This window comes from Brienomyrus brachyistius, chromosome 7, assembly GCF_023856365.1.
Source record: "Brienomyrus brachyistius isolate T26 chromosome 7, BBRACH_0.4, whole genome shotgun sequence".
Classification (NCBI taxonomy): domain Eukaryota; kingdom Metazoa; phylum Chordata; class Actinopteri; order Osteoglossiformes; family Mormyridae; genus Brienomyrus; species Brienomyrus brachyistius.
Genome location: NC_064539.1, coordinates 22,391,821 through 22,534,181, shown reverse-complemented (window position 1 = coordinate 22,534,181; position 142,361 = coordinate 22,391,821). Strand labels below are relative to the sequence as shown.

Sequence of the window (142,361 nt, the reverse complement as noted above, 5' to 3'; positions counted from 1 at the left end):
AATTAAACATCTAAAGGGTTGTCCTAAGACAAGCCGAAATGAAATTAGACTCGCCTCTTAGCTGCGAGCGCTAGGAAGCAGGAGCCAAGAAAAAAGAAAAACAGAAAGAATTTTGCAATTAGGTGAGGGACAATGTCACGAAATTAGGCCTCAAAGGTTTTTTTTTATTTTTTTTTGCATTTGTCATTAAAGTTTGGTGGAGCTGTGAAGCTGAGAGCGGCTAAATTCTCAGATGTCATGGCGTTTACTGGCCACCAGCAAAGCAAGAAGCACGGAGGTGAACAGCTCAGACAGCGAGACGTTTCAGTGCAACAGACACACAGCCAATGGGCTCCAACAACGCACTCTAACGGTAACTGCCTGCTAGAAGCAATAATGTCGCCCCCTGCAGGCAGGGAAGTTGAAGTGGTGCTCGGAGCTTTATCTCGGCAGTCTGCCTGCTTTCATAACCAAGAATGCTACACCTGGTAGTTTGAGGCTATGCTACGAGGGGTAACAAATACACAATTGACACCCAGCACTGGGACGTGGTTGGGCTTAAGTAGGACATCTCCTTCGACACAGGTGGAGGTGGAGATCTGCTGGAGCTCCGAGGTGGGACTCCTGGGAATGAGAAATGACACTCCTTCATGAAACGGAGCAATAACAGGGATTCGCTGTAAGTAAATAATTAGACAGTAATCAAAGTTAATAGAACCCAAAGGGAGATCTTCTCACTGTATTGCAATAATCTCATTTAGGAGCCCGCAGATTTAGTGGATAATTGGGTATAAGTAAAATCTAATTCCCCTGCCCTCCTAGGTGGTGTATATTCTCTCTACTAGTAAACAGAAGCTAAATATCTCTGATGTCATGGAGACTGGCACCCAGAACCCTCTCCCAGAACCCTCTCCCAGAACCCGCCTGCTATCCGTGCCTGTTTACGCCTCCATGTCAGTTTTCGGGATGCAAGCTGAGATTATCTGGAGCAATCGGACTAGACATCCACTGTCTGAGACATTCTGCAGTACAGGCATGATGTCCTTTGAGAAGCGGCGTCACGGGAACCCCCCCCCCGCCCCCATCCAGAAGATCTGGCCCCTCTCCTTCTAGCTCCTAGCAGGGATACAGGGGGCAGGCGGGCAGCCAGTGACGACCCAGTTCTGTGAGGCCGTTCGCCTGTTTATCTCCCTGTGCCACCGTGTCAGTGGCCTCATATCGTCGTGTGACAATCATTCTGTGTAAACACACACTTATCGGCCATCACTTCACTGGAAAAAATGTCTCTTTAACCCAGAATTTTAATAAGGAAGATAAATGATTTTCACAGTGTGACACTGGCAAGGAGCCAAACCCAACTTCCTATTACCGCTCCCTCTCTCTCTCTCTCTCTCTCTCTCTCTCTCCCTCTCTCTCTCTCTCCTTTCCAGACTCTCCATTTTATTCCACCCCGAATTAAACCCTAAGTGATGGCATCATTTATACTTGTACCACACACACACACGCACATGTGAACTGTATCGTCTGCTGAATATTTCATTGTAAAATGTCTTCCGACAGAAAACACTCATTTATCCTTCGGAATAATTTCCTCGCGTGACCTGATAAGCTTGACGGCTTGTGCCGCGGCCCCCAGAAACCCGCCCCCCCCCCCCCCCCCCCACCACCCACCACCCTCCCTGACCCAGGAGCGGCACTGCCGGCTGGCTTAGTGAGGCATGCGATCCGAAAATGTGTTTAATCTTAAGATATTACACAAGGTTTACATCTACTTACCATCACAGAATGTTAAAATAGATAATAATGATGATTTGAAAATCTTTGGAAAATGTGGTCAGACAGATGGAAGGAGACCCTCTCGGGGGGTGAATTTATCGAGAGGAGTTTAGCAAAGTATAGGAAACATGGACACCCTAAGCTTGGGCTACGCCAGGCCATTACACAAATGAGAAGCTATAAGATGCTTACATTTTATTTACAGAAAGCCCAGTGTAAGATTAAATCTTATCACGGGAAACCCCCCCCACCCCACCAAGCTTCTGGATCCCTCTATTATTTAAACGCAGGGACGGTGGGGTTGGGGGGGGGGGCGGTGGGGGCCACACACTCGCGGAGGCACCTCGCCGTTCGGTAGGCGATGGATGGGACGCCAACAATCTGTCATCGCTGGCTCCCTCTAACGAAGCGACTCATTTAAATAACTTACAGGTCTAATTAGACGGAAAATTAAATTGTCATCATTTAAGTGGGTGACAGGAAAGGAAGTGACAGGAGCAGGAGTAAAGTCCATCCCCCAGGGGGTCGCAGGCTGCGCGGCGTGGGGAGGGGGGGTGGCCGCCAACGCGGGCACGGCGATGCACCTGCTCGTAAAGCGATGAAATACGCGGAGCTGCCCCCTCGCAAAGCGCTTTACTGCCGGGGCCCCCCCAGGAGCTATAAACCGCTAGAAAAGGTATCGACAAAGTGACCCAAAGCACAAAAATTTACATCTGCTTCAAAGAGCCCCCCCAGTGCCGCCCTGTCCGTGCCGTGACACGTCGCTGGCCGTAAACTTGATAGATTCACTGAACGAAGGAAGCCACAGGTGAACTCTGACCTCCAGGGCAGCAAATGGCTCAGACGTCTGTGCAGGAAGCCCCCCGCCCCCCCAGGGTCCACGCAGAGTGGATGGAGTGGGAGCACTCATGAGTCTGGGGGGTGGAACAGTGAGAGTGCCACAGGGCATTATGGGTCACGGACCTCAATACTGTTACATCTCACATCCTTTAAATCAAATCATTTATGCTGAAATATTTCCCTGTGTTGTCTTTCTCCTCAGCTTGCCCATCCCCTGTCTGTCTGTGATGTTCTGAATACTGTTCCAGCTCATTTGTAAGGCAATATCGCTATTTTAATGTGTTGTGCTGCATGATCTACGCTGGCGAAGTCTCAGAATAAATTTCCTCTTGTGTGAAAATGCTCTAATTTACCTCGCCCTAACGGCTCTCGTGTGGAACACACACGTGATCGTTATTTCGTTCACCATCATATTCCTTCCACTCATTCCTGCTTCATTTGTCTCTAGTTTAACACACTCAGAAGCGATACGGAACATAACGGACATTCTTACCATAGCAGTCAGATACACGATCTGCAGAGATTTCTTTTCTTCACAAAAATGGCACCGTTCAGCTCGGCTCTCGCTGGTCAGCCTCAACACTGCAGTTCCCAACTGGTCATTGTAAATTCCCACCTCAACCAAGCTGGACAGTCTTGCTTGGGGCCCAAACCCAGACTGCCCCCCCCCCCCCCAAAAAAAAAAAAAAAAAAAACAGACAGATGGACTGAGGCGCAAATGAATAGCATTCTTACGCAAGGGAGAAGAGAGCACCATGCGGAAAAAGAGGGGAAGGAGTGGAGAGCGGAAGAGATGAAGAGAGGGGGGAAAGAAATCAATGGCGGCCCTGTAGGTTCTGCTCTGCTCTTGGCCAGACACTTTGTTTAGACAAAGTGTCCGCAACGAGCAAATTGAAAATCCATTTGTTGCGCAAACACCTTTCACTTAGAAAAGATGGCATCAAGTCCAGGGAACGGCATGACAGAGACGCTAATGACGTTCTCCCCTCGATCCGTCTTGGGGAAAAGGTCAACAGAAGACGGCAACACCGTCTCAGGTGATCGAGAGCGAGCGAGGGGCCCAGCAGAGGGAGGGTGGGGGCGGGGGGGGGGGGCGGGTGGGGGCAGCGGTGATCTACTGTGACAGGCGCAGACGATGTGACATCATATGAATGCCATAATTGAGCCGTAGTGAATTGAGCGGCTGGCTTGGATGTGTCAATAAACAAGTTCAAGGTGACACAGCGGATCAATACGGCCCGACAAGAGCCATCCGACAAATTTACCGCTGTGTAATTGGGTGCAAAATGACTCAACTCAACCTTCACGCCGCAGAAAATCAAAGTGGCTGTGTTGCCGCCGGCAACAGTTTGTACATGTCACACATGCCTTAAGGTGGCATGGGCAGACATAATGGATTTCGCTTCTCTCTCTCCAGGCGCGTGTGTCTCTGTGTGTGCGTGTGTGTGGTGTGCGCGCGTTCACCCTGGCTTGCAGCACCTGCAGATGGAAAAGAGTTCCGTCTTTTTTTCCGGAAGATGGAGGATAAGGATGGAATCCGATGGCCTCCTCCCCGTGTGAGGGAATGTCCAGTTACATCGGCTTTCTTTTCTGACTTCTCGCCATATGCATATTTAAAAACCTTAAACACGGTCGCCTCCATATTGCCCAGCAAAGAAAATACTACCTCTTCCAGTGTCAACTGGAGAAAAAAAACACCAGTTAGTTTGGATACATAGAATAACGGTTAGACATCATGCTTACATCAACATCTCATTAGCCAGGGTGGGCACAGGAGTTCCGAGTGAGAGTGCCTCCGATTAAGCTGGGGAGATGTGTGTAATTGATTTCAAGACGAGCAATCATTAACCTCAAATGTCATCACCCTCGTTGTACAGTGGCAGCCTATTGATCAGCTAATGGGAGGTTGATGTTCAAACTGAGGCATGGTTGCGACTCAGGCCACCGCCATTTATACTGCATGCTCTAGTCTCCTGGATGCCTTGCAAACACGGGGGTTGGGAGGGATCGAGGTGGGGGAGGGCCACACCAAAGATAAGTTTGTGTAGCATGGTTCTTCAGAATAATGGGGGGGGGGCACTAGGAGCTATTGATTCGCATCACATTACCTGCTTTAATTAACTAATCACTTCATTATCGCAGACAGCAATTTGAGCGAATCCCATTAATTCCTTGCGAAAAAGAGACGGAATTAGTCAAGTCGCACCTGGTTTTATCCGCTTAAGCGTTCTGGGATTCACACTGTGGTGTTTTGTTGTTTTATTTAGCCAAACAAAACTGCACCTTGGCTGTTGGGAGAGCCGCAGGTTCGGGTGAATACCCTTCGTGTTAACTGCCTTCCCCGAGGCCACATCTCACAGCGAAACACAGAACTCTTTGGTCACTAGTCTGGTCCATTAACCACTACGCCACCTGCTGCCTTCTGTGAACACGCTCAATCATCCGACCCTCGCAGGTGTGTGGAGGACAGCCAGTGGTCCAGGGGCTCTGTTCACTCGGCCCTCATCCTCAAGTGTAATGTGAAGAGACGCTGCCCCGTTCGTCGGTGGGAAGCTCGCAGTTGGTCCACTGGTGACGGTTCAGCGGCGTTTCCGCAGAGCACATCTGGACGGCAGAAAACATCTCCTCAGCATGGTGCCTGTGTAGGTTTGAGCCAAGCCGCGGGACACCAGCTAACTGATGTCCCTGCCCAGCCGCCCGTATCCACGGCAGGGCTCTTGACAACGACAGAGTGATGTGCACCGATGTCTCACGAACGTGCTGTTGTCCCAACCACTCCAGTACCGTGTCTCTCTAAGGCCCCAGACTGCCCTGAGCTAAGCTGTACAATCAAAACTCCCAGGACGTGATGGGAAGTCATCACAGCTCGGAGATTACCTGGCTGCCTCCAGGTCTCAGTCTGACTGTCATGCCCAAAGTGAAACGTCTTTCGGAGTGCTTAAAGCAGCCTGCTCCTTCCCAGCTAAGGTAATCTCATCAGCCCTGGAATGAGTGCCGTAGCTGAGCCCACAAAATCTCACGAGTGCTCGTGCGATGGCTTTCACAGCAGGCTAGATCTGGGTCACCAGCGTTTCCTTCAAGCTGAGATGGACAGAGAGTGGCCTCTATCCACACCATCCTCCATACTTCCGACATGAGGAAATGTGACTCGATTCTTCTTTTTTTGTGATAGACGCCCCCCCCCCCTCTCATGTGAGTCTCGTGTCACTCCTGGTGAGAGCTGAGCTTCCCACCCCACCCAGTGTCGACGGGTGGCACGGACCCGATGCTCTCAGCATCCAAAGCCTGCCCATCCCAGCGACTACTGCAAGCTGCACAGCGTCCTAAGGATTAAGGAAGTTCACTTCGGTCCCACCGTGCCCAGAGAGACCCGAAAATAGCAGAGACACTACGCACAAGTCAGGGCTGACACTTATAAACAGCACACAGGGGCTTTGAAACAGGGACAGCCTGTCAACAGTAACTGTGCATCTTGCTATTAAAAAAAACTGGTGCACTGTGTCATACACTTAAAATAACCCCAATTTGCTGAAGAGGACCTGGGGGGGGGCAGCTTTTACACCTGCATATGTGAGCAGCATCAGTGGCATTTTAAATGGCTCCAGACCAGACAGTCTCTACACACCTATGGTCCAGCGTAGCAGGGAAACGCAGTGCGATGTTCTGGTTGTTGTTCGTCGGGCCTGTGGTGACAGACTGGGTGGGTGGGGGGAGGGGGGGGGGGGTCATCTGGGGCAGGGGAGCACTGGGGGCAAACACTGGAGATGTATAACAGCCAGGAAGCACATTGGCCATCTCCTGCCCCGCAGCCATGTGCAGCCCCGGCTCCAAGAGAAGCGCTGGGGTGTGAAATATGAAAGAGACGAGTTGTCATTCAATTTGTCCATTCTACCTCACAGGTGTACTTCAGGTAGGCGGCCCCTCGGCGGGTGAAAAATGAGCGCCGCCGATCGGGGTGACGTTGATGAACCTCACCGCCGCCGCCCTATCATTCTTTTCCGTCTGGCTTCCCCGGCTGAGCGCGGACGGCCCCTTCCCAGCCCCCTATTACACACACTCCATGAAATTTGTTGAAGGAATGAAAGAAACCATGGTCCAGCCTGGACCGTTTAGGGTCCGCCAGCTCTCTGGGCCGCCACGGCGGGAACCCAAACATCTCGCGCCCGATGCTGTGCCAAAAATTCAATCTCTCTTCAACAGCCTGTCTGTCGACTGCCAAGATGTCTTCCTAGGCCATAAAGCTATAGCAACATAAGTTACTTACACATCTCGGTCCAGCCCAAAAGACCATTATGATCCCGTCCAGGCTGGATTTACTGGGACCTTTTAAGACCCAGCCATCTAATCTCTCTCTACCGCACCAAGGCCTTGAAAGAGGCGATTAAGACACCATGATCTCCAGAAGGATGCTTGGGTGGCATTTAACCCTGGAAGATAGCAGGACCGCAGCAGACAAGTCAGTGAAAGTCTCTATATCGACTCATGGAAGACCACGGAGCTTCCCTGGAGAAACGGAGTCAGGGGGTCAGGCAGGAGAGACACGATCTCGGAGTGCAGCTACTGTAGGTGACCTTGTGAGAGTTTCAGCCTGGCCTGCTTCCTTAAGAGGAGGAAAGGGTTTCGATCCCAGCTCTGCACGCGGACCGGCCAGCCAGCTCCCCGGCTCAGAGGGCCTTAGATGGACCTCTGTCTTAGTCAGCTTCTCACCCGGGCTCACATGACTCTGCTCCGTCTCTGACACACATCACAGTCCTGCAGGTAAATAAAATGAACCTTGCAGACAAACAGAGATATTAAAGCTTTTATGAAACTGCAGAATGGCAGACGTAGCAGAGGAAAACATGCGCGGCCCCCCTGCCCCCCCGACCAACCTCCACCCAGCCTACCCCGTTTGCAATACAGCAGGAAACATCCGCCATAATTACTGCTCACTCCTGGGCTAAGAGATCGCGTCTCCCATTAATCCAGAGCGTTTCTCAAACAGCCAAGTGCATTACGCAAATGAAAAATACAAAAGGGTGGGGGGGGGGGGGGTGTGCAGGAGGCCTAGATATTATTTAAGTGTTCTTGTAAGCCATCTAAGATATTAATGTAGCAAAGCTACTTATGAATATTTAAGAACATAAAAGGGAGACAGACACAAGGCCACACTGACCGCAATCCTGTTGGGGGGGCATCCTTAACGGATTTTATGCCCGGTAAAACAATCGGCATGTTTATAGCATGGGGGAGAAGGGAGGAAAATGGTCTCCCCGCTGCCCTTTTAAAAGCGTCTCTGTGTAAATAAGGCCAACCACGGCATCCGGCGCAGTATTGACAGCCCGTAGAACATCAGCCATGCGCAGCAAAACCACAAGGAAAAACAAGCCAACAAAAAAATGTATCAACCCCCCCCCCCCCCCAAAAAAAAAAATAAATGTATTTGTGTCGATTGTGTTGACAGCAGCCTTTCTGAGTTTTATTTTTACTGTTGGGTGGAACGTGAGAAATTACCATATCTGCTATCAGGATTCATTAGAAGTCGGCAGTGTTGGTGCAGGTAAGGCGAAAATGGACTGAATGGCACGGGTTTGAAGTTTGGATTAGATTTATCATGATCAAATTTCCATCAGAGCAAAAATATTTGGTCATAAAATCCCACAAACAAACGGGTATCAGGGCCGCATCAGTGAAAATGATGCTCACTGTTTCTTCTGTGTTGCCTCTCTGCCGTCAGGCCCCAAAATTATATAATTTATTATGCTTTTATGAGGACAGAATGTGTTATATATCAAAATGCTGCTAAAACCCTAAAGACATTACAGAAACTCAGATGTTACTGTCCATTGTTCTCCAGTGTGACTGCATGGGGCTTGGACAAAGTTCATAGCTGCTATTAAGGTTCAGGATAAGTTTAGGCTTGGGGTTAGGTTAGCAGTTGCTGTGGGTTTAAGGGTAGTGTTAAGGTGAATGCTGGTATAAGTGGGTTTTAGGGTTTAGGGCAACAGGGTTAGGGAGAGTTAGGGATGAAATTAGAGTAAGAGATTATGGTTTGGGCTGTTAATTGGGCCTGAGTTAACGTTATGCCTGTTACTAGCGTGAGAGCTAAGTTTAAAATTATGGTTAGGCTGGAGTTAAGCTTAAGAGTGTTAATAATATTGCAGCTAGGATTAGGGATGTCATTAGGTTAGAAATAAGTTTAAGGCTTTGGTTACTATTACAGCCCCAGCTAGTTAGATCAAATTAGAGTAATTGTACATTTGTATTTATTTATTTATTAGATGCTTTTATCCAAAGCTTATAATTGAAAAAGCACGGTTAGCCAGAGTAATTGGGGTTAAGGGCTTCATTCAGGAGCCCGGCAGGGACATTACTGTGCCGACCACAGGATGTGAACTGGGACATTCCAATCACATACTGAAAAGAGCCATTTAGGGTCAGGCCTGTCATTAGCATTAAATCTAGGGCTATGGTTAGGGTTCGGATTGCTACGGGGTTCATGACAGAGTTATCATTAGTGTAGTTATTAAGGTGGCCATATACTTCAGACGAAATCAATGTTGTTTTAGCAATATGATGTTGTATGAGTGCAGGTCTCTGAGACAAACGTTTTCATTTGTTTTGATCCCGCCCACTCCCCACGATTGGCCGACATAAATGTGACGCTGTGGGGTTGGTCCGCAGAACTATTTAAGCAGCTATCAGCATGCTTTGTTTCGCATCGCACTATGGGTTTTTTACGCATTTAGGTTGTAAACAGTAAATCTTATTACCCGTGTGATGTTTGCTGTGGAACGTGTACGTTAGCATGTGAGTGAGTGTTCAGCGGTGAGTGTTGTGTAGATAGTTGGCCGTCGTCTCCTTTTTTAAATGACTCACGCACTGAACAAACGTTTATTTACACTCAGTATGTGGGTTTGCTGCATCAAAAACATTCTGCGCCCTCTTGGGATGTGGTGTGATGTAGAACAAACATGGGGGCAGAATCGGTTTAAGTACGCGGACAGATTGCTCCATTTCATTTTGTCTGGATTTCGTTCAAAGTACATGGCCACCTTTAGGGTTGGGGTTAGGGTTAAGATTGTTTTAAGGGTTTGGACTTAGATTAAGCCAGCAGTAGATTTAGGGTCACTGTTGTAGCTCAGACTAGGGCTGGGGTAAAGGTTGTTATTAGGTTCAGAGTTAGAGTTAGGCTTTGAGTAACTTTCTGGGACTAGGGTAGGCTTAGGGTTATGGTCACTAGAAGTGAAATACTGATACACTGGTCATCCATGCCTTTCTTCCCCTGCAGCTGCCTGTCCATCTAGGATTCATCCGTACTCCACCTAGGTCACATCCATACTCCATCTAAGTCTCATCCATACACCATCTGGGTGACATCTATACTCCACCTAGGTCACATTCATACTCCACCAAAGTCACATCCACATTCCATCTAAGGCACATACATACTCCACGTAGGTCACATCCACACTCCATCTAGGGTACATTTATGCTCTACCTAAGTCACATCCACACTCCATCTAGGTCACATCCATTTTCCATGTGTGGTACATCCATACTCCACCTAGGTCACATCCATACTCGTCTAAGGCACATCCATACTCCACGTAGGTCACATCCATACTCCATCTAAGGCACATCCACCAAAGGTTACTCCACTCCTGGGTGTCAGGAAGCCAATGTAGTGCAGATGAGCACTTTTGCAATAACCAACATATCATCATGTTAATATCATTGACATATGAAAGTTTTACCCGCTGCTGGTCATGTGTTAAATGTCAGGTTTGAAACAGTAATTAAAAATAAACAGTTAAACATTTTAATCATAGGGCCTTAGCCAAAATCATTCTGCAGCTCCAAAACAGCGAATAGCTCCTAATGACAAGGCAGCCTTAATTATATAATCGGAGATAGAAGCAGAAACTACCAGAAATGTAAAGTTAAAAAATTCACCCTTTGGTGCAGTTTTGAGAGGGCTGGGTGGTGCTGAAGTGAACAAAAATGTCATTTTTAAGATCCTTGTGTAGAATTTCCACGCATTTGTTTTATTATTCCCAGCATATTCAAACTTATAAACTTAAATCATAAAGACTTAAGACCCCTCCCCCAACAACCCCCCCATGGTAATTAACCCTTTAGCAAAATTGCAACTCCCAACCCTGGGGCACCCCACCTCCGCCCCTAATGGCTTGATGAATTTTTAAGCACAGACGAGAAAGATAATGCAGCAGTAATCCATTAGTAGGGTCACCCCCTTTCTGTGGATCCGCACAGGCAGGGCAGAAGACGCTGAGAGAGGCAGAGACACAGCGGAACCGACAGGAAGGCTGACACAGCCCACAGCCAATGGGCTGCCCTCTGGAGGGATGTGGGCGGGTCCTGGGTGTCGGTTTACTTCGGAACGCCATAAAAGGATATGGGCGGTGACAATGTCAGAGGCAGGGCAGTAGGTGGCAGAAGTCAGAGCATTACAGCTATTTAATGTTACTTAAGGGACCAATTTTGATGGTAGATTCACATGTGCCTCTAAGAATTTATGCTTTGTGTTACACCAAAACCAGCATTTAATTTCAATAGCAAGAACAGCTAATGCAATCTTCACCTGAAGACGTACACATGCATTTCTAAATCCAGGAGTGGCATTTTAAATCAATTTAAGCTTAAATGAGGTATCTGAAGTACATCAAAAGTGACGTGCTTTGTTCATGTGGTATCTGCCGTTGTTGAAGCATTCAGAAATTTGGAACCAAATTTAATTAAACTGAAATTATAAGAATGGTTCACCCGGTGCGATTTAACCTGTCAGGATTTAAGAAGATGGTGTCCTAATTGAGGACAGCTCCAGACAGCGTGTAATCCAGTTAGCTGCTCAATATTATTTTGTTTAATTCTTTTTACCATCTTAGAGGAATAATTTGCTACTTAACTAGGCCAGCACTAATGTGAATGCCTAACCCAGTAATCTCCACATGGGGACATCAATTAAAACAGCCGTGGTCTGCTTGGTAGCACTGGGGGGGAGGAGCTGAATAGCGATGGGCGGGTCTTCATTGGGAGACCACTCCCACTTCTCCCCTTGTCAGTGGGCTGCTTCTACACACAGACATCAAAGAGGGAAAATCAACTGTGGAACTTTGGAAGAGAGTAAGAATCGGGCTCAATCCAAAAAAAAAAGTTTAAGGATGCCTCCCTACAGACATGAATACTTTAATAGAAGTAATATCTTCCATTAATTTTCTGTAATTGTTTGTCCTTTTCAGGATTGGTGGTAGTGGGGGGGGGGGGGCTAGGCCTATCCTACAGGCTATGGGCCCCAGGATGGGGCACCAACCCATTTGCAAGGTACACTCACACCAGCACACCTACAGACAATTTGTAACTCCAAGCCTCAGCATGTTTGTGGACTGTAGGGGGAAACCGGAGGCCTGAAGGAAACCCCAAGATGACACGGGGAGAACATGCAAACTCCACACACATGAAGTCATGGCAGAGACTCGAACCCCTGTCCCAGAGGTGTGAGGCAACAGTGCTAACCACTGCACCACCATGCCTCCCCCTAGTGGAAACAGGAATAAAAAAATATATATTATTAAAACTATAAGGAGCATAAACAGCATATTTGAGAAGTTTTTTCTTCATAGATTGGTCATGATAGCAGGGGGTAATAAAAGAGAGGGGACCGGGGAGCCTTTGCGAGTCGCGACGCTGGGCCAGCCGGGGCCACATCCACGCCCGCAGCCCAGACCGGGGGCCAGCTCTTCGTCTTCCCGCCATTCATTGGACACGCTCCCCAAGCAGAGCACTCAAAATGACGGCCAGCAGCTACGGCAGCATCTGTAAACTCTGTCTCCGCATATAACCCAAAGCAGGGGCTGATGTATGTCTGTTTTGCCCCGCCTCTAGGGTGAGAGGTAGTAGGGCTGGTGGGGGGGGGGGGGGGGGGGGGGGGTCCGCATGCTTATTCACACAGCGCACCCTAAGGGTGGGTGAGATTCAGTACTGAGACAGAGCACTCGCAAACTCCATCTCACGCCTCTTAAGGAACACGTCCTCACCTGCACACCTCGGGGTCAGTTCAAATTTCAACAGCTTCTCGTACATCAACAAGGGGGATTCAGCATGTAAGACCAGTCAACACATGGCACGGGCCAGGGTGCTTCTTCCGGTAAAAACATGGTACTTACTGTCTTACCCTCATAAATCCGCAGTGCACTAAAGGCTGCCCCAGAGGCCGTGGGGATCTCGCAGTTTCTCAGCACTTCCGGAAAAACACAAACCGCGTTAGACTCAACAGGCCGGGCGATCAGACCAAAAGCTAGACCTTTACACAACAAAGTGTTTTCCTTTTTAAATTAGCCGTATGATTAAAAATGATCTAAATTTGTCTATTACCTTACTGCAGATTCGATCTTCATAGGTTACTGCAAGCCAGAGTAGAACAGCTACTCAAATTCATATTAAACAAAGAATAGGTTTGATTTGTCGGGTGACTTTGCTAAATGATGAAAACATGACGCTTTGCCCAGTTCTTGTCTTTATACATCCTTTCTGGAGTGACTTGTTATGCGATGTGAATTTGCCAAATGCCTCTTAAATATTCAGACAGATGCTCAGTACAGGTTAAACAGCTACATCAATGCTGCTAATTGACGCTGCCTAATAAAGGAAGACGCTGCACAGAGCACACGACAGGATATACACGATAGTTTAGGCCCAGTCAAAATGAACTTGTCAGCATCAACAGAACACCTTTATCTGTTTGATTTTATTCGAAACGTAAATAAATTTTGCATGTAGATTGGCAAAAAACAAAAAATCCATGACTATATTTACGATCGTCATCTTACATATTAAAAGCTGATTAAACCTTGTTCATACTGAATAATCCATGCTGAATAATCCATGCTGAATAATCCATACTGAAGAATCCATACTGAATAATCCATACTCCCCAAGACCGTACCTGTAACTGTATTGACATCCCAGGGCTTCTGTATGAAATGTTCTGAATGGGAACAAGCAGGCTGTTCTTATTCGTATTAATAATGCCCTCTAAGGCAATGAACCGCTAATTAAAATGGATATGGTTTATCAGCGTACAGACTGTGAACCGGCTGGTAGGTAAAGCAGGGCTGAGCTATTCTACAGCCCAGAACTTATTTCAGTTACTGGGATTTATAAATGACAATGGAAGAAAAAATAAGCACATGTAGTAGTAGTAATTTATAAGAATTTACCGTTATTATGTTTTTATACTTTATATCTAAATGTGATAAAACAGTTGACTTTACATGGCTGTTACATCCATCCATCCATTTTCCAAACGCTTATCTTACTGGGTCGCGGGGGGTCCGAAGCCGATCCTGGAAGCAATGGGCGCGAGGCTGGGAACAACCCAGGATGGGGGGCCAGCCCATCGCAGGGCACACTGCACCCCACCATCCCACTCACACACCATCCACTCACACACCATTCACTCACAACACCCATCCACTCACACACCATTCACTCACACACCATACACTCACACACCATACACTCACAAACCATACACTCACACACCCATCCACTCACACACCATTCACTCACACACCATACACTCACACATGCACACCTACGGACAATTTAGCAAGTCCAATCAGCCTCAGCGTGTCTTTGGACTTGCTGAGCTTTACTGTTAACTGACAGTTATCACTTTCAAAAGATGAAGGATGTTTATAGTCTGTCTGAGATCCTCAGCCTCATGGTCACGTCACGGGTGTCAATCTCACTTTCTGGTGCTTCACCCTGCCAGGCGAACCCCTGCTTCACCCGGCCGGCTCTCACCCTTGTCCCCAAGACACCTTTTCAACAAACTCCTCTCCACTTTAAAATATACCAGTATGTTTTTTATCACTCCCACCTTCTCACACCCGAACCCACCGTCTTAGTTACTCGGGCAATCAGGACATAATTGGGTGGGATGCTCTGAACACGCTCCCGCCCATCAGCGGCCAGGACGTCCTGCTCCCAGCCGAGGGGACCCAAGGGATCATCTATCTCCACACCCCAATCGATCGCCCGCAATTACAAACAAATCGAAATGTGATTTATCTCCCTGGGAATCATTTCAATATCAAGAGATGTGGGCTTACTGGAGGCCCTATCAATAACCCCGCCCCCCCCCCCTGCGTACATACACACACTCCCCCCTCGTACGAGTCCATTCCCTACAGAGGCAATCACTCTAAGAAATGTCAATACAACCAGCGATGCACAAAAAAGACCAAGTGATTGAGATATTTTGATTTTTTCATTCCTCTTTTTCTTTTTTTCGCAGTTAATTAAGTCAGCAAGAAGCTGTCAAGGATCATTTTCAAAGCGCAAAACCGCGTGCTTGACATTTGATGATGTCGTGCTCCGTGCTGATTGAAATTGATTTTGGAGGCTGGTAACAGGGCTGGCTGACAGCTTGCTACCCATAAAACCAAGGACAAGGGCCCTGTCGGTACGGCAACTCATATCCCTTCGAGTGATGGCCAGCGTCATGCGGGGGGGCGGCTGGGGGGTGTCTGCGGGGTCACAAAACTGGTACCCACTCACGATAAATCACCCGAAACGCGAGGCGCCGGTTCCTCCGGATGGCGTGGGCGCGAGCGAGGCCGCCGGTTTGCTGTGCATTTAGTGCAATTACAATTTCAAGGTGGGGGGGAGGTGGTATTAATTTGGAAGGGAGACAATAATGAAATGCCACTCAGATGAAGGCACGGGATGCCTAAGGCCATATCAATCGCGGAACAATAACTGGCAAGCGGGTAGAGTCTGCCAGCATGGCCCATGGTGGCCTGTCTGCCGCAGCCTCTCCCCTTCATACCCCTGTTAGCTCTCCATCAGATACACCCCTCCTTTCCGACCCTAAGTGGGTGGCGTGTAACCCACTGATGCCCCTAGTGGAGGGGGCTGGGAAAACATCAGGCTGAGAGTAAGGCTGGGGGTGGGACAGGGCCGTCTTTGTTTGCCTTTTAATGGCCAATGTATCTAACATACATTTGATGGCATTATATCTGGGACACGCGTGTTTGCTAATTTCGATCTGTGGCATCGTTCTTTTTTGTAACATTCAAACCTTCTCTAGCTAATGTGATTCCGCTGCTTGGGGCTAAAGAAAACGATAATTTAAATAGTAAATTGGAGAACGGCTTCATTATTTTTATTTTTATTTTTAATCACTAATCATGTATGCTGTACACTATGATGCTGACTGTGACCTTGTTCCAGATAAAAATGAACATTAATCCTCACTAAACTATAATCAAAATTACTGGTCAAAATCGCTGTATCTTGGCCGAAAACACACACCCCGATTACGGATTTATGAAGGCACTGAACTCAGGAGCTGAGATTTCGGTAGAGCCGACTGGGACATGTCCTTAGCGATATTGTGGGATACCGTGTGTGTTTTGAGGAGCGGGGGGGCTTTGGCGCTGATGTCCTTACCAATGCTGAAACCAAACCGACGCTCTTACCAGAAATATTTATTGCAAAAGCTGCCATTCGACAGGAAAAAATTTTAATTTATTTCACTAATAAATTAATTTCACAATATTTATTCACTAATAAACTGGCTATCTTAATACATCATTTATTTAACGTTAATTGTACTGTTATTCTGCCTTACAAACCAGACTGCCATTTAAATGCTTTAAGGACTCTTTAATTGTATGGAGATCTTTACAGAAACTATTAAGTCAAGAAGGTTATTTCTATTAAGTCTATTGGCGTAACAAACTGATGACTGTGTGCTTGTTATCAGTGGAATATCCGTCGGTCACCTGAGTAGGAAAACACACCAGATTAATAAGTGCTATTAAAATGTTGATAAACAAAAACAGCAATAAGTTCACGTTTATAATATATGTCTTTTCGGGAGGGGTTTGAGTGTAATGGACGGTACGTTTTGCCATCAGTGGCATAGAGCACTATCTAAGTAAGTAGCGGCACCGGACATCGATCAAACTGCTCCTCACTCGGACGGGGAGGTGGGGGGGGGGGGGGGGGGATAACACTCTCACAACATCAGGCCTATTAACCCCCAGCCCCACGTCCTTCTCGACATCACCGCTGCAGTAATTAGGGAGTCGATCCAAAGAGCGTGCATCGCTTACCCAGCGCTGTCAGTCAGCCGCACCTCTGACAGATTCCTTAGTCCTGTGCCCCGGAGCATGGCGTGCAACTGCCTCATCAACCATTTCTAAAAGGGCCTCACAAATTGGGAGGGGGGGGGGCTTGAGAAGCTACTCCCGGTGACAATTAGCTTTAGATCAGTGACTGGAGAAGCCGAGCGCCGACCGGGATAGGTCAGCCATGCTGGATTGTCAAGCTGACCAGCCATAACTTACTTAAGTTGACCTCTAGTGACTAAATAACTCCCCTGGCCAGAATTGGACCTGTGTACCAATTCCCACCCCCCCCCCCCCCAAAGATAAGTGCTCTCTTTCTTCCAAACTCGAACTCAAGACAAAACAGACAAACCATCAAAGCTAAACCAATCTCTACCTCACAAACATCACAACTAAACACATCCCTGTTACCACATCGGCCTGTGCCTGCATCCCGGGGATGAGATCACCGTGGAAACATTGCTGTGGACCATCTATCTGATCACGTCCTCAAGAGGGCCCAGAGAAAACAGTAACACAAATTAATCAAATTACGCAGAGCTATACAAAATAAAAATGAGGGAGGGGCGAGGAAGGAATTTGGGTGGGGGTGGGTCAACAGGCTGGAAATTAAACCTGGAATCGAACGTCTTGATGCTTCCGAGCCTTTGGGCCGGTGCAGAAACACCCAGTCAGAAAGGTGCTGGGTATCCAGAAAGCCCCTCTTGATGCTGTTATAATTATTCTCCGCCTTTTAGTTGATTAACTTGTAATTGTCCCTGTGAATGTTAACAGTCCCATTCTGATCATTACAGTTATTGCCTGCCATAATTACCGGTAATGTTCTCTTCAAGACATGGCCGTGATAATTGCCTGTAGGAAAGCCTCTGTTTCGAAGGTGCGATGGCGCGGCGGAACACAAAGGGATGATGGCAAGTCATCGGGCAGGAGGAGGGCAGACGGTAAGCAATGCTCATGTGGAGAATCTGTGGTTTCTCACAGCAAGCCCTTAACAAGCCCTTAAGAGGCTAGTGTCTATGACAGACTGACGTTAAGGGCATGATATGGTCACACACCTTCGGCCTGGATGTAAACGCTTACGCTCTTATAAGAGGAGAGTTAAAACGGGATGCCAGAACGCTTTAGAATCGCTGACACTCACATTTTTTGCATCAGACAGCTACTGACACTCAGATACAACACGGATGGGAAAAGAGTGCAACCGGAAATGACTAACTTTCACCGTAATGAGCTCATTTTACTGATAAATAATCCAGGAAATCACACTTACATGGCAACATATGTTAGGTAATTTTTAAAATGCAGTATAATCTGACATGTCTGCTGACTAATTTCTGCACTTTCACACTTGCCAAAGAAATGGATTATTATTTTTTCTCATCTTTTGTTATTGGATGTGTGTAAACGTTTCTTTCTTTAAATTATGTGTTAATTAATTAATGAGGGGAATTACAGGGATACACTCTTAGTACTGAACATGTGTGCAGTTTTATTAGTACTGGTATTAATATTTCATATTATCAAATCACAGAGGGATTTTTAGGGAGAACCCACAGAGGGGCAGGCAATGTACAGTATTAAGGCACATTTAGCTAGAAAAGCCATTTTGCAGATGATTTCCCTGACAAATCCTTGCAATAGGTTTTCCTTTTTCGGGTGACAATTAAGGAATATTCAAGTATTAAGGGATGGTAAAGCTCCTGGAGCGGCTTTAGGGCGAGCGGGTCCGCGTTCCCGCCCGCCAGCCGCGTCGGAGCTCTTCCCTGATTACACGCACAGAGACGGCGGCGTGATTCCAAAGCCGGCTTAGCGCTCGCCCTCCGGCTCAAGTTACTTTGGAGGAAACTGAAAGGGGCCGTTTTAAAGTTCACCGCGATTTTCTCCTTCATCCTGGGATAATGCCACTTGGAAAAGGCCGACCAAGGATTTTATTTTCGGCCCCCTGTCCCCTTTTCCAGCCCATTAGAGATATTGCAAGGTCTAGGGCCCCAGATGCGAAATCACTTAATCAAAGGCAATGGCTTGAAAATCTTGTTTCAGTTCCTTATATTTGATTCATTCCTCCAGATAAGAAAAAATAAAAAAAAAGCACATTACAGCCCCCCAACACGCCATGCATTATCAGTTAAGCAGCTGAAAAAGGCTATCACCAGGTTTATCCGGCGGGGGTGTGCGATTGCTACATCCACCGATCATCTTAGCCCCCACCAACTGCCCCCTCCCCAATCCCCCCCAGCACTGTCACAGCATAAATAAATAGCCCCCCCCCCCCCATTTTAACTTGAAACCTGCCCTGCGTTGCAATTTTAAACTGTCAAATGGGAAAAACCATAATCCCAACTTAAAAGAGGAGCTTGTGTTTGTCTGGTGCAGGACACCGCACACTCCCCTGATGTACCTCTGCAGACTGTCTACAGAACCAATGGCACGGCCACTGCGCCGCTCTGCTGGCTGTGAGATGCAACTGCAGGTATGACTATGAAGACGATGCGTTGGCACGGTGACCCCAGCAGAAGTCGCTGGGCTGTAATGGAAACAGTACTGACCCAGGCCTGGCATTTTTTGCCACATTGTGTAGATTCTTCAAGCTCCGAAATGCTCAATGACAGAAAGAGTGTATTATTTTATTTATGTTAATTATAGTTTCGTTAAAGCCTTTTTGGTAACCTTCACACTCAGCTCTCACAGCCCTGACAAGCTGTTTGCCAGTCGGCCAAAAGACTAATGTGTTTCTTTAGGGAAATTCAGCCATGCCTTAATAGGCTCCTACAACATTAACCCTTTCTGGGTTCTGAACAATTACATATTGATTGACGCTGGTGAAAAGACCATTATCAATATCATTAGACATAGAAGTAATTTGGCGAAGAAAAGGCTGGTATTGATTGAGGCCGACAGCCCATTAATGTCGGGAGTTTAATACACAACACGTAGAGACCCTCGCGCTGCTAAAATTTAACATATCTGTTCCACACATACACACACACACACACAACTCTGTCTTTGTGCCACTTTCCCTGAGAATCAATCCACACCACATCCTCAGAGTAAGAAGTTCATAGGCATACCAAGAAAACTCACACAGCAGGAAGCCGGGGAGTTTTTTGGGAGGGGGGCGTAACCAATCGCAGGCGGGATGTGGGACACACCCAGGCATATGTCTCTCAGCAGCTGTCGCCAAGGCGATGAGGGCGTCCATCCACCACAAGTGTGAGGGAAGCCTACATCCTTGGAACCTAATTAGCGTGACACGCCGTTGCATTCTGTGCGGCGATGATTTGTAGTTTAGGGCTACGCGCTCCGGGGGGGGTCTCCATGCCATCTGGGTGGCCAGATCTTCCTCTGCACCCCACTGCCATACACAGCCCCCTCCCCTTTCTCTCACATAGGAGGGAGCTTGCTAAAATGAAAGTGGTACGGATCCGGAATCCATCCTTCACGTCTGATCACCCAACAGGGGTTCCGGGCCCTCAGTCAGAGGAGGGACCCCCACCCCCATCCCCACCCCCGAGCCTGTTTGCTCCATGGCACGGGGCATGATCTTACTCACACGCTGCGGTGTCACACCCGAGATGGACGGATCAGAGAGAGGCACCCTGTTCAGAACTGAGAACAATTAGAATTAATTTTTCTGATGAAGGTGCAGAGTCAGAACATCCATAATGAGATTTCAGGGGGAAACATATTCCTCATAGATCCTGTTTCACCATTACTTTTTAAATATTTTTTCTTTTGAGGTCGTGCCGGGGGTGGAGGTGAGGTTCACCATCGGCCTGAAAAACCCAGAAATCCCTCGAGGACCTCCGATCTGAAGAAGCACTGCCATATGCAAAGGTATTGATAAGACGGCCAAAGGGGGAACAGCTGTGCAGGACTGCACGTGTTTGACCTGTAAATTTGGGGACATTACAGATAATCACAGTCTAATAGTAAATAGTCATAAACAGTCTAAATCCTCCATCCTGCTCTGTGACTGCAAAAATGGCTACTAAGGAAAGCATCTGAGGATCAGAATAATAATATTCATTATCTTAATAATGTAAAGCATTTCAGATTGATGTGGATCCAAATTTCTATAAAGTATATAATCTTTAATTTCCCGACCAGCTTAAGGATGCAGAATTTCAATGAAACATTTCGCATTTAACTGAAGCCTGGCCTTCAACTTTCTCTTCAAGAACGTTGCTCCTCTACCCACCAGCAAGGTCTGACGGAGCTTCATGCTGTTTGCATTTATTCTCCTGTAGTAGCTCTCAGTAACCAGACTTTTCTTGTGTATCGAGAACCCGCAGCTCTAAATCTCCTCATGTTCTCAATGTCCGTTTAAAGGTCCCCCCCCCCCACATTGAGAAGGAGCTGATATCAGGCCAGTGGTCAAACAGGCGAGGAGAAATACAGCGAGCAGGTTTTTATTCAGGACTTCCTGCCAATTCGCCTGACATGTACAAAGGAGGCTGGTATCAAAAGGATTCAAGAGCAGAGGAGAGCCAAGACTGGTATTTACACAGGCAGCGTCTCAGGAGAGAAGCTCGTGGTGGAGGTCAGGGGGGGGGGGCCTTCGCTGCTAGGGACCCTGAGCGCCTCTGAGACACCCTTCGGGTTTTGTGAGAGTGTGGGCCGGGCCGGTACGCCACATCCAGACACTAACCATCCGGAATAACCATCCCCAGCAGGGCAGCCATCGCTACGGAAAGTTGCTGAGTAAAATGCCGCCACCCCCCCCCCCCCCCACTCACCTCCCCCCACCCTTACAGGAGACCCCACCCAGGATTACAGGATTAGGCCTGTGTGAATGGACCGTACCCCACAATGCCCGGGCAGGACCCATCTGTCCCGACCCGCAGCTCCACTCGACAGCACCGACTCCCTTTGTCTGCGGCTTCATCTCCAAGTGGGTCTTTATTTCACCCCCCTGTGCTCTTAATGCAGAGTAGGGTGCTGGGGGTGGGGGGGGCACCATTACACTCACAGGAGAGTATGCTGGCAGGAGGGGGCACCATACATTACAGCCGCCGGAAAGTACGGCGAGCCTGCCCCATTTTGGACCAGGGCTTTGATTTTTTTTGGAAGGACGCGGGGGAGCTGGGGGGGGGGGGGGTTGGGGGGGGTGTGGGTCAGCCCCTCCAGATGAAGGGCCGTGCGGGTTAGCATTAGCATATGAATGCTTTTTATCTGGAGGCCCCTGCCAATCTCTGCCTGGGCGCTAAAGCCTGTGGGGCGTCGACCTCTGACCGTAATCGGTGGGGGAGGGGGGGTGCACTCCCACCCCCCCACCCCCATCTGATACTTCCACACTTTCACAGATGTTTGACAATATTTCTATGATGACATTAGCATGATGAAATTCAACACCACCCACGGCCACGTCAAAACTGAGTTACTGTACATTTGATCGCCAAAAACTGACTGATAACTGAACTCATAGGTGAGCGGCCCCCACGGCCCCCGCGGCCCCCGCGCCCCTCCTGCCGAATGCCGCCCTCAGCACCCCTGATTAATTGTATTACGGGCTTTAACATCAGAGGGTCACCCGGCTGTGGAAGGGATGGCTGGATGGAGATGCAGAGTTGGGGAATCGGGGCCGTACGGTGGCACCGAAGACGCGCACGGGGAAATCACGAGGGGGGTGGGTTCAGACCCCCTCCTCACCCAACATGTCCTCCCCTCAGATCACAGCACGATATCAAAGCCTAACGAGGAATGACAATCAGCGCACTCACGGCGCAGGGAAATAAATCAGGCCCAGAGTCTCCCCCCGAATGGCTCCATTCAGCCAGCGGCGGGCGACACACCTTGCCGGCGTGCAGATGAAGGCTGGCGTCTCCAGGCAAATGGCATTTTTGATTGCAGCGACGGCATTGTGTTTGGCCACGCTGGGGCCACGAGCCACGCGCTTCGCATATGTAAAGCCGGTGCGTCTCGGCCCCGGCACACGATCGCAGGAAAGCCGGGGGGGGCACAATGGGCCACAGCAGCCTGGGGTGGGGGGGGGGGGGGCAGCGTGCATGCGAATTGGATTCATCGGGACGGCTCCCGCAAATTAATTCCCCTGCTTGGGGCAGATTGCTTTACAGCGGTGTCACGTCACCCTGAATGGCGCGTCGCGGTGATGGAAATGAGGGCTGACAGGCACCCAGAATCCCCGGTGTCGGCTCTGCGCAGCGCCCACCGCAGAATGATGGGGGTCACCGTAAATGTTATTATGCTCAGCCTTGGCCACCGCATACAGGAAATCCTCCGCGTTCCCCAGTGAGTCGGCATTCGGCCCTTTCTCCAACGGCACCACTACGGAGAGCACAGATGATAGTCCTAACAGCCCAGCCCAGTGACACAGAAATACAACAAACTGGTCCTAACTGGTCTTACTGGGGGAAGTAAAGAAAAAGCTACCAGTATTCTTATGGGGGATGCCATTGGCAGGAATTGCTGCAGTGCATTGTGGGGCAGTTCACACCGCCAAGGATCTCTGGCACGCCTCCTCAACTTCCACTCCCTGGGTGTTTAAGTCAACATAAGAAAGTAAAGTGAAGTTTACGAGGTCTTTCTGTTCCCAGATCAGTGGTAACGCTGACAAGACTGGCTGTGCCAGGCTGCACCATAGATCACGGTGAAAAATGAAGTTGACGCCTTTTAATCCTCTCAGCGAAAGAATGATATTATTTACAACTCTCAGCATATGGGAGTTTGTCAGGGGATCATGCATTTCTCTCCCTGCTTACAACAGCACAGCAGCAGAAACTTTCTTTAGTTAAAAGAAATAAGTCACCTGCTCCTTCATCTGGGAAGGTGATCATTCGCCATTTTCAGGGCTGTCATCACAAGGACGTTAAAATCCAACGGAGTGAAAAATACCGTAACATCCTGCAGGGATGTGTGGCGAGTCCTGATCTCAGAACATCGCTTCGGTTCACAGTGACTCAGGCCACGTGGGTTGCCTCAGCTTCCTTAAAATGGGGAAGCAGGATCCGTTATCTGGCGGCTGGATATCCCCCATCCCACAAACCCCCCCTTCCTAACATGCCACGCCATCACAGCCGGGGACCACATTGCGTCCAGCTGAGAGCTTCTGAGATGGGGCTGCCGCAGCAGTCTGTAAATCGGTGTGACACATCGCGGTCAGCGGGGTTAAAGGTTACCGCAGACGCACGGAACTGCGTTAATGGATGCACTGTCTTCTTAAGGGAGCCTTTGAAATAAGTATCCATTCATCTTACCGCAAATAGTGAATTACTGCAAGCGGGCGGTTTGCCTGTAAAGCGAGCCGGCGGCGAGTACCAGCGGCCAGAGTGTGCGGGCCATTAAAGGAGAAGTAGGGAGGCCCGAGGCGGGACGACCACTGATAAGCAGGGCCGCAAACGTAGATGACAGAGGCAAAGCCACCAGCGTGTTTGTGTGCAAAGCAGCGAAACGAGGGCGACAAAGGACCCCTGCGGGAAAAACACACACAGATTCAGTAACATGCTTTTCGTATGTGCTCTGCAGAGCCTTATGTATTCCCTTCCCATAATGCACTGCACATATAACGTGGTTTCCCATTGGATGGCACAGAGGTCGTAACCTCTCAGTAACGTGCGGTGCTGCAGTTACTTATTTTTCCACGCACTTGTGTTTCCCTGGCGTTGTACTCAAAAGCATATTTCAGGGACTCGAGTTGCAAAGTACAAAGTGAGTATTTCCCTCATGGTGATGGAGCTGCTAGAATGAATGAGGTAGAAATGTAATGGAAATCTCCATCTGACAAGCGTGCGATCTTCCCCGCGCTAAAATAAATTCCAATTTGTTCACCGCAAATGTTAACACCGAAATGAAGTCTTCCCTGGCATTACCCTGGAGAGATAGACACCTCAGTATGCAAATTCTGCAGGGCTGCACAGGAAATCTGCGCTCAGACGAGCGCTTGATTTGGAGAGCTTAAATCAAGAATCACTTTGGAGGCCAAGAATCGAGGCCAGTTTGTGGCCCTGCCAAGCTAAGAGCGGCACCAGCTCACCACAAGCTCCTCCTCAGCCAGACGCCGCAGCGTCCCCATTGAGCACGTCGATTGATCTGCTAGCTGAGAGGGACCGAAACAAACAACACAAAAAGACACTGGCGAGAGGAAAACAAACAGCCCAGTACTGCGCTACCCTGCTGACCCTAACAGAGACCTTGGAAGCTGGTATTCAGTAACGCAGCATCGACATGAAGAAGCAGCTGGCTTTGATGTGCGTGGTGCGTGGTCTTTGGAATGCTGCTTGAAATTTTACAAAAAAAGTAAGAAATATGACATAGTTATAAAATCCACTTAACCTGAAGCCATAGAAGTGCACCTTTTAAAGCTCTAAAATGGACACCCATTGGACTTGGGCCGTTTACCTTGCTACTTCCTACGTGATAGCCCACTTCCTGTGTGTGCGTGCCACTTCCTGTTTGCAAGCAATGGAAACATTGTCTGATGGTCTCAGTCTGCTGTTAGAGTGGAGGGTGGGTATGAACAGTATCCCACAAGGTCCCCAGCATACTGACTATTATATAATGCTGTTGGTGATCCATATTTTAGATATTGTCACGGACCTCCCCAACGGTCCTTTTTGCTTACAGCCAGTGAAAGCAGCTTTTTGTGAATACAAGCCGCATCATTCAGACGTTTGTCTTGTTCACACAGCCGAGGTCACCATGCTGGCCGCCCTCACACTTGGTGTCTGGGCGATTTCTGGATACTATCTGTATCATAACGATGGACACAAAGCATGCCGATCGATGGAGTGTTTTCCAAAGCGGTGCAACATATAACTTGCAGTCCATGAACTGCTGGCCCCACAAAACCAATGCTGATCCACAACCACTCAATAAAAAGATGCATCCCACAATGCCCTGCTTTCCCGAGCAGTTTCGCATATCGTAAAGGTTACAGTATCAGGCTATTAAGAGACCCTGGGTATCTATGTTAACTAATAAACCCACAATTCTAAAATAAGGATAAAGAAGAATAAAACTGTGATTCATGACTTCTTCCGTCTCCCTTGACGTGACCCTCATTCCCGCAAGGCCGTAGCCTGGTGCTCTCCGCAGAGGGTGTTATGGGTCACCCCCCCCCCGCACCCCCTCTTCCTATCCTGTCACGTCTTTCATGCCTCCCCACTGGGTGACAGGCAGCAATATGACACTTTCCCCACATATCGAGTGACCACGAGCTTGTCGGGCTGCAGAACTAGAGACGTGTGCCATGTGACCTCGCCGGACCATGTGACCTCGGCCGGCCCGCCGACCTCAGGCCGCTCAGCGACCCGGCTCCCGGGATCACTTAAGGTACAGCCATGCTCACGTGTCACCAAAGCCGCAGCACTGCGCTGCACTGGGTTAAGTGTTTGTCTGGCGAGCGGTACTCCGCTCCATTATCCTGGCGGTGGGGGGTGTGGGGGGATGTGGCCCACCCCTCCCGCAGTTCGTTTCTCAGCACATTGAATCAGCCTGGCTCACCATGGGGGGCTCATAGACCCCATGGTGGGGTGGGCAGGAAGTGCACAGGGTACAAAAGGGGACCCCGACGTCCAAGCAAGGGTTTGGCGGACCCCTTAACCAGAACTATCATTTGGGTTCCAAACACCGTGCCCCCTCCTCCTGTGCCCACCCTCACTGGCGAGTAGCCCATCGGTACAGCTGACAGACACACTGAGGCCACCTGTAACACCCTCTCCCAACAAACCACCGCTCCTTGATTGGAGCGCACTGCCGCCAGTATCACTCTGACCCACTCTCGGGGGGGGGGCTGGAATAATGCCTGTCAATTCACTCACCCAGTTAAAGCAGCTCCCCCACCCCTCCCTTGCTGGACTAAATCAGGAAAAGAAAAAGACAGGTACTGGGCACAAGGGGGAGGGAGGGGGGGCGGATTCCCATTCAGATGATGATTAAAATTCATAGGCTCCCAGCGACCCCCCCGAAGCGGAGGCAATTTTGGGCCAGTCATAGGCGGCTTTCTACAAAATTAATTTGACAGGTTTGCATTAAGTCAGCTGATCAATATCCACTCAGGGCTGAGCGGAGAGAAATAACTGACCGGCGTCGCACGAGATGAGGAAAAATGAATCTTGGACACTTTGTTTTGTAGCGTACCGCTGCCCCCCCCCCCCCCCCAAGCTCGCACCTACATCACAAGCCCTGACCTCACGCCATTGATCGGCCACAGTTAACATGACAAAAGGCTGGAAGTTATACCAGGCTGTAGCTACTGGGGGGCCATCAACCCCCCACCCCACACTAAATGTTTGATGGAGTGACTTGGATTTCTTGGCCTATGTGCAAGGAAGGTGGGTGGGCTTATTTGCTGTCCCCTCTTAGAAATGACAAATGACACCAGTAGTTTTGACAGGAGTCCTGGCTCTACAGCAGGACAGGCAGGGGAATTGCTCAGTGCTAAAGTAGGTGTTTGCAGGGGCTGAAGTGCACAAGGACCCAGAGTGGCAGAGTCTGCCTGGGGGTTACATGAGCGTCACATGGGCGTCACATGGGCATTATGTGGTTGTCACATTGGTGCCACATGGTGCTCTCCCCAGTGCTCCCCTTAAAGTCCTGCAAAGTTCTCAGGGTCTCCCTGAAGGATATGGCTGGAGCTTCATCCTGGATGTCAGCTCTGGGCCATACATAAAGCTGGCGCCATGATAACCAAAGGTCGGCAGAGGAATTCTGGGAGATTTCTGTATCAGGCATGTGACGTCCTCTAGGCAGACAGGGTTTGCACCTTACCTTCTTGGAAGATACGCCTCCCCTTCGCCACGTGCGACCCCATGTCTGCCGGCTCCCGTCACGAGTCTCGGACTCTACGGCTTGCAGACGTCTCGCAACTTCACAAGGTCCCATTTTTCACTGAGCGAGACGCCGGAATGAGGACAGAGAAAAAATACGGCACCTACGTGGCCCAACAGAGGTAAAAAAGTAGGGCGACGACGATGTGGAACCCAGCGTAAGGACTTTCGCGCCTCGACGAGATTTTCTGAGAGCTTCCCTTTGATTTTCCCCCTGATCCTCCAAGTCTTCTGGACATGGGGGCCTTTTTAGCTCCACACCCATCGCTGGCCACCCCCTGGTTTCATTCCTATTAAACGGGGGTGTGGGGGGCTTCTTAAAGAAGTGTGCATGAAAAACAAGGTCCCTGAGGCATAGCCGAGCCTGTTCTCCAAGCAGATGTAGATTGAAACAGACATCAATAAATAATTATGGGACTAGAGACTTTTAAGTAGGAATCTACGCTGTGTGAAACACTGTTTAATCAAGTAACTTCTGGCACTGCATCCATCAGGGCCAAACTGCTAACACCTGCAGAAACTCACCTGCGGCCTTCGGTTCGTTTCGGGGGTGGGAGGGGCTCGCAACTGCCTCATCCAGACACAGGGTTGCGCCACACCCGGGGCAAAAGTCAAAGAGGACAAATAGCCTGTATTACTCCCACTTTTGATCCTCAAGAGCAGCCAAACGTGCGAGTCATTGCTTAAGCTAAGCCCCTAATTACCTTCTTCAAAGTTATCTGTATGTACAACACCCTGCTTGCAATTTCAGGTGTTAATTAGGCACTAATTAGGATGCATTACAAACATACAGGAGTGAAGCCCTCAAGGGGCAGGGCATGGCGTCTCTGCACGAGTCTGTTTGGGGGGGGCAGATGCACAAGCTGAGCGATGGCCAACCTATTTACGGTGTCGGTCACGAGGACGTCCGCGTCTGCATCCCAGCTCGCTAGTACGGACGGAGAGGAAGGGCCAGTGTGGCGTTCACGCCCCCTACTTTCTCACCCCCAAAGCTTGCATGCCCCCCCACCCCCCACACCTCCCCCCACCGCCACTCTCAGGACAGGTGTAATACTAAATTAGAATGGGTTTGTATTTCCTTATGAAGTGAATTTTCATTCCCGTCAGAAATTCAGCAAAGGATGGATGCTGTAATGTGGCGAGGACTAAATACAATCAGTTACAGTCTGTGACAAGCCCACTTACAGCAGCGAGGGACATCTCTGGGGGACCGGCGGCCGGCCCTGCCTTCACAGGCGCGTAAAACATTCTAGATCCGCAGCTTATTTTGGACCGAATCGCGGAATGTGCTCTGTGCCCAGCGGCATTGATTTTCACATTTATCTCGTGCGTGTTTCCACGCAAGCGGCCCGATTACATCGAGCGGGAACAAACTGGAGCGAACGGGGGGACCGTCCCCAGATCAGGGCCACTCCACTCCTCTGTGTAAACCGATAAACTCTCCAAATAACATGTCATTTTGCCAACAATAGAGAGTAAATAAAAGCCATCTTCAGTCTCTGTTAAATCAAAGCTTGTTCAGGATTTCAGGAGATTTGCAAATTACCTCGGGGATCCTTCCCTGTAACAAATGTTTTCACCCAGAGCTGGGGGGCCGCCATATGCTCCACAGGCTTCCGCCAATTCACTGACGATCCATCTCGACTTGGTAATCCTCCATCTATCGAGGAGGGCCGAGATGATAAATCAGGGGGAAGAGGGAAACACGGCGGTTAAGACTGTCTCACCTCTGTGAGGAAGTAATTTTTAATCAGCATGAACTTGTAATAAAGGTGTTATACAAATAGACGCGGTCGGGACAAATTGCACCGTGCATTCAGGGCCTAATATATTTGCAATTGTTCATGGGGAATTACGGCGTGAGGAGTACAGTACAGCCCCCCGATTTGCACTGGGATGATTCATCTCAGCCACCGGCTCGACTACAGCATCAGTTAATTCACTGTCTGTCTCCTATAACACATTCTAACCCATATAAATGGAAATGTGGATATAAACGGAAGAAAGGCCAGTTTCGGGGGAAGGTCTGACACGTTCCAAAAGGAGGCGCTGGGGGGTAATTAGGAGAAAGTAACTCGTGCTCTCATCCTCCTCATATAAATCCGTTTAACCCACATGAAAGAAAGAACTTGCTCATTGCAAAAGAAAATGGGGGAGCTGACAATGGTTATGACTGGGAAAATGAGGCCACTGAGAAGTCTGCTGGCCAGGGGACAGGTTAGGCGTGAGACCTGCGATACACTGGGACATCACAAAATGTAAACTAGAGATATTTCACATGACAGAAACGCTAAATTATCAGCACATCGCAATATACAATATTCAGCCTCACACGCTGGCTGAATGCGACACTGTTGGACGTATCTGTTTCCTTTTCCATGCGCATGCAGATTTTGGCTTTTAAAGGTACACCATGCCGATTAGATAATTACCCTGAGCATTAGCTGTAAGCAGTGGCTGGGCTGCGACTCTTCTCGTTAACTACACTAATGAGATAGCTCTCTCACTCAGCCTCACTTAGGGCTGGATCAGCGTATCGACAGCTTTCGCATTAAACGCAGTTTAAATGCGCCGTTGTCGCGGGCCCCAGCTATCCAGAGGTCTCGCCTGCCGAATAGTGACTGGGGTCACCATACCCACCCGCCTCCGGTGAACCCTGCCCTAAACTGTCACAGCGTATGGTGACAGCCCCGGTGGAAGAAATCGATGGTCAGTGCGAGGTCACTTCCTTTGTCAAGAGGAAAAGGACACAGGATTGTAATTCGTATTAAAGCGTGAGTAATTAGCCTGTCAATCCGGACAAACTGGGGAGGATGGATGGCACTCGTCCCGCAGAATGAAAGGGGTGACGAGAACAGAGGAGTCACACTTAAAATGCAGAATCGAGCATTGATGGTTTGACAGACCGGTTTGACGGGAAATATCTTCTTTTGCAGACCTGAAACAGCGTCAGTCATGTGACACTAGAGGCTCGAAAATCACGTCGGGCAAATCTGTGAGGCAGCCTTAAGGTGAAGCGGCAGCCAGACTGAGCATGCTCCGTCGGGGCCGTGCAGCAGGCCGGCTCCTGCAGGTGTGCCTCTGTCCTTATAACTGAATGAACCTCCAGGGGTGACTCCCCCCACCGCCGACAGACTCTCAGATCCCCCTCCCCGTGAAGACCCAGAGTAAGTTGTTTGTGCTGTTTTGGTAAATGGGGAGTTAAGCAGATAGATCCAAGCGTAAAATCTGAAAGGGCCCCCGGGGGAGCCGGGGGGGGGGGTGCCGTTTGAAATCAACTACATATCAATTGAGCAGCATAGAGCGGATCCTATGATAAATTCTATTTCTGAGATGCCTATAAATTACATTTTTTCTATTCTCCACTCCACCCCCTCCCCGGCTGCCCCCCCCCCTGTTCCCTAGAGGCCTTTTATCCACGGCGAACCATGATTACGTTGCGCGAACGTCTGCCTGAATATTTTCTCAGCCTGGGTGACAACATTAGTATTGCACGTCTGTCCCACTGCCCGAACGCAACCGCCACCACCCAAACCCCCCCCCCCAACACACACACACACACACTATTTGCCCCCCCAGATGCAACGTGTGCCTTGTAATTCTACAGTTCATTATCTCGTTGTTTTCTGTAAGTACAAGCTTAGATTGAATTACTGGGGGCTCTGTGATCTATTCGGAATTCTCCTACCCTGCCGTCTCCGTAATGAATGGGCAATTTACTCTATCTTCACCAAGGCTTCTTCAGCACATCAGGCATTTAATTACTCTGAGACTGTTTGCCGCGATTTTATTACACTGCTGACATGAGCTGGTTCAGGCCCGCTGAGCAGGATGGGTTCTGAGGTGCTGGGGTTCCGTTACCGGGCCCGGCCGCACCGCAGTTAATCACGCCGCCCTCATTCGCGAGTTCCAGTCTGATCGGAGCAAACATGGCCGCGTTTCTCTCCTTATGTGGCTGTGACGCCTCGTTTTTAATAGTCTCTGCTCTTTTCTGGATGCCTTACATTGCAGCAGGATGATCCTGATTCAATTAAATCGGCCTGGATTGATGAATCTCCAACAGTCACCCGTGATGCGCTATTAAAGGTCCACGACTATTATTTTTACAGCCTCGACGCCTATAGCTTTATTGCCAAGCGAAAACAATATTCTTATTTAACGGCATATTAACTTGAATGTTTTCTAACATTACAGTCTATTAGCAGGGATGCCCCCCCCCCCCACCCCCCCAATGCTAATCCCGCTGGCGGAGTCGGCCCGCGAGGCCTCTTATTGTAATTTGCTGCCACGTTGTCAGAAAATTGAGTGTAATGACTCCCTGTTTATCGTGTGGGAGGTGGTGGGTGTCCCGGGGTGGGGGGGGGGGGGGGGGGTGATCCGTCTCGCAGCTGTCAGAGACAGCCATGTCCACAGAATGTCTCGTGTCCCGGGGGGGGGGGGGGGGTATAGGGGGTGTGGCCTGAGCGGCCCTGAGCGGAAATGGACCGGTCTGCTGCTTACAGCGTCTGCGTGACATGAAGACATTAACCTGATGGGATATTTATGTGAGCTGCTTCTGCTCTCCACACATTCTTTTCTTATTATAAAATGTCCCAGCTCTCAGGCTACTGTAAAGCCAGGGCAAAGGCAGGTTACCAAGCTACCAGGATAGGTTTGCATGGTGCTTCACCAGACTAGTACACCGAAGAGGCCAAAGAGGGCACAGGGCTTCCCTTCATAGCGCCCTGGGTGAGACCGGCTGTCGCTCTGCCCCCAAATCTCCACTCGCCCACCCCCCCCCCCACTCTCCCGTTGAATGAAGGGTGCCCCTGCCACGTTTGCAGGGGCAGACAAAGCAAACGGTCTGGCAGCCAGGAGTGTCTCATTCTCACAAACAATCAACCCCCAGAGGCTGTCCCTACCTGAGGTGTCCTCATCACGTGGGAGGGGGGGGTCCCCAGGTGCTACCAGAGTACCAACCATAAACGTAGACACCTGGATCAGATGTGGGTGTGAGTGAGGCCAGTCGTCCTGGGATGTTCTGCCCGTTGCCTGCAGAGAGGCAGACCTGGCACAGGCATCGCACAGAGTGAGGGGACTGCTCACCCGGCCTTGCGAAGATAAACCCCCCCACCCTGACATCCACCTCCGAAGCCCTGCAGCTCCTCAGCAAAAAAGATGGAAAGACAATCAAATTTCATGTGATTTTTCATCCGTTTGGCCCTGCAGTCTAATGGGAAACAGCGGGTCGGCCTGCCGACGGGGGGGTGGAGGATGGCTCCGGGCCGAGCAGCACGACTCACCCCCAGACTCGGCCCTCGGTGCTTCCCATACGTGTAAGACAACATCTGTACGTAATAATGAGAAAATCTGTCAGTGAACAATAATCCCGTGCCGTCAAACCGCCCTCAGCTAGCTGCCCTCACGTGCTTAAACACGGCGAGCTCCACGACTGAACATCACCACTGCCGACACAGGGGTGTACCTCAACAAACGGGCAGATGGGACGCCTGCCCAGTGCCATTTTTACACAGGCGCAGGGATGGATGCCCCAGAAAACTACACTGCAATCTCACTGTTTCAGTATCACTGCCAGGACTCTGTTCAGGCCACTAACAGAACAGCATGGCACCACTTGCTTTTAAATGGACCTTTCTGTTCCCCCGTGACGTCAACACCGAGAAGGGAGACTGCATTCTAAAAGCATCCTGGGAAAAACGACGGACAGCGCGGCACCCAAACGGCCAGAGTTCCTCCCTGAAGGACGGTGTTTAATAGCAGCTGCCACCCCCACCAATCAGAGCAGTGAAGGCCATGCTGCCAATTAACCTGGACCCCCCCCCCCCCCCCCCCCCCATGAGCTCGAGCAAGACGCCATCACTGTTAGGTTAATTGCTTCATGTCAGGGTGACACAGTGTCAGCAGTGACGTGTCTTACCGTGAAAGTGATCAGCATCCCCACTCAGAAGCCTACAGGTGCTCCCCTTTACCACATGACCAACCACATCCAATCAGAGTGCTTGCTGCGTGGTCTGTGTATGCATAGTGCATATATTGCATATATATGATATACGCACACACACACAAACACAGTATGGACAAAAGTATTGGGACACATCTCTTAATCGTTGAATTCAGGCTTTTCATTCAGACCCATCGCCACAGTTGTATACAATTAAGAACCGAGCCCTGTGGTCAAGCTCAAAAGCTACTGCGAAACAATGGGTTGATCCGAAGAGTTCAGTGAAGGTAAGTGTGGTGCTGTCACAGGCTGACACCTTCGTAATGAGTCAGTTTGTGAAATTTCTTCCCTGCTAGATATTCCACAGTGAACTGTATGTGGTATTATTGCAAAGTGGAAGCGTTTAGGAACAGCAGACGCTCAGCCACTCAGCTAGACTGATCACACACTTGGGATTAAATAGCATTTCGATCCGCCTGTTTAGTATGTGCAATTATATGTGGAATATGCCATTAATCACCATTAATAATCGCCATTAATAAGGTGTGTGATACAAAACAAATAAAGATCCCTACTTGTAACACTATGCCCTCTTTTTATATTGTTCACCAAGTCTGTTTGAAAGCACTGACACTCAGCTCGTATTTGCTTTAATTTTAAGTGAACAATCTGTACATCCCAAGTTTAAGTCCATTCGAGTTTAAAGTTTAAACCATTCAACAAACATTAAAATATCGGTCATTTTCTGGAGAATTAACAAAAAAAACAAAAAAAAAACAAAAATGGTGCCTGTTTTTGCATAGCAATTAACATTACCTTAACTTTTTAAGTGTATTAAATTATTATTTGTTGCTCTTGTGTGATTATTTAACCATTATCCCCAAATACATTGCCATAAATCAATAACATAAAAAGACAAACTTTTAATTAAATATTTTGGTATCACTTTACAATAAGGCTGCCCTTTGCCACTTGTAAATGGTAGAAACTCGTTAATAAAAAAGTGTTATGACTTGTTTAAGATAGTCTATTAATAATTTAAGTGTTACAACCTAATTAATAACCAGATTATAAACCATTCATAAACGCTTTATATGGGTAGCCTTACTATTAAGTGGCACCAATATTTTAACTTTATTGTGTATAACAGCCAATAAACAATCACTTAGTAAAATACGATATATTTTTGTTCTTTTTTGTTAGTTTTGTCATTTTTCTCAGTGACTCTTGCCCTGTATTTGATTAAACATTTTTGTTTATTACAGAAATAAATGGCAACATCACAAAACAGATTAACTATAAAATTGACAGTTTAGACAATGGAATTGTGTAAATTGAGTCTGTCTTAAAACTAATTAAAAAAATCTGAGAAAATTATTATGTTATGGTAATGGGTTTGTGACAATGACCCATGTACTTTGCTTTGTGTTAATTCTACATTAATTTGGGAATTCAACGTATAAATATTTATGATTATAAGTTTTAGTATTAGGTAAGTTTAATTGTGATTAATCACAGAAAACTGTGATTAGTTAATTTTTGTTTCCCAGCCCTAATATATAGAGACATAAACCCCAATCAGTCAAATAACCACATGATCCTTCTTCCAGCAGAAAAGCAAATCATCATACTGTGGTCAAGCTTGGGGGGGGGGGGGGGGGGGGGGGGGGCGCCACCCCGTGTCCTGCACCACATGGCCCCTCCCCGGCTCTGCCCCACCCGACATGACGCCTCCCCTGCTCCTCCACCCCATCCCACACAGCCCCTCCCCAGTTCTGCACCACCCCACTTGACTCCTCCCCAGCTCCGCCTCACCCTACATGACTCCTCCTCAGCTCCACCCCACCCCACAGGACTCCTCCCCAGCTCCACCCCACACCACACTACAGGCCCAAAGGTATGGCCAGTTCCCTTTCAGCCCTGCTCTGTCCTGACCCACTTAACAGACCTCTGCTTGCTCACTGAAACCCTTTGTCATTTGGCACAGCAGCTAATGGTAAATTTATGGAGGCATGAGGCGGTACTCGGATAACAGAGGCACTGTAATTACACTCCAGACATGCGGCCCTCTTTGTGTCTCTCCTTCTCGTCCTCTGTCCAGCTCCACGTTGCCTCGGCTTGAGGGATAAACGCTGACCTGGGGACCCTGGGAAAGGAGAGAGGGAGGCCCCCGTCGTCCAGAGAGCAGAAAGAGAGAGGGGCAGTACTGCGTGTAACTCGAACGCGGAGCTGGCCTCACTTTGAGATGAATAAATAAATAAAGAGATTGGGGGGGCAGAGTGTCTATCAGGTTACAGGACAGCTCAAAGGAGGTGCGTCAGCAGGTTGGCTCAGTCCTCACTGAGCCTGACGGGTCAGGGTCCTGCCTCCTAGTCATGCCTATGCAGGCACACGCAGATGTTACTACAGGCCCAGAGGCCTGCGCAGGTGTATGTAGATGTGACTACAGGCCTGGAGGTCTGCACAGGTGTATGCAGACCTGACTATAGGCCCAGAGGCCTGCGTAGATGCACACACAGTTGTGACTGAAGAGTCTGTGCAAGCACACACTCAGGCACAACTACAGGCCCAAAGGTATGGGCAGGCATACACAGACATGACTACAGGCACAGAGGCCTGCACAGGAACACACAAACAGGACTACAGGCAGCTTGACTGCTGAAGGATGGTGCACATTAACATATGACAAACAGGAAACCAGCGTGTGAGACAGGAAAGGCAGCATTTTTCCATAGGACAGGTCGCTGTGAGGACCAGCTATCCAACAGGGCCAAAAGCCAGGTCCTACCTCCATTCTCACAGAAAATGGAATGACGGTGACGGCTAAATCAATATCATTCATCTCCCCCCCCCCATCTGTAGACTCACTCCTCCTCATTGGGCCAAGAGTCACGGCCGTCCACATTTTCGCAGATTCAAGGGGCCGAAATGGCTTTCTTCCGGCTCTGTTGTGCCTGTGAGGATATTCATGAAGAATGGCACGTCCTTGACTCGGCAGACGGGCCTTCCCTCTAAAACCGCCGGCACGTATAATTACTATCTTCACACAATAAAGTCGAGATCAGGCCCCAGTGCCTACCAGAGGGGCACCATTAAAACACCTCGCCTTGTTTCTATTGTAGGACATTATCATCGCCTTTAAACATTTCCAAAGGGAGATAAAATAACGTATTTCATTTAGAGACAGAATCGCTGCTGATAAACGCTGAGGGAATTTAATTTTATCGCGGGCGCTGACTGGGAATAGGGTCCCATCCTGTCTGGTGTCTCCCTTCCTCCACCATCTTCAGATTCCAGGCCCTCAAACTTGCCAGGCTGTGGTGTAATAAACTCTGGTCTTTCAAGAGACACGTGAACAAGTGAGACTTTGGATTGAAACCAATGAAGACCGTAGAAAAACAGTTTGATAAATGCCTGCAACATCCCCCTCCCCCACCCCCCGGTGCCCCATCACAGAAGGCAGAAAAACCATTACTAAGACACCAGTCCTTCGACACAGCTAATAAAAAAATCAGTAATGGCAAAAACTGAGGAAAAAGTTGAATTAAAATTAAATAAAGACAAAAAAAAAACAGATCCTTAACCTGAATATACAGTTTTCTTAAATGATTTAAATAGATTAAAATCCCCAGTGAAATATGCAAAAATATAACAGAATAGTTAAGGCTAATGGGTGGGTTTAATTCACTTTTTCATTAAAAGACGTGGCCTATTGCTAAGTCCCAGATTACAGGGGCAGACGGCCGCTCAAGGCCAGTTTGACAGAAGTGGGGGCTTTTCTGCTTGGCACCGGCCTGGTTGGCACTGCCGTGGTGTGGCTGCTGAAACAGGGAGCGGCGCAGTGACAATGACGAGGTGGCGACGAGGACTCAGACCCACGACAGAGGCGGCTGGCAGCAAACTCACTCGATCCAATATAGTACTCATGTTTCACGGGGTGGGGAATTATGTCAGGAAGAGAGAGAAGACCCCCCCCCCCCACCCCCCATCCCAAATATAAATTCCTTAACGGATCTTATGGAAGCCTGAAATACACCCGTGTGAATGTGAAACCACCGTCCCTGTCACAGGCAGGAAGTGGCCCTGCCCACAGAGAGCATTGCACACCAGTCACAACGGAAGTTCATTAACGCCACTAAATGGGCTGAGGGGAACAGGGCAGGTGACACTCTGGCTTACAGATCACACAAGCTGACAGAGTGTCTATACACGTGCAGAGCCACCCTGCCCTGTTATTAAACATATGTAAACTGGGCTATTACCAGCTGGGGGGTGGGGGCGGCTGGTCACAGGCAGAGTAATTAATTTCTACACGATTCGCTGCCTGCATGGCTCACCCATCTCACTCAGCCAATCAGAGATCAAGTCCATCACACACCCCTGACAAAGTAACACGAGACAATTGGTGGGGAGGGGGGGTGGGCAAGCTCCCTGCCTGACAGACAAGGGGAATTGGCTCTATAAATTGGGACCAGTAAAGAGCAATGTCTCTTTCATTAAAAAGCGGTGAATCTCTATTGCTTTTCATTAGGCCATGCCTGGCCAGACAAGATGTTTAATCTACGGAGCGCGGCCCACAAGCCAGCCCCGGACAGCCTGGGACAACAGCAGCGTCCCACGCAAAAAGAGAATCTTATTTATTAAGGAGAGCTGACAGGTGCTGAATAACTTGTTTTGGCTTTGTTCCTCTGCCCAGACAATCACCTCGTTTGGTTATGAGGGGGGCCAATTTGGGCAAAAGCCATTTTCATAAAGCAGACCTGACAGGGTGTTTTGGGGCACTGGCGAACTGTCCTTTGAAATTAGCCCTACAAAGCAATGGGGTGGGGGGTTCCCTACACATTAGCCAAGCTAAAATATAATGTCTCTACAGCTAACAAGAAAAAAAAAAACATTCAAAATCCTGCAGTGGGAAAAATACACTCAGCCCCACTTTCTCATCAGGGTTTCAATTAAGATCTGATTCCGCGAGGAACCGAGACTCACGGTTACCAGGAAGTGTTGTCAGTGGCGGCGTCGTAAAAAAATGAGGCGACGCGTCGCGTGCTGCCCAGAAGAGGTATAAATTCATCCAGCGACGAACGCTAGAGCAGGTGTGTCAGTTTGTGTGGTGGAATGGTACGCAAGCCGTACGCAGGCAGCTACAAACATCACATAGGAGCGTGCATATGCGTGTGTGTGTGTGTGAGGAGTTTGCATGTACAGGATAGTGAGAAATAAAACGATGTGGGGGGGGGGCTGGGTGGGACAGAAAAACACGCGAGAAACAATTTTGCAGTGCAAATCCCATCTTGCATGGTCTTCAGCTAGTTAGAGAAATTGACTGTATTCCCCAGACTGGGGCCACTACAAAGTCTCCATCCATTTTCCAGCACGATCAATATTTATGAACCCCGGGGGAGTTTGCGGTATAAAACACATAAACAGAGACGTTCCACGGCGTCCAGCGCTGCTCTGGGCCGCTACGCAGCTGGCCGTCCCTAACTGGCCAGCAGCAAACGCGGGGCGTAACCGGCAAGACCCGTCTCAGCTTACATAACCCAAATGGCTCACTGCGGACTTTAGTAAACAGCAGCAGACTGATAAAAAGGGAAGGCCGGCTGCCTCACCGAGCTTCCCTGTGCCAGCCGGCGCTAATGGCCCATGATGTCAGATTGCCACACCCACTTCCAGGGCCCTTTGGACCCCTGCGAATGCCTATGAAAACTCCCAGCCTCCCTCCCCGCAGCAGTGATTATAACACCATTAGGTAAGAAAGCGAAGCCAGCGACTACATCAAGCCCTCGGTGCCAAATTCACCTTCTCAAGCAATTATTACACGTCGCTCGTTTGTTTGTTTGCCGTTTTATGCAGGCCCAGATGTGCAGTTGGGAGTGTTTAAACATTAAGCGAACAGGAATAACAGAGGACAAACATCTGTTTGACGTGCACGGCCTGCGAAGGACCCAGAAGAAGAAACCCATTTACTGCCTGCGCACATTTCACAAATCAACTTCAGAACGTGAGGCCGTAATTACATATTCATAAATCGCGAAGACATTTCGGCTTCAACGGGTCTCAGGCTTCTTCCTTTCTGCAGCCTCTGGGAAGAAAAAAAAAAAAAAAACAATTTTTACAGAGATTTTAACATAAGCGAATTACCAGTGGAAAAGCTAAGGTGGGGCATGTAGTGGAGTCAGCGGTAGGTCAACCAATTTCAGAGGGAAGACAGACAGGAGGAAATCTGCAGTAAAGTTTGCATATTTTAGCTTCCCAGGCCTGGCAGCGGAGTCCCACGCATGACAGGAACCACAGCCGAGGACGACACAGTCACCGGCGTTAGCCACCAGCGGCTAATTAATCTCCAACTGAAACTTTCCATACTTAATGCTTTAAAAAGTGTTGTGGATCTTTTTCCCCCTCCTCAGTTTTTTGGTTTTAGAGTGCACCTATCAACCATGCAGGTGTGAGCATGGCGTGTAATTAACATGTCATAATCAAAATGACTAAGTCTGACACATTGTAATCACTGCATGGAGATTAGCCGGTAGCCATGGGCTATCCGTGCGGCCTGTCTTAATATCATTTGCATAATGAAAGCCAGCCGATCGTAATAGCTTTTCTTTCCCTTATTATCATAATTTCACCCTGGGCAGCGAGGACTGTGCCGACATTCTCCCCATTACCTTCGAGAAACTCCCAGGCAAAGTCATGCTCGGCCCGGTCCTCCGCTCAGCCGTTACTCTCACGGCTCCCGCCATGGAACAGACAAGTTCGCGGCAAGATGGGGGGGGGGAAGGGATGTCACCTTGTCTCTATTCAAATGTTAATGGCCTCCCTCTCATTTACTATCAATATATGCACAACGTAGTGATAACGATTCTAAATGTTTATTTCTGAAGGCATCATTATGGTGTAGTCCTAAGGCTGTTGGAAACACAAGTAAATCTCTGGTATAGCAGAACCAGTGGACTCTCAGACAAAAAGGTCATTCTGATTTCCGCTCACGAACAAGCTGCTTTACCATGTCAACCCTGTTTGTCCTTATTATGGGGCATTGCGGTAACGGCTATCTCCCAGAATGCACCTCTGCGCCAATGTGGGCTGTTTCCCAGCAGCACAGTCCACTCTCCCCATCCTGTGTCCATCACAACTTGAAGCCTGAAGGTATTACCTTTGTCAAAAGTCTTTCGTTAATTTGTGCCCTCAGACACTGCCTGTCTGTCAACCATTTTACAACTCAGATCATACCACAATCAGACACATACACACAAAAACAACATATAAAGAGAACCACATATACACACATCTCACTTGCTTCTGAAAATAAAAACCTTTCATTCCCTTAAAAAAAACCTTTTAACAGACACAAATATCCAAGGATTATTGACAAGCGTTTAAGATGTTGGTTATAAAGAGTTTTAATGAGTCCCTCCATTTAAGCAGCAAAGTGCTTCTGGATGGAAATTACATGTAAAGATCATAAAAGCTTAATACAACATTGTAATTATCTTCCCATTTAATTTCAGGGAGAGGTTCAAGAGTGTTGATACTTGGTTATATATAGTCAGCACAATGTCCTGTCTTTCAGATAATCAGTCTCCGCAGATCGAAAGGGGGGGGGGGGGGGTCTTTCTGTACAAAGTGTAACAGACATAAAAAGAAAAATTGAAAAAGAACATTTTAAGAATTCATTTCACGCAGCTTTGAGCAAGAGAATATAGATCACATACGCTGGTCAAATGAGAGAAAAATAATCAGTAACAATCTTCACTTAATGCTCCATCTCAGTAGCTGTACTTGTGCTATACAATGAAAATAGAAACTGCTCTCAAACACACAAACGAAGCAGATAGATGCCCACTGACCAGGAGACAGTGGATCCTTAATCAAAGGGAGGTGGTTCTTGCAGTGCGGGGACAGTTCCCGTCTGGGCCCAAGGTCCTCTTCAGTCTCCATCCTTGGGCTCGGATGGCTCTCAGTCCACAATAGCAATTTAATGTCAACCTTGTGGCGAGGTGGGGGCGCATGTACCCTAGATGGGACGGGAAGTCCCGATACTTCCCTTATTCAGCCCGAGAACAATCCCATGCATGTGGTCAAGGTAAAATTCCCGTATGGGTACAACTCGACCCAGACAGGAGTGGACTGGCTGCTGCTTCATCTAGATCAGAGCCCAAGCCAAGAGCCAGCAACCCATCATGAATGGCGACGGGATGGACACCACAGCGAAGACCACGGCAGCGAATAGCCATCGTTCTAAAGTTGACAAAGAGCCTCATCTGTGTAAGTCAACATACAAATAGCTTCCTTTGAAAGTCATCATTTCAATATGAGCTGTAAAAACCTCTAGGTTAAAGGCCTCTGCTGCTTGCCAGCGCATTTATAAATGTGAGATTTGAAGGGGTGACGTTCGCAGAAATGGGCCAGTGCTAAGATCTGGACCACAGGCACAAGTGGTCTGCAAGACCTCTGTCATCCGCGCGTCAGCAGCACTGAACACAAGGCTGCCTGTCATTCGCTCTTCTCTCGACGAGGCCTTTCCCTTAAAAATAAAAATTATTAATAAATGGGAGTCTGCTCGACACGTCCCCTCCTTTCCTGTTCTCAAATTCTGGAGCCTGTTCGAGATTTGAGAGCAAGACCTGCTCCATCACCTTACCCAGGGACAGCAATGCGGGTCCGAACCAGAATCTTAAACATTTGCAGAGCTGAGCATCGGCTGTATACAAAAAGACAGGCTATAGGTTATATTTACTACTTTCAGCCTTTGTTTTATTCTTTACGCAGAAACACGCTTTGTTAAGCTTCCTGAGACACATGGGTTTGGCAGCAGCTTTTCCCTACCCCCCCATTGGTCGCCCTCCGGGGGTTCCGTGTGGGGCCCCAGCATTGTGTGGCCTCCCGATGCTATCCCAAAGAAAGACCTTTAAAAGGCGGAACCCTCAAGTGCAGACCAGACAAATGTTTAGTTAAGGAATAATACAGGAGACCGTAAAGAGGAAGGCTACAGCAGACAGAGGGCGAAAGGAGAGCGAGGGACGAATTCGAAATCTAATTAAAAATTAAATAGGTTGCTTTCACAGAGTCCCACCTCACACCTGGGCCTGTCTTATGAAGGGAACCTGAAGGGGAGCGAGTCAGGGCGGGGTCCGGCCCGGTTAAGCGGCGGGGAGACGGGCCTTCGGCGACAGCTTGGGCCTGGAAGCATGAGCACTTTGGAGGTGCAAAAGATCTCTTTGTTGGTGGGTTGGGTGATGGCAAACGTCGGGTTGCACCGAAGAACATAGAAAGAAACAAAAAACAAGAAATGTCCGCTTCTCTTCAAGTCCCTCAAGTCTCAAGTACATTTAAACAGTAAAGCTAAAAAGCTAGACGCCCCAAACACATGCGTGTGGAAATCAGCATGAGAATTCAAAGGGTTTGGCATCTCGATGGGCCGTTCGGCTGGCCTGCTTTGGAGGCCCGACGGAACCTGGGAAAACAGACCAAAGACACAGATGGCGAGGAGAGAACCCAAAGAAACACACCCTGCCTTCTGCCGAAAGGAGGAGGGAACGGCATCTACAGCCGTTACACCGGGATCAGGATCCGGCGGGGGGGGGGGGGGGGGGGGGGGAGGGGCTGCAGTGAGTCCTGCAGCTAATGTAACTCACCGCAAGCTCCCCGTTTCCCACATCTATAGAACCTTAACGCTGAACACCCCCCCCCCCCCCCCCGCAAACAGGGAGGGTGGGTATCGACAGAGACATGCATTTGCTAAAACGATGATGAATATTTCATAGGGACATGGATTCAGTGCTCCTGACGGATGTAAATAAGTGAAGAGCCATGATATTTACCCCACTATAAAACTTTGATGAGTGCCTAGGCTATTTAAAAAGGCTAAACATGACATGGTGTTTACACTGGGGTCAGACAGTGAGGTCGGCCTGGGGAGATGCTTCAGCCCTAAAAGGGGATAACGTTACACGGCCAAAAAACCCCCGAAGAATGTCCCTGCAGATGCAAACTAACCCTGGGGCTCCCTTTTCAATCCTCATGCCCACGGGGCCAAAACCTCAGCGACGTACAGCCTAAGGGTGGGGTCGCAAACCCGAAGATGGGAGGGGACCGGCAGGCATGCCGGGCTCTCTGCCACGCAGTGGGCGTAACCCGCACTCAGTGCCGCACCTCTGGCCCGGATGGTGATGCTCGCAGCCTTTGTTAACTGTGCTTTAAAAATGCATCGCCGCACACTCGCTAGGCGAGTTATTCGCGCAGAGAGACCTGGGCTGTTTACACACTCCCAGCATCTCCATCTGCGGACGGCGTGGCGTCCTAAAGTGCTCCGTCACACTGAATGATCGGAACCACACCCCCTGGCTCTCTCTGCCCGGCGACGCAGGAGATCCAGCACGAGCTTCGCTCTGGCCGGGCCAAGCGATTCCTCAGCCCCGCACTCCCAGTCTGAAGGTGCACAGTCCACCGCCAGGGCCGGGGCCGCTGCCCAACAGATGGGACAGATGCTCTCATGTGGAGGACCACTAAGGTGGGAGCTGTGGGCGGAGCTGACAGGAGGGTCAGGCTCCTGGAGACACCTTTACGGAAGGGGGGCATAACTGGTGATGCACCAGACACCCCAGGAAAACACAGGAAGGGGTGTGACTGCTCCAGCAGAAGGCAATGGCAGGGATACAGTAGCATTACATCTTGATCAACAGATGACTGATAGTATCACTGCCGCCCATCTTTCACGAGCCCTTGTTTGATGACAGAGCAAGCCTCACCTTGCACATCTATTAGCCGACGTCAGCCCCTCCCCCTGGCCCCCCTGAGGCAGGTGCATCAATAACGCTCGCGCCCGCCTGGGAGGACGACACCGCCGGAGGGCCCAGGCCACGCGCCTCACACCATTACAGGCCACCCATCCTTCATCACCGACCCCCACCCCTGCCAACAGCAGGATGTGATGTCCAGGCCGGTGCCCACAGCCCCAGCACCCCCACCTGAATTAACCGATTAGAACCTGGCTTTTAAGGAATATCACCATGTTTCAGACCTACTCTATACTGGAGAGCTGGCTGCCCCCCCCCCATTCTGACAACAAAGTAACTTGCATACAGCTGACCACAGCCAAATACCCCCCGCATGGGGCGGCACATGTAAACATTAAAGGCTTGTGGTACGTGTGTGTCGGGTCCATAGAGAGTCCTCACTCCCCCCCCCCCTACTGCAGCACCACCCAAGTTAAGGCTACCTTCCTGCTCAAGGCCTGCCATCCTGGGGCTGCCGTCTCCTTTCACCTGGACACTTCGAGCCTTACTGGAACACATGACGGTCCCTCGGGCTCCCAGTCAGGGAGCCCCTAACAGCGACCACACCCTGGCACACACTGCCAATCAGTGCCTTCTGTTTTCACCAATGACATCATACTGCAGTTTTCTCCATCTTATATAATCGCTAGTTTGATACAGCATAGTAAATACTGTTTATAATTACCCAATATTTTGTACTACTGGCATTACTGGCTTTGGATTTGTACTGAATTCCTGTCGTTTGGGGAAACATACAAACATTTACAACTGGAGGGGAAAAAGGCAGGGCGGATGCAAAGGCAACGTTGGCTTTAGCGGCGTGTAGTTCACGTTGTTTAATAAGCAATATACACAAAGGAGACATTTTCATCAAAGCAAAGAAAACAGTGTCCGGGCTGATGGAGGCCGCGTTTCTCGGCGCTCACGGCGTAATGGGAGGACCCTCCAGCACCTGAGACCTCCGGCTCGGCCACCTCTCCATCCACCGTGTCTTTTCTTTCATCTCTCATTTATCCTTCCCTTGCGCGACCTTTCCAATTTATTCGCACAAAAAAAATATATTAAAAAAAATCCTCCGTCCGCCTCTCCTCCCCCTGCGAAAAAATTAAACAAACAAACAGAAAAACATCAGAGAGTGACGCTTAATAGACCGCCGCCCGGCCACCCTTTCTCATCTCCCCCAAGGGGATGGTCGCCGTTCCGCTTCTCCGTTTTTTTTTTTTTTTTTGCAGCGACTGCTGCACCATCAAAATGTTCACTTGAAGATGTAAGACTCCGCTTTCATCCGCGCTTCTTAATTAGATTAACTCACCTGCCCGTATAGTAACGCTGCTTACATCGCGGTAAAGTGCTGAGCTACCGCCGCAATGTTTAACGCCGTACAACAAACAAGGCGTTTTCTTTATATTAATGAAACACACAAAAAACAATACAAATAAATTAGGACGAATAGCAAAGGATCAGCGTTTTGCACGAACAAGCTTGTACGCCGTAGGGGGAGTTAATCAGACGAACCTCGGAGTTTCACTTATCATGGGTGCGATACACGGGACAGATCCACCCAGAACCCCAGGGCAAGATCTGCGCACCCGGCAGGTTGTTACTACCTTCAAAACACGCAGAAATCTTGTTTGCAGCGTCCAGTAAATGTTTACCCGGAAAAAGGACAATTTTCAATTTGAAAGCAATTTAAACTACGTAAAATTCGCCGCAGCCACTATACGGCCCAGTAACTGGCGTTTCCAAAGCGCCCCGTTATCTGCACGTCATCGCCGGGTGTAATAAACTGTACATTACAAAAATGCGCCGAAAATCCACAGGTCCACTTAAACTATTCTGTTGCTTTAGACATGCCTATTTTTTGGTACAGGGAGGAGGTGACTCTGTATATTTAAGAATCAGTAACTCCCCCTGCCCTTAATTGAGCTTCTTAGTTATTAATTTTACTGTTAAATACTCGAAGAAACGTTGCTCGCTTTCAAAACGGCGCTCATTAATCTCCTCCTCCTTTATTCCAACTAGGTGAGACTCGTTCCAGTGACTAATTATTACCTTCGTATGCAAAATGTCGTTAGTCCTGCTTAAAGTGTACTTTCTTATTTAATTAATTAAAACAATAATCTATGAACTTTAAATTAGTCTGGTGTAAAATAATCTCTTTTTTGTCGTTTAATAATTAGCAGCCAGTAAAGCTGCTGTATTAATTGCGTTTAGTTTCCAGCCTCGGGAGACGAGGGGGGGGGGGGACTAACCAAAGCCACAGTCGCTTCCTGAAATAGAGAATTCCCTTGAATTGTAGTCAGGGAAAAAAAAGGAGAATACACTTTTTTCAGCGTGCAGTCAGTAAATTACCCCAGGGAATCAGATGGAACCCTTAATTAGCCTCGCGCTGTGGTAAAATTGATTGAAATGCAGCACATCAATTATTAAACGTAACAGTTTTTCTCTCTCTCCCCCCCAATCCTCCTCCTCCTCCTCCTCCCTCCACCTCTTTAGGTAGAAGGGTGTGTGGAACCGCTTGGGTGTTACCTTGATAATGAAAGCTCTGTGTGACAAGGAGGTGCACAGAAGCACGTCTCCCATAAGGAACCCGGGCTTACAGGACCTTAATACTAGGGGTGGTACCAGTAGGTGTCCCGGATCGCTGAAGGGTTTCTTGAAAGATACATGAAAATAATAAAGGGCAACAGACAGCATCCTTATGAATAATGTGTAAACGGTACATTGTGATTGTAAAGAGTTTTCTAAACATTTCTAAATAGTTCGATGTGGTTTAAATTCGTTCACGAAAACGTTCTTAATCGCTTATTACGAAAATGTTCAAAGTTGTGATGACATTAGCTAATTTTGTCAAGGTCACAATAGGAAGGGGCGCGCCAAATCCTCCTCTTCGTTCATTTTAACTCAAGTGCCTTTATTTCCTTTGCGTGGCTGTCTGGTTTGTTTGTTTGCTTGCTTTCTTAAGCCTCAAGTGTAAATTAACTCTGCAGCACTGTTCCAATGAACTAGTACAGGCAAAGTGAATGGGTTTGAATGAGCGAAGAGATGCGAGGTTCATCCGCCAATCCGCGCTGCTGAAAATTGGATCACTCTGTAGGCACCAAGCTGCCTCTAATAAAAGCCTGCCTAATTCACTAAGAAAAGGACTCATTAGGAAAACGGTAATAATCTGTTTAATTGCTTTAATTACCATGCGAATGAAGAGCCCAGTACAATCACAGCTCAGAACACAGATGTTGAGTGTTCTGTAATTTGCCCTTTACTGCTGCCACCTTGTGGTTACCGTTCGCACTGCAAATTGGCATCCGACACAGCAGTCTTGAACTGAGGGTGCATTTTTTTTTGCCTGTTGTGGTCTTGTCGCGCCTGTTAATTTAATCATATTTTTGCAGTCGGGGCTACCCTGTACCTTTCCTCCCAATTCAAACCTAACGTGTCCATTTCCTAGATTATTTTCCATCGAAACCAAAACACCTCGTTCTGCGAGAAACTGGACCTCCTGAAGGTCGAGTTCTGAACACGTGACATTCCGTGGCTGACGCTGCCTGGTCACGGCGGCTGTGTGCAGCGAGCGGAAAACTCATTTGGGACTAATTAATTTTTTTTCTTCTCTGGGCACCCCTGATCCAGTTACCTGGCTTCCCCTGTTCCGAAATGGCAGCAAAAGGCCGCCATAAGACATCCAACACTTCACACTGGACAAGTCGAGGGACTGGACACAAAGGAGTCCGGGGGAGCCTTTGTGATGCCCTACGGGTCAAGTGTAGGTTATGACAATGTATTAATAACGTATTAATAACATATTAATTAGCTGCAATGACTTATACATGATGTTCTCTCCCTATGCCCCAAAACAGAACAAAAGTCTTTTCTTTTCGAGGTTAAAGTGATGGACTCCCAGCTCAAAGGGCACTAAGATCAAGAATGCTCCCCCCATGGCCTCTTGCCAAGACATCCTCTATTCATCAAACCCCTCCCTGAATGTTTACCCATTACTCAATACATTATTGCTTCAAATAAGTAACTCAGTCTAGAAACACCAACAGCCAACGATCACAATCCAGCAGAAATGAACTGGAACTCGGAACATGACTTTAATTACCTGGGGATTCGGTATGTACACCAACCATAACAAACCTCAAACACTCTGACCGATACAGCCAAAGGAGGTGTCCTTATACGTTCAGGGTTCCCTCGTTATCTTTTTAAATATCTCCCGTGTCAGTTTCCCAATGAGTGCCGTTTAACTTTTCGACACCGGTTGACGCTCGGTATAACGTTACATTACCACTACACGTGTATCCGCGTCCACTGTGCGTGACGGGAGGTACTTTGACGGTCTGCTGGAAAGCTGACGGGGCAGTACAAGAACAATATCAGCGGCAAGAGCCGTAACCGTAGTGACAGCGTGTAGCAACGACGACAGCAAGGACAGCTGTCGCGTTTCCCCAGCGGTGGCGACAAGCAAAAAGCCCCAGTGCTAATGTGGACACCCCGAACCCCAGCGCGCAGCTGTTTGTGCACTGGGTTTCTTCAGGGTGTGAATAGGACGACAGTCTACATCCACCCTGTTGCTCTAAAGACGTGCTCCTGTGAGAGCACTACCCCTCTGCAAGAGGAAAGGAACATAGATCTGAAAATAACCGTTTCATGCATATTGAAACCAAAGCCAATTGGATAAACTGAGCTTAGAACATTCAAAAGCAGACACTGTGACCAATGGATTCCCGAACCCAGTCCGCGAGAAGCGGTTAGTTGTATAAACCTCGTACTCATCTTTGCTAGTCAAACATATTACAGCTGTAATCCCTGTTGAAATATCGAATTAAAACAGCCGAAATAATTATCCGGTATGGTGGGGGTTCAGAAACTCTACCAATAGGTTCTCCTGCGTAGACTTCGACGAGGTTTTCTCGGGCTCGAACTGGAGAGGGGCCCGCTCCAATGCACTACGTGGCTGGTCAGGACCAAACAAATTCCGGGGGGGGGGTTTCCAAACCCGTGTTTTTCATTACCTGGCTACGCGCCTGGACGCAGAATCTTTCAGAGACCTACTGTCAGCGTCGGTCACTTGGAAGTTGCACTCGAATCTCCTAACCACCTAACTCCTTATCCTTATATATCGACCGGCCTTCATTTCAGATCATTCAAAGGACAGTTGATGCGGACTTGGATTTATTTAAAGGCACTTGTCACATCTTAGTAACACTCTCGAAAACCTCTGCTTAACTTTCCAGCGCTTTACGGAATATAAGTACGGACGGTAGTTCATTGGCGATGTACAAAACTCACCTGCCGACAGCAGAATAAAAGCCTAAAGGAAGGCAAGTCTTCGATAAATGCACTCCCATTATGGAGGGAAAACGTGACAAGGTGCCCACAGCCACACAGGGGGTGTTAACACCTGGAATGGTAGTGCGCGTAAACTTCTCAACATTAAAGATGTTTCCGCAAAACTCATCTTCAACTCGTACAAACGGAGGACAACCACTGCCGAGACCACCTTCGGGACTTGGTTGTGGGGGCATTTTTCGTTTAATGTATTGTTCAAATAAACAGGATCTTTTGTAACCGAAGGCCCTTGTGTTGTATCAGAAATATGAGTGGTGCATTAGGGTTGCTGCCCGTCCAGGATTTTCCGGGACCATCCCGGATTTTGGTCGCCTGTCCTCGGAAGAAAAAAGAAGTTCAGACACCAAAACAGTGTCCGTATCAATTTCTCCATGAATTGCGTTGCTATGTGCAATATTTTAGGTCAATGACTGGGTGCCCAGGATTTTACGGGACTGAGGTGACAACCCTACGGTGCATAGTTATAAATTGCACTCGGATGAATGTTTCAGGCACAACTGAAAATAAGGACAGTTGCTAATATGTCAACCTCATGACTGACGGTTAAGAAATTTCACTAAATAACATTTCTAGGTCAATGTCCCCCTCTGGCGGCCGACCGGGAGAACTGCTGCTTGCTGTGTATCTAGGAGCCAACACAGCAAATCCCTTACACCTCACATGCAAGCACAAAAATAACAATAATTTTAAAAATCCGCTAGCTACACTAGTTTTTCCATCACATATTGAGTCTGTCCCCGGTGAACTGAGCACAGGTCCAGGGAGGCCATGGAGATACAATAGTGAAAGGAGACAGGGGCCTTGCACCGCACAGGGGGCTGTAAACAGCACAGGAAGGTACTTAACCTGAATATCGCAAGTAAAAATAACACCCGGTTTTAAAAATGGGTGAGCGAATCTAAGCTACAGATGCCACTCAGGAGAAGCATCCGTCAAGGTACTATGCAAACGTAACCAGACTGGGCCAAGCTGTCCCATCTAGAAGCTTCTAGAAGCACAGAGCTGAGTTCACTGCTTCAAGGCTGAGACCAGGGTAAACTCACAGTTCAGCATGTTTCACTCACAGACAAACAGCCAAACAAAGCAAGAGTGATGAGAATTAGATCCTTTATTAGTGAACTTATGAAGTCTGCATATGCAACACACCTGAAAAGCTTATTATCCAAAGGTCACATGTTCTACCAGTCCCTCCCCAGCCGGTAAAACAGGCCTCTAACAGTTAAATGCTTTGCCAAAAAGATAAAAAAATTAAAATTATATACACATATATGCATGTGTCTGGTCCACTTTCAGTTCTATTAGCTACCCTCGTCACACCCTAACCCTCCAAGACGAGCATCCTGCCTTGGTGACCAGATCTCCGTCTGTAATACTGGCCAGGTCAGTTTTCTTCTCTGCTTGGGGAAGCAAACTCACTAGTTGCACTTGGGAAGTACAATCACGTGTGTATTTAAAAGGAAGGAGACGGGAGAAGCTGACAAGTACATGGATGAGAGAAGTCGCAACCGTCACAGCGAGGACAGCACAGGGGCCTGGATGATGGGGCATTCCCATCTCACATGGCGCTCTCAGTGTGGGGTTCTCTTCTCCGCAGTGAGACGCACACACCAAGTGTGCTGCCGAATGTTCTCAAACCAATAACATAAGCGCCCCGGGACAATCAGAGCAACAGAACCTCAGCAAGAACAAAGGAAAACGAACGGCTTGGGTCGGAGGCATTCTGTGCAGACTGGCTCAATCAGCACGGTTACAGCCTCGCAAACAGGAAGACGCCTCCTTGAGGACTACAAACGCCACTGCGAGCAAGTGCACACTGCCAGCCACTTTGGCTGAACCTCTGATAACCCCATTGCTCTTCATCCATTGGGGGAGGGGGTCTTTTCTCAAGCTTCGTTCCTTAATAAATAGGACGCGGCCTAAAAAAATATTAAATTCTAATAAAAAGGAAGTGAGCTATAGAGATTTTAAATATATATATATATAAAAATACATGAGAATACAAAAAGTAGCTGAAAGGAAAAACAGAAAGGAAGGAAAACGGAAGCTAAGGGGTGACCCTTCGGAAGGCTCCCCGACAGCCAGGGGAGGGTCAGGTGATAGCGCCACACACAGGGAGGGGTCTGCGCAGCCTCATATCCCGTCTGATTAAGGGAGTGAACCTGCATGCTAACAACTGCATGCCTCCAGTTTAAGAGCTAACGTTCTGTTACGTGGACAACTGGAAAAACTGTGGAGAATTTGAGGTTCCACTCGGAAAAATGAAGACTACCAAATCAAAAACATGGGCTCTGGTTCTTCCCGTCAGAAAGAGAGGTCAGGAGTTCAGCTACTACAAGGTCACCCACACAAAGCAGGAAGGAACTGGACCCTAAGAAGGCCCGGACGCCTGGCGCCGTCCCAAGCCGGTCCTGCCAACCAGCCACGGTTCTACATCGATACATGTTTCAGTTCTACCACTAAAACACTTAATATACAAGCTTTAGGGGGGAGTAACGAAAACAAGGTGCATAAAAGCTGACAACACAGTGAGTGCTGTTCTTTTTATACCAGAGAGTGTGTGAGAGAGAGAGAGAGGGGGAGGGAGAGAGAGACATGGGGCTGTAGCGAGTCTTTGTTCTTTCAAGTTGCCGTTTTCAGGCTGGCCTCCTCGTGGGGGCTGCCGTCCCTGGTGGAGTGGGCTGGGCTGGAGGGGGGTTATGACATACTGGAACAGCGGACAGAAGGGGAGCCCATCTGAGTGAGGACCTTGTCCAGCCACTGCAAAGGTCCGTTGAGGTGCAGCTCGATCCAGCAGGGGGTGCTGGTCACTGTCTGTCGCCTGGGGACAGGCGGCTGGTTAGATTCTCACAGGCGAGTCGAAGGCCACATAATGGCTGCGGTCGGCCCCCCCAACACACCTGTACTCGGCCCCCCAGCCTTTGACGAAACTCATGCGGATGGTGCACATCCTGGTGAGCTGGTACACTGCTTCAAAGCCCTGGTTCACCGACTGGGCCAGGAGGGCAGCAAACTCCTGGTTGTTGAATATCTTCAAGTTGCATCCTGAATAAAGTGGGGTGGGGGGGGGGGGATTAAATCGCTATTTGTCAGTCAGACAGTATCCGAGAGGGCGGCGTTTCCAGCTCGCAGACCCGCGCTCACCTGGGGGGATCTTGCAAACAGTCGCTGGATGCCAGCCGTACCTCTGGTTGCAATTTGGACTCTGGACGAAAATGGCGCTGTCGCTCAGGCACTCGGCAAACACCTCTCCGCCAATGTAGTAGAGTCTGACTCCCCTGCCTGTCAGGAGCACCGGTGTCACTTTCACCCCAAATAGGAGTTAATTCCAGGGTGATGGTAAAACTCATCCACTGTGGAACCAGCACTGGACTCCTCCCCCTTTCTGCCCTAGCCAATCAATAACATTCATCTCCAGCTGAATTATGCGCTTAATGGTCACGATGGGCATGAGATTCACAACCGGCAACATACTCCCTCCACCAGCAGGTTAGTCTGGGAGCCCTGACACAGCCACATAAGATTCTGTTACAGCAGTGACCGGTTAATAATTCCCACGTTAACCAGCAAACGCAGTCTGGGGAGTTGTCAGGAGCTACCCGGATGGCATCTTAAACCATCAGAGCCACAGGACACCAAGTGTAAGATCTGTAAAGGAGATTTCAGAGCATTTTAGACTGGGCGTTGTGGAGACATGCATCTAGCTGGGCAGAGTCACCAGCAAGCCAGGCCTGCTCTTTGAAAGTGACTCACGTACCACTGTGGGGGCTGAGTACTAATGTGTCAGTGACAGGGTGGGGAGGGGATGTAAAGACTCCTGTTCCTTGGAATAAAGGGCACCGAGCACAACGAGGGACAGAGATTGCAGATCAGTATTTAACAGCGTCCCTTTTGGGAGGAATTTCTGAAGGGGCCGGAGCCCCGATCGCAGGCAGCCGCACCTATGTGTCTGTACCTATGTGTCTGTACCTATGTGTCTGTACCTATGTGTCTGTACCTATGTGTCTGTACCTATGTGTCTGTACCTATGTGTCTGTACCTATGTGTCTGTACCTATGTGTCCTGTACCTATGTGTCTGTACCTATGTGTCTGCGCGTCATCTCCACCGTGGCGTTGCGGTTGACGTTGGACAGCAGGCCCAGGCAGAAGCGCTCCGAGTTGGAGGGGTCCGTGAAGCCGTCCACCGTCAGCGACGGCTGCGAGGCGTGGAAGGTCTCGCCCACGCGCTGGTTCAGCTCGTAGTAGGCGATGGAACACCAGAACGCTGGCTCTGAGTACGTCACCGGCTGGAGGTCTGCGGAGGGGGGCAGGGACAGGCCAAAGAGTCCAAATGTACCTCTTGTCCTGCTCTGGCCTGCTTTTTAAAACTCATTACAGGATAATCACACAAAACACAACCCACAATACTGTCCCACCACGTGCAGGGGCCTACTGGTACCCACTAGTCTGCACCGTCCTCAGCAGCCCGAGCTCTTTCATCCATCCCAGAGGAGCACCCAGTTGTGGGCACACCCCACAAGCCAGGAAGAATCAATCCCCACGGGGAACGGGGGGGCACCCTTACCCATGCCGTGATTGACAGGCGAAAGCGTGCTCGGTGACAGCTCGGCCGGGGAACCTGGGGAGGAAACGGCGGCGTTTACATCTGAATCCAGAAACAAGCTCGACATGAGGAGAAAGGCGAGCAGCTGAACAGCAAGGGACTCAAGCAGCCCCACAGGGTGGGCCGACAGGCCTGAAGATTTACTGCTCGCTCCAGGAAAGACAAACTATGATAAGGGGTCTACAGGCTTACAGAAGATCTGCAGAACATCATTTCCTTCACTCCCCGCGGACGATATGCAGCCCCACGGCCAGAAACTGTATTTGATGCAGCGCCTCAGAAAGACACTATGGGGCATTTATGTCATGGTCCTGATCGGCGTACCCGTCTCCATGCTTTGGTTCATCTGCTGGTCACTGGTCTCCCCATCCTCACTGATGTATCCGGGGGGTGGAGTTTCTGTTGGGAAGAGTATCTCTAAATAATCCCACCCATACTTTACTATTAGAAAAGACATCCGATGACAGCTGCACAACTTGCAAAATCACCCGACCCTAACCCTCCTGCCAAGGTCCCTCCCAGAGCACAGCTCATACAAGCCATTCAGGTGTTACTTTACACCTCTACAAATACTTCTGCAGCAAAGTGAAGGGGGACCTTAATTTGCAGAAAGAATGTCGACAAGTTAACATGGGGGGGGCACCTGGTATGTAGTTGTTGGGAGGCTCTATCCCAGCAGGGAAGTTTGTGTTCTCTGGTATAGAGTGAGTGTAGTCGTCCAGTGGAGGTAGCTCCGTCAGGATCTCTGTGTGCCTCGGCACCAGGACCGGCGGGAGCACTAAAGGAAGAAGAGTGTCAAAACCCCAGTGAAGGAACACACCACGCAATCTGAATTCTCATCTAAGTTGAGGTGCATCATGCCCCCATACCTGGTGTCTCCACCCGCTGGTAGTGGTAGGGATTGACGCAGACCTCGTCCTTCTTGAGGTTGAAGGCGTACTGACAGGCCTCGACGGCACGCAGCTCGTGGTGGCTGTGCAGGTCGGGCCAGCGCCACAGGCGGCAGTAGATGACATGGGGGAGGCCCTTACGGTGGGACACCTGCAGCCGGCCGTCCAGAGACCTGACCCAGGAAGGGGTAAGGACACCCATGGCATGGAGGAGGCAGCGGCCAGGGAAAAGACAGGATGAAGGGAAGAGGGGGGGGGCTGAAGGAGCAGTTTTCAAAGGGACCCATTTACAGCTACCCAGTGCAAACATGTATCCATCTTCCAAAGAGCAATGTGCTTTGTGAACATCAACACTACACACACATTTAAACAATTAGCTGATGGACTAAAATTAACCTAGATCCCACTCTCCAGGATAATCTTCCCAGACCCAAATGTGTCATTATCACAAAATCAACAGCACCACTGCTGTGACAGATGAAATCTAACAAGCAAAAATCGCCAATTCCATTCACCAAACTAGGAGTGCAGGTGAGCAGTCACAGTGGACCCCCCGTCACGGACGTCATGGAACCAGCTTACAGTCTACAGAGCCTCGAGTGTCGGCATCAGAGCGGGACAGAGGATAGTCACCTGGTCTGGTCAGTGTAGCAGAAAAGGCCTGATGCATCCCACTGCTCTATTGTATTTGGTGCACTCAGTCCCCATATTTCAGAGCAATTGCTGTGCACAAGAAACCAGGGAGGACAGAACAGAAAAAATGGTAATAAACATGAGGCATGGTTCATTCAGAAATACCAAGATGAGTTAACATGGGGTGGGGGGAATCTTTTATTGGAGGCGGCAACTGGGATGAGAGCCTGCATTTCATAATGCTGCCGTCCTCAAATAAAATACCAGCTGGATGGACCAACCGAGACAGTGAAATGTGACCAAGGTAGATGACGATGCCAGCCATACAAATCTGAGCTGTAATGGTGCAGATCCAGGAGTGAACTGGACTCCCAAACTGGAGGCTTCTTTGTACAAATAGGACTCATTAAAAGCTATATGGAGAGACACTGAATGGCACTGCAAACAGTTTTCACACATTTCCCTGAGTAACATTGAAACGGGATTCAATTTGCTAGAAAACAAAAGGAATCAGGACAATGTTAAGGACCTTCTCATACCTGGCTTGCTCTGATTCAGAATCAGTTCTGTTCATTTAGTTTTGGCAGCAGAACCAATCAGATCTGTGACAGTAAATGTAAAAGCTTCATTTGGGCCATTCCTTTACATTAAAGGCCATGACCTGTGCCATTTCATTTTGGGGAGGAGGGGGGACCTCAATCCTACATGTCTGACAGCTACATACTTCAGATCTATAGGGCTGATTCCACAGTAACAGGAAAACTATTTAGTACAATCTAAATCACGCAAGACATATCAGAGCCAACACTTTACAATAACCAACAATGCAGGTCAACAAAACCCAAAAGATCTGGGTTCCCCATTTACAACCCAGTACAAAAGCCAAACATTTACTGTAAAGTCACAGACAACGCACAAGTTCTCAATTTCCCTGCTATTTCAATCAGATTAGCATGAATCTTGACCAAACTTGATTGGCCATTGGACTTGATTGGACTGGTTCCAATGGCCAATCAAACAGCAGAGAGCTACTGGCTGCCAAGGCAGCTTCAGCTAACTCATAGTTATAGAAGGATCACATGAACCTGAGGGCCATGGCCTTTTAATTCTCATCATGTATCAAAGGAGATCTTATTTTGTAAAGAGTTCAACTTAAAACAAACCATGTATGAAAAGGCCTTAGGTTAAACATCAAAAAATGTTGGCAGACGCACAACGGGAGACATTCTGGACAAATAAACATGAAATGCGTGAGAATCATGGGAACATTTAAAAAAATGGCATGAAAAGGTCACACTTGGTATCAGGAATGGGGTCCTGCTCCTTCTCTGAAAGGGGACTGAACCATGACACATTCAGGTGGGGCCATGAACCTGACCCCTGAAGGCCCAGGACACCAAACACCACATACTGCTCCACATGTGCTACAATACCTGAACCATAGATAACCCATTTGTCAATTAGCTGCTCAGAGATGGGAAATGTCTAACCACCCCACCAATTTCCAATAACACCTCAAGCTCTTCACTCCCTACCATTCTGAAATCCTTGTTTAAAAAACCCAAACATTTGATTTAATAAAGGTAAGTTTCTCTCAGCAATATTAACTTCTTTATTGCTGCAGCGTGGTTATAACATGGGTAAAATTTTCAATCAAAAAGGATACAAATAGATTCACATATTAAAGCTGAAGCTCAAACAGAAAAACAATTTAACATATTAGCAGGTACCATGCTAAAAATGCACACAACATGGAAGATAACTCAATAAAATCCTCCTAAGGACCAAAGACAATCTTCATGACTAAGTCACCCAATTACAGTAATACTCATTCTGCTTTATTTTAAACAACTAAAACCTGAGCTGGGATAAAATCAAAACACAGTCTGACAGAAGACAGAAGAATGCAAGTAACTTCAAACTAACTGAAAAGAACCCCATAAACTGCAGGGCAGTAACCTGTGTCAGTCAAGCCAGTGATAGGTCGACACCAAAAGGAGCAGATTTTTAACTTACAAGTGTTGTCAAGCTAAAGAGCGACTCCATTATAGCAGGGAGGGAGAGGTCTAATGGATAACTCAATGACTGCAGCATATAGCATCAAGCTCCTTTTATTACATCTGCAGTAAAACCACATGTACACCCACTTTCTGGATTGTACCCATTTACATCTAAAGTGGCGTTACCATGGCCACAGACTGCTTCAGTGAACACCGGTTCACATGTTGGTCTGGAACATGATCCACTCCATGCTCTGAAGGACTCAAATGGCCAATCACAAGGTTACGACACCCAGGTCATCAGCCAGGAACTTGACACCATCCTCTCCAGGTATGGGTGTGATATGTCCATGCAGTCAAAGGCCACAGTCACTCTCCCCTAAAACAGGTCAAAGATCTTGCAATTCTTGCACATATGCAAGACTGACTTTAAACTTTCCCAAAAACACTGCAAAGACTGAAATAGGTAATGCTTAAAACTACATGACCGTCAATTAATGTTGAAACTTTTGGACATTTTTAAAGGACTAAGGCTGCTACCATAGACTTTGGGCAATAGTCACATATTGGAAATGCTTCAAAAATAACCCATCCGAGACAAACCACCCAAAATGCTTTCAATTAAAGCACTGAGCGCTGGTACATGTTGCAACCCAGGAAGAGGCTGCAGAACTGCCACCATCAGCAGAGACAGAGTATGAGTGATCAAGTTGAAAGAGGAAGGACTCGTGGAAACAATGCAGCCTGGGCTGCATTTAGAAGCTTCCTGCACAATCAATCCAATTACAGATTCAGGAAACAAAGTTGACACAGAGGCGTGAGGCGGGGGGCGGCTGGGGGGGATTCCTACTGGACGACCCTGTGGACCAAGGCAAACTCCAGCAGGCATGCAGATAAGGAAAGGAAAAGTAGCAGAAACATACTGATTTGGCAAGAAAAGACAGGAAGAAAATAGCCTAAGAACCCTGAAAGCTTACCATGCATGCATAGAGACACATGCACACAAACATGTGCATCTGTACCTCATAGACCAGCAGTTTAAGACCCATAGAGTAACATATGGATCTTCACACTGAGTGCTACCTAAGAGATAAAGGGAGCAGTAACAGATTCCTAACAGCAAGTGTAAGAAACATACCTGCGACAGCATGCTTTCCCACACTCACTCACTATAAGTGAGATTGTCACTTTTTTTTAATTACATGCCCTTTTTGGCATCTTTAACCAAGAGAGATGCCCTAATGTTGATGTCTTATCTACCAGCTTATCATATGCTTATAAAAACATGTATAGTCCAGCAAAGTTATCATTGATAATTGGCTTAGGAATTATTTCAGAGGAATGCAAACACACTATAGTAGTTGGACACAGAATGAAATTTATAGCATTGACTCATTCTGCTTAATTTGACGATTAGCAAAGCTAATTCACATTAAATCAGCCCTTTACTTGATTACTCCTTCCATTTCCATGAGCTTTTGATTACATTTATATATATATATAAAAAATAAGGCAAAAGCACAGAGAAATAATTAAAAAAAATCCACCACTGATTACTTCTAACAATTTATTTAATCATAATGGAAAGATTAGTAAGACTTCATTTAATCCACTTGTTTTAACCTAACAAATTTAATAACACAGGGTCCACTGCTGTCACAGCAAGATACAATAACTACACAATAGCCATTCAGGGAAGCCAGATGACCACAAACCTACTAAAAACACACAGCAGAAGTGAAAGCGGGAGCTTCAGATGGTGACATGGCCCACAGGAAGGGGAAGTGCGCCACATGCCTACTGGTCACCCACTGACAGAGGGCAGATCCATTGAGCAGCTTCCCGGTGGCTGATTCTGCTTATTCAGCAGGGATGTTTATCATTTGTCTCCAAACTGAGAAATGCTTCAGAGACCAATGTTTCCACATTAAATAAATAATAATAGAAAAACTTGTATTTCCAACCTTCACCTTTCTGGATCTTGAGTTGAAGGGGTTTCTCACCTCTGCAATTAAACGGATATCACCAAGAACTAAGCGGAGGGCTGTTCAAAGGCCCAGCCGAGACCACAGTCCCGAGTCCTAAACCGGCCTCCTAAATCTGCCCCATTCCACCTGGCCCAGCCGAGACCACAGTCCCGTCCCCTGAACCCGCTCTATTCCACCTGGCCCAGCCGAGGCCACACAGGCCCGGCTGCTGTGTAGAACTCTGGTCAGTTCTGCCCACTGCTTGATATCATGGTATCCACTTCCTGGCTTAACTCCCCTCCCCCCATCGAAATGTTCCACAAGGAGAGTTGCATCTGGGCAGAGCTTTCAGCCACCACATAACATGCAGCACGGAAAGCTACTGACCTTTTCCAGGAACTGGTCCCTCTCTGAGACTCGATACCAGAGGAGCAATAGATTATACTGTGCCCTGTGCAGCTTGTATCATGGACCAAATATGTGTTACAAAAGCTGTATCAAGAACAGCAAGACTTGAAAAATCATTAAATTAATCAGGAACACTTCAGTTTGAACTTAATAGAACAATAAAGTCTGTCACTCAAAGCCAAGAAGCTGAGCCAACAAGACATATTCCCTGAGCAATGGAAGTAAAAATTAGCACGGCACTTTATTAAACCTGATATTACAAGGAATAAAATCAAAGTACTGCAGTCAACACACTTAAGTCTACTGCAGAAGCATTAGCTGCCTGGCTATCAAAACGCCACTTTAGCGCTAATCTAATGCATAAAAACCCTTAATAAATCAGAAGACACACATACTGAAAACTGAGCTAAGCTCAGTAATGTGGCCTTTGTTCCTTCAACAAAGCAAACAGCTGTTAACAGTGATGTTAAGTTCAGGTTTAATACAAAATAAGGTGTAACATTCAAGGGCCTACTGATATTATTAAACAATTACGATGCTAAGGTCAGTGTAATGGCCCTAAAGCCAACGCAAGGGAAGAGGAGAGCCTGAACTTAAGCCGTATAAAACCAATCTAAGTAAAAGCTAATTATTGACAAGCACTATTAGCGTGTCGCATTCAGCTTAGTTGCTGCTTCGCTTCAAGCCTGAAATCTCACAATTTCAAACTGGCAAATATCACACTGACAGCAAAACACCAGCAACTATTAATCTTTACTTCATACTCCAATGTACTGAAGGAAAAAAATGATTGGTTTTGACTAAACAGTGAACCAAACTCAAACTACTAAGGGGTCATTCCAAGTCAAATCATCCCACTTTCGGATCCCATCGTCACAGATTTAAATTAAATTTGCTGATTTGGTCACATGAGTAACTCATGAAACTGAAATTGGGCGAGTCTGGGATCAATATTCAGGGAGATTTAAGTGAACAAAGTTTTAGCTTTTTTTTTAGGGGGGGGGGGGGGGTGGCTATGACTTTGACTGGCTATATTTACCTTAATATAAGCTGCACAGAAGTGATCCTTATATTGCTTTTAAGCTATTGTCCAGCTCTATAGATTGAACAAACAATATACATCCACATATGATAAGTACAATGTAAGTTAATAGCCAAAAAACCTATATCAAAACTGATTATTTTACTAAAGTTAGATCATTATGTCATGAACATCTCCAAAAAATTTGGCCTTTAGTTATTTCCTTTTTAATATTTAAATGTATTTATTTAATTTAATATTTAATATTTATTCTTAATTTAATTTAACAGTTATTAAATTTGTAATTATTCATATGGGGATGTCATATTTATTCAATCTACAGAGCTGGACAATACCTTTCAAACAATATAAGGACCACTTCTGTGCAGCTTACATTAAGGTAAATGTAGACAGTCAATGTTATAGCACCCCCCCCCCTTGCCCCCCCCCCCCAAAAATTAACTTGTTTGCATAAATCTCCCTCAATATTGATCCCTGACACGCCCAATTTCAGTTTCCTGAGTTACTCATGTGACTAAATCAACAGGCCAAATTTTGTTAAAATCCATGACAATGAGGCCCAAAACTGTGATCTGATATGTAATAACCCTAAGGTACAGTTAAGGCACCTTCAATATTCAACACAATCCAAAAGACATCTAAACAGATTACCACAAAAAAAAAAAAAAAAAACATTAATGGAATTTAATGGAATGGAAAATTAGACTTTCAACATTCTACCTTCTATAGGACTAAGGCTGGGAGCAACAGAGAGTAGCTTTAACTGGTATCAAATTCAGAAAAAAAGATCAAAGTCCTGTGTTCAGACAACAGTGTACAAGTAGAAGCATGAACTAAAATAGACCCTTCATACAAACATGCCCCCATTAACTGCTTTCTAGCCACTGCATAGGTGGTAACTGAACGGTACAGCCTTTGTTGCCCAGTATCAGCGTCAAGCCTCTGGTGCCAGAAAAATCTGAAGGGGGCAATAAAGTTTTCTGTGACTAACCATTTACCACAGACACTGTTCATGCCCTGCAGTCAGGAATAACTATTTACATGTATTCTAGAGCAGTGCCCAAGTCACAATGTGAAGACAGTGGGGGCTGTGAATCCAGGCCTGCAAAGAGATTTTTTAGGGAGCGAAATATTATACTGTAGTACCACCCAAGCCTAGTAACAACTTCAAAACTGCTCATAAAAGTTTACCCATCTCACTACACTGCTTGCACTCATGTTTCTTGCAAAATATCTGCCCTCTGCTGGTCTGATGGAATATCATTACTGCACGTGCCAAGCACGACCATGGAGAAATGTCCTTACACAAGAGTCTGCATACGAGGCTGAACATGGACTAACAGCATGCAGAAAAATGAAATACGAGTTAGGCTTTAGGGACACTCTAAATATGCAAGACTGAGGAAGAGCTAGACTCCATTGAGTAATGACTGTAATATGGTACATCCTGTCAGGAAGCACAGGTCAGACTCAGATCTAGGGCTGGGAAATTAATAGAAAATTAATCACATTAACCACACCGACATTCAGAACTTCTAACCAACATAACCAAGCCCTTGTTGTGTGTATTTATATACTGTCCCCTTCAAAAAACACTACTGTGTGTGTTGTCACGTGACTCCGCCCCATCCAGACAGTGACATGGTAGCAACATGGAGAACTCAAACACGAAGCCGACCGAGCAACTTCAGCAGCTTGCACCAAAGAAAAATCCTGTGTCCCTCATTCGGACACATTGTGACTTTAGTGAAGACGACACTGAACAAAAAAAAAAAAAAAGAAGTCAAATGTAACACTGTGGAAAAACTGTTTCTGCTACCAAAGGTAATACCACCAATCGGTTTCAACACTAACAATATTTAAAATACAGTGGAAACCATTTATAGCGATCATGGTTATAGTGAATCAAAAAGCTTGGGTTAGAATCATTCCTGCACAAATACTGTTTCAATAATTCACTTATAGTAATCAAGTAGTCCATGTATAGCGTTCGTTTTGGGTCGTTGTATACACAACATATGGAAGAAACTAAAATTACATTAATTTTTTTCCCCCACTTGCCTACTTTGCCTTGTGGTAATCCAACTGCTTCCGGCTAGCTAACTGCTGTGTTCGTAGAAAACATGACAGGAAAAAGAAAGTCATTTTCTCTCAGTTACAAATACAGACTCAAAGATTATGATAAACTACAAATACTGAGCCAGCGAGATGCAGCAGTGAAACTACAATAAGCTATATTTTATGTACAGCACTGTACTGTATTAAAGCGTACTTGAATTCCACACAGTTCAGTAGGTAACTTGTACAGTACTGTAATTTGAAAAATATATGAAACAGCTGTACTGTCTTTTGAAATTAAGTAGTGACACTCCATTTTATTATCGAAACATGCAAAAAATAAATATACAAATATCAATTAGATGGTAATCTGCCTGAGGCATAAAGAAAGAGAAAAAAAATTGTTATAAACGATATTACGGTGATCAATTTCACCCAGACAGGCTTGATGACACTAGACTTTTTCCACTGTAATTAATTTTGTTTGCAAGAAATACGAACTACTTATTTTCTACTTTTTTAGAGAACTTGCTTTTTACATTAAAACAAAAATGTTACATTTTTCATGACGTTTTCAAGTGATTGTTCAGTGAAACATGAGGGGAAAAAAAACCAAAAAAAATAAATGTGCATTAATCATAATCCAGGTAAATTGTTCACTTAAACATGATACTAATTTGAGGTCATATGGCCCTGCTCATTTCAGATAACTGGTTTTTGGAAATGGAATGGATGAATAATTATTTTCAATCATGGCACAACTAAGGAGCTAAGACACCTTCGTCACTTCAGGTGTGATTTGAAGATAGGCATATTCAACATGCCACCTCATGTCTAAACATCTCTTTAAGGGTATACACAACACCTAGGACATCGCTGCAGACGAGACAGGCATTGACCACACCGCATTCCTACTGCAATCATACGTCTATCTCAGGGGCTGAAGAATGGCAGACCCGTGGTGCAAGATTCAAAGATAACTCCAAAAAACTAATCTGTGTTCCTTTCCACTCTCATTTCACAAGTAGCGCTAACACAGAACGGAAGTCGGAAGACTCTGCATTTAGCACTCCTATTGCCGGGTAAACACACCAAAGTCAAAAAGAAAACAGCCCTCAGACAATTTCAAAGACAACACGCACATCAGCCCACACGGTAGCCTGGTGCAGGAGCAGAGCGGTCTGCTCAGCAGAAGTTAACATTTGATGGACTGCAATCATTCTGAGGTGGCACCTTAATTCACAGTGATGTAGAGGGTGACAAGACAGGGAGACAAAAAAACCTCATCAACATACCAAATCAAACTGGTCACCAAACGATATCCAGTGCCAGGTAAATGCTGAAACTGTTGCCAGACAGCTAGGTAAGCCTTCGAAAGCAACCTTCCTCTCAAACCAAACCAGGCTCAGGAAAGGCAAGCTTATTCTCTCTCTCCAATAAGTCTATTAAAAATAATGAATTTCAAATCAACAAAGTAGTACACAACAAACAAGGCAACATGCAAACAGTCACATGACTCAAGTTAGCACTCAAGTGCATCCCAAGCTTCCAGATTTAACATTTATCCATTTTTTCAATTTGATATTGTTACTGAAGCCATTCAGCTGAAACAAGCACCCTGTCTGTCGGGAGTTTAAACCTTCTGGGCACAAATCCTGTCCCTCAAGCAAGACAACAAGGACCAAACACCACAGACATGCTGCCCTCCTGAATGCTTCTTCATCCAGCAATAAAATAAATCTTCAGAGGGGATGCTTCAAAATCATTACCATTTCATTATAGTACCTCTGCATCTGCACCATCCAGAGAACCGAAATAAGACAGGAAAACCTCTGAATGAAAAGGGGTTAAACATGCTATATCAGTACAGTTTTCAACAAAGGGGCACATTAAAGCCTGCCAATGGGGCAGGGGACTGTAAAAGTAAGATCTGGCAGTGGGTCTGTTCAGCAAACTGCAGTTTCACTGCTGTTGCCTTTTCCCATATTTATTTTTAAACTACACTGGACGCCAAGCCACAAGTCGTTGCATTTAAGCCCCCTTCCCAAACAAAAACCATAACCCGGCTTATCCTCTGTGCTATACTCTTGGCAGCATGTTTTAATAATAAAAAAAAAACTGTCGGGAAGAGGTTCCTTATGACGGCCAGGGTTTTCTCCTGCCCTGTGCAGGTCAGGAGAGTAGAAACTGAGCAGTGCTCATAAAGTCACCTTGCAGTGTTGCCCACTGGTGGGAATGTATGGGTGGGGGAGTGGAGGCATCACTCAACAATCAACGGGAAAAATGGGAAAGCCAGTGACACACATTGAAGGACACAGACCTGTCAGAAATAACCATTTCCAAAATCAAAATGCACACCACCACCCTGAAACAGACTAATAAAACAGACAACCAGCCAAAAAGTGAATAACGCAAGAACACACTGCCAATGAACACACTCCAGTATTAACAAAGAGGTCGACGATAATACAAGACAGGCAGACCAAAAGCCCTACACTGAACTGCTCAATATCAAGCCTTTCATATGCACAAGGCATGCAGAGGGAAAACGACACTACCGCCGCACGACGATTCCAGACTCTGGATAACAGTCCTGAAACACGGCCATCTTCTCCCCACACTGATTCCTTCACATAGAGATCGCCTTACTTGCTCTAGCAGCAAGCAGGAAGTGAAACTTAATGCCAGCGTTTATCTAATTAACGAGTGGGCAAAAGACAGACTGAAGGATTCATCGAGACTGAAATGGATTGGTTTCATCAACTCAGCCTCACTGCTGGCCCATCTTAATTTGCCTGAAAGAGATTAGGAGGAGAAAAGAAACCAGTAACCAAACAGGATGAGGCCCGGGTGAGAGCAGGCACGGCCTACCTGGGGATGGTGACACACTTGGTGTTGCTGTTCTGCGTGGTGATGGCTTTCTCCAGCTCGTCCAGCTGGCCCGTCTTCTTCAGCTTCTTCACTAGGCTCTTCACCGCCTTCTCACACCACTTCTCCTCCTGGCCATTCTGTTCGCCCCCCCCGCTGCCGCCACCAGCTCCCCCACCCGAGCCACCCGCTGACTTCTTCCAGCCCAGAAGTCGCTTCACCACAGGTGGGGTGAAAGGCAGGATGGAGGACATGTCCAGGGTTCAGGTGTGCACCTCCTCCTTCCCCGGGTATAGACAAGGCACAGGCACACTCAGAGGGGAGCCAGTCGGACTGGAGTGGACACACTCCTCAATATCCAGTCCAGCAAATTCTTGCCGTTTGCACACTAGTAACTATAGGAACAGAGGCAGGCCAGAAAGAGGATGGGAGGCGTCACTGCGGGTACCTGGGAAAGCAAGGCTGACAGGAAAAGAAGAAAAAAAAACACTTTCAGAGATTACAACTTTGTTCCTGTCCTCCCCCGTAATCATACAAAAGCCCTGCCCTTCCTTAAAACCAACCCTTTAATGATAGCATTGTATTGTTACTTGAGTCTCAACAGGCCCAGCAGTTTATCACATCACAGAACAGAAAAAAATGCAGCCAGATCGCATCTGGAAACAAGAACTGGTCTGCAGATTAAACTGGTGAACATGTTGCCTGTATTGTAAACTAAATTTCAAGGACTAGCATTAATTACCTCATGCCAGGTCAGCAGAATTGCTCTATACTTCAAAAGCATGAACATTATGTGCAGATAGTGCTGGAAACGAGTGTTTCTTTGCACACAAAGAATTAACATTTCAGTCAATAATCAAAACGAGGCTCATAACGAGGCTGTACCTGAGAATGTACTACAATTGCCTTAAAGGATTGTTTAATGGACAATCACATTACATAAGGAGTTACGGGAGTGACAGGGATTAGGTACAGAGACACTTTTACAGGAGATCTAGTATGTCGCCTAGTCCCGTTGGCCTGACGCCTGGTCCTGAAGAGGCGACCTGAGCGAAGTCAAATGACAAAGTCAGGCAGTTAGGCATGTTCAGGCAGTGATCAGAGAGGTTGCTGCTATTAAAAGTTAATCCAAACTGCCGCCAGACAGAGACGGACCCACTGATGCTACCGGCACAGTGAAATGCTGAGAGGTTTCGCGTGTGCAGATCTCTAAAAGCCGGCATTTCCATCAGCGTATTTTAAATCAATCGAAGTAGCAGCGCATCAACGAGCTTTCGCTCAAAGCGGCCTGGCTGCTAAACCGTGCACATTACGGAAAATCCGATTTCCCATAACTTGCGGGCGGCTTACGTTCGCAGCCGATTCTGAGCATCGTCTACTTAGAGTTCTTGCCACAGTAACGCAGGAGCGTTCAAAGTTTACGGCGAAATCATAAAATACGCCAAGGACTAGGGGGCGTCTGCATGTTAATTATCCGTCATTAACGAAAATGAGAGGTTCGACAATACATAGGACGCGTGGTGCTGAAAACAGAGACCCAGCCGAGGGTCAGAAGCAGCTATCGGAGCTGACATCAGTTTAATGGCCACCCATTAATTTTCGATCCGCAGCGAAGGTATTCGAGCAATACCCATGCAGGTTAAACGGACCTTTCATCAACTACCGAGGTAACCGGATTGGATGACTATCCAGCGAGTATCTCCCGATAACGTGCCCCCGCCTCCATCCATCCTGCCCTGATACCGAGCATACGCCTATAGGGAAACTTCAATGTATCTGCCAGTCATGTAATTAAAACGTGAAATCGACTAAAAACAATAACAAAGCGAAAAAAAACGGTTCAATCGCCTGTCCCTGGAGTAGATAAAGGGAACGGAAACGGGTGGACGGGCCCGCCGTCCTGCCACACAAGCCTCTGTCCGTTTAGTCCAGATCAGCCAGATACTACGGACCCAGCTATTCTTACCCAAACCAGGCCAACCCGATCCCAAACAGCACCAAACACACACAAACAGAGGAACTGGGGGCGAGTGCAAGAAAAAAATCAAAACACTCACCTCGCAAGGAAACGGCTCAGTTCGGGTTGTGATTCAGGTCCGGTTTCCGCGGCCACCTCTCAGACTAACACGAAACAAACCAGGGACATAAACACACTACCACCCACAAGGCAGCCTCCGGGAACTGGAGGGGGGCGCGACGCGTTTAACAGAGCCGGCCGTAGTTAGGCCACTCCGCCAGCTGCCCCCCGTTTTGAGAAGCTCACGATAACTGAAAACCAACGAATAACGTCGGCTGGTCAGTTATCAGCGCTGAGGAGCGGCCGGCCAGTCCACTGACCAGCTCTACAGCATGTCTGAAAACCCGTCTTGCTTTTCACCACCCTGCAAATATTCACCCCAAACACACGTTGTGTGAATAATATGGGTTTGTATCCTCAAGAAAAACTAAATTCCCCCCTTTCTCTTTTCAATAGTTTTTTATGGAAAAATACTTTCTTTCCCCAACCTCCCGATACACTCGAAAATATTCGCCCCCCTCATACAGCAGTAAACCTAACTTAGCTGCTATTGACGCGAACCTTTCCTGCGCTCGGTCCTGCCTTCCGCCTTGCTATTGGTTGAACCGAACGGATTTCCTTGCCGTGCATTGGCTTGACGCGTTGTCAATCATTTTTCTTTGCGAGCAGGCCGGACGTAGGTGGCGTCTATCTGCGCGGCTAATTGGCTGTTGTGTCACAGTGACTGGGTGGTGCCAATGGCTGTGTCCGGTTTGTGGACGCCGCTGTCTGTCGGATGATGTCATATCGCTCCTGAGGGAGATGGGGGAGAAATACCGGCGTTCTCAAAACAATGTAATGGGATGAGAGTGTGCTTCCGCCAGGCAGCAAAAGGAAATAGTGCTAAAATTCAGGCTTAAAGGTTTTTCAAAAAGAAAAACTGTAAACTAATGGGATAAATATCAATATAACCCCCATGGCCTGTAAGCTGACACTTCTCTGAGCAGTTTCAGGTGAAATGAAAATTATTTTTTGCTGTTACCAGGCACAAACTCAAAGTGTAGCTCTTCAATATACTTATCCTGCAAAGCTCCAAACCCTGAAATTACATTTTGATTAAGTGTAAATGCTTATACAAAATAAACTACGAATCTAATCCCACAACTCCCAATTACCCTCAAATTATTTGAAACAGTACATTTACAAATGATCAGTTTCAATACATTAACATTAATACGCAGATGTTGTTGACAGCTGGACTGACAACAATTCAGGCCTGGAGGGGCCTCAGATCACTAGTGGCCATGAGTCACATGACTCTCATATACAATGTGATTTAAATACCAGAGACCTCTGCAAGTACAGTAAGAGCTGACCACCAGGGCTCCTGGGCCCTTTGGCACATGCCATGCAAATTAACCATCAGGGCCCCTGGGCCCCTCAGCATAAACAGCACAAAGTAACCATCAGGGGCCTCCGGGTGCATGTACAGTGCAAGTTGAGCACCAGCTGGCCATCCAGCCCCTTGGTATATACAGTGAGTGCTGACCATGAAGACACTCTGCATCTGACCACCAGGAATCCAGGCCCTTTTGCAAGTAATTCAAGTAATTTTTGGGTAACTGTTCATCATAATGGTAACTGAAAATTCCATCCATCCATTTTCCAAACCGCTTATCCTACTGGGTCACGGAGGGGGGGGGGGGGGGGGGGGTCCTAGGCAGGGAATAACCCAGGATGGGGGGCCAGCCCGTAGCAGAGCAGGTAACTGAAAATTTCTCCATGGAATTGCTGGTGTATTGCTCATACACAGACCCATCTGTTCCTTGCTTTGTTGAAAAATGTTGTGTAGGTCTTGCTTCTATACTATTTACATTTGTAACTGGACATCCATCAGAAGGTCAACATAGGCGTACCTATGTCTAGTCGATTACTCGACAGCCGTATGTTTGTAATATATGCTATTTGCCTCACTAGTCGCTTTGGATAAAAAATGTCTAACAGGGCCAAAGCGGGTTTTTTTAAGAGCTAAAAATAAAATTGGGAGCTAAATATTCACCTGAATAAAAAAATAGAATAGCTTATGAAGGGGATGATATCAATAATGTGACTGACGACACGTACCCCCCACTGCGGGGTTCCGTTGTCAGTTTTTCAAATTCTACATTCGACCCTGTCTGCTAAATAAAATAAATGTAAACACATATACACCTTTTGTTCCCATTCAGCTTAAAATTTATGGTAAGTATACTCACCTACTAAAATAACTTGTATACAGTAAGTTCACTAACACGGCGGACGGTAAGCGTCTCCCCTGTGCCTAACCTGCTGTTACCGGAGTGCAGATACGCCTCCGTTTCCAACCACACTCTCCGGAGCTTTGTGTAGACGGTTGTCAAGCGCACTCTGAAAGCGCACATTAAGTCACCAGAGAAAACATCCATTGATTCTTGCTCGTAAAAAAAAACGTCAGGCATGCAAGCAGAAGGGGTTCCCTTCTTAAATCATCGTCGTGGTGATTAAAGCAATACCAGAAATTTATCAAGAATGCTCTGAACGGAAGATTTATTACGCCAAAACGCTTAATTTGACGTTATGGATTTAACCAGATGCGTCAAATGCAATATGAAATTCTCCTCTTTGCCTTTACTGGAAAAACACATCGAGAAGTTCTGCATTGGAGAAAGCACCAGGAAAGTCGATCAGACCGAAAACTCTGCAGGCATGGTATAGTAAACCGCAGTCCAGCAAATTATTGAATATAAATGTGCTATGTCAATCAAACATTACTTAGGACAAGTTGGAATTATAGTGCATTATGATGAATTATTTTTTCCCCTGTGGAGCCAAGTACAGATGGTTTTAATCTATGAAATGTAACGCTGGCAGATAAGAGCTATTTTAATAATTTCATTAATTTGTCTCAACGAAGGCGATTATTTTTACTTTTTACTCGACTAGGCCTATATTAATTTGCAGTGAAAGAAACGTTACTACACGTGGAAAATTGTTAGTCTGTACAATTTGTTTTCAAAGCACGATGTGAAACTTAAAAAGAAACGGTTGCAAAACAGCAGTTTAAGTGCGCTTACCATATTTTACAAACACAAACACTCTACAGACACAAATCATTATTTCTTGTCATTTTATTAGCACATTCAGATTGGAAATATATATTTTATCTGTTAATTGCGTTAATTATAACAGTAAATCTAGAGAGAATAAATACAAAAGAGAAACAAGAACAGGTCAAAGGGTGTGTTTCAAGGCTAATATATAGAAATAGAATAGTTGGAGTTGTAGAGCTGAGAATAAATATCTTTTAGAAGGAGCTGGCTTAGTTGATCGATATACAGCATATGTAATTCTTGTGTCTTAAGAAAAGATTAATATTGGCTTGTAAGAGACATGTGTGGTATCCGAGACTGCCAGCAAGAAAACTGCACGAATGTAACCTAAATTGGGAGACAGTTGAGCTGTGATGGGTTTTGTAGTGCTGTCTCAGGATAATAAGTAACTGTATCTGTCAAAAAAAACTAATGACATGATTATAAGTGGTCACCACTCTGACAGTCCATCATCACTACAAGCACACTGAATATAGAACACTTTGTTTTTGATACAAAAGTGCTTACTATTTCTGAGGCTATTTATGTGAGTCGATCTGAGCATCCCTGCATCCCAGCGGAATTCACACTCGCAACGGCAAGCTGTGTTTCCTCCAGGTGCAGAGACTGAGGGACTACAGGAGGAGGCACCAGGAGAGGAAGGAGAAGCTATTCGACCTTGGAGAACCTCATGTAAAGGCCAAGGCCACGGACCTAACTGATACCATGAAACCCAGCAGTGAACCCACAGACACAGGCATGCTGGTGTGTCAATATTACGCTGCATCTTTCAACGGACTAGAATGATTAAATAAGTAAATCCCATCAAGGGATCATCAGGAAGGACTTCAATTTGCAGTCTTTGGGTCATAAGCCTGGTTCTTGTATTGCAGTGCAATTTTTAGAATAGTTTCATATCTCAGGAATGTCAAAAAAATATCTGTTGTATCGTGGGTGTTAATGCAATGGCCACAGAGTTGGGTGATCTTACATCTTCTTCTCAGCAGCAGTGAGTTTTAAGGTGTTGGATCTTCCCCATTTTGCATTTTCTGTAGATGGACTCCAGATCCAAAGCTCTGCAGACACAGGAGAGGGAAGCACGAGCGAGGGAACTTGCTGAGCTTCACGGGAAACGAGCAGTGGACTTGGAAAATGAGAACAGGCAGCTGGAAGCACGGAGGAGAGGTAAGCATGACAGTCACATTCACAACAGTTCCGCTCTTTCTCGAATCACACTGCTGGTGTTTGGTCGCTGCTGCAGACATTGACCTGAGGATGCAGGAGCTGGCAGCCCAGACGAGGAGCACATCTCATGTGGAGAAGATGCTGTCCAAACTGCAGGTACAGGAGCAGAGAAACACAATCCTTCTAGAGGCACTCATGGAGCAGCTGCAGCAGGTCCAGATGGAATCAGTGTGAGTTGGGTCTGGAAACTGATTTGTACATTGTCCTGCGGTTAAATGAATCTTTCATGAGAATCTTTCGTCGTACTGATGGGCCCTGAGGGTGATTTCTGAGCCATTTCACACACAGGAGAGTCAAACCAAACAGCAGACAGAGCGAGTCTCTCCTCTTTTCCGCCAAGACAAAAGAGAAAGACTCAGTCCGCTTTCACAGCTACAAGGTTGCTCAGGGTGATGGAACGCTGTCTTCAGAAATCAGGTGTGTTGTGCATTTCTTTTGTCCGGGTAAGAAGTTCCACTACCAGGAATTTATACTCACGTGTGCAGTTAATGTATTGTGTTTCTACCTTTTTTGTAAAAAAAGGTACTAAATGTGACCTGTCTGAGATTCCTTCCCCCGTGTTTTGCAGTGCCCTGCAGCTGTCATACTTGCAGAGTGGGGGAAGTGACCATCTCATCTTAGTCCAGCTACAGGATTTGCTAAAGGAGGCCCTGGAAGTGGAATTGCATCAGGAGATGCAGACTCACGCTCGCCCCTATTACATGGAGAGAAGTAAACGTGAGTGACTCTCTGGGGACCCTCTAATGTGGTCTATTGTCTGGACGCCCGATCATGTTTCTGCTTCGATATGCAGGGGCGCGGCACACAGACAAGCTTCAACTGAACAGAGACCTCATCGCCACGGAGCTACAGAACCGGCGCCTGGAGGAGGAGATCATGAGATCTCAGCGGAAGAGGTGGAGGGATTCCAGGCTCCTCAGTATGACCGACTGCGATGAAACCTGTCTCTGGCAAAATCATGTAGTCCATATAGTCCACAAGAAGTGATGCATATGATCCTGGATTGCACTGAAGGTGACCACTGTTGCATGGAAGGCAGCAGTGCTCCAGGTGATGTCACTGTTATTTGTCTCTTCCTGTTTCCTCTTCTACCAATGCAGGTCACCCCACCGAGCAGAAGATGAAGGCGATGCAGACTGACATGGACTTGCTGAAGCAGGAGATTGAGATCAACCATATGAGGAGGAGAGTGAGAGCATATGCAAGACCTCTGCACCATTCACCACTCCCACCGCTGGTACAAATCCCTGGAAAGGGGCCAGATGCAGACTTGGCCACTGGTTTACCATCATTATTATGGTCCTGCGAAAACATTTAAAATTGAAAAAAAATGAAAGATTAAAACTATTGCAAGTATATTCTTACTATGAGAGATGTCTGGTTAGTATATTGTTTTTCAGGATGATGTCCGATCAGGTTCTCCAGCCCTTGGGAGGAACTTTATGGACTTCTCCGACGGCTTGGAGTCTGTCCCATATGATCCAATGTAAGCTTACCAGCTACGCGTGGCTGCTGTTTTATTCATGAACAGCAGAGAGCATGATGATCAACAATAAAAGAGGAGTTCTGCTGGGGCGCTTAGCTTGGATTACTCTAGAAAGGTCTCCATGTTGAATCCCATACAGAGCAGGCTTCGTGGTGTTCTACGACTTTCTGCTGGGACTCTGCCCCTCGTACCGAGTGTGCCGCTTACTGGTAAAGCTGAACGACAGAGATCAAGAGATTGGCGCCTCTTCACCACTGCCCGTTGTCTACTGCGAGCCGGCCAGCCTATCTCCTCATGCCCCCCAACACAGCAGAGGAAGCCTGGCCACCATTGCTGCCAAGCAGGCCGTACCCAGGTGAGTAGGGGCTGAATCTGTGTTGTTTTTAACTAAACTATAACCCTGTCTGTATTTCGTACCCACCGATCTTCTCCCCTCCCCATAGAGTCTTTCCATCCATGGGGGTCTCTCTGGTACTCGAGCTACAGGCCTCCGAAGGATGTGACCCGTATGGACAGCAGGTCACGGGGCTGCTTTCCAGGGGTTGGGTCAAGGTTGATGTGTTTGACGCTCAAAACCATTTGATTAGCGGAAAGTGGAAGGTGCCAGTCCGCGTCCTCCCAGTCAGGCCGTCTGTGACCACGGTGGACTTGAATGCTGTTCCACAGGTAACTCCATGCCGTTCTTAATTGCTCCTTCTAGAGTTTCACAATCCACAACCATTCACAGTCACAGATGATTTGACATGGATCTGACAGGGATCCAACAAAGCTGATTGGCCCATTTGACACCCTGGAAATGACCAAAGCTGCATCAGTGAATTAGGGCTTGGTACTGCTCAGAAATGAGTGTTTGAATTGTTGTGACTCATCTTTCCTTGTAGCTGGACAATACTGAGCTCTACTTGAGGATAGTAAATAGCCGGGATACAGAGGTACAGAATTCTGCCCCCATCAGCCACAGCAATTGGAGGCTATATAAATATCCTTTGCCGGTGGGTACCCTGACCTCACTGTATTGCCTTTCTGTTTCAGGACAATTCTCAGGCTAAGCAAGTATAAATGATAAAATCAAACCTAGTAAAATCAAATCAGCCCACACTGGATGGGCCTAATATCCACTGCCAGTTACTGCTGGTGATATGGCTGCCAGGGAAACGCCTCCTGTTGTCACAGTAACGGGTGGTATAGCAGTTTGAAGGGATGTAAAACCAGCTTTGATGTTCTTAACCTTGATCACTGACTCCGTGCATTTAGTGGTTTTTCTCCCAGCTGAGCTTCTAGTAAATTAGTTTGCTTCAGTTGGTGATTAAATGAATTGACAATTAAATCTGAGGTGTAGTGGGGAGCTTTGTAGTGTGTTAAATCAGCTTTTAAATTTGGGGAGGAATACCTGCAAGCCAGTAGTGAAGCAATATGGAGACTATTTTGTCCTCATAAAATCTGTTCCCTTTAATAATTTTTTTTAAAATATAAAACTTAATTAGATAGATTTTTTGTTCAAACAAATTAAACATTTGGTTTCATGGACCAGATTAATCAAACCAGCTGATTAAAACCAACTGATTGATTAACCCCCACGACCCTGACCAGAATATGTACTTAGATGGATGGATGGTTGAGTAGCCTAAGCAGTCATTGTAATACAGTATATGCATTAGCTGAAATAATAAACAACAAAGTCTATTAATTTTACAGGACAGAGAAACACATTTGCCTGTCATGATTTATTTATAGCTGTCAGAAATTCAGTTTTGCAGCACTGGAAAGATTAAAAATCCCAATAGTTTATTGCGGTTTTAGCAGAGTTGGGTAATTCAGGTACAGAGAATAAAAGTCCAGACCAAGATTTTGTTTCAACCAACCAGTTGCTCATAGAGAGTCACAATCACAGAGTACTCAACTGGTTGGTTGAAACAAAATCCCGGTTTGGAATTTTACTCTCTGCACCCGAATTACCCAACTCTGGGTTTTAGTTATGAAATGAATGTAATGAAGACTGAGATTAATTAAGACCTTGGTTCAAACTATAATGTAGCATACACAGGTGGTATCCAGGAGCAGAACTGATAACCACTGTTTTAATGCAATCAGGGAGAACACTCCGAACTCCTCTGGACACCACTGTGCTCATTAGCATTCCAGATGTTGGTAGGTATCTCCTTTCCTCCTAATACAGGTGACTGGAGGAACCTGGCGTGCTGCTCGGGATTCGCTCCGCTCTTCCCAGTTCTCATGTGGCCAGCCCAGGTTCCCAGCATGCACCCAGACGCTAAACCCCTTTACGCCACCTGGGCCGACGGAGGAGCTGGAGTGACCAGTGCTGGGCCGACAGAAAAAAACCTGCAGAGAATATATGAGGTTTCCTGCTAAAGCAGCCTCTGATCTTCTCAGTGAAATCCAGTATGCAAGTAACAAGCATGAAGGAGTTGCTGTTATTATGATCCACTTACAGTGTCGACGAGCACAAGAACTGTACATTTTCATATATACTCACTTTTTAATTAAGTGCTGGAATTGTATTAACTAAAGTGCAAAATAGTTACATGATTAAACTCTAAATGCTTTCAGTTAAAAGGAACTGCATCTGTAGTAACTATAAGTGCACCGGCAGCCTGTATGAGCTGTTCTCTGTGTAAACCGAAACGTATATATGTACACTTATTGTGAATGCGGCTATTTAAAAGTGATTGGGCACTCAGCAGCCTCTTATGAGGTTTGGTTTTGTGGGCGGACAAGCGTAGAAATGACACCGACCAAGAAATGGCGACTAATGGCTGCTAACAGGGCATTTTCTATTATATCTTTTAATTTAAACATATAAAAGGAGGTGTAGTCTGGTCTTGTTATGGACATGATTTGGAACCTTCTAGAATACATGTGATAATGAAAATAAAAGGTATTGTACCAGAGAAATAAAATTACTATATTACCCATAATGCTTTAGTAACTCTGACACAGGTGACCAGCTTTACAAGAGAAAAGGTACTGCTTTACTACACTTTCCACACAAACATGCAAACAGGAAGGTTTTAAAATTCACCAGCTGGACATCTGAAAACACCTCAGTTCCATGACTAAAAGTCTGAATTCATCCCCAGTGCTCTCTGTGTGTCTTCTTGAGTTTTTGATCCAGCTATTCTGGTCTCCCCCAGTCCAACAACTTCTCGGGATGTATGGCCTAAGTCTCTAACCAAGGACGAACTTCCTATCTAAATTGTAATCTGCTAATCCGTGTCCTAAGGTCATATGGAAAAGCCAGTAGGATTCTCAGACTGTTACAAATAGATATTTTGGATTGATGAATTAATGAAAAGTATATTTTGTTTATAAACACTTTTAAGTAGTTTTAAGGTGCAATAATGGAAACCGATACATTAAAAACACAGTGTATTGTCTAAAGTCCAGGTTCTCACGATTTTAATTAACCTGTTCAGTACGTACAGCGGCGTATTAACGACATACACGAATCAGAAATGAATTTAAAGGAGTGTCTCCTTTTAAAGATGCAGTGCGACACGAGCTACATATACAGCACTTACAATGAATTTAACTTGTGTCACCCTTTTAGGCTGTATTTGTACCAAAATATGGTACAAATACGCGCTAGAAACGAGCACTAGACAACGCAGATCATTTCCATCCTTCTGCAAGTCCCTCTGAATAAGTATTTAACCTGAATTATCAGAAACAAATAAATTACACCCTACATGAACTGATAGCCTTCAGTGGGAATAAGATTATACTGAGATATATCTTTCGAAAAAGATCTGGTTATAGCCTACTGAAGATCTTTCAAAGTCTACAGACAGCCGGAACGAAGCTGCGTGTAAATAATCTCCGACTGATTTAAACAAAATAGATTTACATTTTTGCGGTTCACTAGGTTTTGTGCTGTGAAGAAAACTCGACCCAAAAAGAATGGAATAATGGCAAATGGAAATGGATACTATGGAGATGGTCATGTTTATTTTAGTGTGAAGCAAGTGAGAACATCATTGTTATCATTCCGGTTTCTATGTGGGTAGCATAAAATATATTAGATATTCGTGAATGAGTCCAGGATGGTGGGCCTATGGGGATTTGTTGTACTTGGACGTGGAGGCTCTGGGAACGTGGCTATATCCTCATGTTTAACCCGTCCAGTTGAAGAGGGTTGTGTGTTTCATTCCCCAGGCTACAGAATCGGGACAAAGGGGGTTGCTGCCACGCATACGGGCATTCTCGGTCACGCCTTTTAAATTGAGTTATCACATGATACAATTATTTGCCCTGCCATTAGGGGGCTTGTCCTAATTGATTTAATTGTTTATAAAATAGGTTTTCAGATAGCCGTAAAGCTATTTGACTCAGTCTAAGTAGATGGGCGATCATGGATTTATTACGGTTGCTGTGTATGATCGCATTATGGACTTCTAGAGATTTATTAGGTATTTTGAAAAAGATATTAAGACGTTAACAAACACGTTTCATTTAAGCCACCGGGCAAACACTAGTGAAAAGTAATTTTCAGCAGAATTTTGTGGCGAACACCAACGAACCGCATTCTAGGCGTTTTTCTTACTGCTTTTACTGTATTTTTCTCCAACGGGACAGGTCTGAGTCAGAATTGTCGAAGAGATCAGTGGCAGTGTGATGATGGAGCATGCATACCAGCGTCCTGGCGCTGCGACGGCATAGGAGACTGTCTAGACGGCTCTGACCAGATAGACTGCGGTATGTTCGATAACATATTACGCGGATATCAGATTTCTTACAGAATCTTTGCTGTATTAAGTATGGTCAAGGAAACGAGTGTTTATATTTCCTGCTGAAAAAAGACTTGACCGGCATGATTTCCATGCTTGTTTGGTGCTGGAGGATCAGCATAGCTACATTATGCTGGTCATGCTGGTAACCAGCTATGCAGGTCTGTGGTATTTTTTTCCCAACACGGTTTCGATGAGGGATCTTCAAAATCCCGACCTCGATTCCAAATCCAGGCCTTGTTTTCAGTTCTCCCAGGTACTTGCTGGCCACAAAGGCTTTACGTGCATCTGGCTCACAGGTAAAAAAAGGCTGGAAAATCAGCAGGGCTCAGCCCTTGAGGACCGCGATTTGAATAGAGCTGTGGTTTAGATCAAACTGTCCATGTTAAATGAAATACTGCACTCAAACTGGGTAATATGTCTTTATGTATATGTTTATATACTTAAAATGCATTTTTGGACAGTCTTTTGTTTTTGTAGCTGTGACAGTCTGTATGTTTTCTAAAGGTGTTCATAAATAACGAAGCACCTAAAATAATACTTAGTCTATCCCCCGTGCCTGGATTTTAGGCTACTGTATGGCTGCAAAAACCTGTTCTCATTCCTTCCCAGCATGCCCGGCGTTTCTGTGTTGGGATGGCTCCAGGTGCGTGAACCATTCCCTAGTCTGTGATGGCCATCCAGATTGTGATGACCACTCGGATGAGGGGGAGTGTCTCGCAGGCCCTGGGTGTCTCTCCAGTGAATGGCGGTGTAGGAATAAAGCGTGCGTCTCCCAAGCCTCCATGTGTGATGGGAAAAATGACTGCACAGACAACTCTGATGAAGAAAACTGTGGTAAGTGCTTTAAACCTGTGTCCGTGTTCCATTTGGCTGTTGCCTGCTTGATGCAAGCTCATGCAACACTTGTGCAGATTTAAAAATGGCTTATGCCACATCTACAAGTGTATATATGCTGGAGTTGAAGAGCAACCTTGCGAAGACGTTGGTCTTGACTTCGAATGAGGGCATCCAGTCATTTGACATCGACTGGAAGTGGAAGTGGATCTTCTGGGCCAATGGTACGGGATATTTGAAGGCAAAGAGTCTCCTCCAGGAAGGGTTGATACACATTCCTGTCCTGAGCCCTGGTGAGTCATGTGATCAGTGCATTTGTGGCAAAATACTTCCCCTGAATACTCAAAGAAGGTTCAGGAAAAGGGTTTAAATGGGTTTCTGGTTGTCTCTTGTCTTGTTTACCAAGATTGTTTTCAAAAATTGTTATGTCAGGTAAACTCTTAACATTTGTGTAGTGCAATCTTTGTGTACCTTTCTTTGTTCAAATGAATATTCACCTGTGCTCATCTCTTCCCTTTTTCAGCCTGTTTGGTAAAAGTTGACTCACGATTTGGGAGAATATACTGGCTATCCTGTAGTAGGTTGGACCTGTTTATGACCACAGTCAGCCAAACTGACAGCGGCTGGACCTCTAAGCAGTTATATAAGGCTAGGAGTGAGGTCCTTGACATGTGCGTTGACTGGCAAAGGGGGAAGCTGTACTGGTTGGAGGATGGAAAAGTCTTCACTGTGGGCATGTCTGGTGGGAACGCCAAGGCTGTAATGAACGTTCAAGGAGATGTCTCCAGCGTGGTACTGGATAGGAAATCCAATAGCTTCTTCTGGAATTCTAATGGTTAGTTCCACATACAGCAAATAGTTGAGAATCTGCTTTGCCAGATGCTGAACCTGAGAGCAGCTGTCTGATGTTTAACAACCGGATTGTGTTCTGTTCAGGCTTGAAGGTGGTGAGCCTCTTAAAGAAGAGACAGTACGCTGCTGCTAGGGGGTGGAATTTAACTGGTACAGTCATGGCTGCCCAGGAGCCATTTTTGGTTTCATTGCTTGATAATGTCATGGTTCTGTGGGATCGCAGAACTGGCAGACGTATGAGGACGGTTTCAGTGGGGAATGTCCTTGGGGTTGCTGTGTTTGGTCCTGTGGCTCAAGGTAAATATGGTGCCGTTATCGGAAGTCAACATAGCCATTGATGTGGTGGCAAATAAAACCTCATGAAATTCATGAATTTCTTTGCAGATAAGAACACCCCTCCTGCGTATACCTTGGTCTCGGGCCAGACCCCGTCCATGTCCTCCATACGTCAAAATGAAAGTGTCACCAACAGAGATGTTTCTCCTACCCAGACAGTGAGCTGCAAAAGTCCGTCAGTTTTGTGTCAAGGGACACGTTTGTGCCTGACCCCAAATCAGCTCTGTGATGGGCAGCTGGACTGTCCAGATGGGTCAGATGAGGAATTCTGCTACAGGTCTTGTAAAGACCAAGGTAACACATTTCTGCATAAGCACAGAAGATTGGTTTGAGCAGGAGTTTCATGACTCTGTCTCCATCAGCGGACTTCCTGTGCAAGGACAGACGGAAGTGCGTGTCCGGAGCGCTGGTGTGCGATGGCCATGTTCACTGTTATGATGGCTCTGATGAGGTGGGCTGTCCCACGGCAGAGGTGGGTGTCCCACAAGTGACCCCACTGAAGTGCCGGTTTGGCTCCCAGCTATGCCGGAATGGCAGAGAGTGTGTCCTCTCCAGCCACTTGTGTGATGGACAGCCGGACTGCACGGATGGGTCTGATGAGGATGGGTGTCCTGTACAGTGCCGCACGGGTGCGTAACTCATGCCGTCATGACAGTGTATTGGTAATAATTCATTTAGCCACGTAGGACCATTGAGCTTAACCATGTTTTATAGTGTGTTCTCCTTCTCCTACAGGGCAGTTTCAGTGTGCCCATGGGAAGAAGTGTATTGATATGGGGCAGGTGTGTGATGGAGTGGCTCATTGTCAGGACAGATCAGATGAATTGCAATGCTGGAAGCCATCAAAGAGCTGCGTCTATCGCTGTGACAACCAGACCCGCTGTGTCCCTGAATCCTTCCACTGTGATGGGGAGAAGGACTGTCTGGATGGTACCGATGAGCTGGGCTGTGGTGAGTCAAGGCTTGCATGGTACATGGCTACAGAATATAATCACTTTGTAAATTTGCTGGAAATTGTGTGGCTGAGAGATGAGTGGCTGCCCTTCGTGGACAAGCTTGCTCTCACCTATGAGTCTGTCAGCAAGGGGGGTATGTAAAAAGAGAATTTCTCCTTGGGATCAGTAGTGTGATCATAATTTAACAAAAGTTGGAAATTTACCCAGGAAGTTGTTTTGGCTGTATTGTACCTACCAATAGTCTGCCAGATAAGTTGGTGGTGCTCGTGCGCCTTGTGCCAGCAGATACAATGTGGTGCAGACAAATCATTCTGTTTTATTTGTATGGTGCATTTTTACAATATTAACATGCTTTCACCCAATGTACATTGTCCCCAGTGAGCAAGCTGGAGGTGACTGGCAAGGAAAAACTCCCTATTAGGACGAAACCTTCAGAGGAACCAGACTCAAAGGGAGAGCCCAACCTGCTGGGCTGGCAGAGGAAGTCAAATTTAAAGTCCGGATTAAAAAAATAAATAAATTACACCCAGGCTTAAATTGTAGTGTATATACATGACAGTGGCAGCAGGGCAGGCAAAAGAGACTTCACACTCCTTACCTATCTCTGACAAACATGGTGCACTGCGAGTCAAACTGCAAGCATGAAAATGAATGGCTGAGTGCATGCAGATCTCATGCCAAAGCAGCAGGGTTAAACGTCATACTTAATTTCTGGAACATGTTGGATATTGAGAGAGAACGATCATTAAAATAGCAAAGCTTGCTGACTTAATTTTTTTTTTTTTTTCCCCATCCATGACCGAAATTATTATTTTTTTTGATGCAACTTATGGTCTCATCCCAGCTATCGGAGTCTTTGCAATCTGTCAATTTCATGTGCATAACCTGGATTGTCAATTGTACGTTGCACCATCCTAATAGGTCTTATAGCAAAATTGGTACATGGTCAGATTTGATTTTACTGTACCTGCAGACATGAATACACGTCCTACTTGGGTCCCTGTTTCAACTCTTGCCACTACTGAGAAGGTCCCCAGCTGTAAAAGTCCATCCGTATTTTGTCAAGGAACTTCTTTGTGCATGACCCCAAATCAGTTCTGTGACGGGACCCTGGACTGTCCAGATGGGTCGGACGAGGAATTCTGCTACAAAGCTTGTAAAAACCAAGGTAACGTATTTCTGCATGAGCATAATAGTTTGTCGTGAAGTTCCTGCTCAAAGCGGTCTGTCTCCATCAGCGGACTTCCTGTGCAAGGACAGACGGAAGTGCGTTTCCGGAGCGCTGGTGTGCGATGGCCATGTTCACTGTTTTGATGGCTCTGATGAGGTGGGCTGTCCCACGGCAGAGGTGGGTGTCCCACGAGTGACCCCACTGAAGTGCCGGTTTGGCTCTCAGCTTTGCCGGAATGGCAGAGAGTGTGTCCTCTCCATCCACTTGTGTGATGGACAGCCGGACTGCACGGATGGGTCTGATGAGGATGGGTGTCCTGTACAGTGCCGCACGGGTGCGTAACTCATGCCGTCATGACAGTGTATTGGTAATTCATTTAGCCAAAACCACGTAGGGCCATTGAGCTTAACCATGTTTTATAGTGTGTTCTCCTTCTCCTACAGGGCAGTTTCAGTGTGCCCATGGGAAGAAGTGTATTGATATGGGGCAGGTGTGTGATGGAGTGGCACATTGTCAGGACAGATCAGATGAATTGCAATGCTGGAAGCCGTCAAAGAGCTGCGTCTATCGCTGTGACAACCAGACCCGCTGTGTCCCTGAATCCTTCCGCTGTGATGGGGAGAAGGACTGTCTGGATGGTACCGATGAGCTGGGCTGTGGTGAGTCATGGCTGGCATGGTACACGACTCGGTAAAGTCACTCTCGCATTGCATATAAGACACATAGACTTCGAATTTGAGTAAAATAATCCTCTTCCCACTCTGAATGAAAATGATACGTTTTGATATTTTGAGGTCAGGGGCTGCGGGTCGTTGTATCCTGGTTCCAACGCCCTGAGCCGCATCGTTGAACTTGGTTCTCAATACTGGTGGTGCAGCGAAGGAGATCGATCACGTCCTTGTGGGTAGATACTGGAGTCTCCTGCATAGCTGCAAGGTCTACGGAAGTGCCCAGTTTGTGAATTCGGACCAGACTTGTTGTTGCTACTCTGAAGATTCAGCTTGGATCCTGTAGGCTACTGCCTACTAGGAGAATGAGGCTGTTTCTGAGTTTGCACGCAGTTTGTGTGAGAAGCTTGGAGACTTGGATGCAACTGCTGACTCTAATGTAATGTAGAGACCTGTGATGAGACCCTGAAGGTTTCCAAGGGTTGTGTTGGTGTTGCCAGTGTTCCCAGAAGGCCTTTCATCTTGCAAGTCACCCTGGATATTATCAAGAGGAGTCGCAACACATGACTTGGTGGCAACTCCAGTCTGTACTGGGAACTGAAGGACAGCTGAGGGCTATGAAGGCAGATGAGGAGGTGTTTGTTAGACGAATCTGTAAGCAGGTGGCACTATCCCATGTCCTGCTGACAAAGAAGATGAAGCATTACACACATCTGAATTTGTTCCGTGGAGACTCTCTAAGGGTGGGTGATGCAGATGACACTGCAGTTATGACCCACTGGACCGGCTACTTTGAGCAGTTGTTTAGAGCTGACCCCCCAGCTAGGATATTGGACATCTCTGGGTCCACGGTTCTCGAAGCTGATCCTCTGATCAGCTGTGAACCACCCAGTCTCCCTGAGATTGCATGGGTGGTGAATCAGCTGGGGGCAGGGAAGGCTGCAGGGATCTGTAGTATCTGGGTTGAACTTCTCCAGGGTGGTGGTAAGGATATTTTCATGGTTTTGTGAGCAATGTCTGCTTCCATTTGTGAGTCGAGTCATCCCAGCTGACTGGAAAGCAGGACTTGTAGTCACCCTCTGGAAAGGGAAGGGTGCTCGCCTGGATTGTGGCAACTACGGGGGGTTAACAGGATCCATGATCACTTGCTTGCCTGCCAGCTTCTGGCACAGTCTGGTTTTACGGCTAAGTCTACCATCTACCGTATCCTGGCACTGAGAGATCTCATTGAGCGCAAGTGTGAATATCGGCAGAGGTTCTTTGCAGCCTTTGTTTTTCGTAAAGCGTTCGACTTCAAGTTGATCAAGTTGCGCTGTGGGACATCCTGAGACTTTGCGGGATCCCCCCGAAGTTGCTGGAAATCATGACCGGCCTGTACACTGCTACTGTGAGTGCTGTGCAGAGTGGAGGGAGAACCTCTGCATTCTTCCCAGTTGATTCTGGGGTTTACCAGGGGTGTGCTTGTTCCTACCCTTTCCAGTGCTTTTATGGACTGGGTGTTGGCCAAGGTCGTGGGGTCCAGCAGCTATGGAGTGTCCGTTGGTGAATAAGGATTTTATGATCGTGACGTTGCAGACAATGCTGTGATCTTAGAGTCCATAGAGGTTCTGATCGGGGCTCTTCAGAGACTGAGTGAGGAGTCTGAGTGTCTGGGATTGCAGGTGTCCTGGTTAAAGACTAAGACCCAGGCGTTTAATGACTTCTTGGGCACAGCCATCAGTAGTGTGTCTGTCTGTGGGGAGAATGTTGACCTTGTTCAGATTTACCTACCTCGGCAGCGACATTCATGTCTCAGCAGATGGATTGGAAGAGCATGGGGGGGTCATGAAGTCACTGGAAAGGGGTGTGTGGCGCTCCCGATATCTTTGCAAGAGGACGAAGGTCCAAATCTTCAGTGTCCTGGTGCTTCCTCTCCTGCTGTATGGCTGTGAGATATAGATGCTATCCAGTGAACTGAGAAGATTGGATTCCATCTGTACTGTGTCTCTGCGGAGAACCCTTGGGTAGAGTTGAGCAATTGCTAGAGGAGTCCCGAATGAGGCCCATTACCTGCATTGTGGGGGAGCATCAGTTACGGTACTATGGCCATGTGGCACATTTTCTGAAGGTGATCTGGCTCGTGGGATCCTCATCGCTGGGGACCCACGTGGCTGGACCACACCAAGGAGACACCCACATAACACCTTGCTGCATCAGATGGATGGCCATTTCTGGAGGGTGGGACTGAATTGTGTGTCTGCGTGGAAGATCGCCGACCAGGATTCCTAGGGGTTTTGCTGTGTTGTGGGTGCAGCAATGTTTTCGGTGTAACTTATTGATATTTAACTGTACCTACAGGTTTGCATGCACGTCCTACTTGGGTCCCAGTTTCAACCCTTGCCACTACTGAGAAGGTCCCCAGCTGTAAAAGTCCATCCGTATTTTGTCAAGGAACGTCTTTGTGCGTGACCCCAAATCAGTTCTGTGACGGGACCCTGGACTGTCCAGATGGGTCGGACGAGGAATTCTGCTACAAAGCTTGTAAAAACCAAGGTAACGTATTTCTGCATGAGCATAATAGTTTGTCGTGAAGTTCCTGCTCAAAGCGGTCTGTCTCCATCAGCGGACTTCCTGTGCAAGGACAGACGGAAGTGCGTGTCCGGAGCGCTGGTGTGCGATGGCCATGTTCACTGTTATGATGGCTCTGATGAGGTGGGCTGTCCCACGGCAGAGGTGGGTGTCCCACGAGTGACCCCATTGAAGTGCCGGTTTGGCTCCCAGCTGTGCCGGGATGGCAGAGAGTGTGTCCTCTCCATCCACTTGTGTGATGGACAGCCGGACTGCACGGATGGGTCTGATGAGGATGGGTGTCCTGTACAGTGCCGCACGGGTGCGTAACTCATGCCGTCATGACAGTGTATTGGTAATTAATTTAGCCAAAACCACGTAGGGCCATTGAGCTTATCCATGTTTTATAGTGTATTCTCCTTCTACAGGGCAGTTTCAGTGTGCCGATGAGAAGAAGTGTATTGATATGGGGCAGGTGTGTGATGGAGTGGCACATTGTCAGGACAGATCAGATGAATTGCAATGCTGGAAGCCGTCAAAGAGCTGCGTCTATCGCTGTGACAACCAGACCCGCTGTGTCCCTGAATCTTTCCGCTGTGATGGGAAGAAGGACTGTCTGGATGGTACCGATGAGCTGGGCTGTGGTGAGTCACGGCTTGCATGGTATATGAATGAGGAATATGATCTCTGTGAAATTCAGTGATAGGTACAGTCGAACCTCGTTACTACGTACCCCGGATACAATGTTTTCACCTTTTCAACGTACAGGTTTCTAATTCCCGTTTTTAGCCTATGTATTATTCCAATAGCAGCCATTGTTTACAGTGTACACCCTTACAGCGTAAACTTCGATGCAACATCCAAATTTCTAGAGAAAATACGAAAACTTACCATCGTTACAACGTACAGCGCTCTCCCCGCCCACCACAACTTGTCGCTACATCCACCTGATCTAATAGTAATGGCTTGTTAAGTGTTGTGTGCGTATTGTTTGTTTATTAAACCTTATGAAATACCGGTCATGCCGGTAATTGTGAATTCAGAATAATAATGGAAGTAAAGGATTTTATTATTTAATTTTTACCAATTTTTCATATTTTCAGGCCAAATGCCAATTTGGATGCGAATGTTTATTTTAAAAATCCATTTTGACCAGCCGTTGTGTATTTTCGTTGCCGTTTATCGCCGGCCGGCACTAAGTAATCGTGAGTAATGTAAGGAAAATTTCAAGGATCCAAATGAGCTTTGTTGAATTATTTAACAAGTAATAATGTGTTCGTTTGTTTTGTAGTCAATTTAAGGGTCTGTTCTATTAAAGTTTTAACATTTACACGGATATTTCAAGAGTTCTTTCATCCATCTTGCACTAATTGGTTACAACGTTCTATGCTTATAACGTACATGTTTTTGATATCCCGTCTTGTACGTAGTAACGAGGTTCGACTGTACCTGAATTATATAGAGGACTGGTTCTCAGCTGGTGGGTAGTTACCCAGTAGTGGATCCTGGAACCGTTTTTATTTGGTCACGGATTTTGTGACTACAGTTATAGAATGTTTTGCGTTTGTAATGTCACTTTGCCCATTTGTGACCATAAGTCATCCTGGAAATACTTTAATGTTACTGTCAATGCCCCCCCCCCATATCCTAAGTGAATGAGATGATGTAGGACCATGACTTAATGACTGAGGAATGTGGTCCTGAGACTACACCAGTTGAGAACCACTGGTATAGTGCATTGTGTGAGTCCTGCAGAAAAATTGGTACTTAGTCAGGTTTTGATCAGCTGCTGTACCTACAGGTTTGCATGCACGTCCTACTTGGGTCCCAGTTTCAACTCTTGCCACTACTGAGAAGGTCCCCAGCTGTAAAAGTCCATCCGTATTTTGTCAAGGAACGTCTTTGTGCGTGACCCCAAATCAGTTCTGTGACGGGACCCTGGACTGTCCAGATGGGTCGGACGAGGAATTCTGCTACAAAGCTTGTAAAAACCAAGGTAACGTATTTCTGCTTGAGCATAATAGTTTGTCGTGAAGTTCCTGCTCAAAGCGGTCTGTCTCCATCAGCGGACTTCCTGTGCAAGGACAGACGGAAGTGCGTGTCCGGAGCGCTGGTGTGCGATGGCCATGTTCACTGTTATGATGGCTCTGATGAGGTGGGCTGTCCCACGGCAGAGGTGGGTGTCCCACGAGTGACCCCACTGAAGTGCCGGTTTGGCTCCCAGCTGTGCCGGAATGGCAGAGAGTGTGTCCTCTCCAGCCACTTGTGTGATGGACAGCCGGACTGCACGGATGGGTCTGATGAGGATGGGTGTTCTGTACAGTGCCACACGGGTGCGTAACTCATGCCGTCATGACAGTGTATTGGTAATAATTCTTTTAGCCAAAACCACGTGGGGCCATTGAGCTTAACCATGTTTTATAGTGTGATCTCCTCTTACAGGGCAGTTTCAATGTGCCCATGGGAAGAAGTGTATTGATATGGGGCAGGTGTGTGATGGAGTGGCACATTGTCAGGACAGATCAGATGAATTGCAATGCTGGAAGCCGTCAAAGAGCTGTGTGTATCGCTGTGACAACCAGACCCGCTGTGTCCCTGAATCCTTCCGCTGTGATGGAGAGAAGGACTGTCTGGATGGTACTGATGAGCTGGGCTGTGGTGAGTCAAGGCTTGCATGGTATATGAATGAGGAATATGATCTCTGTGAAATTCAGTGATAGGTACCTGAATTATATAGAGGACTGGTTCTCAGCTGGTGGGTAGTTACCCAATAGTGGATCCTGGAACCGTTTTTATTTGGTCACGGATTTTGTGACTACAGTTGTAGAATGTTTTGCTTTTGTAATGTCACTTTGCCCATTTGTGACCATAAGTCATCCTGGAAATACTTTAATGTTTCTGTCAATGCCCCCCCCATATCCTAAGTGAATGAGATGATGTAGGACCATGACTTAATGACTGAGGAATGTGGTCCTGAGACTACACCAGTTGAGAACCACTGGTATAGTGCATTGTGTGAGTCCTGCAGAAAAAATGGTACTTGGTCAGGTTTTGATCAGCTGCTGTACCTACAGGTTTGCATGCACGTCCTACTTGGGTCCCAGTTTCAACCCTTGCCACTACTGAGAAGGTCCCCAGCTGTAAGAGTCCATCCGTATTTTGTCAAGGAACTTCCTTGTGCGTGACCCCAAATCAGTTCTGTGACGGGACCCTGGACTGTCCAGATGGGTCGGACGAGGAATTCTGCTACAAAGCTTGTAAAAACCAAGGTAACGTATTTCTGCATGAGCATAATAGTTTTTCGTGAAGTTCCTGCTCAAAGCGGTCTGTCTCCATCAGCGGACTTCCTGTGCAAGGACAGACGGAAGTGCGTTTCCGGAGCGCTGGTGTGCGATGGCCATGTTCACTGTTTTGATGGCTCTGATGAGGTGGGCTGTCCCACGGCAGAGGTGGGTGTCCCACAAGTGACCCCACTGAAGTGCCGGTTTGGCTCCCAGCTGTGCCGGAATGGCAGAGAGTGTGTCCTCTCCAGCCACTTGTGTGATGGACAGCCGGACTGCACGGATGGGTCTGATGAGGATGGGTGTCCTGTACAGTGCCGCACGGGTGCGTAACTCATGCCGTCATGACAGTGTATTAGTAATTCATTTAGCCAAAACCACGTGGGGCCATTGAGCTTATCCATGTTTTATAGTGTGTTCTTCTTCTACAGGGCAGTTTCAATGTGCCCATGGGAAGAAGTGTATTGATATGGGGCAGGTGTGTGATGGAGTGGCACATTGTCAGGACAGATCAGATGAATTGCAATGCTGGAAGCCGTCAAAGAGTTGCGTCTATCGCTGTGACAACCAGACCCGCTGTGTCCCTGAATCCTTCCGCTGTGATGGGGAGAAGGACTGTCTGGATGGTACCGATGAGCTGGGCTGTGGTGAGTCCTGTTTTGTATTGGTGAAATTGCTAGCGATTTAGACCTTATTGCTATTCCTTTAACACTTGCCCCAGAATTAACACCAAATTCTTTTTGCAGAATCTGTGGACTCTGTTACTCTTCTGGCTCAATATTCTGATGCTGTCACCACAGCAGTGCCAACAAGTTGTAGAAGTCCTTCCGTTTTGTGTCAGGGGACGTCCTTGTGCCTGTCCCCTAAGCAGATCTGTGATGGGAAATTGGACTGTCCCGATGGTTCAGATGAGAAGCTTTGCATTGAGCAGTGTCCTGACACAGGTAGCCTCTGCTCGTTACTGTAGTAGAATGTTCTTGTCATACAAGTTTCTGAATATTCATTCATTCCCATAGAGTTCTCCTGCCAGGATGGACAGACTTGCATATTAAAAACCCTAGTGTGTGATGGACGTGCTGACTGCCCCGATGGTTCTGATGAAAATCGTTGTCTTGGACATTCTCCATGTACTCTGTACTGTGACGGAGGGACCCGATGTCTAACTAGTGGGCAATACTGTGATGGCACTGCAGACTGCCAGGATGGGTCGGACGAGATGAACTGCTGTGAGTCCTACGAAGTTGGTCCACTGCAAAGAATCTAGAGGTCCTTGCATGTTGGGCTAATGAATGATTCTTCTTTAGCCATGAAAGCAGACTCTGTCCCAGAGAAAAAGACCCTGCAGTGCCGTGTGGGCTCCAGACCATGTTGGGATGGCAGTCGGTGTGTCTTGTACAGCCACCTGTGTGATGGACAGCCGGACTGCACGGATGGATCAGATGAGGATGGGTGTCCTGAACAGTGCAATACAGGTGGGCTTCTCTGTTTGCTTTTGGGGGTATGACTTCCTAACCTACATCAGGACAGTTCTTGTTGCAGTTGTTTCAACAGGATATTGGCCGTCTAAGAACCTAAGTTAGGGCATTGCATTGCCTATCGGCTTTAGAGTTTCTTCTCCTCAACAGGGCAGTTTCAGTGTGCCCATGGGAAGAAGTGTATTGATATGGGCCAAGTTTGTGATGGGGTGGTACAGTGCCAGGACAGATCAGATGAATTGGACTGTTGGAAGCCATCAAAGATCTGTGCCCATCGCTGTGACAACAAGACTCGCTGTGTTCCCGAATCATTCCTCTGTGATGGGGAGAAAGACTGTCTGGATGGTACCGATGAGCTGGACTGTGGTGAGTGCCCCTTTATGGCAGACAGTCCAGGTTTTTGTTCCTACCTGGAGCTGGGAGGGAGCAGAAAAGTAGGCCGTCTTGGGGGGGGGGGTCCCCAAGAACCAAGTTGGAACCTGGTCTCTGGAACCGCATAGAGAATGCACATCTGGCTCTCGTACATAGGTGTGGAGGATTGCAGCCATCAGGCATTCCGTTGCCGCAGTGGCCAGTGCGTTTCAGAAGGCATGCGCTGTGATGGCTATGCCGACTGCCGTGACCACTCTGATGAAGAGGGGTGTCCCAGACCCCCACTCTGCTCCTCAAACCAGCGCTGTTCAAATAGCCATGAGTGCCTCCCGAAGGAGTGGATCTGTGATGGTGATGAAGACTGTGAGGATGGAGCAGATGAGGCAGTAAGTGCTGTTGATATTGCTATTCTTGGGTCCTGCTGTGATTCATTTCACCATCAGTTCTGAAATGGTTTTGTTAGTTCAGATAGATTTTTAGGTTTGACTTGCATATGATCTAATTGGCTGCCACGTTTATGCACTATTCAGAACTGCAAAGCTTATCCAGTGAAATGTGGGGCATTGCAGTGGACATGTGCTTCGAAGACACAGTGTATTCCCATGTCCTGGAGGTGTGATGGGCTGAAGGACTGCAGTGATGGTAGCGATGAAGTTGACTGTGAGTTTGGCATTGTGGAAATGTGCCACTTCTGTTTTCCCCCAACGCTTAATTGTAAAGCTGCCTCACCATTTTTAGTTTACCCCCCCCCCCCCCATAAAATGCCAGTTGAATATATGGATAGAGGCCCCTCAATTGCCTATAACCCATTGGTAGTGCATTGTTTGGAATTTACACCATTGCTGTGTGTAAAGGTACAAACTAGTGTACTGTTCAGTTACTTCCCAATTTTTTCCCTATTGGGTAGCTATATGATTTTGACTGCCATACTGCACACACACACTGCCATTCTGTAACTTGGGTGTTTGTCCAGGTGGGCAGAAGTGTTACCCTTACCAGTTCATGTGTGGGACTGGGGAGTGCCTGGATCTGGCCCTCGTGTGCAATGGAGTTAACAATTGTCTGGATGGCTCTGATGAAGGGAACACTTGCCTCACTGACACGTGTTCTGGCCCTTCCCGGCCCCCATGCACAGACATCTGTTACAGCACGCCCCAAGGCACGGTGGGTAATCTTGATGGGAGGATGTTGCCCTATTAGGAGTTTGCCTGTCCAAGTGGCATCTCAATAGGAGCACAGCTAATCTCCCTGCCCATCTGCTTTTCCCATACCAGCGCTGTGGTTGCAAACCAGGTTTCCAGCTTCAGTCTGACGGCGTGTCCTGTACAGACATCAATGAATGCCAGCAAAGCTCTCCGATCTGCGGTCACACCTGTCTTAACACGCGGGGCTCCTACCTGTGTCTCTGCTACCCAGGGTACTTTCTGGAGCCTGATCGCCACCGTTGCAAGGCTAAAGGTGCGGGCTGCTTAAATGTAAAGCCGTTTTTCCTCAATCCAGTTCACGGGGACCCGCTGACGGTCCATGTTTTTTGGAGCCAAGATGGAGCAAAAAATGTGGACCAGCTGTGGCTCCCTGAGGACTGGGTTGGAAACACTACTTCTGTATAGGGCAACCTGCAGCATCCATTATCATAAATGCTTGTGTGCAAGTAGATCTGACATTTCTACATGTCACATGCTTCAAAAAATTATTGCTTGGAACCTGCTGGACTCATTTTTCCAACCAAGCTTCTTGCTACCGTCATGGTTTAAGATGTCATCCATTCTGGGGATTTCTTTAAAAATCTCACGTCATGCCTCTAGTGCAGATCAGCAGGTATACTGTGTAAGGGAGAGTACAGTGATGTCGGTACGGTGTCTGAATTGCGTTTAGGAAATAACCTCATGAACCTGTAAATCGCTTGCCCCTGCTTGACCAGATGAGCCAGTCTTGTTGGTGTCATGCCGATCTGAACTCCTTCTCCTTGGACTCCGGAGTGGGAACTTAGAAGTCCTCCTGTCTTCCAAGACCCCAATTTTCTCAGTGGATTATGACTGGAAGGAAGACAAGGTGTTCTGGGTCAGTCTCGAGGAGGAGAGCATCAGGTGGATGTCTCTGGATCAACAGATTAAGGGCTTCATTATCAAAGGTGTGTGGCATAAACTTGGGGCGACACACAAATGCCTAAATTTCATCCCAGAGGCTTCTTTCAAAATTGTGTAACCGTGTGTGACCTGACTGATCACTGTTGCAATGTTTGACATGATTTGAGTTCCAATAATACATACAGTGTTCTTTACAGGGGTCAAGCCAGAATGTATTGCTGTTGACTGGATAGGAAGGAACCTTTACTGGATTGATGGAGTGGCAAGTCAGATCTTGGCGGTTCAGCTTGATGGAAATGCCAAGAAACGTCAAGACTGTGCTGTGGTGTTAGATGAGGATTTACAGCAGCCTCAGTCACTGGCACTGCATCCAACAAAGGGGTAAGAATCAAAAACTGCCTTTTTTCAGCTGCAGTTAGTCCTGTGCAACCAACCCCTGATTTTACTCATAGATCCTGCTACCATTCTGCAGTTTACTGGTTGAACAATGATTTTGGTAAATGTTGAGAAGGTTGTTTGGGAGACTCTTGGCTAAATTGGCTCATGGATATGATGACCCTTAGCCCAAGTGCTCCAAGGGTGCCATATATATGACTGACCCTCAATCTAGGTTCATGCCTGTATATGCATCTCAAAATGAGATCAAGATGGGGTGAGCAAAACCGCAAAAATTCCAGTGTACTTGCGCAAACTGCAAATAAAGTATTTTAATTTCCCTTTTTTTTTTTTATTTTTTTTTTTGTCGCGGTTGTGGCAGTTTGATGTTTTGGTCAGAGTTTGGTGCTGCACCGCAGATAGAACGTTCTGCTATGGACGGATCTGAGAGGAAGGTTGTGGTCAGTAGTGGTGTTAGTTGGCCTGGCAGCATGGCTGTGGACATGCTTGGGGAACGGATCTACTGGACCGATGAGAAGCTGAAGTGCATCGGGTCTGCTACATTGGATGGTGAGAATATGAAGGTATGCGACAACACAACTGAACTAAACACAGAGGAAGTAGGAGTTTTGTTAATGATTAGTATATAATGGTTTTTTTCCCCCCAAAACCTTAAGATCTTGCAGCTGACTGAAACTCCCAGCCCATTCTCAATGGGAGTCTTTAATGAGGTGATGATCTGGTCAGATGCAAAAAGGAAGACTGTCCAAATGGCCCACAAGCTCACTGGAAAGAACCGCAAAGTTGTGTTGAAACAATCCCGCCAGCCTTTTGAACTCAAGGTCAGCTCTGGTACAAGATGAATTCCTCAAAGCCAGTCTCACATCGCAGAGGAGATTTTGTTATGGGTGTGTGTGTGCGTGTGTGTGTGGAAGGAACTCTAGATTTTGGTATTCTGGTGCTTGGCCTGCATACATGGACACTACCTTGTCTACCTTATTTGCCATATGCTTTACAGGTGATGCATGCCTTGAAGCAGGTGAGTGTGCCCTCTCCCTGTTCCAATCTGCGCTGCTCCCATCTCTGCCTGCTGAGCTCCGGGCCTAAGGGTGCATGCCACTGCCCTGTTGGACTCCTGCTGGCTGCAGACGGTACTACCTGCACAGCACCTGAGGATTCTGCCTTCCTCATGCTGTTGTCTCCCAACACAGTCACCCAGGTAGCCTGCTTCCATGCCTTTTTTGTTTCTATGGAATAGACTGCTAGTAAGCAGCCTACATATCAGGGTGAACAAAGCTGAGTTACCTGCATCTGCCTGTGAAGTCTATAAATGCCAGGGGGAGCATGCTTGCCAATTTGTAATACCATTCATGCATTTAGGTACGAGGAGCTTAAAGTACATTATGATGCTGTTGAATATCAAAGCTTTGAGTTGTCCTCAAGTTTAATTGTATAAACGGTGAATAACTGAAAGGGATCAAGGTTATCAAGGTCAGGTTTTAGTGTGTGTTTCAAGTGCTTGAACCCACCTGTTGTCTTGGTGGCATTCCAAAGCTACTTTCCCCTCCCATCAGATCCCACTGCAAGGCATGCAGAGGCCTCCGGTGCGAATGGAGTGGCCAGAGCACACTGCACTGTCACTGCCGGGTGCCAGTGATGCAGTGATGCTGGACCTGGTGCTCGCAGACCGGACCCTATATTTGGCAGATGCAAGTCATGCAACAGTGGATGTATTCAAAATTGATAAGGAGAGGCTCCTGCAACGGAGCCCCGCAGTCCGTCTGCCAGCAGGGGACAGTGTGACCTCACTGGCAGTGGACTGGATCACCCTCAACCTGTATTGGAGCAGCAGCCAGCAGCCTCGTATTCACGTGACCGCCGCCCAAAACCGCCACACCATCACGCTGCTGGCTGACAACCTGCAAGCACCCAGTGCCATTGCTCTGCACCCCCCAGCTGGCTGGCTCTGTTTTGCTGACCTGGGCCTACCTGGAAGCAGGAGGCAACCCCGGATAGAATGTGCCTTCATGGATGGCCGGAACAGGACCCTCACCTGGGGCAAAGCAGTGACACCAACCTCCCTTACATTCTCTCCCCAGGGCTCCGAACTCTACTGGGCTGATGTTGGTGAGAACTCTGGGAAGGGGCTGGTTAGGATCCTGAAGTTTTATTTGACTTATGAAACCATTATGCGTATTTCCCTCTTCAGGCTTGGGAGTCATCAGCTCCATTCAGATCAATGGCACAAGATACAAGGAACACAAAACTGATGGTGGCCTCATCATGTCCTTTGCTTGCAGTGACAACATGCTCTTCTGGGTCACAGCCAATGGTTCTGTCAAATTTTTAACTATGGTGCCATGAGCCCTGAGTGTCAGCAGAGGGCGCTGTTAGCTCATGAACAGCAGCTGTGGTTTAGTTGTGTTTAGTTCTGCTGCATTTCAGATTTAAGTTACGGATGTTCTGGATGCATGTGTAAATGTTACTAGTTTGATCAATTTTTATTTTGATCTTACTTGCAGACACGGCAAAAGTTTGGTACAGCGATGGTATCCAGCTGAAACGGATGTGGTTTGAAGTGGAGATTGACGTCATTGCACTGAAAGTCTACAGCAGGTCTAGCCAGAAAGGTGAGTCGACGGCCCCTCTGTAGCCGTGCCCCGATACTAAAAGTGCCGCATTGTTCTCCAGACCTGTGCTACGTTTGGCAGTCTGCCAAAAGGTTGGCTGTAGACTATAATGGGAAATAGTCTTTATGAATTGTCAATTCATTGTAGATCTTTTCATGGGCCTCTTAAGTTTGTGGGATCGGTTTGGTTCTTTTCTGCTTAAACTTTCCTGAATACTGAGATGAGTGGGTGAATGGGGGGGGGGGGGGGGACTCCAATTTAACAAAAGCTTCTGGAAGAAGGTAGAATGTGTATTAGGCATTTTCAGTTACTACTGCACTATGTCCAGGTACGTTGGGCCCCACTTTCCACACTAATGTTACTTGGCACTCTGATCTCAGGAAACAACTACTGCACCTTTGAGAATGGGGGCTGCCGGCAGCTGTGTCTGCCCTTCCCCAGGGGGCGCACTTGCCGGTGCACCCAGGACCGTGCTGTGGACTGTGAGCCAGGCCCACGCTGCCCATCTGGTACTCAGCCCTGCAGAGATGGTTACAAGTGCCTACCTAGAGTCAAGTTTTGTGATGGGATTCAGGATTGCCTGGATCATTCTGATGAGGAGAGCTGTGAGTTCTGCTTAGTGTGTGTGTGTGTGTGTGTGTGTGTGTGTGTGTGTGTGTGTGTGTGTGTGTGTGTGTGTGTGTGTGTGTGCACTCATTTTTGGTCCCCCACAAGAATAACCTACATTTCATAATCTGTGAATGCAATCAGACTAAAAAATGTCAGGTTTTGTTTCGTTAGGTTTTGTTTTGTTAGGTTATTTATAGTAGAGGATAGGGTTATCATAGTCAGGATCAGTTAGACCCATAGAAATGAAAAGTCCCAATAAAGGTGTGTGGGTTTTCTACGCAGTGGTGTCTCAAGCTAATATCAGATCTAGATCAAAACTTCATCTGTTCACTTTCCCACATCCGCCTGATTTACACCAGTTGCTCAGATCGTAAGGATCTGTCATGCTGCAGTAACCCTGAGACACTTGGCGTGAGACTACGAACTATCATGATGTCAGCTATGTGGAAATTCTTTAATTTGGAAGCTCAAAGCAGCTCAGCAGCTACCTGTAATGCTCGTAAGTCCATTCTTTTGAGACGAGGTAACAGAACGTCATTTAACACAACAAATCTAATTAGCGCTTGCAGAAACAAGGAGAAACTGTGAAGCTAAGGCTTACCTGGGTCAGTGCTCTTATGGATGCTGTGTTGTGGGGAGCAAATGTGATACAAATGCTATTTTAAGACTCTTTTGACATTGCAGGGACCCCCTATTCAGTCCCCACAAGGGGAAACTATTTTACAAAAATCTGACTACAATCAAAAATACCAGAAGTCTTGTATTCAGTTACTTATGGTTAGTGTTAGGGTGGCCTCGTATTATAAAGCATCTCGAACTCCTTTTTGACCAACTGGGTTGCCGCTGAGCAGTGAATGTCAGCCGCCGCTGTGCACACACTGGCTTTTCACTGGCACGAGTGACTGTTATTTGTTACACAGGTTCCAGGGACGATGCCACGGGTTCATTTAAACGCCTAAACGCCGAGTCCTGGGTTACAGAGCAACCCCCAGGCCTCTTCACAAGCTCTGCTCAACCCACACGAGAAAATGATGCTCTCCGGGAGCTCGACTCGCAGTCATGCAATGCAGAGCTGTGTCACGGCCACGGCCGCTGCGTCTTTCTGACTGGGGAGACTAGCTGTGACTGCATGTCTGGTTATGGTGGTCCGTTCTGCGAGAACAAGTTTGGTGGATCCGCTGCGGCCTTGGTCACCCTGGGCGTTGTCGCGGTCTTCCTCGGCGTTGTCGGAGTCACATTCTTCATCTACAAGAAAAGGTACCTTGGGATTTCTAAGCCAGTTTTACCGTAATTTTGGGGTGAAGGGTATAACGCTATTTTTAGAGGTGCAATGATCGATAAAACATTAGTGTTAGTTGGCAAGAGTTCAGATTAACAGTTCCTGATACTAATGTAGGTGGGGTCCTGAGGTCAAGGTTTCCTTAACATTCCGGCCACTTCACCCCCCCCAAAGAGTTGTTTAACTGTTTTAATTGTACTGAAACTTGCCTGGGCAGTAATTCAGGTGCATCTTGCTTCACATCCCAAAAGACATTCATTTTATTTCCTGTTTTGAATGCCTGCTGCATGTCATCATGTGACCCGATTGTTACCCACAGGTCAGCTTGGTTTATAAGGATGCTAAGAGTGGGCAAATCCAGTGAGAAGGAGAATCTCATGTCGAGCATGGAGGCACGTTTGGCCTACTCTCAGTGCTTCTCCAATGATCTGTATGATCCAGATGAGGTACAGTAGACCCCAATGTCCAAGGTGGTCAAACTTGGCAACTTTTTTTGTTCCCAGGGGGGCAGCGTGGTTAAGGAATTTGTGCAGCCTAGTTAATGTTAATTGATTGGGACCACCACCCTCCATTTCTACAGTCCGTCACGCATGTAGTTGAGAGAAACTGACTACAATTTCTCTTTCAGGATCTGGCCATTTCAGACTGAAGGACTGTCAACTGCTTTGCTCACATGGTTTGGGAAATAAAGCCGTTTGTCACTAACCTCTTGTGGTGGAGTTTGTTCCATTAACAGACCCCAAACATATTGGGGTATCCTGCAGGGATTGTGAACTATAGGGCAAAGTCAGGCTAAAGGCTCGTAGCATGTTTACACACCTTTTTAAATTACAGGATGGCATTTAATTACCTTTTTATGATAACGTACTTATTATGCATTTTAAAAATTGAGTATCTTCTCTCCCACTTCACTTCACGACAGTCAGTGCCAACAAGCAGGCTAATCAATGATAGTCCTCCAGCATGCATGGAGAGCCATGTTTGCAATTGCAAACATCCCAAAAAACTGCAAAAGGAAAAATGATGTGTGTGTGGTCATTCAAGCTAACAGTTCTGGAGTACTGTAGCCTGCAGAATGCAGTTTGGGATATTTAGCTGGCTAATAGACAATATTAAATAGGCAGCCGATCTGAATCGGTGCGAATGCATTTCCATTTCTGCTAGCTGGACATAAACTTGCCCATTTCCACATGATTTGGTGTCTGGAAACAGTCCTGCATAGATATTAGGTGACTAATACACCTTTTAACAACATAAGGGTGTGTTCAGGGGTATGTATAGTTTACCCACTGCATTGCTAAAGTGCACATATTTGGACTCATTTACAGTTTGGCGACTACTGGCCTCCTGCCCGTGGTTTAATTCTGACTCCAGATGGAACAGCTACTCTTAATTACTCAATACAAAACAAAATTTTAAATCCATTGCCTTCCACTACCGTGAGTCTCACATTCCCTTAACTTTTTTTTTTTTTTTTTTTTTTGACTTCCTATTTTTGGAAATGTGCCCTGTGTTTATAAAATGCAAGTGGCATGTTAAACGGGTTTTCTGCTTTTACGCAAGTGCATTTTTATGGTGGTGGTGGGGGTGCAGTTGCACAAAGGATTTGTAGATGTGGGTATATGCACAGGTGAGGGGGCTGCTTGTCATTATGACCTAATTAGGCTTCTTGTGGCTGCAGGGTGACTGTGCAGCATGAAACACTTTCCTCTTTGTTTCCTGAGGCGGTGGAAATGCTGAAAAGAATGTAGATCAGGGCTTCTAGGATTTCCCTGCTGTTTTCGTTGGCACAAAACAAACTGAAGCGTAATGGGTGACACAATGGCCTGTAGGTTGTTAGGGACTGGACCCGATGGCCTTGTTGAAGATTACATTGGAGTAGCAAAAAGAAGAGTGTCGACGATACAGAACTTCTCACCATAGATTTCATGACGACTAAGTCAGGTGGGCTGCTAGACTGGTTTTCAGGTTGCTGGTGGTGTAATCCTGAATCCCCCTGACCCACGCAAAGTCAAGGTGTATGGGGGAAGTTCCACTCACTGGATTTTAGCTGGAGAGAGGTCAATTGCATGGCCTGGTTTATACTATTTCGGTTTATACCATTCCAAATGTGGACCGCAGTCTGCCATTTCAGTACCCCTGCACTTAAATTCATCTGCAGAATATTTCCGTTGTGTGACAAGAGGACCATGCCTTGCGTAGCCGTGTCAGCAGGGTCAATATTTCCCTTGCTGAGTGGAGAGCGTAAGCCTGGGTAGACCCCCTTCTCTGTTCTCCCTGTTGTGCAATTTGTGGAAAGAAGAATCTGTAGCGAACTTTCTTCTTTTCTGCTGCATCTTGTCTGTATTCCGGTAACTAGTGTACAATGTCCGTCATGGAACATATACTTATGCTATTAAACAAATGTAACATCTTTTTTTGCTCTCCAAGACCTGCACGTATACACACAGGTGCAAGTGAAATCTGGGGTGAGATCACAGGTTGTCATTTGTCCAACACCCCTGTAGAATCTTCCAAGGACTTGTGAGCCTAAATGATGTGACTCTTCTGCTGACAATGGGATTCAACCAGTGACCTTCCAGTCTCATGCACGGAGGCCTGACCAGCTGAGTCACAGGCCAACCCCAAAACCAACAGAACACAAGCGCAGATCTGTAGCTGGGAATTGACATAACTAGTGCACACATACACTTTCCCTGTATAAGGGCAAGCATGCAGCAATTTGTCATAACGCAGGTACATACTTATGTGCATTTGCACTGTCATGACAAGAATTTACTGTGCATTTTAACCTTCAAGTGACAAATGGATATAATAAAATACATGATCATATCTTGTCATAACAGTGCAAATGCACATAAAATAAGTATGCATTGACATTACAAGAAATTGCCATGTATATCACTTTCTCTGGCAAAAGCCTACTTGCATATCAGTTAGGTCAATCCCTCTCTATAACCTGTAGATTTCCCCCCTCCCCCAGTGTCCCAGTCTATGCACCCTTGTCTTTAGACCCAATTTCAGCTGCAGATTTTACTTCTGTGATTGACATACTGGTGCAAGTTGAAACAAGCTGGGGCAGTTACTGGCATCTAGCACATTTTAAGGGTGTAGTCATCAGTTTCCTGACAATAGATCTGCTGCTGCTGTAGGCTGAAACCCTTCCTCTGACTTTCTCGATCTTTTTTTACCTCCATGAAAGTCGCAAACCGGGCTGCATTCACCTCTCTCTACATTCTTTGAGATCTACAGCCATATCTGTCCGGTGATACATTTGTTTAGTCTTGTTTTCTTGCAGAAGTAAGCATCCCAACATGCTGTAGGAAGCGCGTCGTTCTCTGAATGTAATTGTTGTCTAGCTCGGACTCGCCGGCGTATCGTGGTGCACAGCTAACCTGAAGCACTCCCGTCGAGGGGAGTAGTGATCATTCCTGATTTGAAACAAGGTAGGGGAAGCTGCTTTTTCAGCATGAACCTTGTCTTCTCCTTCTGTCCTCTCTGGGAAAGTCGTCTTCGTGTTCCTCATCCCGCTCAGTTTGTTTTTCCGGCCCTCGGCCTTTGAAGAATTTATCTCACGCTGCAGCTCTCTGCAATCCAAGGCTTGCTAGCAGGTTTTCTTTTTTTCTTCAAGCGTTGAAGCAGCAATTGAGCGAAAGTTAGTGTTTCACACGCTTTTTGTTCTTTTATTTTGTTTTGCTGAGGTTTCTTTATACATTTTTTGTCTGGATGAACTTGATTTACAGGTTGGGGATTTCTCAAATTACAGAACGAGAGACTGAACGCGGGACTGAAATCGACCTGAAAGGAATTTGTACACACAGTTTAGTTTACAAAATGGCAGTTCCATGTACACTTATCTAGTTACATATTAAGATCATCTTTTTTTGTGCTTTATATGTTTGTCTGCATTGTGAGCTTTTGGTGGCGTTTTTCTGACGGGACACAACCCACACAAATCTGATAACCTTTCTCTTTATTATAACCCATGCATGCTGTTAGGGTGTGTGCATTTTTTACTTCTCTTCACAACAGCCTGCATGTCTGGGTGTGGTTTATAAAAGCACCTGAGATGGAGCCTGAGATTCCTATTTATTTATCCAATCAAGATCTATTTGTCATTCACATCAGGGTTCAACCCAAAACCACTCAGGCCTGAACCTCAAGACGCTACATCCGAAAGCCGCTGAAAAGGTAGCATGGCCAACAACACAGGAGTCTTGATCCCATGCGATAACAAACAGTGCAATGGACACGGCCATTGCTTTCTGCTGAATAATGTCATCAGCTGTGAGTGTCGGCTGGGCTATGATGGAAACTTCTGCCAGAACCGTGTCAGCAAGCCCATCGGCGTAGCCCTCACCCTGGGCTTTCTCGGCTGCATTATTGGCATCGTTGTCTTTGCCTTCCTCTTTGCCTTCATGAAGAAAAGGATGAAAGCACAAAAAAGGTACCCCATCTGTTTCAAACCCCCTCTTCCTTTAAGGGCAAGCAGGGATGCATCAGGGGCCAAATGTGAACCTTAATGTCTACTGATCTACAGCTCCAAGCATTACAGGTTTTGCAACTACAGAAGTGCAGATCTCTATGCTGCTCCATCATTTTCTAGACCGTTTACAGCTAACGTGTTAGTTGGGTGCATTAGACCATTTATGCCTTTCCAGTGAATTGCCATAAAACTGACAGCCAACCCCTAGAATATTGCTCTTTATCTCAGGTTATTGTATAAATGATCCGGTGCTGCCGACTGTTAGCTGTATGGTGTTTTCTGCTGTGTCATGGCAGTGCTTCTCTAGATGGCCTGTTTAAATTCTTAGAATGGTTTGTTTCTGCGTTAATTTAATTATTTTGTAGCAGCCTTTCTGCCAGCCTCTCATATAACATCGTTCTGTGCTCTTTGTCTGCAGAAAAGCAGTGACTACTCAGAAAGAGGTCATGATGAGTGAAAGTATAGGTCCTCTCTAGCAGAAAAGTCTGGAGCAGGTAGGTCTTTGGTCTCTGCTGAGTTGGAAGCGAAAGACAGTTTGCACCTTGTTGACCACCTCAAAACTGTTAATGCAATTTCAAATACGATGTAAAATTCCAATATTACATAAATCCCATTCCATAAATCCATGCAGCTGATTCTAAGAGGAAAATGTTTCTTTTTTATGTCTGCCTGGTCATATTCAAGTCTGAGATTTCTGGAGGAGACTGGACCCATCCACCAACAAGGGACGTCCTCCTACTTTCGACGTTATACCCTTCTGTATAACCATGAACATCAGTACAACATGCTAAAATTGTCTGACATTATCCGGAGTCGCATGTTTCTCGTGCTTTGGGCAGGTTTTTTTTGGGACCTCGGTTATCGTAGACTTCCATGTTCTTCCCTGTTCGGCATCCGCTTTTTTTTTTCCACCTGTCACTGAGCTAAGTTGACGTGTCACCAACAAGACCAGCCGGTTCTGCAGCAGTGCTGAAATTCCACTTCCTTGAACACCCTAGGAGCCGCCCTTTGAAGGCAGACAAGCGTCTGTCTCCGCGGGGGCTGGTTTTGGTTCTTACTTCACTCAGGTTTCGGTTGGTGTAGCTCCAGTCCTGCAATAAGGCGGCTGTTGTGTAAAGAATTACCCACGGTGACCTGACTTTGGTTGACATCTTATAATCCTGCAGTGTTACTCTTTCAATGTTCATTAATGCAGCAATTTTTTTTTTAATAATTTGAGGTAACTGGTACACATTTCAAATTTTATTGCAATATTTTGAGGTTTTCACAGTTATAAATGGATGTTTGTCTTCCCATTGTATTTAAATTAATTGATAGGTGTCAGCTTTCATCACATAACTTTACAGGACACAAAGAAGGCTGGAAATACAACTCTTAGTGTGTGTTGCTGACAAGCTCATCCGCTGCACCTCAGATTATTATTATGGTCTGCTTCATGCAGGGTAATGGTGTAGTTCATGGGATTTTTCTTCTCCTCAGTTACGACGATGTATGTGTGTGGGAGGGTAGGAATAAACATGTTTTGCTAAGTGTGCTATTGTGTATGTGATATTCTGCCCTACTGCCTAGTGTCTGATATAGGTGTTTGCTGTCCTGAAGGCTATCAGGGCACTGACCTTACTACACTCCGACAAACCGGATTTATCCTGTCATGTCTGCCTATGTTGTCTCTGCACCATTTCTACATTATTTTCTGAGATTCCTTTTGAGGTGTTTTTAAAAACTCAATTATCTTGGACAAAATCCTGTCTACTTTTTTGAGGGGGATCTGTTGTGCAGTTTTGTTTTGTAAGGCTAGACAGATATTGTTGGGATAAATAATTTACTTGGTTAAGTGGAGTGATATAATAGTAATCAATTACCTAATTACCTTATTCGGTTTTAAACAGATGGACAACTGAATACCTGAACTATTGAATAATTGGGGCAGATTTTTTTATATTTTTAAAACTACTTTTTATATGGACAAAAATGAATGAAATTTTATTGACAGAAAATTCCTAGTAATGTATTTATCAAATACTACATTGTGTTGTAAATCGGCCTACGATCAACAGCTCAGTCCTTCAGTAATACCGTACAAAAATAAAACTCAGTAATTAGGGGGACAGCATTAAATTCACCACACATGGCCCCACCCAAAACGGAGACCATGTGGTCAGGATATTTAAATATTTACTATACATACAGAGTATGTTATATGCTTTAATATAAGTAAAAGTCAATAAAAAAAGAAAACCCCTTTTGATTAGGCCTATACTATTTTGTACTCACTCAATTCCACTTTCACAACATTGCCCTAAAGTGCTTGAGTAGTGCATACAATAGTTTTCAAACAGCTTAGTTGTACTACTTAACTACTTGGAGTATAATTCACTGTATAAGCATTCGCATCACAAATTTTTGATTACGTCATAGTCCGGTTCCCCCAGAACGATGGGATATCGGAACGGACAGAAATTCGCGTCGGTATTCAAGTGTTACGGGTCAGTATCCAAGTCTGGATTTCCGTGTTCAACTTTTCGATGGCTACGATCAGCGTAACCTTGCATTGTGACTCCAGTCCTGTGCGTCGGGTTACACTGCGGAGACACGATCTATCCAGCGTTTCTCCTCATCCTGCAAAAGTTGTAGAAGCATGCCATTAAACAGAGTCCTCCGATCAGCTGGAAACTGCTGCCAATGAATCCCAGCACAATGCAGTAATCTGCATGCAGGTCCGTGCCGCTGCTTCCCATTACTTTCAGCTGACTGGTGTACCAAGCAAGCGGGATGAGGGAAAAAACACCGCCGCAGAACACTGCCACGCCGCCCAGACCCGCGAGCAGAAAGTCCGGCGTGAGCCGCCAGCAGCGAAATCCCAGCACAGTCAGTATCTGAGCGAGGCCGGTGAGAACGACTGAGGTTATCATCAGACCTCTTGCCGCTGTCACAACTTCCTCGGCGAAGTACTGCGCGTCCTTCTGCTGGCAGGTGAGGCCACCTCCAGGGACCTCAATACAAATGTCCCAAAGGCCCTGGTGGATAATCGTCCCTAGAGATACTCCCGGGATCGACCCTACAGCCCTCCAGGCGGGCGCGCCGGTGGCGATCAGGTTGAAGAGCCAGCCCAAAAAGCTGGCCACCACTCCAAGAGTCAGGATACACACGTCTGGCATCGCGATCACAGCACGACGTTCCCGAAATTCGCTTCGAAATACTGGGGTTATGTAATAGGATTCGGTAACAAAACCATTTAGACGAAAAGAGCGCAGCTGTCTAGAGGAGATAGATGGGGAACTGACGCCCGCCCCATTGTAGACAGCTCGGAGTGAAAATGTATGGAGTGTCATGTTTCTTTTACGTTTTTTCCTTTCACATTCTTGCAGTCAAAGCATCGTACTGGCATGACGTAATTACACACCCCGTTTAATTAGTAAAAAAAACAATATAAATAGCACGCAGCTGACATTTCGGATAGTAACTAATAAGTAGGCCTATACTTGATAAATCTTTACATGAAAGTAAGTGAAATTGTAGAGCAAGATGCTTTTTAACCCGTAAACATTCAGGTAAATGTAGGGAAAGAAGGTTAAAAGGATAAAAAAGGATAAGGTTTTTCGTTCTAATTATAATTGCGGAAGGTTATTGATTGATGAAGCTCAGATATTGAGGATAAAGATCAATTTATTACAGTTCTTAGGAAACCCTTCAATAATTACATGTCAATCGCAGACTGAATTACCAATAATTACAAATACACAGGTTTTAAAAGAAATATGTACACAAAGTTCTTACAATAAATATTTCAATATAGTGCTGCATAGCGAATGAATTGTGTGTTATCAAGTGTTAGGCCTGTATTTTGCTAATCTCTCAAACACACATTAAAGCGTCTTCTAAGATTCATATGTACCAGGACAGACTAACAGCAGCTATTTAGTGAACATCTGTATAAACTCTTAAGGTGTACAGTACAATGCATAACACCGATTTAAAAAAAATGCGTTTTCCCAGCCTTTAAAATTTCCGCTGTCGTGCAAAATTCGCAAATAAACAGGAGTGGCCGGAACAGTGTTTATTTTGTTTTTCTATATTATATATATATATATATATATATTACACTCACATACACACACACACACACATAAAAATCTTTAACGTTTTAAAGCATCAAAATGTACATAATGCACATGGCCCGTGGCTTAATATTTTCTGGCATTAGTGACCCCGCACCTATACAAATATTAAAACAATTTGAAAAGTGGATTTACTGCACCGCAACATTATACTCACTATATCAGATTGCCATAACTAATAGTACAGTATAAACAAACATTTTGATCAATTTCTTTTGCGCGTATAAACGGATATAACGCACATTTTCCACAAGGAAGCTATTTAAAGTGGCATTTGAACGCCTATTATTACCAGCGTAACACAGAGACGGAAGAAAAAAAAGTGTCGGTCTCAATCACCCTCGAATAAATACTTCCATCATTAAAATTAATTTCAAGCATATTCATCACCCTGTCGGTTTTCACAAGTCAGCATCACACATTCTGCTGCTGTACGTGGTGTTGATCCTCCCCGGAGTCTTTGCACGAGGAAAATCTCGGTCGTCCAGAGTGTCTCTGGAGTACGGGACGCTGCTGGCATCGCTCCTGGTCCTGCTGATGTTAGGCACCTCGATCCTCCGGGGCACTGCCGCTCTGTTGTGGAAGTAAGTGGTTTTGCTGTCCGATCGTCTCTCTCCCCGGTTCCACCCGCCGCAGCAAGAGCACATTCCGGTTAGCAGGGCTGCCCCACTGAGAACTTCCATGATGCCGCCGATGAAACCCAGAACAATGCAATATCCCGGTGTAATGCTCTGGGTCACTGATGGGATGGTTGTTATGATGTGCGTGTACCACGAAATGGGAATCAAAGTCATGACACCAGAGAGGAATATAAAGATACCCCCAATTCCTGCGATTATCCAGTTTGGCCGATCTCTCCAACATCTAACTCCAGCTGTGGCCACTGCAATGCCCAGCAGTGTGACCAGAAGAGATGCGACCATCAAGCCCTTGGCGACTGGGATTATCTGTTGGCTGAAGTAAGTTACGTCTGGCTGGCTACACGTTACCGTGGTGGTAATCGTGGAAGCTTGGCATATATCCCAGATCCCCTGCTGAAGTATCACATCGGAGGCTTTATTCGGAATGCTACCGAGTACTCTCCAGTTCGGAGCTACAGTGCTGGTCAGATCCAGCACCAAGCCACAGGGAGCAAAAACCATCCCAAATATATGTAGACCCGGCGTGCGCATGGCGTTCAGCAGCAGTTTCAGGCAAATTAACAAAAGGTGCAGGCAGGTTCAGAAGCAAATGCCGACAAATCCTCTCCTCAAAGCTTAAAAACTTCTAGGGGGAGGTGCCGTGTGTTGTGGGTAGGCATCATGTGTCCTTTGGAATTTATGCAGGGAGAGTCGGGTTACAAGTCAACTGTGTTACGCTTTTTATTTAACGTGGGACACCAAACTATTGAAAAATGTGTGTTTAAGATTAAACCTGACCAAAACAGTTCGCGATGATACTCATAAAAGTATTTCTAGATGAAATGTTACCATGACTGCTGATAACGTGGGTAAAGCAGTAAAAATAAAGGTAAAAAAATTTAGGTCTACATCAAAATCAAAATTTAAAGGAACGTTTCTAAACCTCTCCATTGGCCTGAGTTGCTTGGCATGTTAGGACAGAATGCTAGCCCTGATCAAGTTAACCCGTAGTAGCACCGCACAGCAAAGTGTTAAAGGTGGTGCATATTCTGATCTGCCTGTTATGCAAATATGTGCAGAGGAACCGAAAGAAGTGAATTGTAATCTGATCTGAATAAAAGTATCAACCGAGCAATAAGTGAGTAAGCATCATTTTTCAAATAAAAGAAGAGGACATTCAGAAATCTGCTGTTACCTATTTCAAGACCTTTCTACTTACTCTACACACATTCTCACCATGTTCTCTCTCTTGTCCCGGCCTCAGTGGTGACATAAAGCCAACTAATCGTTTTCCGCGAGTAAGCAATGATCGTGCTCTATTGATTTGAAGCTGAACCTGAAAAATCTGGTTCTTAAACAGTAGGCTGCATCCACTTATTTTAATACTTAAATTGGGGGTCGGAGAGGGAATCCAAAGAGGAAAAATGAAGCCTATCACCGATTTTTGGTAAGTTACTTTCAAATTCAGTACCAATATTTAGCTTACCCCTATTCCAAACAGATGGACTACTGAGTAAGTCAACTAAGCAGAATCCGAATAGTTTTTTTTATATTTTTATAACTTCATACTTCTTAAATGCACGAGAATGAATCTCACGGAAGTGACGTTTGAACTTTTTATTGGCAGAAAATTCCTAGCGATGCATTGATCAAATCCGTCTTTGTATTTCTGGGTACAAAAGCTCAATCCGTCACTAATATTGGCAGCGCGAACTGTCTGTCGCGTTATCAATGAGATAGCAATAGACAATAGACATGAAGAGCATTTAGAAAGTAATGTAGAAAAGTGAAAACTTTTATTATGTAACGCACATATATACTCAAAAGAAACAATAGCCAAATGTATACCTGGGGTGCGTTTCGTGGGGATCTCAGAGGGCATACTATGCCTTAATGAACTAATTTTCACCACACAGGTGCTTAATTGTTGAAGCTGCTTTAGAAATGAAGAATTGCAGACTATAGTAAATAATACAAAATGGTAATATACAGTAACATTGTGTCTTTCCATGGCTCGGACGGAAACTTGAGTGAGTGGCCAAAAGCAGTAAATTTTTCCAAATTTACGCTTGGCGAATGCATAATGTCTGGCAACCCTGCAAAGAGCAGAAGATCAGGAAAAGTTTCGACGTGCCAGATGAAACCTGGAAGCTGGTATTCCCGTTCATGTAGACTGAAGATTGCATCTCAGGACATTCTTTGGTTGTTGTATCAGCTTACAGAAGAATGTCAGTGAATACTTGTTTTTTTGGATGGAATGAATATTTTGTTTTGCTTTGAATATCTGTGTTACCTTGGCTCGTCCCTCGTGTAATATATCAGATACAAACCTGACTTGTCATCTACTAGACAGTTCTTCCTATAGCCTGAACTTGTTGGACCTTTCTGACTTGCAGATGGTGTTAAGACTCACTACAAGTGTATTTACTTATACTGGCCAGTGCTGAGCACTGGGTTTACCCGACAGCCACGTTAGGGTGTAGTAATGCTGCTGTGTGTGGTGTGGGAAAGGAAGCACACTGCAAACCAGGTGCTCCTTGCTCTCTTTAGTGGGGGGCTCTCATGGGGGCCGGCAGCTCATCACATAAAGAACTGTGTTCACCTTTACTGCACAGGGCTTTTAAAGTCGGCAGGGACTGAGTGCTGATTGGTTGATACACATACAGTACCACTCCAATGTCATCCTTCTACAATATTCATGCTGGACAATGTCCCTTCCCATGGATCACAGCATTCCACAGATTGGTCTAAAAAAGCTGGGAAGGTGACTGAATTATGATCTGGCTCCATTCATTGCCTGACTTAACCTACATTGAGAACTACTCGGCCTTACTGAAGTATGAAATTAACCACAGCGGCAAGCAGTACACCACTGAGCAGCGTCTGGGAGGCAGTCCTAGCTGCCTCAGCTAATATAGGTTGGGATCAAATCAAAAACTTTAATGTGCTAAAGTGGACTGTATAGAGCAGCCAGTAGTTCATTATTCCTTATATAAATTGAATAAACAGGACTGTTTTTTATTATTATTTCTGTTGATGCTGAAAAGAGAAAAATCCACTCAATGTCTGATTGCCTAATAATTGCACACATTGATAATCAAGGTGATTTTCTTTTATATGTGTTTTCTCTCTAAATAAATTTACTAGGAGCAAAAGAAAACTTCTGAATTCACCTTTATAATCTTACCCAACTTTTGCTAAAATCTCCAGGAATAGTTCTGCACACAGTGTATTTGTTTTCTGTATAATGTACAGTAGAATTGCTTCCCCTTTTTTCAGTGTAATTTTCATGAAAGATATCTGTCACTGGAATTATGTGATATATTTTATAATGTATGCTGACTGTAACTACTGTTTATATAATTGCGGATCCATTTCTGAAATATCAAATGTCACTTCATTGTTGTTTTACGACTGTCTGACGTTACACAGATATCTGTTATGTCATTTGATTGCTGACATTCAGTGAACAAAACTGAACAATTATTATTCTGTATTCTGCTTGTCAAAATGGTCAAATAAATCTTTGATATGAATATGAAGCGAAGACCCTTCTTTTCACTGGTGTGTTGTTTGCTCTGGAAATTTGTTAGATATTTTGTGAAAATTTAAAATTTATAATGTATCAGACTTATTACTGTTAATAAGGAAATCTGCAAAACTTTTGAAAAGGCTATAGCACAACCGGGTAATGCACTGGAGCTGAAATAATGGTTTATATTTACCCTTTTTGATAATAGTACTGCAGAATTTATTTTTATATTTAAAATAAGACATAACCACACCGGCCATATATAGAGCTTAGTGTTAGTAAAGTGGGATACAAATTTGGTTTTTGTAGTTGTATGTTTTGTTACATTAATGTATGTTACCCCTTGTCCTTAAAATGCGTCTTCATGGGGAGGAGAAGGTTTAATGCACAAATTGTCCATTGTCCCTTGGGCTACTCATTCAATCTCTTCATAGCGGATAGTGTGCATAATCTGTGAAGACAGAAATGGACTCTGTTGGAGAGGAAAAGGTTTAACATACAAAATATATGGTCCACATTTTCTTTCAGTTTTATTCTTTTGCAGTCTCCATATAATGCGTAGTGTGAGAAAAATTTGGTTACATTTGATCATTGTTTTGGTACTTAAATGCACGTAATACCTCAGCCCGGTCGAATTATTGAATCTGAACTGCACAGGTAGTGCCGGCCGGGCGAATCACAGTAGTAAATTAATGCCCGAGTATAACATTTAATTCTAAATAATGTTACTCACCTGAAACTATGAAAGCAAAGAAATTGCTCCAGATCACTTACACAACAACAGTCCTTCAGGCTGTTGGTCAGGGATCAAATACCAAAGTGATTTACTGATGCAATGCCCTTGTAGTGCAGTCATATTTTACATTCCTGTGTAATCTGCTTAAAAGAGATTGTACACAATGACCAGTAAACACTAAATAGGTTAGGGTTTGCCCAGAGGTGTAGTGTTAGATATACACAGGTATACAATATATATCCGCCACTAAAAAAATGTATATATCCACTTAAAATTGTTAGAAATGCGTAAGTCAGAGGAGAAGTGCAATTATAACAGGAGGGGAGACCAGGGTTATTTGGTACTACTATAATTCCTAAGTGAATAGATGGAGTTTTTACGAAAATCGAAAATTATATGAGGTGTCTACATTGCAAGGCTCCACACTCCTCTATCCTCTAGTGGCTCCTGAGTAAGCCGAGGGCATACTGTGGATGTGAAATTTAAAGATGTGTGTTTCACCTGAGGGCTGCTGGGATTGCTGTTAATGCCTTAGACCAGTGCTTCTCAAAGTGTGGTCCGCGGACCACTGGTGGTCCGTGAGCGACCTCTAGTGGTCCGCGAGGGAATTTCTACAAAATATGTGAATTTAGTCAGTGCTACCCAGTATTTTTACCTTCCGCCGTCACATCAGTCACTTAAGTGAGAAAGAAAAAAAATCATATGAACTTTAACTAAAACTAACATGTATGTGGACTGTATGTCGTCCTCACAACCAGAGGTTTTACCTGGATCTTTAAAAAAAATGTAGTTCCAAATAAATAGTTGATTCAGAACATCATAGTTTTGGTCACAATTTTAGAAGATTACAGAACATGCATTTTGTATGACTAGTCATGATGCGTCGACTTGGGGTCCTTTGACATTTCACTTGCCTTCTGGTCTTGCAGACAGAATTTCAGTAAGTCTAACTGGAATACAACCATATATACCAGCAGAATTTCCCAATTCCTGTTGTATGGTGTGAAAGTGACATACAAAAGTGGCTAAAATATACAAGAAACCATTAAGGTAAACATAACATGGTAATAGTTATTTTTATGTTTATAACTTTTGTAATTACTGTTCTTCAGACTTCAATCATCCAACCCATAAGTCCCAACACCTCAGTACTCCGCCAACATATCGACAGCTTTTCAAAACCCAAATTAACCCCACCCTCTACCCACCCACCACAACTGTCAACATCAAAATATACCTCCATATCACCCACCCCTACCGCCTCACCACAATATCTACCCCAACATACCCTTCCACCCCAACTACCCCGCTATCTACATTTAATCAGCTTTGGCAACTAAAAGTTTGTTGACAACATTTTTCTCTCTGTGTTTGTTAATTTGATACATTCTTATGTCCTGCCAGATACCAACAGGACTGAGGAGAAAATATCGAAAAGGTCATGTGAAACATTTTTCCAACAATATTTTCAGATCCACTGGCTGGAAAGACAAATTGGAAAGGGAAGAATGCAAAAATGTGTTTCAAGGAAACATAAAATTCCCATTCAATTTGTAAATTTTAATTGAATTTGAATTAATATGGAATTTCAAAGTAATTAATATATGCAGGTTTTAACAATGCAGCTTAATATTTCAATACAAATAATGCATAAACATATTAACATAAACTATCATTTGTTGTACAAATGCCACGTGATTCAGAATGACAAAATGCAACATTTGAAATGTCACCTATAGAATATAAATCTCCAATTCTAGCTATAATGACTGCAGTGTGCAACCAAATAAACACCTGAAAATGTTTTTCTACATTGAAAGTTAAACTAGTTCCTCACGCTTCACATGATGTCACTGTACACCTGAGTCATACATCTTTTGCTGTGGATGCCGACCCTTTGGCCTACTGGAACGAAAACCAAATGAGCATTCCTCAGCTAACACAACTTGCCTGCAAATATCTTGCTATACCAGCTTTTTCTGTACTTGTTAAGAGGCTCTTTTGTGAAGCTTTAAACTTATTCAGACCAGAATGCTGCAATCTAAATCATAAAGGTTTCAAAGATCTTTTGCCGATTAAATGTAACAGTATTGAACAATGACTCATATGTATCGATTTTTGCTATAGCGCTATGGTTGAACTGAAAGATAAAACCTATACTTGTACTACACATAAGAAAATAGGAGTAACTACATGAATTAATGTAATTCTTTTTGCCATATATACTGTACTTTCATTTGATTTCCATGATAAAAATTAAACACATTCTTAATCAGTAAAGATAAAAATAATATACTTGACACTTGACTCAAAACCTATAGGAACTTCAGGAATATCATAAAAAATACTGGATCATTCAACTTTAATTCAACGAATGGCCTTTGCATCACCATTTGTGCCAGAAGTTGACAAGCTGAATACATTTGCTGAGTCCAGGCCTGAGGCTATGTGACACATCTGGCCTTCTGCTATCTGGGTGTTAACAAGAGTTATACTTTGCTAATCTCCCAAAAACACATTCTAGCGTCTGTTAAAAGACTACAACCATTCAAGTCAAGGAACACAACAGACTTACAGCAGCTGTTAATGTTTATTTGTATAAAGTATCTTAAGAATATGCATTATATTGTCCAGCTTTGATTTAAAAAACAAGGCATTCTATCATTCCTCAGACTAGTACTGTCGCGAAAAATTCACAAATCAACGGGGTTGGCCGGAACTGTATATTTACACTTTAACATTTTTAAAACACCATATATAATATATTCTTTTCTGGCATTAATGACCCCGCACCCAAATGTATACAGCAATTTAAAAGGTGGACTTACAGCGTAACCTTGTACTTGCTGCATCAGACTACTGTAACTAGGCTTGATAACTACAGTAAAACAGTAAACATTTTTGACATTTGTTTTGCCTGTAATACACATGTTTCCTATGAGGAAGATGTTAAAAGTGGCCTTCGACAGCTACGAAACCAGCATAACACAAAGACAGACAGAGGAAACAAACTGTCAGTCTCGCAATCACCCCCAAAGAATATTTCCATCATTAAAATGAATTTTAATGGAACTTGTTACCCTGACGGTTTTCACAAGTCAGCGTCGCCCATTTTGCTGCTGTACGTGGTGTTGATCCTCCCTGGAGTCTTCGCCCGAGGAAAATCCCGGTCGTCCAGAGTGTCTCTGGAGTACGGGACGCTGCTGGCATCGCTCCTGGTCCTGCTGATGTTAGGCACCTCGATCCTCCGGGGCACTGCCGCTCTGTTGTGGAAGTAAGTGGTTTTGATTTTTGAACGTCTCTCTCCCCGGTTCCACCCGCCGCAGCAAGAGCACATTCCGATTACCAGGGCTGCCCCACTGAGAACTTCCATGATGCCGCCGATAAAACCCAGAACGATGCAATATCCCGGTGCGATGCTCTGGGTCACTGAAGGGATGGTTGTTATGACGTTCGTGTACCACGAAATGGGAATCAGAGTCATGACACCAGAGAGGAATATAAAGATACCCCCAATTCCTGCGATTATCCAGTTTGGCCGATCTCTCCAACATCTAACTCCAGCTGTGGCCACTGCAATGCCCAGCAGTGTGACCAGAAGAGATGCGATCATCAAGCCCTTGGCGACTGGGATTATCTGTTGGCTGAAGTAAGTTACGTCTGGCTGGCTACACGTTACCGTGGTGGTAATCGTGGAAGCTTGGCATATATCCCAGATCCCCTGCTGAAGTATCACATCGGAGGCTTGATTCGGAATGCTACTGAGTACTCTCCAGTTCGGAGCTACAGTGCTGGTCAGATCCAGCACCAAGCCGCAGGGAGCAAAAACCATCCCAAATATATGTAGACCCGGCGTGCGCATGGCGTTCAGCAGCAGTTTCAGGCAAATTAACAACAGGTGCAGGCAGATTCTTGAAGTAAATGCCGACAAATCCTCTCCTCAAAGCTGAAAAACTTCTAGGGGGAGGTGCCGTGTGTTGTGGGTAGGCATCATGTGTCATTTGGAATTTATGCAGTGAGAGTCAGGTTACAAGTCAACTGTGTCACGCATTTTAACTTGGGAGACAGAACTATTGAATATTGTGTTTTAAGCTCCAGTACTGAAATATACTGTAAAGTATGGCCTAAAAATGAAACCTACCTAAATCAGTTAGTGAAAGTGAAATTGCTGGATGAAATGTTACGATGTCTGCCGATAACGTGGGTAAAGCAGTAACATGAGTTAACAACAACTTTTAAATTAAAAATTAAATGTTTAAGGCTACATCAAGCTGTTCTATCGATCTGAGTTGCCTGTCATGAGAGGACAGAATGCTAGGCCTGATCAGATTAAACTTGTCAAGGGACTGTGAAGCAAAATGTTAAGAGTGGTGCACATCTTAACGCAGGGGTGGCCAATCTTATCTGCAAAGGGCCGGTGTGTGTGCAGGTTTTTGGGGTAACCTTTAGGTCAGCTGTTCAAACCCAGGTGTGAGGACTCTTCAGCCAATCAGTCCTCTGATTAGTGACCTAATTAGGGAGTTGCAGTGAGAACCTGCACACACACCGGCCCTTTGTGGATAAGATTGGCCAACCTCACTCTAACCTGTTATGCAAAAAAAGTACAGAGAAACCGAAAGAAGCACATTGTAATTTGATCTGAATAAAAGTATCAACTGAGCAATAAGTAAGTGTTTTGTAACAACATTCAATAAATATCAGATTTAAATGCCTCGATCCGACATAACGATAAAATTATGTTTATGGTGGCCACGTGTTACTACAGTAAGTCCCTCAGTGTCCCCAGCTGATCTGCCGCGCATTGCAGAAACAGTCCGCAGGCCCCATATATAGCGTGATTTTCGTGTACATGCATACTGTACACAGGAAGACCTTACCAACGTTAAATGTACCAATAATAAAGTATATTCTACATTATTACTGTCCCCACTAGAATGAAAGGGATTCTGAGATGAATTTACCATAATTCTCAAGAGATGATGGTGTAATGATAAAATATCATGCATGAAGGGATAACAGAACAATGTAAATTGTACCTTTAAATGCCCTTCAAAGGATGAGGGAATTATAAAAAAAACATAGTTACACATGTTTTGGTGACTGAGGTAAACCACAGCTACAGAGGGACTACTGTACGGGCCACTGTACTGTTCTGTACTGAATAATTCATTCCCAGAACATATTATAACCAGTGTTGTGGTCAGTACTCAAAAAAGTAATGTTACACGTTACTCGCTATGCATTACTTTACTTAACTGCTCCCCGCAGAAAGTAATGTTACACTACTTGTTACTTTTGCATTATTTTGCAATGATACATTGCTTTATTCGATTGCCAGTTACTAATGGCCTGTGTCATTAAACCTTACACCCATATATAAGCATACCAGTTTTAATAAGGATAACATTTAAAAAATGTTTCTTTAATAAAGTAAAGAAAGGTAACAGAACAGTTGCAGAGCAGGTAAAGACCAGTCAAACAAGCACTTCACAGAACAAGACTCGGCTGCATATTTCATGCCTTTTAAACAGGCCAGTCAAGGCTGCACTGACAATGGGCTATAAACCTCAAAGTAAAACTACGTCAATATACAAAATAACAATAGCTGGACTTTGTAACACCACTTAGTGTAAATATAAATCACACTCCCCACAACCAAAAAATATAGATAAATAAAATAATAGACTGGCCTTTTTGTAATACTATAAGATCAGGACAAATGTAAATGAGAAAAACATATTTAAATGGCAAGCGGGCTGCATTTAACATGCCAAATAAAGTGATTAAACTCAGTAAAGTTGCTTATTTATTAGTAAACCTGTGATTATATCTCATTAGGAAGAGTCTCTCATATTGTTTGACAGACAATCTATTTCTCCTTGGAGTTTACACCAGGTTGCCCAGACTGACAAGCCTCTCCACTGCAGCGCTAGATGGCGTCGCAGTCTTGAATTTCAACAATACAGCCTTTATTGTAGGGAAATGACTCAGGTCCTCCATCTTCGAACCCAACTTCAAGTATTCAATGACTTCAGTGTCATAATCAAAACAGTCTGTTTCACCATCAAAAGTGCGGAATTCGTGAATAGAACTGCTACTGCAGGCAGGTTGATTGGGTTCTGCGCCAAGCTCATCATAAGGGGATAAGCACGACACTCGGTGGCCAGCAGTGTCCTGCGGGCTTCTCCCCTTCCCGTTTCCCTTAGCCGCCGCATTTTAAACATCGGCTGTATGAAATGCACTTGCACTGATTCGTTGGTGTCACATTTACACATTACTCTGGCATATTTAAAGCAGATAACGTATATGACTAAAGAGTCATATTTTCCACATCATACATATATCTCATTGACATGTGTCACATTTACACATTACTCTGGCATATTTAAAGCAGATAACGTATATGACTAAAGAGTCATATTTCCACATCATACACATATCACATCGACATTTTTTCTCTCGCAAGTGGTTTATCGCAACTATTAAGCAATTCACTGTTGCGAAACCCCTTCAGCCACTTATCGGCTAAACAATGACGCAAAACTCATATTGTAAGGCTTTGTAATTATTTACGTGTCGAGATAAGGCAAAAGGATTCACACATGTCACAAAGTTGTGTTACTGTCTTCATATAAGAGAATGTCCTATATGCTTCAGTACGGACTACTACGGAGAGCTTTTGGGGAAAATATATTAGACAAATGTATAAGTGAACCTACAGTGTTGACTCCTATCAACCTCATGGACTAAAGATTTGATATACTGTGACTCTGACACATTTGTAGAGGTGTGTACATTCCAGGGGCGTCGGTAATTGGGGGAACATGTCCACCCCAATATCGGCAGAACTCCCCCCCCCCCCACACACACACCTTCCTTCCAAGTTAATAAATAAATACACAATCATCAGCACATTCCTTCTCTTTCATTATGAGTCCGCAAGCCACTGAGGCCATTTTGCTATGCTTTCAGAGTGCAAGAGCAAAGCCTAATGGAGATTGTAGTCATGTATCAGACAAAATCATTTATCATATGGACCCGTTATTTTTTAATTCAGCAATGTTTGGTTATGAAACTACTCTTATGATGTTACTCTTGTATTAAATGAGCAGTATGAGATGACAACAGCGATAAGAAACACCTAAGAGTGGCTCAGACCAACCTTACAAAAGAATATCTCACGAAAGATATGTACAGGGGTATCTGTTTACTAACAGATTATAGTGCGTGGGGTTTGAATTCAATAGAGGCCACCAGGATGAAGCAGCACACAATGCTCCACACAACGAAATCGACTCATGTGCTATTCAGTGGTTCAGTTTTGCATCTGAGCAGGCAGGTGGCCACAAAGATCATTGGAGGCTGAAGAGGGACCAAAGCCTCAACCTGTGTTTTGGACACTTGCTCTGCAATTCTTGTTTGGATTTAATGCAGTTCACTTGTGCTACAGCCTATTTTATTTCCCCCATTTTTACAGGGACATCATCAATGTAGAAAGACTCCTACAAAAAAAACAAGTTAATAAATCACCAAATTCCAGTTAAGCACCAACGTTTTTCTGTGTTGATGGTTACTCTTTCTTCTGTTTTGTAGTGCTTCTATGTGTATGAGTAGGCCGTATTAGTATGCGTATTATTAATGTTTGAGATTCATAATAATTCAGTAGTTACTTTGCAAACTAGTGCTGAAGTACTTGAGAATGGTCTTGGTCTCGAGACTTGGGAAAATGGAAACCTGAAAAGCCATACAGGAGAAGCCAGTCCAGCCAGTCTTCAACCCACAACTGGAGAGTTTACAGTCTATGAGCCTCACATTCAACCCAGTGAGCTATGAGGCAGCCCAGGAAGTAAGGAAAACACACTAGGGCTAAAGGGCTATGAGACAGAGACCGGGGGAAAGTGGGATGAGCAGCAATGCCTACTGCCCGAAAGTGAAAGAGAAATAAGAGGCAGGGTCGGGCGGGCACCAGACACGGCTACAATCAACAAAAAGCAAGTAGATGGACTAACAGACCCAGGAATTCAAGCAGAAGGGGAGCAAAGACTGACAGGGTGAAGTAGACGAAGGAAGTAAAGCAGGGAAAAAAACTTGAGGACCAGGGACATGGGATGGGGACCTAGACAGAGTATAGGAGACAAAAGGGAAGGGCAAACACAGGACTTTTTGGGGCAGTAAACCAGGAAACAAAGGACGAAGGGACCAGGACAGAACAGACTGAGGTTTAAGGGACATTGGCGGGTTAGCAAAACAAAGACGAGTCACAGAGGGACTGCTGCAGACCTAAATTAACCTTGGGCGACACTGCAGTGTCAATGACGGCCTCAGGTGGTGCTGCAGAGGCATCAACAGCAGACAACGAGGCGGGCACTTACAGGAAGATGGGCTCTGAGGGCACTGCACGGCTGGGGACAACCTCAGGCAGTGCTGTAAAGGCCAAAACAGCCTCAGGAGGTGCTACAGCGCTGATGATGGACTCTGAGGACACTGCAGGGGTGAAGACGGACTCTGGGGGCACTGAGAAGAAGACGACATGATGAGCAGGCCCCTGTGGGCCGGACATGGAAAGCTTGGCCGGACCAGGAGCAGGACCATGCTGGCTGGAGTCGAGAAGCTCGGGAAGAGCAGGAGTGACACTCGGTGTGCCAGACTTAGGAAGCTTTGGCGGAGCAGGAGCAAAACCTTATGGGCCGGGCTCTGGAAGCTTGGGTGAAGCAGGAGTAGGACATTGTGGGCCCTTGTGGGCCCTTGTGGGCCAGACTCTGTAACTCAGGACGCCCCTTCTGGACTGGACTCAGGTGACTCGGGGTGAGAAGAAGAGGACCCCTGCAGGGCGGGTTCTGCAAGTTGGGGTGAACCAGGTATAGTCTGCTTCCTCCACTTCCTCTTGTTGGGAGGGGGGCCTGGTGAAGCACTCAGCGGAGGTGAGGAAAAACTCCTGTCCTCCTCAGGACCAGGAACAGCCAGGAAAGCCTCTACTGGGCTAGAGACTCTGGCTGGGCGGCAGTGACCTCCCCAGGGTAGGAATTTGGAGACACAGCAGGCTCCCCTGGGCAGGAAACTGGAGACACGGCAGGATCCCCTGAGCAGGAAGCTGGAGACATAGCGGACTCTCCTGGGAAGGAATCCGAAGGCTCAGGTGCGATTGCAGTGTTCTCCGGGCAAAGATTGGACTAAATATGTCTCCCTACCTCATTTAGACATTTGCACAAGCACAGGGACTGGAGGAAGCGCTGTGTCTCAGACAGGCTGTTCCAAATCGCCTGAAAGGTGGAGAGTTCACTCACCAGGGTATCAACTAGGTCAAAAACTGGAGAGGAGGTGAGGGTTATAGATCCCAGCATGAGGGGTGTCTCAGAGACAGTCATTCTGTGATGGCAGGGCATGGCGCAGGCAGAAAAAGGAGTGACGATCAACTGACGGCTCCAAGGCAAAGGGGTTTATAGATGAAACTGAACTGAACACACTGGGGAAGACCACAAAAGTAAAGGGACCATGATGGGTACAAAACACACCGGCTAAAGAAGGAACAAATGAAGAAACTACAAAGTAACAAAACACTGGGATCAGGACCAGGAAAGCAGACTAGAAAACATAGGAGACACTAAAGGTTAACAATGCTAGGACATCTAGGACCATAACAATACATGAAACATAATTAGACAGAGCAAAAGCTGAGAACACCTAAAACAGGAAAACGATGATAAATAATACACACTAGGGAAACTGAAAACAATGAATACAGGTGAGGCTAGTCTTCAGCCAGCCTGAAACCCTGACGACCGGAGGCTTTACAATCCATTCATATCACGCAACCTATTGAGCTATGTGGCGGTCCAGGGAACATGGAAAACACACTAGGGCTAAAGGGCTATGAAACAATGACCAACAATGCCCAAAACTGGGAAGAAAGTTGTAAATGACAGAGACTTGGAAAGAACATATTTGTGACATGAATGGTTTTTACATTAAACGAAGTTAATGTTTTAGAAGATGAGAGTAGGTATTAGTTTTCATTTGTCAAGTAATCATGTTTGTGTATTCAATTTCAGACATCCTGTTGCTTGTCTGATTGAATAAAACAATGCTTAATCCTTCCATCCATTTTCCAAACTGCTTATCCTACTGGGTCGTGGGGGATCTGGAGCCTATCCTGGAAGCAATGGGCACCAGGTAGGGAACAACCCTGGATGGGGGGCCAGCCAATTGCAGGGCACACTCACACACCTATGGGCAATTTAGCAAGTCCAATTAGCCTCAGCATGTCTTTGGACTGTGGGGGGAAACCAGAGTACCTGGTGGAAACCCCATGACAACATGGGGAGAACATGCAAACTCCACACACATGTGACCCAGGCGGAGACTCGAACTCGGGTCCCAGAGGTGTGAAGCAACAGTGCTAACCACTGCACCACCATGCCGCCCCTGCTTAATCCTAAATATATATTTACATCCTCACTATTGTTTGCACTTTCATTTCTGAATCACACTACACTTGCTTTGCAAGATCACAATTCGATTTTAATATATGACTGATAAATCCACAAAATAATTACAAGCTGATAATTAAGAATGAGTGAGAATTACAGTAGGCCTACGTTTATGTCAAAGACTGAGGGTGCGGATTTGGCCCAGAGTTAAACCGGCGGTGACATAAATGTGAAAGATCTGACGCTGACTTACTATTGAACTGGAGCAGGAAAGCGAATCTGATCTCGGCGTTCGGAAAACCTCAGGTTCAGCCATTTGTGCCAGAAGTGGCCAAACTGGATCGGTTTGCTGGGTCCAGGTCTGAGGCTATGTGACACATCTGGCCCGAATCTGGACCAGATACCTTTTACTATCTGGGTGTTAGCAAGAGTTATATTTTGCTAATCTCCTAAAAACACAGCATCTGTTAAAAGACTATGAGACATTCAAGTCAAGGAACACAACAGACTTACAGCAGCTGTTTAGTGTTTATTTGTATAAAGTATCTTAAGAATATGCATTATACTGTCCAGCTCTGATTTAAAAAAAAAATTCTCAGACCAGCATTATCGTGCAAAATTTGGAAATAAACATATGTATATAAATATTCCAGCAATTTAAAAAGTGGACTTACACCATAACCATGTACTCACTGTATGTATCAGACTACTGCAACTACGCCTGATAGAACAGTATAACAGTAAACATTTTTGCAAGTAAAAACCGATTATAACACACGTTTTCCACAAGGATGATGTTAAAAGTGGCCATTGACTCTTAGACAGACATAGGAAACAAATTGTCTTACAATCATCCCCGAAAAATAATTATTTTCATCATTAAAATTCATTTGAATAATAATCGTTGCCCTACTGGTTTTCACAAGTCAGCATCACACATTCTGCTGCTGTACGTGGTGTTGATCCTCCCTGAAGTCTTCGTCTGAGGGAAATCCTGGTCGTCCAGAGTGTCTCTGGAGTACGGGACGCTGCTGGCATCGCTTCTGGTCCTGCTGATGTTAGGCACCTCGATCCTCCGGGGCACTGCCTCTCTGTTGTGGAAGTAAGTGGTTTTGCTGTCCGATCGTCTCTCTCCCCGGTTCCACCCGCCGCAGCAAGAGCACATTCCGATTACCAGGGCTGCCCCACTGAGAACTTCCATGATGCCGCCGATGAAACCCAGAAAAATGCAATATCCTGGTGTGATGCTCTGGCTCTCTGCTGGGATGGCTGTGAAAATGTGCGTGTACCACGAAATGGGAATCAGGGTCATGACACCAGAGAGGAATATAAAAAACCCCCCGATTCCTGCGATTATCCAGTTTGGCCGTTCTCTCCAACATCTAACTCCTGGTGCGGCCACTGCAAAACCCAGCAGTGTGACCAGAAGAGATGCGATCATCAAGCCCTTGGCGATTGGAATTATCTGTTGGCTGAAGTAAGTTGGGTTTGGCTGGTTACACGTTACCTTCCTCGTGGTCGTGGAAGCTTGGCATATGTCCCAGATCCCCTGCTGCAGGATTATATCCGGCGCTTCATTCGGAATGTTCCTGATTATTCTCCAGTGTGGAGCTACAGTGCTGGTCAGGTCCAGCACCAAGCCGCAGGGAGCAAAAACTATCCCAAATATAAGTATACTCGGCGTGCGCATGGCGTACAGCAGCCAGTATCAGGCAAATTTGCAACAGAAGCAGGCTGATGCCGACAGCTCTTCTTTTCAAAGCCTAAAAACTTCTAGGGGAGGTGCCATGTCTCGTGGGTAGGCTTCATGTGTCGCTTGGAATTTATGCAGGTCGTGTTACAAGTCGACTATTATCACACTTTTTAATTTTGGAGACCAAACTAGCAAAACTTGTTTTAAGCTTCAATACCAAAATATAATGTCTGATCGACCGAAATGAGTTTGAGAAAATGACACACAGAAAAGTATTACCGGAAGAAATGTTTAATCTTTAAAAAATAAAAGTAAAAATATTTAAGCCTACCCCAACATGAAAATTAAAAGGAAACATTTAAGGAACATTTCTAAACTTCTCCATTGGCCTGAGTTGTTTGCATTGTGAGGACAGAATGCTAGGCCTGATCAAGTTAATCCCATAAGGGCACCACACAGCACAGTGTTAAGTGAGGTGTATACTCTGATCTGCCCGTAATTCCCACCATGCTGTCTATTATTGCTCTTCCGGGAGGGTGACAGAAAGCCACCTAACCCTTCATGGTCAGTGGGCGTGACCACGTTTCACTGACCTGAAGTGGAACCAGGAAAAATAAATAATGAGATTATCCTTAAACAGTAGCGTCATATGCAAATTTTCTGGGACGGCATTCACAGGGAAACATTAAAATGGGGGGGGGGGGGGGGGGGCATCCAAAGGGGAAAAAAATGAAGGGATTCATCAATATTTTTCTCTTAAATGCACAAGAATATAAATATTTCTTACATTACATAATTATGTATCATTTGCATATTCATGCAATTATGGAAACTAGTAAAATTAAGTTGCATTGGATAGGCTACATGTGTCTGGAAAAAGTGCGGCAAGCGGTTTGTCCTGCAAGACATGAAATTGGGGGATGGGGTATCCCAACCTGTCGCATTACCTCCACAACAGTCCATTAATTGTGGGTCCGCCGACCTGGTAGTGCCATACGGTGTGTACTACACTGTAATGGCAGCACATGACAGAAGCAATGATGCATAGATTTGCTTGAAGACAATGGGTTTTATTGGACCTGCCAAGCTAACAAGAAGCAAAGGGACCATGAGGAGTCAAAACAAAACCAGAAAAAAACAGGCTAAATTAAACACTGGGAAAAATTAGCACCAAAAACTGTGGAAACCAAAGGCAAGAAACATGCAGGAACAAATGCAGGAACAAATGCAGGAACAAATGCAGGAACAAATGCAGGAATCAAAGGCACGGCAAACGAAACTTATGCAATGAGAAAATGAAGAATAAGGGAAGGGCAGGCACTTAAATACACAAATAACGAGGGCTTCAACAAGGGACAGGTCTATTACTAAAACAACCAGAACACTAAGGACTATGATTAACAAGACACAGGTATTTACTACAGGCACTAGGAAAGACTAAAAACAAGGGTACAGAGCATTACTGCAAATAGAGAATAACAACAAAGAGCAAAAACAAGGAACTGTAACAGAAATACACCTATACATAATTATCCAGGGGTATACAAAGAAGCAAATGTTACATTTTAAACATAGCTGAACTCACAACTTGAAGGGAAGCCTTGAGGCAGTACCAAATGTGGTGGCAAGCGACACCTGCTGGCCAAATTGGGAGCTGACTTACAGCGTGAACACCAAGCACGATGTACTGCCAGGACTACAGAGAACAGGGAATATGACGAAGGACAACACAGAACTAGACACAGAAACCAATGAATCCCAGGGACAGGACAGACTGGATTGGGGCATCAAAACTATACAGATGAATCCAGACTGAGAGATAGAGGGAAAAAATACGATTGATTTCTCTGCTGATGCAATTTGAAAGAATTTGTTTCATAGACTTTAAACATATTTTGCACAACCTGCAGTCATGCATTGTTTTTTGTCCTGCATTTTTACCTTTCTGGAAGCATGGCATTGTCTAAAATTTCACAAACATGATTAGCTTTCAAGCAAATATCTCAATATTTGCTACTAAGGAGAATGGACAAGTGTATGGATAAGGAATTAGACATGTTGACTGACACATTGCTTGCGTCGGTGTCAAAAACACACTTGCCTTATAACCGTATTCGTTTTCTACAGGGCCTGTTCTTCACAGGATCGCGAGAGTGCTTCATTGGCGCCCTCTAGTGAACTTTCTTGCAATGAGCACAGGCTGCATTCTACACTAATCACTAATAAAAGCTAAAACAAAACCCGTAATCCAACAATTTAATTAAAATAACATGTGAAAATAAACTACAACTCAATGAGAACTACAAATACTGCTTCCAAAAGTAACTGAAATAAAAACAAACATTGTCGTTTTTAATACTATTTAAAGTAGTGATTTGTTTAACTTTGACAAGACCTGGCACATGTTTTGCCCATTTTCATAATAAATACTGTCTATCCATGTAGGACTGTCTAAAGATCAGACATATAAAATATCTCTAGAAATAAAAGTACTCAAACTAAAATATATATAACATATAAACTAAAAAAATATATTTTTAGAATACAAACTAATAAAGACTAATACAATCATATTAAAAACTATAGCTAAACTTAATTTTAAATAACAACAATATATGAAAATGTCGCATTACTCAGTGTAGAGTCATGGAGGACAAAGTCCATGGATATGGATGAATTTATTCGATAATTTATTTGCCAAAACAAAACAAAAAAATCGCAGAATACAGATGTTTCGAGGCAGAGCGTAGCCTGTCTGTGTAATGGTGCAAATAATGCACATGAGGAAGAGGGAAGGAAACATGTTAAATGACTGTCTTGTAGCGAAATGTTTTTAATTTGATATAACTGTTAATAAATTTGGTTGTGGGTCAGGTTATTGCACATGTTTAAATCCTGTCCTGGTTATTTCTGTCCTGCTTTTGTACACATGTGTGCAATAAAACATGGAGCTAAGTATTGTGTGGGCACATGGGGCGGAACATGCAAAGTCTTTTTTAGGGTTAAAGAAAAACTATACAGGTTTATAAAAACTATACACCAATGCACTACTTGAAGCTACTATGGTAACTTGCTAGCTAATTATAGCTTAGTAAAAACTGGAAATTGGCTGTACTTTATACTGGCATTACTCCTGTCTGTGAATACCTTACCAACCTTTATTACAGGAAGTTAGCACTGGTTAGCACTGTTGCCTCACACCTCTGGGACCCGGGTTCGAGTTTCCGCCTGGGTTACACGAGTGTGGAGTTTGCATGTTCTCCCCATGTCGTCGTGGGGTTTCCTCCGGGTACTCCAGGTTCTTCCCACAGTCCAAAGACATGCTGAGGCTAATTGGAGTTGCTAAATTGCGTGTAGGAGTGTGTGTGAATGGTGTGTGAGTGTGCCCTGCGATGGGCTGGCCCCCCATCCTGGGTTGTTCCCTGCCTCGGGCACATTGCTTCCGGGATAGGTTTGGAAAATGGATGGATGGGTCAGCTTAAACTGAGAAACTGTCTGCGTGATGGCCTCCTTTGCGCCACGCCCCCCTCGTTAACCCCATGTGATATCCCGGTGTAACCAGCTGTTACATCGTGCAATATCTGTTGTTTCTGATCAGTCTCTTGTATTTCCGTATAGTTCAGTCTGTCTGTTCAGTGCTGTCATTGACGTATCTGCCCAGTTTACCTAATAAACCCCGTGTTCCTGAATCTCCGTTACCTGAGCCTAATTCCCCGCTCCCTGCTCGCCCAGCGATCGTGACAGAATGACAACACTTCAAGAAAACGCGCCTTTGGCAACCGAGAGCCACCGCAAGCCTGGATCTGTTGTTTCAGGAGAGAAATCCTCCTTTGCCTGTGTGGGAACAACATTTACTGTCATATTCATTAAATTCTCGGGGACAGTTTGTGAGATGCAACAGGACGACATTTAACTTGTATAGTTTTTAGTATTTTAATGTTTCATATGTTTATGAGAATACAGTGATTAACATTACTAGAGACCAGTAGAACTCCTGCCAGTTGTCATGGTATTGGATCTAACTTGTACACTGACCTTCAACCAAAACCGACAGAGCACAGTGAGTATATTTAATTTATTCATCAAGTGTGAACTGCATGTATTGCTAGATTATGTGGGCTATTCTGGTGAACACAGTGTCACATTTGGAGCAAGGATTGTTCACTTCTGAGAACTATTTGTGGATGTGTGCTCATAGTTTTGTGAAAATGAGGCATTGAAATGTGTATAATCTATTGAAAAAAAAATTAAACATCTTCTAAGCTTTAAATAGATAGGATAACTGTTAGCTGATAGCTCATGCTGTAAGACTATGGTTGGGAAGAGTGTAGGGCGCCTCATCTAGGGCTGATGAGGACATTATTGGTCGAGTCCCGGACGCTCTTCAGGAAACGGAAGGCATCTGTGCCACCTGTGCCCTTTTCCTCCCTGAGGGTGGGGTCGCTCCTGTGTGCTCTCTTACTGGGCGCAGACACATAGCTGCTTACAGCCTGCAGGTGGTAGCACCGCAGGGCCGCCAGGGCCTTAACACACTTGTCGTAGGTGTCGATGAGATCCTGCTCGCCAGAATTCTCCACGTACGAACGCAAGGGAGTCCGACTCTCGAGGACCTCGATCAGGTGCCGGTGGGCTGGGGGCATGTAATTGCGGATGTCCTTCAGGTAGCTGTCAGCTGAGAAGAAGCCAGAACAGTGAGACAGGAATGTTAGAGCTGTGGCTGAGATACATTTAGGTTGTTGGATCCAAACCTAAGTAACATGTATTTAAATAGTATATTAATGTACTGGATCATAGAAAAGTCAGCCCTTTTGTTGTATAGATATTTAGTATCTGCCAATAAAAAAATAAAGAAGAGGGCCTTCAGTAACTCAGCAGGCTCACCTGAGGTTTCTACTTGTTTGACACCCAACAGAGCATCAAAACATTGGATGCTGGAGCTCTGGGCAGCGCTGCCCCCCCTCAACTGCTTTGTGAAGAGCCCCTCATAGCATAGCCCATCGGGCAGGGCTGGGTTGTCCATCCAACTGCGGCCACAAAGCAACAGTGTCACAATTATGGTTCTCAAGAAGCTTGAAGAACCCTCTACTAAATACTGGGTGCGCCTTTGACTCTCATCTGAATGTGCTGGGAATCTAAGGTGCCTTCAAACCTTCCCATTCTCCTTTCTGGCATCACAAAGTATTTCTTTGTACTGCATTTCTTACGGGAAACGGTGAGCGTAAGAAGCTTACCCAGTAAAGAAGATCCGCAGTGTCCCATAAAAGACGTCGGGCTTCACATGACCTAAGAAATAAATAAACAGGGCAATTAAACTTCCAGCAGACATGTCTTCTTTGAAAAGCAAAATTCCAAAGCAAAGATGGTGGAACAGAAAGTGAAGAAATGTTAAGTCTATACATAACCAATGACAGCCTCCTGTAGCTGGGCTTACTCTGCTTTGGGGGGTCCAGTTACTGCCCGGAGCAGGACTGTAACTAACAGCATGCTAGATGATGATGACGCCTAGTAGTTGGTTTGTCGCCTTTGATAATTCTGCATCTGAAAGGTGATTTGAAACTTACTGCGCATGAGTCCAAACATCTCCTTCATCTTCAACAGAGACTTGTTCACCATCTCTAGGCCATCATGCACACCATGATTGTCCTGGGTCAGCATGGAGTTCATCGTCATGGCAATTCCCTGAATGAGTAAAAAAGGCCATGCCATAGGCTTCAGCTGTCCCAGCAAACCATGGTGACAGCTCCTGTAATTACACAGAAATACACCTGCTGTCAGGTGATGCAGGCATTCCCATGGGGACAGATCCTACCTCCATCCCTGTGCATGCAGCCTGTTCCACCACCAGGGAGACCAGGAAGAAGCCCCTGCATGATTCCTTCCCAGGAAACTTGAATATGGTGTCCATGTTCCTTTTGGCCCATAAAAACACAAACAGATAAACTCAAAACCTTTTCCCACCCCCACTGCACAACCTGAGAAACAAGACATGATATTATTAAACTAAACGGCTTTATGCAATTCACATGGCTTGTAGTTCATATCCTCACACCACTTATACTGCAGGATCCTTTGCTCACTCAGATACACACGTTGTTCAAAAACAGTCAACATATTAGAACTTACCCAATTTCGAACGGGCTGGAGAGCGGCAGAGGTCAAAGGGGTTCATGACATAAGAAGAGTAGAGATGGAATTTTAGTAACTGAAACCTTTCTGGGATTCTGCATTCTGAGTGTAGGCAGGTAACACAACACAGCAACAAATAATATAGAAACAAATAACAATGGTATTTTTAAAAATGGAAATCTTTACATTACTTACATCTCTCATAAAACATTCACGACAGCACTAATGACAAACATAATGGCTCTGAGGTATGATGAGATTATGAAGGGGGTAGAAAACATGGGACCGAGAGAGAGAAAGGAAAGGTGAGAAATGGGGCGGGGGGGCATGAACAAACAGACCCTGTGGGGTCCCTCAGCTTCCAGTTGGCCAGCACACAGTCGGCATAGACCAGGATGGGCGGCAGGTCCAAGGCCTCCGACACTTTGCAGTACGGCTCAGCCAGCTGCCTGGGGAGCGTCTGCAGGCAGCAAACAGCACCGGCATCCGTCAGCCGCCTCTCTCACTTTCATTTTTACTCTTCTTCAAAAAACTCACACAGATGAGGGTATGACAGGTGAAGGTATCACCTTTCTAGTCTTATCCTTCAAAGTTTCGAATGATTTATTGTGACGTGAACTTAGTACGACAAAATTCTTTCCTGCATGCTGATTAATGACCACAACACCGAATAAATGCAAAACAGATAAATAAAGCAGCTAATGATGAGTGACAGTAAACAACAAAGAAAAGAACGACACAGCAGACAAACCCTTAGACATACAGGCGCTGTAGAAGCCCTAGATATAGAACCTGGAAATAAAGGGCCAGAGTATTCATTCCTGCAGGATCTGCCATGCAGGCAGCTTTTGCTGAGGAGCCTGATTGCCTGTAGGTTGTGGAATCTTGTGGTCCGTCTCCTTAAGGCTGTCTACCCTAAGCGACCTCGCAACACTTCCTCCTACCATCTCTCCTCCGCAGTCCTCCACCTGCTGCCATCCCCACTCTGAACTCCTCCTCCTATCATATCGCTCCACTCCTCCTCTTATTTTCCACCTTCTTAGCCCCCACCATACCCACCTTGACTGGCTGGTGCTCTCCTTCCTGCCACACATAGCCCATGGTGATGAAGCCCAGTGCCAGGTGTGCCAGCCTCTCTTCTCTGTGCCCTTGGAGATGCGTGGTGCTCAACAGCGGCATCTGGTGGCCGGAGGACAGACACAGGCTGCAGTAGGTCTACATTACCTCAGCATCTCTGCCAGCTGCCATCCACTTAACACCACTGCTGTACTGGCTATTTCTTAGCGAGGTATTCAATACAAACAGCTCCCATATCTGTCTGTACAATTAGCTTAAAGAATACACCTGAACACCGAGTTGTGTGTCATGCTGCGGTCCTTAACCACAATGCCTCCTGGTGCTCGATGAGACTTACCTCATGGACCCTGTCCTGGAGCTGATGAGTTTGGATCAGCTGGGGGAGGTCCATGGCGATGCTCATCCATGGCTGGTAGTACTCTGGGAGATCGGTCTGAAAAGGACACACATGAAGTGACCCATCATCTGCACTGACGTGCACGATGACGACACCTCCACTCAAGTGGAGGTTCTTCATATACTTTATAATATAATATAATATAATATCATATAATATCATATAATATCATATAATATAGACTCAGGAATTCAACAGCATATTGGTATGATTAATATATAATGTACTGTATTACAATATAATTAATACACAGACACATTGTGATGTTTCTTACCTTTGGATCGTCCAGGACAAAGCCCATGGTGCTGGACACATGGAAAGATTCCAGTTGGATTTCAGGCTCCATGGCAGCGACGACAATGTCTGTATGTCAGTGTGTCTGTATGCCTGCTGCTGTATCTTCCTCTGCTTTATATCACTGAGGATCCCAGGCTGCGAGCTGCAACTACGTGGTTCCTATAAGTCCAAATATGCCTGTGAGTAGTGAGCAAAATATTTATACCAGCCTCCATTGGCATGCATACAAGCCCCCCACCCCCCCCCACCCCCTCGCTGTGAGCCACTTTCAGTTTCTCTCTCAGTCTGACTAGGCAAACAAAAAGAGGCGTTAACGGCTATAATTAGCTAAAATGAGTCATCAGTCAGGACATCCATCATAACCTTTAATAAAAGTGTCTTTCTATTATATCATTTGTAAGTGTTGTCTACATGCAGGATATTTAAAAAGCCAGAGTGTTTCTTGGTTTTCTTTGGAAACTTCCATTGTACATGTAAGTAATACAGTTCTAATGATCTGGAAATAGCCCTGACTGGAAGTCGAAAACTGACTCGATAAACCGATATTATTAGATTGCTTAGGTCCCTTTAAAGGAATCCGGTGAGATTCTGGAAGGGCCAGCTAATCAATGCACATTCAGTATATCCTCGCTGACCATGCCTTCCTGCTAATTGCCACCAGGAAACCGACAGCCGAAATATTTGAAATTTATAGTGTGAAAATCAAGGCCTTTATGTATAACAAAGTACTGGTGGAAGTAGGGGAGGCTGGGTATGGCTTTCACATTTTTGCTTGTGTCTTTTAAATATTAAATACAAGTTTTAGTCCATCCATCCATTCATAATCTAATCGCTTACACTTGGATACATACAGACATGAGGAGACTTGAGGTCTTCCATAACACGTGCCTCAGACAAATCTGCCAGATCTTTTGCCCCCAACAAAATATCCAAGCAGCAACTATACAAGAAAACAAGCAGTCAAAGGATCACCAAGGGTATTACATTAAGACGCTTAAGATGGCTTAGACATATGTTAAGGATGGAGCAAAACCGCATCCCAAGAATTGCCTTAAGATGGACACCACGTGGAGAAAGATAATCTGGAACAGCCAAAAACACCTGGTGTAGAACTGGCAGAGGAGCTTCAAAAGATGAACCTGTCATGGAGAGAAGCACGACATGCTGCCAAGGACCATATGCGACGGAGAGAGCTCTCAATGAAGCCTTACAGTATGTCCCACAAGGGACAAAGAGCATTGATCGATTGATTGATTGATTGATTGATTGATTGATGTGTGGAGTTTGTATGCTCCATGGGATTTCCTTGAGCTCTTCCAGTTTCCCCCAAACAGTCTAAAAAATTACTAAGATGGCCTGGTGTTACTGGTATTGTGCATGGGTGTGCATGTGTGAGTGAGCTATGCATTGGGTTGGCACCCCATCCTTCCTAGTGCTCACAGCCTCTGGGATAAGGCCTAGACCACCCCCCCCCCCCCCACATGACCCTGAATATGAAAGATATATATTGGATAGATATATAATCTGAGTAAAACATTTCAAATTAAAATGACAAATTTCAAAGCATGTCAACAAATTCTACATGGGTCATAAAACTACATCCTCCCAATGAAAAACTACAGTGATGTGAAAATGAAAGGAGGTGCTCATTCATTTCTGTGGTTTTACATAAAAAGACAGACATCTCTAGTCGCAGACTGCCACACCTCTCCCTTGTGATAATACCAGCTCGATCGCGAAGAGAGCCACACCTGTCAGGCTCCTTTTTAATCCTGGGTGTTGATGCCAGGTTTTCTCGTTCCCATGTGGTCACTTACTGAGCACTTTCTCCTTTTCTCTTGTACAGCCCTGACCCGACCTGCCCTTTCTGTTCCTGTTCCTGCTCCTCAGCCCCGGATCCCCACCCAGTGTCAAACCCTGACTAGAGTCCCCATCAGGGGCGTCAGAAGCATTTTGAATGTGGGGGGGGGGGGGACACACTGGCATAAAACTAACATTTTATGATAAATTTGGGGGGGTCCAAACGAATAATTATGAAATGTCAGGGGGTCATCCTCCCCGTCGTCGTAGGATCGATTTCTCTGGCTACCAGACGTTTCTGTTCCAACTCTGCTGCCTCAGTTTGAATAAAACCCAGCTTTTCCTCGCATGTCTGCTCAGCTGATCTCTGTTGTGACAGAGATAACAGATAACAGACAGATACACCAATGTAAAGCTCCTTAGGGCAGTTCTGTTGAGAATAGAAATTAATTGAACTAAATGAACATGCAGAAAAGAATTCAACTTATTGCTGCCAGAGATGGTAGTACGTGCTACTGAATCATGTGGAGTACTTACTTGACATACTGAAATCTGTTGTGTCCCATAAAACTACAGAACTCACAGAGGGTAAAATTACTTTATCACTGTACATTATATATGCACACATTTCATCCATGCTTCTTGACATCTGTGGAAGATTGCGTGAGGCAGCTGCTGAGTCCTGGGATGGGGCCCCAGGCACTGTGTGCTGCACAGTTATTGCGAGCAGATACTGTGCAGGTGTTTCCGGCATTTAGTCCAGCCTGGGGGGGCGAACCCCCAATATGGTGAGGACACTCAGACTTCTCACTGCTTCCAGCTACTCACGCCCAGTCTGAGGACATGAGGACAGTTGGCACATGTCTTGAAGGGTCAAGGGTCGTAAGAATTTTTTTGCCACTGACCCCTCCCTTTCCCCCCTGTGTTCCCCACTGTGTTGGAGGCATTAGGTGAGGTAACGGTGCAGGTCTGAGGAAAGTAAGGCTGGGGTTGGACACCATTGAACTGTAGTGCAATGTAATGCACAGAATGTCTAGCTACTCCTCTGGATATATGATATAGTAAAGAAGCATGTTTTTGTTGACATCATCCTGAAGTGATTTCCTCTGAACCCACCCAAGCTTTGCTTGAATGCCAATAGCATCCCGTCATTATGCAGATACTTCCTTTTGTGGTGATCATCTGAACATATGTGAGAGAAAAATTATATCCAGCCCCAAGCAGTGAAAAGTGGAAAACAATCTGTGCTGTTTCTCAGGTCTGGCTAAATTCCCGGAAACAGTCTTTGTGGTTCATTTATATCCTTCCATACTTTGGTTTCACTTTTACTTTCACTTTTATTGATACTTGAATCCCCATTTACCAAAAACGAATTAACATTTTCCTGTAAACTCATCCTTTCCCATAAGGTCATCAGCTTCACCTTTATTATTGGCAGAATATCCCAAGAAGCACATAGCGGAGGACACCTTGTACCGGACACCTTGTACCGGATGCCAGCCGAACATGCTGCTCATTTTTAGCCACCTGACTGAGCATAACAAAAAGAGGTCGCACTTTGCTTCAATCTAATTTCATTGGACGTCTTTACACAAAACAGAGAACTTTAGTGTGCTGCTGACCACATGCAGTTCCCATTTAAAAATACTCATCCGTGTGGGAGAACCAATGATAAGAGAACAAGTGTAAAGGGCACCGCCAGGGCATTACCAGGCCACAGCCCAAATTAGTGGGTTAACAGTAGATTGCTGTCATTACACTGCGTTCCAAATTATTATGCAAAAAGTGTTTAGGAGTGATAAAAAAAATGACATCCATAAAGTATGTGGAGTTTCTCAAAGCGTAGTTCCTGCCATTGTTCAAAAAGAAGAACCGTGCATTCCGCAGCAAGATCATTTTCATGCATGATAATGCACCGTCTCATGCTGCAAAGAACACATCTGCATCTCTGGCTGCTATGGGCATAAAAGGGGACAAACCTATGGCGTGGCCCTCATCCTCCCCTGACCTCAACCCTATTGAGAACCTCTGGAGCATCATCAAAAGGAGTGTCTATGATGGTGGGAGGCAGTTCACATCTAAGCAACAGCTCTGGGAGGCTATTCTGTCCTCATGCAAAACAATTGAAGCAGATACCATCCAAAACCTGACAAATTCAATGGATGGGAGAGTTCAGAAACTCCTTTCGAACAAGGGGTCCTATGTGCAAATGTAACATCACCTATAATAAAGTTTTGACTTGGATACTGTTTGATTTCAGTTTGTAATAACCTGCTAATGCTTATAATTTCACAAATGACCATTTTTTGTTCTTTATAAAAATGAAAAGTTTGGAAACTCTGTTGTGCATAATAATTTGGAACATGCATTTGAGTGCATTTTGAGTGTTTTATTTTTAAAAAATATACTATTATCATTGGGCAGTTTGTTCAAAAACCTTTCAATTGTACTCTAATAATTGATGACTGGAAAATTACAATGACTGCAATTCATATAGGTAATTTGGAAAATCTAAGAAAAATATGTTTTGCATAATAATTTGGAACGCAGTGTATATATACAATACAAAAAAAGTAATCGGTAATATGTATATCAAATATCATATGTCATAAAAAACAGGTTATGGAGAAATCATGCCATTTGGTGCTACAGTATTTTAGGTATATTTTAAAATATACCAACTGAAGCAGTTTCATGATTATCTTGGTACTAGTTTGCCTTCCATAAAATTTACTTTAAACTTTGTCAATAACGTGTGGACAAGAGAGACAGTCGGCTACTCCATCCATCCATCCATCCATCCATTTTCTGAAACCGATTATCCTATTCAGGGTCAAGGGGGGTCCGGAGGCAATCCCGGAGTGCTCTTCAGCCAAAAAGTTTAAGTGTTGTGCTACAAGACAGACGATAGTAACTGTGAACCTTCTTTCACATGGTAAACATGAAGCAGGAGTATAAAGGAACTGCACAAGAAAATAATTGTGGGCACTTGTATGTGGACACGGTGTCCAAGCTTATTTGGTGCATTAAATAACATAATAAATAACTTTGCTAATTTCATTCGCTCGCTTGCACGCTTTGCAGTCAATAGTTAAAAAAAGTTGAAAAACAAGATTTATATTTTGTTTTACTTGATGATAATTACTTTTGTTAAATGTGCATATGTGTATGTAATAATAACTAATAAATGTGTATTACCTTCCGTTCCTGCGAGTAAAACTGAGTAATCACTATATGTTGCTGTCGTTCACAAGTCCAATCTTTTAGTGTGTGATTAATGTAGCATTGTGCGATTTTTGTTTGTATCAATGAACCAAATCCTGTAAAGTATACTAAGTTACTATTTCTTACTATTTTCTTAAGTGTTAATTTTGTGTTTTCTTCGCTCCCCCTTTGCGGGAAAAGTGGAGTATGTATTTGTCTCCATGATGTATACCGCGGCCTGAAGCAGACCGAAGATTGACAGTTTTATTTCATTAAAGGTACGTACGCATTTGAGTTTATAGCTAGGGTGTAACTTTTTCTGTTATTATTTGTTGTTATGTAAGTCAGTCTGTCTGGACCGAGAGAGAGTGGAGAACTGCAAGCACCTGCAGAACTAACTTGTTCTTCAGTTCAATTCATGTATTTAACTAATCAATAAAATCATGTTATACTAAGTACCATGATCTCACTTGAATGTTACTATGGGTCCAGCCTGGCAACACATTTTCTTCAAGGACTGCATGACTGCGTGGGGCAAGCATTTTGCCTGGGTCAGGGCCGTCCTGTGGTCCCACTTTTAAATTGCTTGGCCTTGACCAAATCATTTTGATCTGAATTAAGAACAGAGGCAATAACAAATGAAAACTTCACTTAAGTGTCAGTTTTAGAATATACCCCATGATTGTGTCACCAAAGATCTGCCAAGCCTGGATCTGTTGTTTCAGAAGATAATTCCTCCTTTGCCTGGGTGGGAACAACATTTACTGTCATTGTCATAAAATTCTCGGGGACAGTTTGTGAGATGCAACAGGATGACATTTAACTTGTATAGTTTTCGGTATTTTAATGTTTCATATGTTTATGAGAATACAGTGATTAACATTACTACAGACCAGTAGAACTCCTGCCAGTTGTCATGGTATTGGATCTAACTTGTACACTGACCTTCAAGCAAAACCGACAGAGCACAGTGAGTATATTTAATTTATTCATCAAGTGTGAGCTGGATGTATTGCTAGATTATGTGGGCTATTCTGGTGAACACAGTGTCACATTTGGAGCAAGGTTTGTTCACTTCTGAGAGCTATTTGTGGATGTGTGCTCATAGTTTTGCGAAAATGAGGCATTGAAATGTGTATAATCTATTGAAAAAGAAAAACTATTAAATATCTTCCATCCATCCATCCATCCATTTTCCAAACTGCTTATCCTACTGGGTCGCGGGGGGTCCGGAGCCTATCCCAGAAGCAATGGGCACGAGGCAGGGAACAACCCTGGATGGGGGGCCAGCCCATCGCAGGGCACACTCACACACCATTCACTCACACATGCACACCTACGGGCAATTTAGTAACTCCAATTAGCCTCAGCATGTTTTTGGACTGTGGGGGGAAACCGGAGCACCTGGAGGAAAGCCCATGAAGACATGGGGAGAACATGCAAACTCCACACACATGTGACCCAGGCGGGGACTCGAACCTGGGACCCAGAGGTGTGAGGAAACAGTGCTAACCACTGCACCACCATGCCGCCCCCTATTAAATATCTTCTAAGCTTTAAATAGATAGGATATCTGTTAGCTGATAGCTCATGCTGTAAGACTTTGGTTGGGAAGAGTGTAGAGCGTCTCACTTAGGGCTGTTTTGTCCTAATTGCGCATCCGTTTACCCACTTGACAGACAGCTAACAGTGTAATTGAACATCAGATGCAGAAGTTGTTTTTATCCTTAGTTCGTTTTATTTGCATGAATGAACATTAACTTTCTTCTTTCTTTTCCATTTTTTGGATCATTCATCTATTCCCGGTAAAACTAAAATTAAACGTAAAACATGCGTAATAAAATGTCTGTTGCCTTCTAACGTCTCTCCATAAATCGCATAACTTGCACATAGTAGTCGTTCACAAGACAACCAAACACTAGCGTAGCTGTTTCACAAACGAACATCCATAACGCGATCTTAGCATAGCGTAGCTCGCTAACATCAGATACCACAGACTGTAGAAACGATCGCATAAAGATGCTGCTCTCCACTTAATTTAACAATACATCTCTTAGATATATTATTTCAATGAACACTCACAAGCAAAGGCACTCCAAGGCACAGATGTTTCAGGAAAGTTCTGGTTGTGCTGTTCGCATGCCTACTGCACGAACATTAATTCAGACATCTCCTGCTCCAGGTTTTTACCATTGAACTCTAACACGTAAGAGATCTATTAAATACGGAACAATTTTCAACCAGACCTGATAGACGGCGCCAAACACAAAATATAAATGCACGCCTTGTCAAGGGCTAATGAGGACATTCTTGGTCGAGTCCCGGACGCTCTTCAGGAAACGGAAGGCATCTGTGCCACCTGTGCCCTTTTCCTCCCTGGGGGTGGGGTTGCCCCTGTGTGCACTCTTACTGGGCGCAGACACATAGCTGCTTACAGCCTGCAGGTGGTAGCATCGCAGGGCCGCCAGGGCCTTAACACACTTGTCGTAGGTGTCGATGAGATCCTGCTCGCCAGAATTCTCCACGTACGAACGCAAGGGAGTCCGACTCTCGAGGACCTCGATCAGGTGCCGGTGGGCTGGGGGCATGTAATTGCGGATGTCCTTCAGGTAGCTGTCAGCTGAGAAGAAGCCAGAACAGTGAGACAGGAATGTTAGAGCTGTGGCTGAGATACATTTAGGTCGTTGGATCCAAACCTAAGCAACATGTATTTAAATAGTATATTAATTTACAGTATCATAGAAAAGTCAGCCCTTTTGTTGTGTAGATATTTCGTATCTGCCAATAAAAAAATAAAGAAGAGGGCCTTCAGTAACTCAGCAGGCTCACCTGAGGTTTCTACTTGTTTGACACCCAACAGAGCATCAAAACATTGGATGCTGGAGCTCTGGGCAGCGCTGCCCCCCCTCAACTGCTTTGTGAAGAGCCCCTCGTAGCATAGCCCATCGGGCAGGGCTGGGTTGTCCATCCAACTGCGTCCACAAAGCAACAGTGTCACAATTATGGTTCTCAAGAAGCTTGAAGAACCCTCTACTAAATACTGGGTGCGCCTTTGACTCTCATCTGAATGTGCTGGGAATATAAGGTGCCTTCAAACCTTCCCATTCTCCTTTCTGGCATCACAAAGTATTTCTTTGTACTGCATTTCTTACGGGAAACGGTGAGCGTAAGAAGCTTACCCAGTAAAGAAGATCCGCAGTGTCCCATAAAAGACGTCAGGCTTCACATGACCTAAGAAATAAATAATCAGGGCAATTAAAATTCCAGCAGACATGTGTTTTTTGAAAAGCAAAATTCCAAAGCAAAGATGGTGGAACAGAAAGTGAAGAAATGTTAAGTCTATACATAACCAATGACAGCCTCCTGTAGCTGGGCTTACTCTGCTTTGGGGGGTCCAGTTACTGCCCGGAGCAGGACTGTAACTAACAGCATGCTAGATGATGATGACGCCTAGTAGTTGGTTTGTCACCTTTGATAATTCTGCATCTGAAGGGTGATTTGAAACTTACTGCGCATGAGTCCAAACATCTCCTTCATCTTCAACAGAGACTTGTTCACCATCTCTAGGCCATCATGCACACCACGATTGTCCTGGGTCAGCATGGAGTTCATCGTCATGGCAATTCCCTGAATGAGTAAAAAAGGCCATGCCATAGGCTTCAGCTGTCCAAGCAAACCATGGTGACAGCTCCTGTAATTACACAGAAATACACCTGCTGTCAGGTGATGCAGGCATTCCCATGGGGACAGATCCTACCTCCATCCCTGTGCATGCAGCCTGTTCCACCACCAGGGAGACCAGGAAGAAGCCCCTGCATGATTCCTTCCCAGGAAACTTGAATATGGTGTCCATGTTCCTTTTGGCCCATAAAAACACAAACAGATAAACTCAAAACCTTTTCCCACCCCCACTGCACAACCTGAGAAACAAGACATGATATTATTAAACTAAACAGCTTTATCCAATTCACATGGCTTGTAGTTCATATCCTCATACCACTTATACTGCAGGATCCTTTGCTCACTCAGACACACACGTTGTTCAAAAACAGTCAACATATTAGAACTTACCCAATTTCGAACGGGCTGGAGAGCGGCAGAGGTCAAAGGGGTTCATGACATAAGAAGAGTAGAGATGGAATTTTAGTAACTGAAAACTTTGGGATTCTGCATTCTGAGTGTAGGCGGGTAACACAACACAGCAACAAATAATATAGAAACAAATAACAATGGTATTTTTAAAAATGGAAATCTTTACATTACTTACATCTCTCATAAAACATTCACGACAGCACTAATGACAAACATAATGGCTCTGAGGTATGATGAGATTATGAAGGGGGTAGAAAACAGGGACTGAGAGAGAGAAAGGAAAGGTGAGAAATGGGGCGGGGGGTGGGGGGGGCATGAACAAACAGACCCTGTGGGGTCCCTCAGCTTCCAGTTGGCCAGCACACAGTCGGCATAAACCAGGATGGGCGGCAGGTCCAAGGCCTCCGACACTTTGCAGTACGGCTCAGCCAGCTGCCTGGGGAGCGTCTGCAGGCAGCAAACAGCACCGGCATCCGTCAGCCGCCTCTCTCACTTTCATTTTTACTCTTCTTCAAAAAACTCACACAGATGAGGGTATGACAGGTGAAGGTATCGCCTTTCTAGTCTTATCTTTCAAAGTTTCGAATGATTTATTGTGACGTGAACTTAGTACAACGAAATTCTTTCCTGCATGCCGATTAATGACCACAACACCGAATAAATGCAAAACACATAAATAAAGGAGCTAATGATGAGTGACAGTAAACAACAAAGAAAAGAACGACACAGCAGACAAACCCTTAGACATACAGGCGCTGTAGAAGCCCTAGATATAGAACCTGGAAATAAAGGGCCAGAGTATTAATTCCTGCAGGATCTGGCATGCAGGCAGCTTTTGCTGAGGAGCCTGATTGCCTGTAGTTTGTGGAATCTTGTGGTCCGTCTCCTTAAGGCTGTCTACCCTAAGCGACCTCGCAACACTTCCTCCTACCATCTCTCCTCCGCAGTCCTCCACCTGCTGCCATCCCCACTCTGAACTCCTCCTCCTATTATATCGCTCCACTCCTCCTCTTATTTTCCACCTTCTTAGCCCCCACCATACCCACCTTGACTGGCTGGTGCTCTCCTTCCTGCCACACATAGCCCATGGTGATGAAGCCCAGTGTCAGGTGTGCCAGCCTCTCTTCTCTGTGCCCTTGGAGATGCGTGGTGCTCAACAGCGGCATCTGGTGGCCGGAGGACAGACACAGGCTGCAGTAGGTCTACATTACCTCAGCATCTCTGCCAGCTGCCATCCACTTAACACCACTGCTGTACTGGCTATTTCTTAGCGAGGTATTCAGTACAAACAGCTCCCATATCTGTCTGTACAATTAGCTTAAAGAATACACCTGAACACCGAGTTGTGTGTCATGCCGTGGTCCTTAACCACAGTGCCTCCTGGTGCTCGATGAGACTTACCTCATGGACCCTGTGCTGGAGCTGATGAGTTTGGATCAGCTGGGGGAGGTCCATGGCGATGCTCATCCATGGCTGGTAGTACTCTGGGAGATCGGTCTGAAAAGGACGCACATGAAGTGACCCATCATCTGCACTGAAGTGTGCGATGACGACACCTCCACTCAAGTGGAGGTTCTTCATATACTTTATAATATAATATAATATAATATAATATAATATAATATAATATAATATAATATAATATAA

The 142,361-nt window shown here is 45.8% G+C and overlaps 8 protein-coding genes and 1 long non-coding RNA gene across 47 annotated transcripts in view; 3 read left to right on the top strand and 6 right to left on the bottom strand.

Annotated features, from left to right (window-relative positions):
- Nucleotides 1-50,678: 50,678 nt before the first annotated feature.
- On the bottom strand, nucleotides 50,679-68,640 carry smad2 (SMAD family member 2). 2 transcript variants are annotated; one of them, XM_049019584.1, is made up of 11 exons: nucleotides 68,113-68,640; nucleotides 66,059-66,517; nucleotides 55,713-55,802; nucleotides 55,059-55,252; nucleotides 54,833-54,967; nucleotides 54,514-54,588; nucleotides 54,151-54,204; nucleotides 53,668-53,880; nucleotides 52,730-52,867; nucleotides 52,486-52,630; nucleotides 50,679-52,406 (listed from the first exon to the last, which is right to left on the bottom strand). In XM_049019584.1, the coding sequence occupies exons 2-11, from the start codon at nucleotides 66,307-66,309 to the stop codon at nucleotides 52,283-52,285; spliced, it is 1,419 nt and encodes a 472-aa protein (XP_048875541.1). In that variant the 5' UTR covers nucleotides 66,310-66,517; nucleotides 68,113-68,640; the 3' UTR covers nucleotides 50,679-52,282. The 2 variants fall into 2 exon arrangements, with proteins under 2 accessions (XP_048875541.1, XP_048875542.1); XM_049019585.1 differs by lacking the exon at nucleotides 55,713-55,802.
- A 1,801-nt stretch (nucleotides 68,641-70,441) lies between these two features.
- Nucleotides 70,442-76,463, top strand: ccdc17 (coiled-coil domain containing 17). The gene is made up of 13 exons (XM_049018558.1): nucleotides 70,442-70,778; nucleotides 71,777-71,923; nucleotides 72,214-72,343; nucleotides 72,420-72,573; nucleotides 72,692-72,820; nucleotides 72,972-73,120; nucleotides 73,197-73,322; nucleotides 73,504-73,640; nucleotides 73,804-73,889; nucleotides 74,029-74,244; nucleotides 74,333-74,555; nucleotides 74,771-74,881; nucleotides 76,066-76,463. Exons 1-13 carry the CDS (start codon nucleotides 70,647-70,649, stop codon nucleotides 76,201-76,203), a joined length of 1,878 nt encoding a protein of 625 aa, XP_048874515.1. The 5' UTR covers nucleotides 70,442-70,646; the 3' UTR covers nucleotides 76,204-76,463.
- Nucleotides 76,464-78,173: 1,710 nt separating this feature from the next.
- Nucleotides 78,174-98,814, top strand: si:dkey-88l16.3 (low-density lipoprotein receptor-related protein 2). 29 transcript variants are annotated; one of them, XM_049018562.1, is made up of 41 exons: nucleotides 78,174-78,316; nucleotides 78,483-78,602; nucleotides 79,247-79,471; nucleotides 79,549-79,764; nucleotides 79,995-80,306; nucleotides 80,408-80,620; nucleotides 80,708-80,953; nucleotides 81,022-81,288; nucleotides 81,395-81,610; nucleotides 82,589-82,783; nucleotides 82,854-83,120; nucleotides 83,230-83,445; nucleotides 85,792-85,986; nucleotides 86,057-86,323; nucleotides 86,430-86,645; nucleotides 87,803-87,997; nucleotides 88,068-88,334; nucleotides 88,444-88,659; nucleotides 89,076-89,270; nucleotides 89,341-89,607; nucleotides 89,714-89,929; nucleotides 90,029-90,226; nucleotides 90,299-90,508; nucleotides 90,587-90,754; nucleotides 90,908-91,123; nucleotides 91,286-91,515; nucleotides 91,660-91,789; nucleotides 92,103-92,293; nucleotides 92,404-92,587; nucleotides 93,051-93,260; nucleotides 93,414-93,597; nucleotides 93,974-94,175; nucleotides 94,269-94,433; nucleotides 94,610-94,810; nucleotides 95,166-95,718; nucleotides 95,801-95,923; nucleotides 96,114-96,221; nucleotides 96,602-96,826; nucleotides 97,751-98,087; nucleotides 98,429-98,555; nucleotides 98,738-98,814. In XM_049018562.1, the coding sequence occupies exons 1-41, from the start codon at nucleotides 78,259-78,261 to the stop codon at nucleotides 98,756-98,758; spliced, it is 8,568 nt and encodes a 2,855-aa protein (XP_048874519.1). In that variant the 5' UTR covers nucleotides 78,174-78,258; the 3' UTR covers nucleotides 98,759-98,814. The 29 variants fall into 29 exon arrangements, with proteins under 29 accessions (XP_048874519.1, XP_048874532.1, XP_048874522.1 ...); XM_049018575.1 differs by lacking the exons at nucleotides 81,395-81,610; nucleotides 82,589-82,783 and having other exon boundaries at nucleotides 81,022-81,131; nucleotides 82,964-83,120; XM_049018565.1 differs by lacking the exons at nucleotides 88,444-88,659; nucleotides 89,076-89,270 and having other exon boundaries at nucleotides 88,068-88,177; nucleotides 89,451-89,607.
- A 719-nt stretch (nucleotides 98,815-99,533) lies between these two features.
- On the top strand, nucleotides 99,534-104,124 carry LOC125745613 (uncharacterized). Its single transcript, XR_007398712.1, has 5 exons — nucleotides 99,534-99,548; nucleotides 100,617-101,555; nucleotides 102,238-102,556; nucleotides 103,014-103,089; nucleotides 103,280-104,124. It is a non-coding gene; the product is annotated as an uncharacterized LOC125745613 (long non-coding RNA).
- Nucleotides 104,125-104,787: 663 nt separating this feature from the next.
- LOC125745612 (claudin-23-like) lies at nucleotides 104,788-106,158 on the bottom strand. Its single transcript, XM_049018617.1, has one exon. It carries the CDS (start codon nucleotides 105,925-105,927, stop codon nucleotides 105,193-105,195), a length of 735 nt encoding a protein of 244 aa, XP_048874574.1. The 5' UTR covers nucleotides 105,928-106,158; the 3' UTR covers nucleotides 104,788-105,192.
- An 85-nt stretch (nucleotides 106,159-106,243) lies between these two features.
- Nucleotides 106,244-107,962, bottom strand: LOC125745609 (claudin-23-like). The gene has a single exon (XM_049018613.1). The coding sequence runs from the start codon at nucleotides 107,883-107,885 to the stop codon at nucleotides 107,115-107,117; it is 771 nt and encodes a 256-aa protein (XP_048874570.1). The 5' UTR covers nucleotides 107,886-107,962; the 3' UTR covers nucleotides 106,244-107,114.
- A 3,098-nt stretch (nucleotides 107,963-111,060) lies between these two features.
- Nucleotides 111,061-115,535, bottom strand: LOC125745608 (claudin-23-like). The gene is made up of 2 exons (XM_049018612.1): nucleotides 114,682-115,535; nucleotides 111,061-111,316 (listed from the first exon to the last, which is right to left on the bottom strand). Exon 1 carries the CDS (start codon nucleotides 115,461-115,463, stop codon nucleotides 114,693-114,695), a length of 771 nt encoding a protein of 256 aa, XP_048874569.1. The 5' UTR covers nucleotides 115,464-115,535; the 3' UTR covers nucleotides 111,061-111,316; nucleotides 114,682-114,692.
- A 7,009-nt stretch (nucleotides 115,536-122,544) lies between these two features.
- LOC125745610 (claudin-23-like) lies at nucleotides 122,545-123,771 on the bottom strand. The gene has a single exon (XM_049018614.1). It carries the CDS (start codon nucleotides 123,716-123,718, stop codon nucleotides 122,948-122,950), a length of 771 nt encoding a protein of 256 aa, XP_048874571.1. The 5' UTR covers nucleotides 123,719-123,771; the 3' UTR covers nucleotides 122,545-122,947.
- Nucleotides 123,772-127,629: 3,858 nt separating this feature from the next.
- The window catches only part of LOC125745605 (indoleamine 2,3-dioxygenase 2-like), a 15,072-nt gene continuing 340 nt past the window's right edge, over nucleotides 127,630-142,361 (bottom strand). Inside the window, exons 2-11 of one of the 10 annotated variants that reach the window (XM_049018607.1) lie at nucleotides 142,116-142,211; nucleotides 141,761-141,880; nucleotides 141,043-141,161; nucleotides 140,694-140,708; nucleotides 140,380-140,479; nucleotides 140,132-140,249; nucleotides 139,802-139,853; nucleotides 139,452-139,594; nucleotides 138,982-139,242; nucleotides 127,630-128,132 (exon numbers count right to left, since the gene is read on the bottom strand). In XM_049018607.1, coding sequence (XP_048874564.1) covers nucleotides 128,059-128,132; nucleotides 138,982-139,242; nucleotides 139,452-139,594; nucleotides 139,802-139,853; nucleotides 140,132-140,249; nucleotides 140,380-140,479; nucleotides 140,694-140,708; nucleotides 141,043-141,161; nucleotides 141,761-141,880; nucleotides 142,116-142,211 — 1,098 coding nt within the window. In that variant the 3' untranslated portion in view covers nucleotides 127,630-128,058. Of the gene's footprint in view, nucleotides 128,394-128,602; nucleotides 128,746-128,952; nucleotides 129,005-129,282; nucleotides 129,401-129,530; nucleotides 129,631-129,844; nucleotides 129,860-130,188; nucleotides 130,308-130,906; nucleotides 131,027-131,261; nucleotides 131,358-131,595; nucleotides 131,786-138,981; nucleotides 139,243-139,451; nucleotides 139,595-139,801; nucleotides 139,854-140,131; nucleotides 140,250-140,379; nucleotides 140,480-140,693; nucleotides 140,709-141,042; nucleotides 141,162-141,760; nucleotides 141,881-142,115; nucleotides 142,212-142,361 lie in introns of those variants that run through there. The other 9 variants (XM_049018598.1, XM_049018605.1, XM_049018606.1 and 6 more) reach the window with 9 other exon arrangements.

Bases quoted from the DNA above. Each gene is read 5' to 3' on its own strand.
- smad2 (XM_049019584.1), bottom strand. From the start codon at position 66,309: ATGTCCTCCATCCTGCCTTTCACCCCACCTGTGGTGAAGCGACTTCTG. The intron at 55,253-55,712 runs GTGACTATCCTC...TTCCTGGGTCAG, and splicing joins TGCTACACTGACCAGACCAG to GTCTCTGGACGGCCGGCTGC. The intron at 54,968-55,058 runs GTATGGGGGCAT...TTCTTCCTTTAG, and splicing joins CCAGCGGGTGGAGACACCAG to TGCTCCCGCCGGTCCTGGTG.
- ccdc17 (XM_049018558.1), top strand. From the start codon at position 70,647: ATGGATTTAACCAGATGCGTCAAATGCAATATGAAATTCTCCTCTTTG. The intron at 72,574-72,691 runs GTGAGTTGGGTC...TTTCACACACAG, and splicing joins CAGGTCCAGATGGAATCAGT to GAGAGTCAAACCAAACAGCA. The intron at 72,821-72,971 runs GTGTGTTGTGCA...CGTGTTTTGCAG, and splicing joins ACGCTGTCTTCAGAAATCAG to TGCCCTGCAGCTGTCATACT.
- si:dkey-88l16.3 (XM_049018562.1), top strand. From the start codon at position 78,259: ATGGATTTATTACGGTTGCTGTGTATGATCGCATTATGGACTTCTAGA. The intron at 78,317-78,482 runs GTATTTTGAAAA...CCAACGGGACAG, and splicing joins GACTTCTAGAGATTTATTAG to GTCTGAGTCAGAATTGTCGA. The intron at 89,930-90,028 runs GTGAGTCCTGTT...TTCTTTTTGCAG, and splicing joins TACCGATGAGCTGGGCTGTG to AATCTGTGGACTCTGTTACT.
- LOC125745612 (XM_049018617.1), bottom strand. From the start codon at position 105,927: ATGACACTCCATACATTTTCACTCCGAGCTGTCTACAATGGGGCGGGC.
- LOC125745609 (XM_049018613.1), bottom strand. From the start codon at position 107,885: ATGCGCACGCCGGGTCTACATATATTTGGGATGGTTTTTGCTCCCTGT.
- LOC125745608 (XM_049018612.1), bottom strand. From the start codon at position 115,463: ATGCGCACGCCGGGTCTACATATATTTGGGATGGTTTTTGCTCCCTGC.
- LOC125745610 (XM_049018614.1), bottom strand. From the start codon at position 123,718: ATGCGCACGCCGAGTATACTTATATTTGGGATAGTTTTTGCTCCCTGC.